This window comes from Melozone crissalis, unplaced genomic scaffold (genome assembly GCF_028551555.1).
Source record: "Melozone crissalis strain CALT ecotype California unplaced genomic scaffold, PUWL_Pcris_2 ptg000114l_1, whole genome shotgun sequence".
NCBI classification, from domain to species: domain Eukaryota; kingdom Metazoa; phylum Chordata; class Aves; order Passeriformes; family Passerellidae; genus Melozone; species Melozone crissalis.
Window position 1 is genome coordinate 3,022,816 of NW_026535891.1, and position 144,179 is coordinate 3,166,994.

Genomic DNA, 144,179 nt, shown 5'->3' on the forward strand with positions numbered 1-144,179 from the left:
GAGAAGATGAGGAGATGCGCGCAGAGGGCGAAACTCGCAAGAACCTGGGGGGTGGGTCACATACCAGCGCGGGGGCGGCGAACGCGGGCGGCGAACTGGGGGAAACTGCACAGCCCCAGAGAGCCACCGTGGCGAGACGCAGGAGGCGCGCGGTTGTGACGTCAGACCCAGTGCGGAGGTCGACCAGAATCGCGGGGCGGGCCAGAATGCCGGCGGGAGGCGGGCTGTACGCACCAGAGGGAGGAGTGAACACAGCGTCAGAGGAGGAGGAGACAGAGTCAGGGACAGACCGAGGGGAAGAGACCCCGGGGGTGGAACGAATGGGAGAGAGTGACGTCAGCTCAGGAGACACAGGGAGCGGCTCGGAGAGCACGCATGCGCAGAAAGTGGAGCGCAGGTGGAGGCGGGCCCGATCCCCTGTGACGTCTCGGGCGAGGAGGGGCCGTGCTAGGGGCCCCACACCTTCTCCAGACTCGGTGCCTCTGGCTGAAACTCTCGGAGTCCCAGTCCCTTCCCTTCACGGGAGAAGCTTTGGTGTTCAAGCCCCATTTTTAGCTGAATTAAAAGCCAAGCAAACACGGTCTCAAATGAGATCGCCGGCATGCCGGACCGGAAGAGGAAATGGGGCAGTCGAGCTCACTCCGTCATCCAAGCCAGGGAGGCCGGTGACAGCGCCACCTAGTGGCAGGAGGACAGAAGTGCACGACATGCCGGATTGGTTCGGCGGAGCCACAGCGCCATCTCGTGGCGAGACTGCAACAATGCAGCAATTTTTTCCAACAATATATAAAAAGAAAAGCACTTCAAAGAAGACAATGTTAACACAACAAAGGGATTATCCATCCACTTCGGAATTTCATGAAGATGATGAAAGCTCAGATGAAGAACAGCTACGAGGAGAAGATGTCGTAAGGATCACAGCATCGGAAGGTGTCCCAACATGGATGCTGTCAGCAGCAGAAGCAGCAAAAAGCTTCTTGTATTCATTTGATGCAGCAAAAAAGAAATAACAGGATCCTCGAGTTTCCTTTTCAGATTTAGGAGCAAGGCCAAAAACCTCAAGGCGAAAAATGAGACACGATGAATCACTGATGACGTCCACAACACCATTATTCATGCAAATCCCAATGGAGTCTCAAGAAGAGGAATTTCAAGAGCCGGTGAAGACGATGGATTGGAAGTGAATCAGAAAAGCGTTGGCAAAGGAAAAGCATTTATTCCCGGGATCAGGAGATTTGACAATGCCAGTGACATATGATGCCCAGGGACAGAATCCAAGGTGGGAAAGGATGGGTCATGAGACACTCAAAGACTTAGGGAAGGCAGCTCAAACTTTTGGGCTGAACTCACAATACTTCAAACAGCTACTAAGAGGGACAATCACTATGTATAATCTCACACCATATGATATTCGAAGTATTGTGGCAATGATCCTCACTGACACACAGAATCTTATCTGGGAAAAAAGGTGGAGAAAATATCTTGCTGAGTTGCGGAACAGATATCAAGGTGGGCCAAATGCGAACCTCACAGAAGGGCAATTAGCAGGGGATCCTCCAGATGACAATCCAGGGGAACAAGCAGCGCGGCTTCCACGAAGAGTGTTAAACGACATCAAAGAAGCAGCGCGATTGGCAGTCATGCAAATTACACCGACAGGAGCTCCGGATGTTCCATTCTCTTGCATCAGGCAAGGTCCCACAGAGCCATTCATGTCATTCATTGACCGGCACACGCAAGCCGTGGATCGACAGGTGACGACAGAAGAAGTGAAGAGGCCTCTCTTGGAGAGTTTAGCTTTTGGCAATGCCAACCCGGATTGTCAACGGGTGATTAGCACCATGCCAGGACGGCCATCCTTGGCAGAGATGGTGGAGGCATGCAGCAAGGTGGGGACACCTCAGCACGTCGCAACGATTGTGAAGAATGAATTTAAAGAGGAATGGGATGAATCGCAAAGGGACTCTTTGATAATCATAGAGTGGATTTTCCTACCACACAGGCCCGCGAAAACGATTCTCACAGATTTGGAGATGGCAGCACAAATCATCATAAAGGCGAGAACGAGGTTGCTGACAATGGCAGGAAGAGAATTCTCAGTCATCAGATTACCTCTGAAACGAGACTATTTCCATTGGGCAATGCAACAATCGAAAGACCTGTTAATCGCGTTGTTAGCATTCCCAGGAACTTGCACAGTCCACTTTCCGCAGCATAGAATACTGCAATCGCAAATACGCTATAGAGCAAAACCATGAATAAGTGAAGAACCTTTGGAGGGGATCACAGTGTTCATGGATGGCTCAGGGAAGACACACAAGTCAGTGATCACGTGGAGAGACTCAACGACAGGGGATTGGGAATCAGACGTGAGGATGGTTCAGGGCTCTCCACAAATTGTGGAGTTGGCAGCCGTTGTCCGAGCATTTCAATTGTTCAAACAGCCTCTCAATCTGGTGACAGATTCCGCATATGTTGCGGGTGTGGTCAAGAGATTGGAGGGTTTGCTCTTGAAAGAAGTCAGTAATGAGGTTTTATACTCATACCTGACAAGCTTGAAAACACTGCTAGAGAGCAGGGAAAGAGAGTATTTTATCACACACATTAGAGCACACACGACACTTCCGGGATTTTTAGCGGAAGGGAATGCTCGGGCGGACAGGTTGACAATGCCCATTTTGCAAATACTGCCGGATATTTTTGAGCAGGCAAGGTTGAGTCATGCGTTCTTTCATCAGAATGCGCAAGCGCTAATGGAGTCCTTTCGTCTCACAAAGAGTCAGGCGAGGGAGATCATTAGTGCTTGTCCAGACTGTCAGCTTGTGCAGCCACCTTCTTCTACCGGGGCCATCAATCCGTGGGGGCTGCAAAGTCTTCAGTTGTAGCAAGCTGATGTCACGAAATATCCATCTTTTGGGAGGCTCAAAAATGTTCATGTTTCTGTAGATACATTCTCAGGTGCAGTCTTTGCTTCAGCACATGCTGGGGAAACAGCAGACCATGCTTGCCGACATTTTCTGCAGGCATTTGCAGCATTAGGTGTGCCTCAGGAGATAAAAACAGACAATGGTCCAACATACACAGGCAGAGTGCTTGACAGATTCCTGAAAAGATGGGGTGTCAGACACACGTTTGGTATTCCACATTCACCCACAGGTCAGGCGATCATTAAGAGAACACATCACACCCTGAAATCCCTTCTGGACAGACAGAGAAGGGGTGAGCCAGAGGCAACACCTCACATGAAATTAAATAAGGCACTGTACATGCTGAATTTCCTAAATAGCTGATCCTTGGAACCTAATCCACCGATCGTGAGACATTTTCTAAACAACACACAGGGAAAGCTAAGGGAAAATCCTTTAGATTTGATCAGAAACCCAGAGACAGGACAAATAGAGGGTCCTTTCAAACTAATCACTTGGGGCAAGGGATTCGCTTGTATTTCCACAGATCGAGGTCTGAAGTGGGTGTCGGCGCGGCACGTGAAGCCATTCCAAACGCGAGAACACGAGAACGCTGATCCAAGAAACAAAGAGACGAGTACTCAGACAGAAGTCGAGACTCAGACTGCGAAAAACGACCCGGAAGAGAAATAAAAAGAAACTAAGAACTTTGGGGATTTTCACATAAAAGCGAAAGAGATTTCTTGGTGCAAAAAGAAGGGGGAGATGTGGGATCTCAGCCTCTCAGGACTGGGGTGCAGGGTGACCAAGACCACCCCTGGGGGGCTCAGGAGTCCTGGAATGTTGCCAGAAATGTCTGGTGGTTAGACTTTGATCCCACACGGGAGGCGACATCAGTATGAGGATAGGAGGATTTCACTGGGGTGAATGGTGAAGGGATAAGTTAATTGGAGTGTGAGATACAGGGTTTAAGATTTCTGTACAGGGGGGTCTAGAGAAGTAAGATGGAGGAATTGGGGCGTGCCCTTCTCCTTCTTCTTCTTCCTCTTGGCCTCCATCTTCTGTGGTGATGTTGGCACTTTGGGATTGGATCTTACTAAAAGTGCACTGGTTAATAAGGGTAGAGGGTATTGGAGAAAAATTATAAATATTGTATACGTAACTCCGAGTATAAAGATAAGTGACCGCCCCGGGGGGATCAGTGTGTGCCCATGGCTGACTGCTGAGCAGAACTCTGTCAGGCCAAGAGAAAATCTTTTAGATAAGCAATTAATAAACACCGAGACCGAGAAAAGATCTGAAGTCCCTTCTCGTACTTTGGAGCGCGGGCGGCCCAAGGCCACCTCGGGCCTTTCCAGACCATCTAAACAGCCGAAAATCCGACAGGCGCTGAGGCCACATGGACTGCTGGCCAGGCAGGGCTCAGCCCGGGCCCTTGCCCCCCGCTGCTGCCCCAGGGCACGGCTGCCAGAGGGCGGCAGCAGCGCCCAGGCCAGGCCGGGCTCCATGGCACCAGGCCCGGCTGGCGCTGCCGGGGCAGCAGGTGGGGCCGGGGCCGAGCTGCGGCGGGCAAGGGAGGAGCCCGGGCTCGGGACTCACCCATGAACCTGATGGCCGCCTCTCGCAGGGACTCCTGTGGGCTGTCCAGGAAGAGCAGGGCCTGGCGCAGGTGCTCTGCCACTCGGCTCCTGTCCTCTGCCAGCTGGAGAGAGCGGCAGGAGGGAAGGGTTGGCGCGGGCTCAGCTCCTGGGCCGGGCGCTGCCTGCGCCCAACCCGGCCTCGCCTGCCCGCACAGCCCTGAGGCGTGGCCACCAGCCGCTGGCCAAGGGCTCCCTCGGAGAGGGGGCAGAGGGCCGGCTGCTGCCCGGGGAGCCGCGGTGCCGCCCCGCAGCCCCGCCGGGCCGGCGCTCCATGGACACCCGGCTCGGGCCCACGGGAGCCTGGAGATGAGCCTGCGCGGCCTCTGGGTGCAGCAGCGGGCACAACTGCCAGCCCCGCACACTGAGCACCGCCCTCAGGGACCTTCTCCAGGCTGAGCCTGGGGCTTCCAGACCCTCCTTACCAGGACCTCAGTGAACTTTGACAGCTGCCCCTTCTTCACCAGCTGCTTGAGCTTCCTCCTCTTCAGGAACCTTGCCACACGAAGCAGCGTTTCCCAAGAGGCCTGGAGGGCAGCGGAAACCCAGAGATGGCCCCACAGGCCAAGGCACAGGACCCACATCCCTGTGCCAAGGCCTGCAGAAGGCTGCAGTCCATGAGGTGCCAGGACAGGAGGCAGCCAAGCCCCCTCCCCAAGATCCACCAGCATCACACAAAACCTCACCTTTGCCACACACTGGTTCTCATCATGGCAGTGGAAGAAGAGTGGAAGGAGGCTTTGGCTCAAAATCTTCGCAAGGGGCTTTTTTCCCTCATCCACTACCAAGTCCATCACCCTGAAGAAGAGCTGAAGGGAGAGCACTTGCACATAGCTGTTGTCCTGGAGGAATGGAAGAGGATGAGGCCTTTAGACCAATTACTCCAGGCTCACCTAGGCAAAGTTTCTGGGCAGCAGCCAGTGCCTGCAACTGGGGACACAGAGCCTTACATGGTCAAAGAGCAGCAGCAGTGCCTCAGCCAGTTTTGGGGCAGTGGTGCTGGATACCAGGATGTCTGCCTGGAGCACATTTGTGAACACATGGATGGACATGCTGACCACCTCTCCATTGGCATCACCCAGCAGCTCCAGAAGGCTCGGAGACAGACTGCACAGTCTGCTGGCCTGTGTGGAACACAAGGCTGTGCTGCAAAGCCATGGACGGCTGCACCGCCAACGCCGCCTTGGCACTGCAAGCCCACCCTGCTGCTGCAGGGCCCACAGGCCAAAGACCTGACGCAAAGCACTGGGGCAGGTGAGGCAGGAGAGCTGAGAGCAGCTGCCTCAGCTCCTGAAGCCCTGCACGCCCAAGGGGCTGCTTTCCCCAGCACAGCTTCAGCCACAGCCCCCTTCTCACCATCGAGGGATCCTTGCTGAGCACCACGAGGCCTCTGAGCGCCAGGCAGCGCCGCTCCCTGCACTCCATCTGCAGCAACTTGACATGATCTTCACAAGAGTGCGAGCACATTTCCTCAAGTCCAGGCACTCAAGGACCTGAAAGGCACAAGGCAGTGACAGGAGAGCCATCCAGCAGGAGCCCAGAAGCGCACAGGGCCGGGCCCAGGCAGCAGCACAGGGCGTGGGCACCGTCCCAGGCAGCTGTGGCTGAGAGAGGGCACAGAGCTGGGAGGCAGCTCAGCGAGGCAGCGCTGGCCACCAGGCTCACCTCCACAAGGAATGCCAGCAAGGGCAGATCCCATCTTGGCTTTTCACTGCTGAGCAGCAGGAGAAGGCAATATGCGACAGGGAGGTCAAGTCATAATGCATCTCCCTGGCAGGGGGAAAAAAGGAGACCCTGAGGTGGGGGGCAAACCTCTCCCAGGACTGACTCAGAGAGGTCTGGTCTTTCCCCAGCATCCCTGGAGGGGATGTGGGTGCTCTGGGAAGTGGCCCCTTCTGGGCACTCTCCTCTCCCAGGCTTTTTCAGGCTTCTTGGCTGTCCCTCAGTGACGAGGCTCCGTGGCCCATGACCACAGGGACTGTGTGGAGCACAGGGCACAAATGCCGGGCGCAGTGGGGAGAAGGGGGTCTCACCTGGCCAGCAGACCCATGGCATAGTGCTGGGTGTCAGCACACAGCAGCGTGTCCCAGCCACACTTGCGCTCCATAGACATCACCACGTGGTCACACTGCAGCATGTAGAGCAGAACCTTCATGGCCTGCACTGCAAACCTGTGTGCAGAGCGAAAGCCAGGTCACACTGGGAGTGCTGGCACTGGCCACAAGGGCATGGGAAGGACAGGAGGGCTGGGACCTGTTAAGCTTGATGGGAAGGTGGTGTTCCTCCTGGCATGCTCTCCAGAAGGTATCAACTTCCTCTGGTGGCATCTGCTGTGTAGTGATGACAATATGGAAGAGCAGTGCCACAAACAGTTGCTCAGAATAAGGGATCATGGCCTTTTTGCACTCAGGCACCTGGACAGTCACCCAGAGCACCAGAGCTGCCTGCAAAAGAAGCAGCCCAAGACAGCGCTCAGTGCCAAGGCATCCATGGGGCAGGGCCCAAGGGCAGATACTGGAGGAGCAGCAGGCTTGGTGCCCCCTGAACCTGCCCCTAGCCCAGGTTTCAGCCCAGTGACTCCGGCATCGAGAGGACTGAGAGCTACTGGAGAGGCGACCTGGGGGTGAGCATAGGCCCAGAAACTCAGAGCCAGGGCAAAAACATCCCTGTCGTCCTCATCAGAGGTGCATGCGCTGTGCAGTGGCCAATCCTCCATTACACGGACCAGTGTTGGCAGCACTCTCTCCATTGTTACTTGTGACGAGCCAATGGTTCTCCATATGATTGCAGCAGCTCTGTGTCAGGGGCATCTCAGTCACAGTACCTTGCCCTGTGCAGCTGTAGGAGTGCAGATGAAAGAGCCCCAGTGTCCTGAGGGGCAGGGGGGGAGCATTGGCAGCAGGCTTGGGAAACAGAAGGGCCCGAGGGTCCTGGACCTCTGTGCCTGTCTGGCAGAGCCCATAGCACAGGCTGTGCAGGGCCATGGGCCCTAAAGGCTGGTGAGCCCTGAGCTCTCCAGGAACGTGGGCCCCGTACCTGTCACATGTTGGGGCACAGCGCAGGAGGGTCAGCACCACGTCAGCAGGCTGTTCTTCAGCCAGCCTCACAATGTCCCTTTGCAGCCTGGCATCCACAGTGCCCTGGGACAGTAGAGTCTGGTAGATGTTTCTTACGATGGCTGGCACCTGGAGGAGGCATGGGGTAGATTTTGAGTGCTGTCCTTGGGAGCAACTTCCCCAGCTTCCCCCAAGAAGTGCTTCCCTTCCCGCCACACTGTGCTGGCTTCAAAGGCTTAGGGGGCCCAGTGACCATGCCTTAAAGGAGCACACAATCCTGGCAATCCTCCAGGTCTGGCCCCAGGCTGCTTACCTGCTGCTGAGAAGGAACAGCACTCTCCTCGAAAAAATCCTTAGTGGGAGCATGAATCCCAGTGAGAGTGGGCCTGGTGCCAGTATTTGAGATGTCCTCAGTCTCTGCAGTGTTGGTGTTTATGACAGCCACATCCTCAGTCACTGCCTTGTCCGCCTTTGCCCTGTCCTCATTCATTGCAGCCTCAGAGTTTTGTGAGCGCTCAGCCGAATCTGGGCTGACATCAGGCTCTGCCTGGAGCTCGGTCAGCCCCGAGTCAGGCTGGGCTGTGCCCTCAGCTTCTGTGGTGCCGCTCTTTCTACGTCGTCGAATGCGCAGGAATTTCCGGAACATCTGCAGGAGAATAAAGGGCAGGGAAGCCAGGGATGCTCCGTGGCATGCTCTAAGCGTGGTGCTGGGCTGAGCAGGGACAGCAGGCCCAGCCCAGGTGGGGGTGGCTGCAGGTACCTTCAGGGTTTGGCGCAAGCAGCCACGGCTGTACTTCTGCTCTTGTGTCTTGTCCAGGGCTGCATCTGGCAAAGAGTGAGCGCAGCCAGAGCTGAGGGGCTGCGGGAGAGCCTGGAGAAGACAGCCCAGCCCTGCGCTCCCAGGCAGGGAGAGCCCCAGCATGACCCAGGGGATGGAGCACGGTCATTGTGGGGTGTCTGTCCTGCCCCTGTTTCATCCTGTACATGGGTATTTCCCCAGGGCATGGGATGGGATGGGATGGGATGGGATGGGATGGGATGGGGCCAAGCTGGCTGTACCCATCAGCCCTGTGGCCCAGCTCTGCTACTCACCATCCTGCAGTGTCTGGATCTGCTCTGGATCTTCAGGCTGTTGTGCTGGGGCAGCTCCAGGGCTTCTCTTTTTTTCCCCCTAAACACTTTTAACAAGCTGGGGAATCTGGCTGCCATGCCAGAGTCTGTTCTTGAGGGTGCCTTAAAAAGAGATGCCTCAGGATATCGCCAAGTCAACAATTGCAGTTGTGCCCTCAAGGCACCTGCAACAGGAAAGCCTCAGGAAGGCTGTAGGACAGGAAGCCCTGCACTCTGGTCTTGAGGGCACCTGCCATAACGTCAGGAGGCTCCTCCTAAGTGATTCAGGTGACCAAATCCCACGGTCGATGGCACTGGCCGCAGGAATGGCAGATGCCTCGGAAAAACTCCGAGTCACAGAGTCCCACAGTCTGGCCTCGAGCTCAGCTGCAGGAATAACGCTGCGGAAAAGCACCGGGAGAGACAGAAATGAGTGTGCTGTGTGGGGGCTCCTCACAGCACTGCTCTGTCCTGTTCTGTCCCGTTGCCTGTTCTGAGCACCCGGGCAAGCTTCTATTTCCCATGTGTCACAAAGGTCCCTTGGACACCGGGTTCCATTCCATGCAACGGTGACTGTGCTGCAGCTTGCCACCCAGGGCCGTTGCACACACTGCCACCTGCCCTTGGGCCGCCCCCAGCCCAGCCAAAGTGGCCCAGGCTGGAAGGAATCCCTGGGCCCAGGTGTCTAAGGCAGCCCCACAGGATCTCTTGGAACTACTCAAAACATCAGGAAATGCTGCCCTGCTCTGTGGGCTCAGGGCATTTAAGAATCCTCACTTCAGGAAAGCTTTACTTCCCATTGCTCAACTCAAGTAGCTCCAAAATTTGCAAACTTCTCCAATTACTAGCCATGGCCAGAGAATGGGAATGGTTTGGAAGTTTGTTCCCATCTCAAAGCAGCAACTCATTTGCCTTAACATCATCCACTGGAAGTCACTTTACAAAACATAACACTACACAGAGCCAAAAAGAAGGCCATTCTTTGATTTGCAAATGGATTTTGAAGAAGGGATTATAATCTCCTATTTCTCTTAAGGACTAAAAGCTGTCAAGGAATGAAAGACCACTCAGTGTTACAAGAGTACCCAGAACAAATGAGTAGATGGCAAAAGAGCTAATCCTCCCCCAGTACAGATACTAAGTGGCCAATAAAGTACAACTCTCCCTTCTTGTTCCTTGCAGGAGAAACAGCACCAGTAAAAAAAAATGATCACAGATATTCTTTCTGCCCTCCATAACCAACGCTGTGCTAAAGCACAGATGCTACCTTCAAACTGGCTCAAGTTCCAGGCCAGGCCTCTCACCTTCCAGACAACTCCTTCCCCAACACACCCCCCAACAACCACCCCTAAACGCCCGCACAGAAGCCCTCAACATCCCACCAGGAGCCCCAGCTGTGCCCGTCCCTCCGCAGAGCTTTCCCAGCCTCCAGCAGAGCCCCTGGTTCCCTGCATGTGCCGTGGGATGGCACACAGGAGGATCTGCTCCAAGGCCTTCTCTGGCTTGGAGCAAAGCCAGGCTGCCAGGCCTGTGGTTCCTGGATCATCCTTGCCAGCGAGCCTTCCTGTGCATGGCTGTTCCATGGGCACATCTGCACTCACCTTGGACTTCTCCACTCAACCAGGGCTGCCGGGAAAGGATCCAGAGCAGCCTGGCAAGCTCTTTCTCCATCTCTCTCTTCACTCTTGGGGGAGGTAGAACATCCCACAGGAAAGCAACTGGTGCCACAAAGAGTGGGTGGCATCAGGCAGCTCAGGACTGATGAGATGCCCCTCAGGACTGCTGTATCCTGAGGGAACACTGCTGGCCATCTGCTGTGTGTATCTGTAAAAGCTTCGAATCAGCTGCCTCAGCTTCTGGGGCCTCTCTTGGCCAGCACCCTGACGTGGATGCAGGGCTGCTGCCAGGCACTGCTGGGACCCAGCAGGACAGGACTGGCTGTCTTGTGTCCTCAGAGCAGCCCTGACACAGCCAGGGCCATCCCGAAAGCTGACAAACGCTCACGGGTCAGCAGAGAGGAACAAGGAGCACTGGGCTGCTCTCAGGGTGTCTCAGCTGGGCTCACTCCCCCACACGTCCCCATTTTAAGGCTGGCTGATGCCCCGCTGCCAGAAAGGCCTGCCTTGTTCTCTCCAAGATGCACAGGGAGACCCTATGAGCAGGACATTGTGGGAGGCCTTTTTTGAGGGCAGGGACACACCAAGATCAGCCAAGACTCTCCATGCTGCCTATCCCACACATCCCAGCTCTGTGATGGCCCTGGGCCACAGCAGCTCCCACCAAGCAGGAGGCAAATGCATATTGCCAGGAGTTGAAACACAGCAGACAGGAAAGATGTGAAAGCTGTGTGTGTAAAGGCCTTTTAATTCACAGCTCTCACAGAGAGCTTTGGGGCTCATGGCTGGACAGAGATGCTCCTGCTCACACCTCTGTCCAAAGGGGGTAACAGTACCTGCTGCAGGTGCTTGGGTTGCTTTCCACAGGTCCAGGCAGATGCCAAACCTGTTCTTCATTGCCTTCTCCCTGCCCCTCTGCCAAGTGCAATGGGCCTCAAGGACTGAAAGGAGCACAGAGAGCCAAAGGGGGACACTCGCACCTGCCTCACTGCGAAGCTCCCTGGGAGGCACTTTCCTTGAGAAGCAAGCCTCTTTTCTCCAAAGGTGTTTCCCCAAATGCACAGCTTTCCTGGGGAACACCAACACACACTTAAGAAACGCTGGCAAGGCTGAATGACTTCAGGTCCTTTCAGGACAGGCACTTCAGCTCTAGCTCCTATTCCCTCAAGTGAGTTTCCAGGGGCAGGTTCAGAGGTGCAGCCCCAGGCCCTCTACAAACACAAGCTGCCTGCTGCCTCTTCACCTGCCTCAGCTCCTGCCTGTGCTCACAGCACCAAAACCAGGCTTTTCCTGGCCAGGGACCAGAGCCCTGTTCCTGCAGGACGCTCTTGCCAGCACCTTCCAGGACTCTGTACTGTGCACACAGCGCTTTTCATGCCCGCTCCCAACAGGCTTTGGAACACAGAGCACAACTTGGCTGGCTCTGCCACCAGCACAGCCCAAACCCAGGCAGAGGAAGAAGCAGCAGGGGCTGTTTTGCGGCCATGCCCCAGAGAGACTGGAAGGGTGCCCCTCCCTCTGCTCTCCCTTGGTTGGCTTTCTGCCTGGGTCTGAGCCTGGGGCTGCCATTCCTGACTTTTGGGGAGCAGAAGCACAGCCGGGATCCCGGCACTGCCTGACAGCGCTCTGGGCACTGGCTGTCGAAGTGAGGGTGGCTGTGACAAACCTTTGGGTCCCCTGACTTCAGCGTGAACGTGGTGCAAAATAGGAGAGAAGGAGGGGGAACCATGGAGTGCCCAATAAGGAAACGACTTTTAATGGAAAACAAAAATGGGAACTATGCCTAGGAACAGAACACAACATAGGGAGAAGCTCCAAGGGCCAGAAACAAGGAAGAGATAACAGTATATAGTCTTGGAGATGAACATTCTAGAAACCATACTATATATGGAACACATTTAACCAGTAGGGGAGTGGGACTTGGACTAATTAACATAACTACTCCAAAGGCTCTTAGGAGGCTATCTGAGGCTTGCCCTGATTTAGATGAATGGATCCCAGACCTTGAAAATCAGGCTTGTTGTGTCTGGTGTGAAGTCAACTGACCCTATGTCTTAGTTGGGTTGACTCCCACATCTTACTCTTTTCTTGTAAAGCTAGAAATAAAAGTGAAGGAATCTTGTAGAATAGACACTGCATTTCTTGCAGTTAGGAGAAAAAAATGGAACTTTATGGTCTCTTTTTTCAATGGAACACTTCTGAAAAAGATCCTTTGTTAATCACACAGTGGGTTTTTCTTCCTTATAGGTCTCCAAAAATCAATTTTTACAACCATGGAGATGACAGCTGAAATCATAGTTAGAGCTAGAATGAGATTGTTAACTATGGCAGGCCAAGATTTTGTAATTATTTATTTACCTGTGAAAAGGGTTGATTTGGCTTTGCAAAATTTAGACTTGCAAATTGCATCGCTAAATTATTCAGGTGTTTGTTCTATTTATTACCCAGGCCACAAATTGTTACAAGCTAAATTAAGTTATAGAGAACAACCCATGCTAAGTGAAGAGCCTTTAAGTGCTATAACTCTCCTCACTGATGGAGCAGGGAAAACACACAAATCAGTAATAGTATGGCAAAATCAAACAACCAAAACATGGGAGTAAGATGTTCCAACAATAGAGGGCTCTCCTCAGATTGTTGAACTGGCTGCAGCAGTTTATAGCATTTCAGCTCTTTTCAGAACTTGTGAATTTAATTACAGATTTATCTTGTGTTGCTAGTATTGTTAAAAGAATAGAAGGATCAGTTTTAAAGGATGTTACAAATGATATTGTTGGCTTTCATGTCTTTCTACAATTTTGACACTCAGAACTAACCAATATTTTGTCTCTCATATCAGGGCTCATTCCTTGCTTCCAGGATCATGGCAGAAGGAAATGTGAGAGCCGACAAACTGACAGTGGTTTTTTCAAACACTTTGCCAAACATTTTGAACAAGCAAAACTGAGTCATGCTTTTTTGCATCAAAATGCAGAAGCACTGGTGCCCATGTTTGGCACAAGCATGATCAGCACAGATCAAAACTGCACCTTCTGGCAGCTGCAAAGGCACATGAGAGGCACAGACGTCAGGAATTTTCAATCTTGCCATTTACCTTCCAAAGTCCCATGGAATAACGGCATTTCAGGCATTGGGAATTTTGAATGCTCCAGCTGCTCTCTCCAATTCCCATGGAATAATGGCTTTCCGGCCATGAGGAATTTTGAATGCTCCAGCTCTCCCTCCAGATTCCCATGGAATAATGGCATTCCAGGCATCAAACCCTGCAGTTCTCCTCAAAAATTCCCCCGAAAACTATGGAACAATGGCATTCCAGGCATTGGAATTTTTGAATGCTCCAGCTCCCCTCCGAAATGCCCACGGAATAATGGCATTCAAACTGTTGGGAATTTCAAATCCTCCATCTCCTCTCCCAAATTCCCATGGAATAACAGCATTCTGGGTGTCAGGAATTTCAACTCCTCCCATTCCCCTCCGAAATTCCCATGGATTAACAGTATTCTGGGCGTCAGGATATTTGAATCCTCCAGTTCCAATGTCATAGTCCTACCAAAACTGGAGAATGGAATGACTGCATTCTGGGCACCAGGAATTCCAAATCCTCCAGCTCCCCAGCGAAATTCACATGGAAAAATGGCATTCTGGGCATCAGGAAGTTTCAATCCTTCAGTTCCCTTCGCAAATTCTCATGAAATAATTGCATTCCAGGCATTGGAAATTTCAAATCCTCCAGTTCCCATCCAACATTGCCCCCAAACTATGGAATAATTGCCTTCTGGACATTGGGAATTTTGAATCCTGCAGGTCCCATCCCAAATTCCCATGAAATAATGGCATTTGGGGCATAGGGAATTTGGAATCCTTCAGTTCCCCTCCCAGATTCCCAACAAATAAGAGAATTCTGGGTGTTGGGAATTTAGAATGCTCCAGTTCTCCTCCCAGATTCCCACCAAAACTATGGAATAACTGCATTCTGGGCATCAGGAATTTCGAATGCTTCAGCTCCCTTCCCAAATTCTCCATGGAACTCCCATGGAATACTGGCATTCCGGATGTTGGGAATTTGGAATCCTGCAGTTCCCCTCCAATATTCCCAAGGAATGAAAGCATTCCAGGCATTTAGAATCCATCAGTTCCCCTCCCAAATTACTGTGAAATTCTTATGGAATGGGAAATTCCCATCATATTCCCGTGGATTTCTCACCCTTGTGTACTGCTACTACTATGAATCCAGAACAGGTATCAGGAGAAACATGGACATATTTAAAAGTCCCAAAGCTCGAAAAGTGTGTTACATCTGTTTGCCAGATGTCATTGGGTTTCAACCCTTGTGAGTTTGTACCTAACATTGGTGGCAAAGAAAGAGTCTGCTGACACTGTGAGCAAGGATTCGCTACATCCCGTGCTTGAGGCAGAGTCAGATGGAATCGTTTTCCCAGTGCTTGGGCATTTTGATGGTAGACATCATGTGAAAGTTTGGCCTGCCCTGACTTTTGTGGTATAGTGACTGTCATGGCGAGGGCATCCGCCTTCACATCACCTTCCAGTGCAGGTCCAGGCAGAGGGGTGTGTGATCTAAAGTGCAGAAGGTTGTATTGCTGAGACCTGTGAAGTGAAAAGCTGTACAGAGAGATTAATAACAGAAAAAGAACTTTGTTAGAGACTGCCTTCAGGAATAAGTGCTGAATTCTCTCAATGATTCCTGTAACATAAAGAGAATCACAAACAATGTTATTACAGCTCGGGGACATCGCAGGGACAGCCCAGGGCATTCCCAGCATCTTCCTGGGGGTCATTCCCAGGGATATCCCCGGGACAGCCCACTGACATTTTGAGGACATCCCTGGGACATCCCGAGGCATTCCCGGGGACATTCCCAGAGCCATTCCTGGCAACATTCCTGGAGACATCCCGGGGCATTCCCTGGACCAGTAAAATCAGGATCAGGAACAACAGGATTCAGAAAATCAGGATCAGGAAAAGTGGGATCAGAAAATTTGGGATTGGGAAGATCGAGATTGGGAAATTTGGGATCGGGAAAATCAGGCTCAGGAAAAGCGGGATTGGGAAATTTGGGATCGAGAAATTTGGGATCAGGAAATTTGGGTTTGGGAAATTGGGGCTCAGGGAATCAGGAGATGCTCACAAAAGCCACGTCCTGGTGGGATTTGAGGATCCACAGCTGATCCGTGAGCTGCCATGGAGGCTGAGCCTCCTCCTGGATCCGCTGGTATTCCTCTGTGCTGATGATGAGCAAGGCTGGGGGTTGATCCCTGGGAATTCTTGGGGACACTGACCAGGATCAGGGGAAAAATATCCCAGATTTTGGGGGAAAAATTTTCAAATTTTGGGGAAAAACACCCTGAATTTTGGGGAAAATATCCCAGATTTTGGAGGGAAAAATCACCAGATTTTAAGCAAAAAAAAATCCTGTTTTTTTTTTTTTTTCTTTTTTTTAATATCCTAGATTTTGGAGGAAAAAACCCATGACTTTTCAATGAAAAAATCCTGAATTTTGGGGGAAAATATCCTGAATCTTCAGTCAACGAATCACGAATTTTGGGGCAAAAAATAATGGATTTTTTTTTGGGGGGGGGGGGGGGGGGAAATAGAAGATTTTGGGGGAGAAATATTGCAGGTGTTGGGGGAAAAATGTTAAATTTTGGGAGCCTCGCATGAGCTCCTGGGTCAGGTCCCTGATGATGACTTGGATGGTTTTGGGGTTTGTCCCGGAGTGAGGGCAGCGCTCCAGGGGTGACGGTGACATTGGTGACATCATGGAGCAGCATGATGGTGCTGGAGCAGCCCTCGGGCTGCAGGGATGGATGAGGTGAGACTCCCAAATGCCCCCCAAATTCTCCCAAAATCCCACGAAAAACTCCCATAAAAATGGCCCCCAAAATACCATAAAAATACCCAGAAAATCCACCAAAATCAACCCAAAATCAACCCCAAATGTCCCCAAACTCCTCAAAATCCTTACGCCCAAATTGCCCCACAATTCCCCCAAATCATCCCTAAAGCCCCCAAAATCTTCTAAATCAACCCAATATCCTCCAAATTCTGCACAAAATATCCAAATATCCTCTAAATTCCACAAAACACCCCAAACTCTCAAAAATCTGCCCAAAATCACCCCAAATTTCACCAGACTTCTCTAAAATCACCTCTGAATCACCCCCAAAATCCCTTAAAATCACCCCAAAACCCCTCCTAATTTCCCCACCCTCCAAAAATCCCCCAAATGGCCCCCAAAATAATCCCAAATCACCTCAAAATGCCCTCCAAATCCCCCAAATCACCCTAAAATCTCCCCAAATCCTCCCAAAATCCCTCCGGTGCCCAGATCCCCCCTCCCTAGCCCTGCTTGGTTCCCCTCCCGGTGCCCCCTCGGTGCCCGACCCCGTACCCGGCGCTCCCCGGGCAGGCTCCGAGCCCCAGAGCTCCTGCGGAGCCTCCGCTGAGCCCGGGGGGGACAGGGGGGACCGGGGGGGTCAGGGGGGACCGAGGTGTCCCCAGGAGAGTTTTGGGGGACAAGGGACCCGCTGGGGTTGGGGACCGGGGACCCCGGGGTGTCCCCAGGATGGAGGGAGGCGGATCCCGGGCAGGGGTGGCTGTTGTGTGTCGCCCTTGGCTGATACGGATGTCGCGATTGTGGCCAGGCCCGACCGAAGGCAGCAGCAGCGGCTGTCGCGAGATGTCCCCAAGGGCCCCTGGCGCGAGCGGCGCTGTTTCCAACGTCCCCAACAGCCCCTGAGCCGCGGGGGGATGGGGGATCGGAGGGTCCTGGAAAGGACGGGGTGAGACCCCAAAATCCCCCCTCGGGACACACCGACACCGTCGGTCCCCGCAGCCTGGGACAGTCCCGGCTCTCGCAGTGCGATGGCAGCCGCGACCGGCAACAGTGACCCGAGGCCGGGACTCCACTTCTGCAGCACCGGAAGCTCCTCCCCGGGGTCCCCGGTCCCCTCCGCCCTCCCGGTGCCCCCGGACGGGGCTCCGGAGCAGCTCCGGGGCTCAGACGCCGCTTGGGGAGCACCGGGTGCGGGGTTTGGGCACCGGGCGGGGATGGGCTGAGCTGGGGTGGGCCCGAGGGGCTCAGCAGCTGCCGGATTGGCACCCAAGGTAACGGGGCGGCACTGCCACAGGTGCCCGAGCCCTTGGCCGGTGTCACCGAGAGGGAACAAACAGGGAGCGGCAGCCCCTTCCCCGTTGCGGGGCAGCTGAGAGGAAAGGAGTTTGGAAATGCAGCAATTGATCATTTTGTTCCTGTCCCCAAGGGACTGAGGGAGCCCCAAAAATCCTGCAAATCCCACAAGGATCTGTTCAATAACCTGACCGGGACCCTGCTCAATCCCGAGCTGGCCAGGCAGAGACGAACAAACAAAATCCATTTCTCTCAGTTTAATCACAAAGCTGCATTTTGGGTCCAATAAGAGGGACAGGGGTGCTGTGCCCCCTGGCACTGGGGGAGGGAAGTGGGAGCCCCTGGGTACTGGGAGCACTGGGAGGACTGGGAGCACTGGGAGCACTGGAACTGGTACTGGGAGCTCTGGGCAGCCCCACATGGGATCCCCACTCGTTGCCACCCCCTGGGCACAGGAGCACAGGATCCCGAGGGGAGCACACGAGGAGTGCCCTGGGGCAGGGACTCCCAGTGCTCCCAGTGTCCCCAGTGCCCCCAGGGCTCCCAATTCTGCCAATGCCCCCAGTGTCACAGCACATCATCATAGTCACAGGGGTCCCCCTGTCCCTCGTAGGGTCCTGACAGCTACATGTTGGTCACTTGTGGATCCTGAGGTGGGGCAGGGCTGAGGGACACCCTTGGGGACTCTGAGAGTGACACTGATTGTGGGGACCTGGGTGGGGGTGACACCCGTGGGTGATGTGTCCTTGTCCCCCCCGAATTCTCCCACTGCCCACTCGGTGCCCATGGCGTGGGTGTTGAGCACAGTCCCCTCCTCCAGGGGGGATCCTGTGGGGATAAGGGGGGATCTCAGTAGTCTGGGAGGGGGAAAGCCTGAGCCCCCCACTCAGCTGTCCTGGAGATTCCTGGTTTCTGCAAGGGAAAGGGGAGAGGGTGACCAAGGGGACACCGGGACCCTGGAACCTTCCTGGGACCTCAGAGTTTCAACCACCCACGGGACCCCCAAATCCCCACTGCAGCTCCGATTCCCACCATATCCCTGATTCTCCCCAGACACTCAGCACTCCTGAGACCTCCAGAACTTCTGCATCCCCACAGTGCCTCCAAAGCCCCTGGTGCACCCAACCCTCTGAGTCCCCAGAACCTCAAGCCTGGCAGGAAGGGGCACCCCCAAACTCCCCCAGGATCCAAAAAGATCCTCCAACATCCTTGTACAGCCCTCCAGGACCTCCCCAAACCTTCCAGGAACTCCCAATGCACCACAATGTTGCTCAAAGCCCACCCAGGGAAGCCCGTGGAGCCCAACCAAGACACTCCAAATTCCCCTCAGATCCCCCAGGCTGTGGAGAATATGGTTAATAAATGGTTAAGTGAGAAAGGCCATCCTGACATAATGCCGCTGGTTAAGCTCGAAAGGGAGGACAGCAGTCTCTGATTCAGTGACTGCTGGCAGGCAAGAATGCCGGATGACCTTGCTGCAACATGAGGAAAGGGAGGTGAGATTAGTCCTGAATATCTGCAGAATGTAACAGAAGAATAAGCACAAGAATGGAGAAGTAGGTGTAATTGCTGATATGTAACTAACCAATCCTGAGCTCAACTTTTGCAATATGTATGAAGCTTATTAAGAACTGTATTTAACCTGCCGTATTCGATCAATAAATCGGACTTGGATGAACCAATTGGTGTCTGGGTCTCCTTCCTCCGACAAATGGTGGAGAATGCGGGCAAACCCCTGAATGCTTGCTTTCTTGGATTACAAAGAAACTCGCCACAGTCGAGGAAGTTGGGTGAGAGTCCTTGCAGCCGGGACGGTGCCAGATTTTAAAAGCACCCTTGAGGATCACAACGGTGACTCAAGTCTCTACGTGCCGCCGGAGCCTGGAGAGCTGCAACAGTGCGCGCTGATATATAGGCATGGATAGGCAAGCGACATACGATCTCTTCTCCTCATATTTAGAAAGGCAAGGAGTAAAAGGGATAGATTTAAAAAAGGAATTATCAGGGTTACTAGCTTATGGTCATTCTAAAGGAATTTTTGCTAACCCACATACAGTTCATGAGATAGCAGAGTGGAAAAAGTTTGGGGATATCCTGTGGGATACAGTGTTAGATGATGATAAGTCAGCAAAGAAATTTGGCAAGTTATGGCGGGTGATATATAACACGTTGCTTCAGCAGGTTTCTGAGAGAAAGGCAGCAGAAAGGGCAACAGAAGCTTATAAGAAGAATATAGGGTATGGTCATGAGGATGATCCCCTGGCACCTTCTGTAACTCAGATACTTATGCCTAAGAGTCCCCAGCAGAGTGGTGTGCAGGATTTTCCTATAGATAGTTTGGAACCGTCTGCACCCTTACTGTTGGGGGAGGAGGGCAAGTTGGATGGTGGAGGTAAGAGCTTGCCTCCGCCGCCAGCTTCAGGCGGGTTAGATGGTAGGGGTGGGAGCAAGCCAGCTTCACCTCCACCTCTAGCTTTGCGTCCGCCGCTTCCCCCGCAGGAGTTGGCTTTGGTGGGGGGGTCGCTTCCCTCGCACAAGCCGGCTCCGGTTTCATCGGCTCCGGTTTCACCAGCCTTGCCTCCGCCACTTCCCCAGAATGAGGCAGCTCCAGCGGGGGGGCCGCTTCTCCCGCAGGAAGCCTCAGTGTCTGTATCAAAGTGCAAGCAGCATAGCACCCTTAAAGGGCCAGATCCTATCCCGAGGGCACATAGTGACCTATGGGAGGAGATGGCTAAACAGAGAAGGGAAGCATGGGCTGCTGTAGCAAAAGAAGTAATGCAAATGGGGCATGGTGAGGCGATGGAAGTAGCTTCTACCCTTGCATGTCCGGTTACATATACACCACAGTATGATGCACAGGGGAACCTTATGCATAATCTAGCAGCCTATGAGCCTTTAGACTGGAAGTTGTTAGTTCAGTTACGTTCTACGGTTAGTCAGTTTGGAGTAAAAAGTGAACCTGTTAGGCAAATACTAGATTACCTTTTTAACACTCAGATTTTATGTTCAAATGATTTAAGAGGAATAGTTCGGTTGATATTTACTCAGCATCAGCAGTTATTGTTTAATGCACATTGGCAGGCTTTGGTCAATGAGTCAGTTGCTGTACAGCGGGCTCAAGGAGATCCATTACATGGAGTGACAATGGATGAGCTTATGGGCTTAGGAGCATATTTGCGTACAGAGGCACAGATGATATCAGGAGCTGATAAGCTTAGAGAGGCTATGCGATTAGTGCGTGCTGCAATAGACATGGTTAAAGAGCCAGGAGGGTTACCGACCAATATGGGTATTAAGCAGGGTAGAGAAGAATCATTTGGGAATTTTATAGATAGGGCAGCTGCTGCTATAGATCGGGCTGGTGTTGCAGACTTTATGAAGGGGGCGCTGTTGAAGCAGTGTGCCTTACAAAATAGCAATCCAGCAACACAAAGAGTGTTAGCTACTTTAGGGGCAAATTGGACCATTGAGGAAGCATTAGAGCGAATGGCATTAATGCCAACAGCTTCACAGGCATTTGTAATAGATGCACTAAAGGAGCTAGGGTTAGGATTACAAAAGCAAGCAGAGTCTACTCAAAGTGAAGTGTTAGCTGCTCTTGCTCCTCTCCGAAGTGGCTCACTGGCGGTTACGCAGGGCTCGAGACCATTCCTCAAGTGCTACAGATGTGGCAGTGAGGGACATACGCGACGAACATGTCGAGCAACCGGGATATGGTGTCACAACTGCCGATCTAGTTCCCACAACTCTGCAGCTTGTAAGCGCCGGTCGGGAAACTATCCCAGGAGCGCGCAGCAGGCGAGCTGCGCCCAGACACAAGTAGCCGCCGTGACATCGGAGACACCAGCCGCCGAAGCAACATCGCTGCCATCTCCTGTCTGCAACCAGCCACAGCAGGGAGCCTCGGCTTGGACTTATCAGCAGCAGTAGATGTCACATTAATGACGAATCGGCCTGAGAGGATACCAACTGGAGTAAAGGGTCCTCTCATTTTAAATGAACAAAAATGTGGAGCATTGTTATTAGGACGTTCTTTAATAACTATGCTTGGATTATTTGTATTACCTGGTGTTATCGATGCGGATTATACAGGGGAAATACAAATTATGGTTTACACCCTTTATCCTCCTATTAAAATATCAAAAGGACAACGCATTGCACAATTAATACCATTATCACAAATGACATCTGGTATACCATCATTTACTGGACAAACGCAGGATGAAAAGGGTTTTGGCTCTACTGGTGTTACACTTTTGACTGTGGATTTACAAAATAGACCAAAGCAAAAAGTGGAAATTACCCATGGACATCAAAGCATAACCCTTTATGGATTATTGGATACAGGAGCAGATACCAGCATTATTTCTCCAGAAGCATGGCCACAACATTGGCCTCTATTCCCATCATCAAATATGCTCACCGGAGTAGGAGGATTTACATTAGCAAGTAGATCACCACTTTTGTTAGTGTGTATTGATGATCAACAAGTATCTGCTGTGTTTTCAGTTGTTCAATTACCTCCTAGAGTTTCTTGTTTAATTGGAAGGGACATTTTGACACAATTGGTAGTGGTGTTAACTAATCATCACCCTTTGGGGTGATTGCCATTGCTTGGACTTTCCCCATTCCACTCACCTGGAAAACAGATACACCGGTGATGGTTAAGCAATGGCCATTAAAAGGGGAGAGTCTTATGCATGCCCATGAATTGGTAAAGGAACAATATTCACAGGGACACTTACGACTTTCTAGGAGCCCTTGGAATACACCTATTTTTGTTATCAAGAAGAAATCAGGGAAATATCGTTTGATACATGATTTACGAGCTGTAAATGAACAAATGGAACCAATGGGGGCCTTACAGCCATGTCTTCCAAATCCAGCTATGATCCCAGAACACTGGCCACTTTTAATTATTGATCTAAAGGATTGTTTTTTCACTATTGGGCTGCATCCTGATGATATGAAGAGATTTGCTTTTACTTTACTGGCAATAAATCGTGGAGAACCAGATAAAAGATTTGAATGGACGACTCTTCCACAAGGGATGCGCAATTCTCCGATTTTATGTCAGCTTTATGTTGATGCTGCATTACAGCCACTACGTCGCAGATGGCCAGCAACTATAATATATCATTACATGGACGATATTTTGTTTGCACAGCAACAACCATTCTCCTCTCTGCAGATTGACAGTATTAGAGATACTCTTTCAGCATATTCGCTTGTTATTGCTGCAGAGAAAATTCAGACCACCACACCATGGAAATATTTGGGATGGACTTTAACGGATCAAAAAGTAATACCTCAAAAATTGGAATTACAATTGGACATTAAAACTTTGCATGATGCACAGAAGTTGCTGGGAGATTTACAGTGGTTAAAACCTATTGTGGGAATACCAAATCATTTGTTAGAAACCCTACGGCCTTTGTTAAAGGGTATTGATCCTACTACTCCTGTACACCTGACAAAGAAGCACCACCTTGCCTTGCAACAAATTAGTAATTGTGTACAACAGGGATATGTGTCTCGTCGATAACTCGACTGCCCTATTGACCTTACTATTTGGAATAGTCCTTGCCATTTGCTTGGTGCTCTCTCTCAACAGCAGGAGAAAATGGGGGAGATACGAGTTTTGGAATGGTTGTCACCACCACTACAACATAAGAAAACAATATTCTCAAAAATTGAACAATTGGCTGTGTTAGTCAAAAAAGGGCATCTCAGAATTATTGAAGTGGATGGTCGAGAACCTGCTACCATTAGATTGCCTATGGAGAAAGAAACTTTGGACTGGTACTTGATTAATTCAAAGAATTTGCAGGAAGCATTATTAGCATCATCTGCTAAAGTAGATACCAGTAAATTAGTGCCTAAAGTTTTGCAATGGATGACAGAATGGAACTGGATTACTCGACCATTGAGAGAAGAACGCCCTATAGAAGGAGCTATTACAGCTTTTACAGATGTGGGAAAGAAATCAAGACGTGCTGCTGTCACCTGGCAAGAAAAAGGACAATGGAAGCATCAACTCCTTACAGCAGATCCTGCAGATAGCTTACAAACCTTGGACTTGTTAGCAGTAGTATGGGCAGTGTCTAATTTACAGGAGCCTTTAAATGTGGTCACAGACTCTATGTATGTTGCAGGAGTAGCCAGACGAATAGAGGAAGCAGCAATTAAGGAAGTGAATAATAAATGATTGTATGAGTTATTGATACAATTGAGGAAAGCTTTACGAGAGAGAAATGCAGCGTATTCTGTGATTCATATTAGGAGTCATAAATGGTCTGAAGGTCTAGGAGAAGGAAATGAACGTGCAGACAAATTGGTTACCTTACCCATTGATAACTCTTGTCCTATTGACAAGCATACATTGGCCAGAGAGGCACATAGTAGATATCATCAAAATGCAAAAGGATTAGCAAAACACTTTGAGCTGAGTTTGTCAGAAGCTAAGGACATTGTTAGAGCATGTCCAATATGTAGTTATCATAATGGGGGAATAGGTTTAGGCATGGGAGTTATTCCTCGAGGTTTAGAAATAAATGAGAAATGGCAAATGGATGTTATGCATGTACCTAGATTTGGTAAAAATAAGTACGTGCATGTCACTATAGATACATATAGTCACTACATATGGGCCACGGCTCAGGCAGGACAAAAAGCTACACATGTTATTAGGCACCTGTTAAGTTGCTTTGCTGTTATGGGAGTTCCAAAGAGTATCAAAACGGATAATGGTCAAGCTTATGTAAGTGCTAGGGTCCAGAAATTCTTAAATCGGTGGTCCATTAAGCATGTGACAGGTATTCCACACTCTTCTACTGGACAGGCAATAGTAGAAAGAGCAAACGGCACCCTTAAACGGTATATTGAGAAGCATCAAGATTTAATAGACCCACAATCATGCTTGGCTAAGGTTCTGTATGTGATCAATCATTTATGTATTTTTGGGGAAGATGATACCCCTCCTGCCATTAAACATCATCCAAGGTCAGGTCAGAAAAATACTGAGGAGACAGAGGTCTGGGTTAAGTATAAGAACCTGAGTACAGGATTATGGGAAAAACCTACAGAAGTATTATATTGGGGTCGGGGGTATCTTTGTGTTTCCTCACCTACAGGGCCTTTGTGGGTGCCTGCTAAGTGGACTAAACCTGTTTTTGATGCAGCCTCTGGTGGACCGCCTCACGGAGGAGGACAAGGAGCAACCGAGGAAGAAACTGCCCCTAGTCCTACAACCGCTACTGCTACAATTGAAGGGACACTCTGAAGTGTTGGACAGAGCACTGACACGCCACTATCGGACGGCTCAGGAGTTGATTAGTTTTATTGACTCATTATCAACTTTTCGTTTAACAAATCCAGAAAAGGCACCTTGCCTTAACGGTTATGATCCACATTGTGCTGCCTGGATAGCCCTATGCTGTGGGGGTTGTGATAATACTTTTTGGATAGAACAATCATTATTATGGGATTTATGGTGTCACACTTGTGAGCATGAGCACACGTGGGGTAAAAACTGTCAAGATGAATTAAGGAGGCAGACGGGGTAAAATGCATATGTAGCTTTAAATCTTTATGAGTCTCCTGAACAGCAAATTCTTGCTTATTATCGTTGGGAAGTACAATGTGTTGTGAATAGAATTAAGGTTCAAAGTAAATCACGTATAGTCTCTGCAAGGTGTAGAAAATTAGTACCTTTAACGCAACATTCTATTGTAGGGCCCTTCAGGGGGAATCCTGAAAGAGCATTAGACCATTGCATTGAAAAATTACAAAAATTGAGTTCGCAAGTGACAGGACCAGTGAAATAAGGAGCAGCAAAACTGAAAACTGATAAGAAAAAGAAGACTAGAAAGGGAACGATCTCTTCTAAATAAGGCTAATTAGTTTCTATGATTAGAACATTTTTATATTTATGGGACCCTCAAGAGGGTATAGTTGATGAAGAAAACAACGAACAATACAAACAACGATTACAAAATAAAATACACCTTGCGCTAAAGAAAGAGCTTGAACTATTAGCCTTATATAGTAAGAAAGGTGAAGAGGCTTTGCAAACACCACCATTAAACTGGTTGCATTGGATCGAAGAGACAGACTTTTATACTGGTCCTTACTTACATTCACTTCCTTGTTATGTTTGTAAAAGGGATGTTGATAAGTGCTATGCATGGATAGCTTTGCATTGTGCAGGTTGTAATAAGGTTTATTGGTACTCACAAAGATCAATAGGAAATTTATGGTGTAGACATTGTTTTGGGAAGTGGATTCAAGATTTCGTTTGGGTTAGAGCTCTTGAGAAAAGTACTGGCCTGCCAGGAAGGGCAGGATTAGAGCTTTTTGAGAGTGCAGAACAAGTGGCTATAGCATATATTAGATGGAAGTTGCAGCAAGTAGTTAGAGAGTTTGAAATTACTAGTGCCTCACGCATCATAGCAGCTCGCTGTAAAGCTGATTTGCCTTTAAATCTACCACACGTTATACCTGTAAGCAAGGATGCTGATTTGGAATTAGACCAGTGTATTCAAAAACTAACTTAGGTCTACATTAACCGTTCTAACAAGCCAGATAAAAGACAGAAAAGAAAGGGAGAAAAATGAAGCTTGTTCTTATTGTACTGCTCAATGCTGTAGCGAGTGAAGCAATAGGGATAACACGTTTCAGTCAGCCAAGAGAAAATCTATGGGTAACACTTGCTAATCAAAGTAATCAATCATCGCTCTGTCTTAGTCTTGGAGGAGTTACTAATCCATTTCGAACATGCCTGGTGGGACTTCCAGTGTGGTCTCCTGGAGAATTTTGCGGTTTGATAAATAATCGAACCTTATGTATGTCTAACATGTCAAACATCACATTGCCAGTGCAACAAGGGTATACTGCAGGTCAGAGTGATGGTTATCATCAGTGTTTACTAATCCAATCACTTAACACTTCTTTGCATTCTCCTCCTGAAGAATTGGATCTTTTTGGAAGTGAAAATGCCAGTATGCCTAACACTACAGCTGGAGGATGGTTCAGTTTCAAGCCCTTAGATGCCCAGAATTTAAATCAACCTAAAGACACATGGGCCACCTTAGATTCATCCCTGAATTTGAGTGAATTTTCTCCACAGCATTACAGTCAATGTAACGGCACAAACATCACGGCACCAATGAAATTACCCACAGGAATATTTTTGATCTGTGGAGATAGAGCATAGAATGGTGTACCAGCTAAACCACAAGGTGGACCCTGTTATTTGGGAAAATTATCATTGTTTCATCCTAATGTATCCTTGCTAATGCGGTTGAGTCAAAATTCAAACAGAAATAGGCGTAGCATACATGACTTAGACTGCAGCCAGATAGGAGATTCACAGTTCTGGGGTGCATTCAGGCAGGTAGTAATTTCCACTATATTGCCAGGAGGATCTGCCAATAAGGCTATGAATTTAGCAAAACAATTAGGGTGCTGGGCAAGAAATGAGCTAAATAAGACATCCCAAATTCTGGACATGTTAACCGCAGATGTACAAAGTGTTAACCATGCAGTTTTGCAAAATAGAGCTGCTGTAGATTTTTTGCTCCTAGCACAAGGACATGGATGTGAAGAGTTTGAGGGAATGTGTTGCATGAATTTGTCTGATCATTCGGTGTCTATTCACACTAAGATAAAAGAATTAAGACAAGGACCTCACAATCTCAAGGAAGAAGAAGGTTTAGGAATTGACGAGTGGCTTAAAAACTTAGGACTTGGGCCATGGCTGAGAAACCTTGTGATCTATGCTATAGGACTACTGGGTGTAGTTTTACTGTTTTTGCTTATTTTGCCTTGTATTTTTACTTGTATTCAAAACATGGTTGGCTGTATGATAGCAAAAACTTGGCACACTAATCTCCTTGCTCAAGAAGAAAATGGAGGAAATGTGGAGAATATTGTTAATAAATGGTTAAGTGAGAAAGGCCATCCTGACATAATGCTGCTGGTTAAGCTCGAAAGGGAGGACAGCAGTCTCTGATTCAGTGACTGCTGACAGGCAAGAATGCCGGATGACCTTGCTGCAACATGAGGAAAGGGAGGTGAGATTAGTCCTGAATATCTGCAGAATGTAACAAAAGAATAAGCACAAGAATGTAGAAGTAGGTGTAGTTGCTGATATGTAACTAACCAATCCTGAGCTCAACTTTTGCAATATGTATGAAGCTTATTAAGAACTGTATTTAACCCGCCGTATTCAATCAATAAATCGGACTTGGATGAACCAATTGGTGTCTGGGTCTCCTTCCTCCGACACCAGACTCCCCAGCGAAGGTCACTGCAGGCTCAGTGTCCCCCAGCTCAAGGGCCCTGAGTGCTGCTGATCTCTGCCCCCACTCTGGGGGCTTCCTGTCCTTGCAGAGTCCCCATCCCACCCCAATGTCACCCACTCCTGCGGTGCCACCAATGACAGCCAGGAGCAGGAGCAGGAACAGGAGGGTCCTGCCGACATTCACAGCCACTGCTGAGGGCAGTGGGGGAGACACTGGGATCACCCTGAACTGCAGGAGTCCTGAACCCTCCAGCAACTCTGTATGACCCCGCCTGTGACCCAGGGTGAGCCAGGTGTCACCTCCAGGGCCACCTCAGGGCCGAGGGCCTAGAACACGCGGTGCCTGTCCTGTCCCAGCTGGTTGGTGGCCACAAATTGGTAGGTGCCCAAATGTCGCACATTGACGTCCCTGAGCTCCAGAGGGGACCCTGGACCACCTGCTGGCCGTTGTGCAGCCAGGTGAAGGTGACAGGGGCTGAGCCCACCTGCACCAAGCAGCGCAGGGTCACGTTGTCACCTGCACGCACCTAGTGTGCCAGGGGATTAGAGGTGATGGTGGCATCAGCCACGGGCACTGTGGGGACACACAAAAAGACAGGGCTGATGCCAGAGGGAGGAGCAGGCAGCTGGTGTGGGGCGATAGGGATGGGGGGATGGGTGTGGTGGGGGATGTTGGGGATGGGGTCAACATGGGGAGGGGCAAGGGGACAAGGGGAGTGATGGAAGGACACAAGAAAGGTGTTTGGAGGACATGGATGTGCCCAGGCAAGGCACCCAAGCAGGCTGTGGGGGCTCCCTGTGCCCATCCCCGCACTCACTGGGCACCGTGACGCAAAACTGGGTTCTGCTCCTCCGCACGGCCCCCCCACTTGGAGCACACCTGGCAGCTGTAATTCCCCGAGTGGGAGACCCCCATGGCGGGCACCAGCAGCTGCGGGGATCCCTGTGGGCCCCCCACCACCTGCCCATACTGGTAGAACACTTGCAGGAGGGGGGCTCGGGGCCGCAGGGGGCTGGGGGTTCTGACGCAGCTGAGAGTCAGGGGGGACCCCTGGGTGGGCTCAGAGGGACCCTCCAACTCCGGCACCGAGAAGAGCTCTGGAAAGGAGAGGGGAGGTGAGGACTGGGACTCTGAGTGCACTGGGAAGTGGTTTTGGGGGTGTCAGGAGTTTGGAGTTCCAGATGTGGGGGTGCTCACCGAGCACTGTCACTGTCACTGCTGCTGACTGTGACATTAAGGACCTCACCAAGCCCCCATAGCTGCTGGTGTGGTTCAGCTGCAGTGGGGACAGGGATAGTTCAGTCACATTGACGGGCCCCCTCAGATCCTTCTCGTTCTGGTAAAATCTCACCTTGGTGACTGTGTTGTTCCACTGGCCCCGGCAGTGCAGTGTCACTGTGTCCCTATCCAGCAGTGCCTGTGCTGGAACCCTCAAGCACCAGATGATCTGTGGGACAGGAGGATCCCATCCCACTGAGGTGTTGAGACAAGTCCAATGTAGGTCCCCATGGCACCAGGGACATCTTGGTGCACTGGGGTGGACTGGGATATCCACGTGTCCTGGGGACAGGCTCTCCCCACACGGGGGGTGTGGGGCCAGCCACGGAGTGAAGCCCACAAAGACCTGTCAAGGGCCACCCTGATCATTTAAGATCCCCCCATACCATTTGAGACTGTCATGGGGGAGCTGCGCCCACTGCCGGGTCTGTCACACAGGTAGGTGACAGTGAAGCGGTCCTGTCTCTCTTATCCCCAGTGCTGCCAGTCTTGGCACCAGATGGTGGCTCAGGCACTGGCCGTCCCTGAGCCTTGGCACGTCAGTGTCACCTGGTCCCAGAGCACCACCAGCCTCCAGGGGGGCTCTACAGGGAGCTGGGTGGTCTGGGCACCTGCGGATGACAGGGGACACCAGCCTGCCAGGGCCAGCGTGGGGCTGGGGACAGCGAGGTGGGACCATGGCATCCCCGAGGACTCACCAGCGAGGCCGAGGGTCTGGGCTGGAAGGAAGAAGGGACAGGGCTCAGTGGGGATGCCATGGCAGGGACAGCAGCACGGGAGCAAGGGGTGTGGTGGCTGTCAACAAACTGTCTCCATAGGCGCAGCAGTTCTTGTGGGAAAGTGTGTCTGGGTCGTCCCCAAAAGATTTGTCGTGGCCGGGGGACATGTCTGTGTCACAGCCACCCATGCACCACATCTGTGTGACATGGATGCCTTGAGAAGAGGGACACCGAGGCCACCCTTGGCTGAGGCAGAACATGGGGACACTGTGGACACCCCAAGCATGAGGACACCATGGATACAGCCCATGCTGGCCCAGGTCACCCCCACCAGCTCATGATCCCATCCCCATGGCCACATCCTCACCGTTCTTGTCCCCTTCTGTCCTTGTATCCCAGTTCCCTTGTCCCTATCCCCAGAGCTCCCTGAGCCCAAAGGTGCAGTCCCTACATTCCTGTCCCCACATTCCCATCCCCAAATACCTGCCCCCTGTTCCTGTCCCCAAAGCCACCCTACATCCCCAGTCCCACTCAGGTCCACTGTGGGTAACATGGACTGGCACTGCTGGCATTGGGGACCTCAGGGGACCCCACAGCCCTCCCTGTGCCCCCTCCCCTCCCTATCCCTGGGGTGTCAGACCCGTGCCTGGGGCACTCACCCCACAGGAGCAGCGCCACCTTCCCAGCCATCCCGGTGTCCCCAGCCATGTGCACTGGCTTTCACTCGCTGCTGTGGCCACCGCTCCCCTGGCTGGTGGCTCTTTGGATGAAGGAGAAGGAAGCGAGGTCACGTCTGTCCCCACATGTAAGTGGCACCTGTTGGAGGCAGGGTGGCCACAAGCCTGGGATGGGCTGGGGACAAGGCTGCATAGTCTGGGGCCATGGTGGCGGATGCTGTTGCCAGGACTTGGGGGGCTCAGGGGATGTGGGGAACCAAGGATGGGTGTCCAGGAGAATGGGGGTCCAGGGGATTTGGGGTCTTCATGCCTGGGGGCATTCAGGGATGGGGGTGCTGTGGGAACATGGTCCCCAGGGATTTGGGGTCATGGCATGTGGGTGTCAGGGTTGGGGGTGCAGGGGGAAAAAGGGGGCCCTGGGGAATAGGGGTTCTGAGGGAAGAAGTAGCCCATGGGATGGGATCAAGGCAATGGTGGTGCTGGGCACTGGCAGTCCTGGGATGGAGGTCCCCAGGGAGGAGAGACCAAGGCAATGGGGGTCCCATGTTTGGGGTTCCCAGGGGAATGGGGATGTCAGGGATGGGGAATGGCTGAGTGGGCACGGAGGTCACAGATCCTTCCCTGGCTTCCTCAGATTTTGGGTGACTCAGAGCCCAGCACAGCCCCCACCCTGGGGCACCCCAGGGCTGTCCTGGGATGCTCTGGGGCTCTGCCCCACTCACCCCTGGGTCAGGTCCCCCAGTTTCCTGACTCAGTCATTCCAGACCACACCTGATGCCCTATTGGTTCAGAAAAAATTACACATCTGTAGAATAAAAGCAAATATCTTTCCCACACAATTTTTCCCCTAATATAGAACATACTCAGCAAAAATCAAACCGACAAGGTATAAAATGCTCAGGTTTATAGAATTCTTTTAAAAGTTTCTCACCCAACAAGTCACTCACAGTAAAAACACAAAAAAATCACAATGTAATGAGTCTTTTTGCTTCCCTTTAGGAGCCCATTGGTGCATTTCCCAGCAGCGTTTGCTTGTGGATAACACAGAGTGGGGAATCTCCCTGACTGTCCAACAGCTCCATGTGATTGTTCCCTGCCTGCTGGGCAGCAACCCAGCCCTGAAGGAAGCCTTTTCTTGGATCATATTTAGGAACTCTCCCCATGCTTCTCATTCCCACCCTGACACTGGATTGACTTCCCTTGAAGGAAGGGAGGAAGCTCTGTCCATCCTTGAGACAGCGCACAGGAATCTGTGGAAATGCCCGTGTGTGCCTAAGGCTCTGATTGCCTGGTAAATCCACTCCAGCCTGCCCTGAATTCCCCTGCCTGGGCACTCCCTGCTCCTGCTGTGACACCCCTGTTCCCCAGCCCCTCATGTACAGCCCCTGCTCAATATTTCCACAGTTTTCCCTCTCCTCTGGTGTGCACATCCAGAACCCAAATATTCTTTCTGGGAAGTTCCAAATAGCTGCAGGTTTTGTTCAAGAAGGAGGGTCCAGGTCAAGTTTTCAAGCAGATTGTTGTTGTTTTTGCAGTAGTGCTGGGGTTCTTTCAGTTTCTTGGGGAGAGGGACAAAATGATCAATTGCTGCATTTCTGGACTGGTTCACTCGCAGGTGCCCCTGCAGGGGGGGTTTCCAGCCAGCCCTGCTCTGAAAACCATCAAAGGCCCTCACAGAGCCACTGCTTGGGCTCTCTTTGGGGTTTTGTGCTTCTTGCAGGGCTGAGCAAACCACAGCTCAGCTCATCCTGTGGGGGGGCCTTTTTCCACCCACACAATTCTCACCTCTGCAGCAGCTCTAAAGCTGCCAGAAACAAAGCCAAGGGGGCAGGGGGGACCCTGAAGTCCTGGCTGCCACCTGGGGCTGGCCAGAGCAGGGCTGGGCAATGGCCATCCCTGTGCAGTGGGGCTGGGTCATGGCTGGGCCCCACACTTGCATTGACAGGGGTCCGCAGGATGTGCCACCCTTGGGACAGGCACCCAGCCAGGAATGTGGAGGGACATTTCCAGAACTGCCACCCCCCGGGACAGGACCCCCCATGCCAGGATGTGTCACTCCCTGGGACAGGATCCCCCAGCTGAACTCCAGAGGAGAGACCTTAGAGGACATAAGCCCCCTGTATGTGCCCCCCCAGAAACAGAGAATGCCCCCTTTTCCCATCTGACTCTCAGCACAAACGGCCTCTTCCCTCTCCTCCAGGACAAAGAAAGTGAAAGTGTTGAGGAGACACAGCCCAGCAACTCTATCCCCCAAAGCCTCCTCACCATTCCCTGCACCCCCTGCTCCCCATTTCCCCCCTTCTCCTGGGTCCCCCAACCCATTCCCTGCTCAGGTGCACCCCAGGATATCTGATCCAGGAACCAGGGGTGAGGGGATATGGCAAAAAGAAAGAAGAATAAGGAAAAAAAGAGAAATAAATGGAGGAAAAAGTCAGGGGCAGGCGAGGACACAGAGGTCGAATTACCCAGGACCCCCATGCCATGCCTGGCCAGGAAATTAACACCCCAGGGGTGATTATGTGGGGCCTAGCCTCACCCCAAAATCTGAGGAACCCAGGGAAGGAGCTGTGACCCCCATGTTCCCCCCCACACTGCCCAACTGTGGCACCCCCATTCCTCTGGGACCCCAACCTTGGAACCCAATTTTCTTCTGCCACCCCTTTCCCTAAGACCCCCATCCCTGGACTGCAATTCCCCAGGATCTCCAAACCCAAGGAACAGCATCCCGGTAATTCCAGACCATGGGACACCACTGCCCTTGGGGACCTTGATTCCCCCAGGACCACCATTCTCACAGGGTCCCCCTTTCCCCTGGCACCCCCATTTCATGATCACAAATCCCAGGAGGCCACATTGTTCTGGCACCCTCATCCCCAAGTCAGAGTCTACCCAACCCTTGGGACACCCATTTTCCTGGGACCCCATCCCTGGGCACCCCATTCTCCTGGACACTCATCCCTGGCTCCCTACACAGCCTTAGACTCCAAATTGTGGCAACATCGTGTCCCCACCATGTCCCACCATCCCCCACCATGTCCCCAGGCTATGCAGCCTTGTCCCCAGCCTGTCCCCAGCTTGTAGCCACCCTGCCCCCACCAAGGGCCACCTACATGTGGGTACGGACGTGTCCTTGCTTCCTTCCCTTCATCCGAACAGCTGCCAGCCAGGGGAACAGTGGCCACAGCAGCGAGTGACAGCCAGTGCACATGACTGGGGACATTCGGATGGCCGGGAAGGTGGGGCTGCTCCTGTGGGGTGAGTGCTCCGGGCACAGGACTGACACCCTGGGGATGGGCCCTGGTGAGGCAGAGACTGGTGGGAAGGGGGCACAGGGGGGCTGCAGGGTCCCCTGAGGTCCCCAATGGCAGCAGAGGCAGAGCAGGGCATGGAGCTCAGTGTGACCAGAGATTTAGGGTGGCTTTAGGGACAGAAATAGGGGAACTGGGATGTGGATTCAGGAAGAGGGGGATAGAGATGTGGGGACAAGTATGTGGCAGAAGGAGCCTTGGGGTTTGTGGACTGTGGGGATAGGGACAGGGGAACAGGGATACTAGGACATGGAATGGGGCCAAATAACAATGCAGATGTCACCTGGCCATGGGCACAGGACCATGGGACTTGGCCGTGGGGACAGGTGCTGTAGGGCTGGTGGAGGTGGGCAGTGCAAACATAGGGTGTCCACAGTGTCCCCATGACCCTCACCCAGCCCTGTCCCTTCTCCCTTCCAGCCCAGATCCTCAGCCTCGCTGGTGAGTCCACGGGGGATGCCAGGTCCCCACCCCACTGTCCCCAACCTGCAATGGCCCTGGCAGGCTGGTGTCCCCTGTCACTCGCAGGTGCCCAGACCACCCAGCTCCTGGAGGCGGAGGTGGAGCCCCCCTGGAGGCTGGCGGTGCTGTGGGACCGGGTGACACTGACCTGCAAGGGCTCGGGGACTGCTGGTGCCACCACCTGGTACAAGGATGGGCAGTGCTGGTGGCAGGAGGGAGGCGACCATTTCACTGTCACTGAAAGAGGCAACTACATGTGCAAGAGACCTGGAAGTGGGTGCAGCATGCCCATGAACGTCTCAGACGGTGAGGGTGGTTTGTGCCCCCAGCTTGGCACCCAAGGGAACCCCGAGGATGCTGGATGAGCTCTACTCCATGGGTCACCCTCTGGTGTGACCGGAGAGTGTCCCCTACACAGGGGGACATCCCAGAGCATCCCACTATGGGGGGACCCTCATATTGAAATTGGGGAAACCTGGTGTGCTGGCTTTGACCCAATATGGGGGTCCTGATGATATCAGGACTCTTCGGACCCCTGTGATGTGACAGCACCCCTCTGCCAAACAGACCAGCTGGTGCTGCAGGTGCCAGCGCGGGCACTGCTGGAGGGGGAAACGCTGACACTGCGCTGCCAGTACAGGCAGGAGAAGTCGGTTGGTTCGGTGTTCTTCTAGCGTGAGGAGACAGAATTTAGAGGGCTCCACAATGGAACCGAGCTGTCCCTGTCCCCTCTGCAGCGGAACCACAGCGGCCGCTACCACTGCAAGGCCTGGGTGAACAACGGGGTATCATGGGGATGGGAGGAATCAGCGCTGGTGACAGTGACAGTGCATGGTGAGCACCTCACAGCCACCACCCCGAAAGTCCCATAGCACCTCGCCAGGGATTCGGGGTCGCCGTTCCCAAAGCCCCCCATTTCCTGCCCTGAGCTTGTCCGGGGACCAGTGCTGGAGGGTCCCCCCGAGCCCACCCAGGGGTCCCCCCTGACTCTCAGCTGCCTCAGCACCCCCAGCTCCCTGCGGCCCTGAGCCCCCCTCCTGCAAGTGTTCTACCAGTACGGGCAGGTGGTGGGGGGCCCACAGGGGTCCCTGCAGCTGCTGGTGCCCGCCGTGGGGGTCTCCCACCCGGGGAATTACAGCTGCCAGGTGCGCTCCGAGGGGGGAGCCGTGCGGAAGGGCAGCACCCGGCTCCGCATCATGGTGCAGAGTGAGTTCAGGGATGGGCACAGGGAGCCCTCACAGCCTCCTCTAGTCTCCTTTCCTGGGCATCTCCATGTCCCCCGGACACCATGCTTGTGTCCCCCGCCTCTTCTGTGTGTCCCCTCACCCCTCTGTTGTGTGAACCCATCCCCAACATCCCCCATCACACCCACCCCCCTTGTCCCTATCCACCCACACCGGCTGCCAGCCCCTCCCTGTGCTCTCTGCCCAGTCTCTGTCCCCACAGTGCCCGTGGCCAATGCCACCATCACCTTTGGCACCCTATCACACCAGGTGCGTGCAGGTGACCCCGTGACCCTGCACTGCTCAGTGCAGTTAGGCTCTGCCCCTGTCACCTTCACCTGGCTGTACAATGGGCAGGAGATGACCCAGGGTCCCCTCCTGGAGCTCAGGGCAGTTGATGCGGGACATTTGGGCACCTACCAGTGCATAGCCACCAACCAGCTGGGACAGGATGGACACCACGTGTTCCAGGATAACAGCCCAGAGTTGGCCCTGGTGGTGACACCGTGGGGAGACAGGGACACAGGTAAGGTCACACAGGGTCATTCGGGTTCGAAGGACCCTTGGGGTTCTGGGTGACCCTGATGTGTCCCCCTCTGTTTCTTGCAGTGGCCGCAGGGGTCGGTTGGGCCCTTTTCTTCCTGCTGCTGCTCGTGGGTGTCATTGTGGCCTGGCACCCGGTGGCACCGTGTGGGTGGGTGACAAGGGGGGGACAGGGGGTCCTAGGGAGATGTAGAGGGTCCCAGAGTGTGGGCAAGATAGGGCAGCACCCATAGCCCCAGAATTGTCACCTTGCCTGGGGGTCCTGTAGGGTTTGGGGAGGTGCTGGATGGTCCTGCAAGGATGTTAAGGGGTTCTTTAAGGGGCCCTGGGAGTGTTTGGAGCGTGTCTGTCCCTGCTGTGCTTTGAATTCTTGAGGCTGAGTTGGCCCAGGGCACTGGGGAGGCTCATTAACTGGGGGGCTTTAGAGATGCTTGGGGGTCGTGAGAGGAATTGAGGGTCCTGTGGGGGTTCAGGAATCCTGAGAGGGGTAGGGCCCTGGGACCCCACAGTCACCCTTACCCTCTTTCCTTTGCAGCTGTCAGGAAGCAGCAGGAAAGGTGAGTGGGGTTCTTCAACCATGAGTGCCCTTTATCCCACATATCACAAGTCTCCATTGCCTCCCACACATTGTCCTTTTGCCCACAGGCCCCACCCTGATCCCCCGGCCCCCCCAGAGGAGGGAGAGGTTGTGTACACCCACATTGTGAGCACCAAACATGTGCAGCGTGAGTACTGTGGATTGGGGGGACAGTCACAATGGTGTCACCCCTTCCCCTTTGATGCCCCCAACCGTTCTGTCCTGCAGGGCCCTCAGGCATCACCGACCACCAGTAACCCTGGGTGGACTGTGTGGAGCTGGGGGGATCCCAAGGGCTACCAAGAAATCCCAGTGACATCAATGAGGTTGTTCTGTAACACTGGGGGCAACTGGGGTGCACTGGGTGTCCCCACCCATGGGCACCCACTTGTGTGTGTGCTGCCACTAAAAACTGCCCCTCCCTGTGGAGGCACAAAGATCCCAAAGGGCTGAGAGAAGAACAATTTCCTGAAACAGCAACCAGAGAGAATAAACCCAAAAGCTATAGCAACAAGGTTCAGATTCCATATTTTCACAAAAAGATCAATTTCCTGGGGAAGCCCCCAAAAGGAACAAACCCTGGAAACTCTCCCCTGCACAATTCCTCCACCAGAGGAACCTGCAACTTGCAACTTCCTTCCTCTTATGGCCAAAGCGGCCTTCAGGAGGCTCTGGATTCTCTTGTGCCCTGTCCCAAACTCCTCCTCTGCCCTGTTGCACCCACAAGGATGTCACAAAGTCCCTGTGGGGGTTCCAGAGCCTCCCCCTTCTTCAGAGCAGGTCAGGATCTGGCCATGGCACAGGGTGGGATGTCAGAGACAAGAAAAGTTTGATGTCTGGAGACATTGTGGAACATCTGTGTGTGGCAGGGATGGGTCAGACTTTGCTTTTGGTGAGATAGGGCCCCGTCTGTCCATCAGTCTGTCAGCCATGGCACACTGGGGACAGTGAGAGGCTCTGCCAAAGCCAGGTCCTTAGTGGCCTGGTGACCAGAAGTGCCACCTGGAGAGAGGGCTCTTGGTGTCCCAACTGGCTTAAAAGGTACAGCATGACGTTGCCAAATCCCAGACCCTGTCTTTCTTGGGATGTCTGTCTCATCCCAGGAGTAGGCAACTCATTTAAATGAGAAATGTCTGCCAAGGAAAGTGGGAACTCTCCGGGAATGAAAAGAAGCCCCCTGCTAAAACTTTTATTAATTTCGAAAATGTCGGGCCTTCCAGGCCAAAGTGTAGAAAAAGGAATACCAGCTCTTTCCTGGGAAATTTATAAACCAGAATAGAACAAACAACACAAATCCGGAACTTTCCCTCTTGCTCAGCACTGTTGGTTTTTATGGCAGTTATAACCGCGGCCAGCAGGGGGCGCTGCAGAGAGCACTTCCGGCCAGCAGGGGGCGCCCCGGTCCAGCTCCATCCCCTTAGGGGCCATGGCGGCCTTGGACGAGAGGAAGGAGGGGAAATCGCTCCTTTTGCAAACTCATGGGCAACAATCGGTGCCGGCATCACCATTGGCAGCGGGCAAAAGCCGCCAAGGCAGCAGGTTGGATCCCAGTGCCCACTGGCAGCATAGCAGTGTCCCGGGGCCAGGCACACACCCTGCACAACACCCACAACCCCTCTCCATGATCCCGAATAAGTGGAAGGCAGCACCTGACCCCAGGCAGGTCTCCGGTGAACAGCAGCACCTGTGGTGGCTTTATACCACAATTCCTGCAAACCCTCAGCCTTTCAGTCAGGTGAGGAGGGCAGGGATGGAGCAGCTTTGGGACCAGCTGGAATCCGGACAGGGTCACTCCCCACAGCCCCACCATGGCTGTGGATGTGCCCCTGTTCGATATTTCTACACTGTTCCCTAATGTCTGGCAGCCATGGACAAAACTCAAAGATTCTTCTTACGCTGTTAAAAAAGGCTGCAGGTTTGAGACAGGAAGGACGATGGACCCGATCAGGTTGTTGAGCAGATTGTTGTTGTCTTTGAAGGGTATTTGGGGCTCTGTCCGAACCTTGGGCAAAGGGACAAAATTATAAATAGCTGCATTTCTGGACTGGTTTCCCGCAGCTACCCCTGCAGGGGTTTTTCCAGCCAGCCCTGCTCTGAAAACCATCAAAGGCCCTCTCAGTGCCACTGCTTGGGCTCCCTTTGTGTTTTGTGCTTCTTGCAGGGATGAGCAAACCATGGCTAGGCCTTTTTCCCCACAGAATTCTCACCTTTGCAGCTGCTCCACAGACTCAGAACCCCTTGGAATCTGTCTGGGGTGACGCTGAGACCAACAGCACCTTGTGGAGGCTTTCCTTGGCCCTGAATCACCCAAAAATCTGAGGCATCGAGGGAAGGACCCTGAGACCCATGGGTCCACCCAGCCACAGCCCATCCCTGGGACTTCCATTCCCTTGGAAATCAAATCATGGGTATCCCATTTCTTATGTACCACCTTGCCTGGGACCTCTATCCCAATATTTACATTCCCCAGGATCTCCATGGCCCAGTATCCCATTCCCAAGGAACCCTCTCCTATTCATTTCATCCCCTGAAATCCTCCTTTCCCCAGGACCTTGATTCTACAAGGATCCCAATTCCTACAGGGCCTCCCATTCCCCCAGCATCCCAATCGCATGAACCCAAATCTCTGGAGTCCATAGTCCCCTGGGACTCCCATCTCAGAGTGCCCCCAGCCCTGAGGACCACCATTCCCATCGCATCCCCTGTCCCTGGTGATTCCCCCTCTTCAGGACCCACATTCCCAGGGCCCTATCCCTGGAACACCCCATTCCCCTGGACAGCCAGCTCTGGCTCCCAAAACTCTCTGAGCCCCCCACTCCTGGAAACCCCATGTCCCACTGTGTTCCGTCCAGACTTGTCCCCATCCTGTCCCTACCCTGCCCACAGCCTGTGCCCAGCTTGTGGCCACCCTGCTCCCACCAAGGCCCACCTACGCATGAGAATGAGACCCGGTCTCGCTTCTTTCCCCTTTGGCCATAGAGCCACCACCCAGGGGACAGCCACCCCCCGCAGCAAGTGACAGCCAGTGCACATGGCTGGGGACACCGGGATGGCTGGGAAGGTGGCGCTGCTCCTGTGGGGTGAGTGCCCCGGGCTCGGGCCTGACACACTGGGGATGGGGAGGGGACAGGGCACAGGGGGACTGTGGGGTCCCCTGAGGTCCCCAATGCGGGCAGTGCCACTCCTTGTAAGCCACAGCAGACCTTGGGGGAACGGACTGATGTAGGAATTTGGGGATGGGGATGTGGGGACAGGAATGTGGGGACTGGCACCTTTGGGCTCAGGGAGCTCTGGGCATAGGGACAAGGGAACTGGGATGTGGGGACAGAAGGGGACAAGAATGGTGAGGATGTGGCCATGGGGATGGGATCATGGGGATGGGATCATGAGCTGGTGGGGGTGACCTGGGCCAGCATGGGCTGTGTCCGTGGTGTCTTCATGCTCGGGGTGTCCACAGTGTCCCCATGTTCTGCGTCAGCCCAGAGTGGCTTCAGTGTACATGGTCCCAAGGTGTCTGTGCCACATGGATGTGGTGCACGGGTGGCTGTGACACAGACATGTCTCCCTGCTTCACCAAATATCTTTTGGGGGCCACCATCACACACTTTCCCACAGGAACTGCTGTCCCCATGGGGACAGTTTGGGGAAGGCATCATGCCCTGTTCCCCCTGTGCCTCTGTCCCCACAGTGCCACCCCCACTGAGCCCTGCCCCTTCTCCCTTCCAGCCCAGACCCTCGGCCTTGCTGGTGAGTCCTCGGGGGATGCCATGGCCCCAGCCTGCTGTCCCCAGCCCCACTCTGGCCCTGGCAGGCTGGTGTCTGCTGTCACCCACAGGTGCCCAGACCACCCAGCTCCTGGTGGAGCCCCCTGGAGGCCGGCAGTGCTGTGGGACCGGGTGAGACTGACCTGCCAGTGCTCGGGGACAGCTGGTGGCACTACCTTGTACAAGGATGGGCAACACTTGTGGCAGGAGGGACGTGACCACTTCTCTGTCACCATGGAAGGCACCTACATGTGTGACAGACCAGGCACTGGGCTCAGCCCTCCCATGACAGTCTCAGATGGTGAGGGGTTTTGGGTATCCCCAGCCCGGCATTCACGGGGACCCTGAGGTCTCTGGGTGGTCTACGCTCCATGGACCATCTCCTATGTGGCCAAAGCCCGTCCCCTGCTCTGTGGACATCCCAGAGCATCCCAGTGTGGAGAACCCCATGTTGGAATTGGGGACCTCTGGTGCCCTGGGTGTGACCCAATGGGGGGACCCTTATGAAAATGGGACCCTGGTGTGACAAGACCCCCGTGTCCCGCAGCCCGGTTGGTGCTGCAGGTGTTGGCGTGCGAGCTGCTGGAGGGGGACATGGTGATACTGCGCTGCCGGTGCTGGCGGGACATGCCGGTCACTGGAATGCAATTCTGCCATGGGGACAAGGAGGTGGGGAGGTCCCGCTATAGGGCCGAGCTGTCCCTGTCCCCTCTGCAGCTGCACCACAGTGGCCACTACACCTGCAGGGGCTGGGTGGACACCGAAATGTCAATGTGGGCACATTAGGCACAAGTGACAGTGACACTGCAAGGTGAGCACCTGCATGGCTGGAACTCCAATCTCCTGACACCCCTAAAGACACTTCCCAGCAGATTCAGACTCACAGTCCTCATGTCCCCTCTCCTTCCCAGAGCTCTTCTCTGTGCCAGTGCTGGAGGGTCCCCCCGAGCCCACCATGGGGTCCTCCCTGAATCTAAGCTGCCTCAGCACCCCCAGCCCCCTGCGGCCCCGAGCCCCTGTCCTGCACGGGTTCTAACAGGACGGGCAAATGGTGGGGGGCCCATAGGGTCCCTGTAGCTGCTGGTGCCCGCCGTGGGGGTCTCTCACTTGGGAAATTACAGCTGCCAGGTGCACTCCGAGGGGGGGGGCCGTGCAGAAGAGCAGCACCCGGCTCCGCATCACAGTGCACAGTGAATGTGGGGATGGGCACGGGGAGCCCCCACAGCCTCCTCAGGCCCCAGCACTGCATAGGGACTCCCAGCTCCCCGTGACACCTGCCCTGAGGCCCCAACCTTTCCCAGATCCGTCCCTGACTCACCTCATCCTTTCTCGGGTCTTTCCCCTGATCCCCCAGCCCTACATGGGTATCCCCATCCTTCCCTGACACCTTTTCCATGTCCTGCCATTCCTGCCCCAGGTCCCTCCCCAGGTGCCCCATTCCTCGCCCATGTCTCCCTATTCCTGTCCGGGTCCCTTCACTCCTTCTTGCTTCCCCCCACCCCTCTCTGAAGTCGCTGCACATTCCTCAACTCCCACCATCCTCTCCCTGGGTCCCCATACCCTCCCTGGTGTCACCTCCCTCCCTCTCCAGGTGTCCCCTCCCTGAACCCCCAATCCCCCTGTTTCCAATCCCCCCCCCATCTCTGTGCCCCCTCTCCCTCACTGGGATCCTCCTGCCCCTCCCTGACTGCCCTGGGTCGCTCATAGTCCTCTGCTGTTCCCCCCTCCCACAGGGGTCCCGCCCTCAGGGGTGTCCCTGTCAGCGCAGCCCCCCGGAGGACTGGTGGCACTCGGGGACTGCCTGGTGCTGAGCTGTGCGGTGGCCGTGGGGACAGGTCCCCTGTACTTCTCCTGGCACCGGGAGGGCTCAGGGAAACTATTACAGGGACCTGATGAGGGTCTCCTCAGGGTGACAGAGATGGATGAGAATCTTGGTTCATGATCAGAAGGCTGGATTTATTGATATATAATACATTATAACTATAATAATAAGAATAGAGAGAAGCAGAGGCTTGCTAAGCCAAGAATAGAGTAGGAAAGAATGAATAACAAAGTTCTGTGTCCAGGGCATCTGTCCCCGAGCTTGCTCCTGTGATTGGCCCCCAATTGTAAACATGGAACATGAGCCAATCACAGGGGGAACCTGCTACATTTCAAGCAGCCGATATCAATTGTTTACATTCTCCTTCTGGGGCCTCAGCTTCCCAGAAGGGATAATCCTAAAAGTGAGGGTTTTATGAAAAAATGTCTGTGACAGGGAACTGCTGGGTACTGGCCCCCACCTGGAGCTGCACCACACTGGGGACAATGACAGCGGTCAGTACTGGTGCTGGGTCAGTGACAGGCAGAGCGTGGCCAAGAGTGACCCCCTGAATGTCACTGTCCTGGGTGAGTGAGATGCTTAAGCTGGGGGTGACCCAACCCACGGCGCCCCCTTCTCAGCTCACCAGGTGCCAACCCAGTCTGTGTCCCCACAGTGCCCGTGGCCAATGCCACCATCACCCTCATTCCCCTGTCACACCAGGTGTGCGCAGGTGACAACTTGAGCCTGCGCTGCTCAGTGCAGGTGGGGTCAGCCCCTGTCACCTTCACCTGGCTGCACAATGGGCAGGAGATGGCCCAGGGTCCCCTCCTGGGGCTCAGGAACATTGATGTGGGACATTCGGGCACCTACCAGTGTGTGGCCACCAACCAGCGGGGACAGGACGGGCAACACGTGTTCCGGGCACTCAGCCCAGAGCTGGCCCTGCAGACGACACCCGGCTCACCCTGGGTCACAGGTGGTGTCACACAGGGTCACCAGGATGTTCATGACCCCCATGGTTCAGGGTGACCCCGATGTGTCCCACTCTGCCCTCAACAGTGGCTGTGAATGTCAGCAGGACTCTCCTGTTCCGGCTCCTGGCTGTCATCAGGGGCTGTCACTGGTGGCACCGCCGGGGTGGGTGACAATGGGGGGGGATAGGGAGTCCTGGAGTGAGGAGAAGCCCCCAGAGTGGAGTCAGAGATCGGCAGCACCCAGGTTCCCTGAGCTGGGGGACACTGAGCCCATAGCGGCCTCGGCTGGGGGTCCTGGGGGATCTGGGGGGAATTTGGAGGGTCTTGGTTGGACTTCAGGGCCATCCCAGCTGGGTCTTCAGGAATATTGAGGTGGCACTAGGATGTGCAAGGATTTTGGGGGATCTTTTTGGGTCCTGGGGTGTTTGGGGGGTGCCCCTCCCTGCCAGGCTTGCAGTTCTGGGGACTCAGGGGGTGTGGGGTACCACAGGGGGTTGGGGAGCCTTCAGTGGTGTAAAAGTTTTGGGGGGCTTCAGGGGTGCTCAGATAGTCTTGGGGGAGTCCAGAGTCCTCTAGGAATTGGGGCTGCAATGGGGATTTGGGGGTCCCGTGGGTGGTTGGAGCTGCTGAGGTCTCAGGAAGGTTCTGGGGTCCCAGGGTCCCCACAGTCACCCCCTCCCCTTTTCCTTGCAGTAACCAGGAAGCTCCAGGACAGGTGAGTGGGGGGCTCAGGCTGCGACTCCCCCTTCCCCCTCCCCAGAAACCACCCAGATCCCCCACTATCCCCACAGGGCCCCCAGTGGAGGAGGGGGCTGTTCTCAACACCCACGTTGTGGGCACTGAGTGGGCAGGGGGTGCGTAGAGTAGGTTACTCTGGGAAACATCACCCACAGGTGTCACTCCCACCCAGGTTTCCAGAATTGGTGTCAGCCTCATGGTCCCCACGGGTGTCCCCCGGCCCTGTCCCACCTCAGGATCCAGAAGGGACCAACGAGGAGCTGTCAGGACTCCACAAGGGACAGGGAGACCCCTGTGACGACGAGAGCGTGCTATGGCACTGGGGGCACTGGGGGCTCTGGGGTCCCTGCCCCAGGGCATCCCCTGTGTCTCCCCTCGGATCCTGTGCTCCCGTGCTTTGGAGTTGCCCACTAATGGGGGGCGAACCATGTAGGGCTGCCCAGAGCTCCCCATTCCAGCGCTCCCAGTGCTCCAGTACACCCAAGAGCTCCCCCTTCCTGCCCCTGATGCCAGAGGGCATAGGACCTTTGTCCCTCTTATTGGACCCAAAACGCAGGGTCCTAGTCAGGTTGTTGAGCAGATCCTTCTTGGATTTGCAGGATTTTTGGGAGTCACCGCACAGCACTGCCACACACAGCACCCCCTGCCAGTTCCCAGGCTAACCGCACCCTCTGTTTCCATGGCAACGCACACCCGTTCTCATAGCAACAGCATCCTATCTCAATGGCAACCATCACCCGTTCTCATGTCAACGGCTCCCTGTTCCCATGCCCTCAGCCCCCCCAATCCCATGGCAACACACCCCTCCCGGTTCCCACGCCCACAGCCCCCTCATTACCATGGCAAAAGCCCCTCCCATTCCCATGTCTACACCCCCCCATTCCCACGGTAACAGCCCCCCAGACCCATGGCACCTGTAGACCCCCTTCCCATGCCCATCTCTCCCCGTTCCCATGGCAACACCCCCTTCCCATGACAACAGCCCCGTTCCCATGGCAACAACCCCCATTCCCATGCCCACAGTGCATGCCCTGCACTCTTCCCGTCTCTCCGTCTCTTTGACTACATTTCCCATCACCCCCCGTGGCCCACGGGGCACTAATGGCACTCAGCAACTCTGCGGACTTCATTTCCCATTGCTCCCCGCGGTGCGGACGGGAGGAGCGGGTCCCTACAGCAGTGGTCACAGGCCCGCTCTCATGACACGTGGTGTGCGCGGATGCCAAGAGGGCAGACGAGGAGGGTTGAAGCACAGCCGGGGGTGCGGAACAGGGCCGGGGAAGGACACCCGGGCGGGCCCCGCATCATCCGCATGGTCAAGTCCAAGCTGGGTTACGGCTTTAATGTCCGCGGGCAAGTGAGCGAAGGCGGGCAGTTGCGCAGTGTTATGAGTAAAAAAAGGCTACCCATTTTTTTTGTAAAAAGGTTGCAAAGTGAACAGGTTGGACCAGTTGCTGTCAAGGTGGAGTTCTACCTGTTTGTTATTGTAATCATCGGTCATTTTCGTTAACTCCTCCTTTTGTATCGGTGAGGCCCTGCCTGTGGCTAAGTCGATAGCCCTTCTCCCCAGACAGTGAGAGGAGGGGACACGGTAGGGGGCATCAGAGGGCATGCAAAATAACTTCAGAACTAGCATGCCATGGGAAGCCACTGCACCAAACTTACCAAAAAGACCCCTAAAACAATGAGCCAACACAGAATTAAGAGATCAGAGTGATGTCTGGACATGAGGAACAAAGTATTGAGCCAGCAGAGATGCTGAGAACTTTTGTTGCTTGCCCCTCGCCCTGAACAGACCTCAGGTGGAGCCAGGACCCCGAGACAGCAAAACCTGAAAGTTGAGAAAAACACGGGATATAGCCTCACTACTCTCAAGCAGACAGGACCCCCAGCTCTGCCCCCTAGGAGACAAAGTTGCACATTTTTCCTCCTCTGAGTCCCCCTGGGAGCAATGACGGAGAAGCCGCGGACCTGTTGAGCCTCCCAACCTTGAGCTGATCACTTTTAATAAAGGCATTAAAAGTAGAAAAATTCTCCTGCCCGCCCTGTTTATTTCACGCAGCATCAACGGTGAGCTGTACGTGCCGCTGCAGTACGTCAGCTCTGTGCTGGGCGGAGGGGCCGCCGATCGTGCTGGGGTGTGCAAGAGGAACCCAGCATCCTGGAGGTGTGAGTACGGGGTGCTGCCCAGCCACAGCCCCCCGGCAGTCGGGCCCGGGAACACGCCCCACACACAGGGGCAGTCCCGGGAGAGCGGGAATGGGGGTCCTAAGTGGGTCATGAGGGGGCTCTGAGGGGCCCGGGCTGAGGGAACATCGAGCCCTTGGTGCGGTGTTGGGGTGCTGAGGGGCTCTGCGGGGCCTTGGGTGAGGGGGTCATAAGGGGGATTGGGACCCCTGGCCATTGGGAGGTTTTGGGGGGTTGTGAGGGGCTTGAGGATCATGTGATGAGGAGGGACTGGGACCCCAGCCCTTGCTGGGGGTTTGGGGGAATCCTGAGGGGACTGAGTGCCCTTTGGTGAGGTTTGGGGGTGTTGGGAGCTCTGAGGGTCTCCTGGTGAGGGTGTGACTGGGGAGGAGGGGGAGCCCTCAACCCTTGGTAGGAATCTGCGGGGTCATGAGGGGGCTGAGGGTTCCCTGGTGAGGATGTCATGAGAAGGGGTTGAGACCCCCGGCTCTTGAAGGAGATCTGGGAGTCCTGAGGAGGCACCAAGGGGGCAGAAGATCCCTTGGTGAGGTTTAGGGGGTCCAAAAGGGGGGTCTTGAGGGGGCTGAGGGTGCCTTGTTGAGGGTGTCATGAGCCCCCAGCCTTTGAGGGGAATTTGGGGTGTTCTTATGCGGGAGCTGAGCCCAGACTGAGCCCCACAACCCTCGCTGGGGGTTTTGGGTGGCCGTCTTATAGGAGAACCCTTGGATTTCATTGTGGGGACCCTCCTGAGGAGGTTGGGAGGGAATTTTTAGGGATAAACCCCTTGGATTTCAATGTAGAGACTCCTAGAAAGGGCAGAGGGCATTTTTAGGGATAAATCCCTCAGATTTCAGTGTGAGGACCATCCTGGGGAGGGCAAAGGAGCATTTTTAGGGATAAACCCCTTGGATTCCAACCTGTAGATGCTTCCTTCCCATTCCTGGCTCTTGTGTTTTCCAGCTGCTGCTTTTTAACACCCAAAATTGTAACTTTGCCCCAGAAAACACCTTCCCATGGGAATATTCCTGCTGTGTGGAAACTCATCTTCCTTTCCCCCTAAAAAGTCCTTGAACTTTGTGGTTGAAATCCCTCAAACCCCAGCGTGGGATTTGGTTTTCAGGGACCCCTCCAGATCCTCCCACTGTCGCACTTCACTCAGGGTCATTGAAGTCCAATTACTGATTAATTCCAGGGATTTCTGAGCTGCAGGAATGTTTTGCTGCCAGCTCTGGAAGTCCAAGGGGTGTGAGGAGCTGTCAGGACCTGTCTGTGACTGGTGAATCCTGCAGAAATCCCAGCTGGGATTTGGTTCTGTCCCAGCTGACCCAAATTCCCGATTCTTTGATTTGTCCATGCAGGAGAAGTGCTGGGAGTGGGGAGAATTCTGGATGTACCTGGATGTGCCAATTGGGGGAGCAGCATTCCCAGGCTGAGGGGGGAAGGGTTTTGTGGGCACAGGGATGAAATTTTCCCTCATTTTTGAGCGTTTTGGGGAACATTTAAAAAGCTGGGTTTGGCAGGAGAGAGAGGTTTGGAGCTCGGTGCTGGAATTTTGGGGTTCAGTGGTTGGTCTCAGGTGAGGACTGGGGGATGGTGTGTGAAATAATTAAGCCCTGGGGTTAATGATGCTTAATGAAGGGGGTTTGCTTGTGGTCTCCCAATCCTAGTATCCCTATGGGAGGTGGAAGGATTGGGAATTTCCTCTTGGTTCACCCAATTATTTCCTGGGAGAGGTGGCTTTAATTTGTCCCTCTGTCCTGTAGGGCTGCCAGGTTGGCTCTTGCCCTATTCCAATATTTATGTATCCCAATATTCAATATTCCAATATTTATGTATCCCAACATTTCAATATTCCAGTACTCCCATATCCCAATATTTCCATAATCCAGTGTTCTTGCATTCCAGTATTTCAATTTCCCAACAGCCCTGTTTTCCAATATTTCAATATTCCATTATTCCAATTTCCCAATAGCCTTGCATCCCAGTATTTCAATATTCCTATATTTCAGTATTCCTGTGTACCAATAATTCAAGATTCCAATATTTCAATATTTCAGTATTCCTGTGTTCCAATAATTCAATATTCCAATATTTTAATATTCCTGTATTTCAGTTTTTTTAGAAATCCTGTGTTCCAATATTTCAATATTCCTATATTTCAATATTACAGTTTTTGATATTCCAATATTTCACTATTTCAATATCCCAGTATTCCAACACTGCTGTATTCCTATTTCCCTGTATTCCAATATACCAATATTCCTATAACTCAATGTCCCCATATTCCAATATCCTTATTTTTCAATATTCCAAGATCACCCAGTTCCCATAGCCCAGCATTCCCATCTTTTTCTGCAGAAACCACCCCAAAATTCCCGGGTCCCATCCCTGTTCTGGCAGCATGAAAGCCCCCTCATTTTCCTCAGCTCTGTGAAAATCCCAAGTCCTGGAATTCCTGGAGGAGGAAACAATAACCCAGGAGTCCCAAAATAGCTCTGATTTCCCTTCCTTTCACAGGAGCAGCAGGATTGGGGTAGGAAATCCGCTCTCCCGGCCATCCTGGTTCCTCCAGAGGAAACTCCCCAAAATCCAGGCCCTGGAGCTCCGGGAGGAGCTGCCTGGGTGGATTTGGGATGTTCAGGGTGTTGATTCCGTGCAGGATTTCCTTCCCACCTCCTGGAATTCCCAGCAGACCGGCCCCAAGGAGAGGAATTTTTGGGGAGGAAGAGCCTGAGCGAGGAGGTTGTTCTGCTCCTGATGGATTCCTTTTGGGATTTATGGGGGATATTTGGGATGTGGACACTCACCTGTGGCTCTGGCACTCCATAGCTCATCCCTATCCTGGAAAACCCTGGAGATCACCCATCCAAGTGTGTTTTCCATGAAAAGCCCACTCTTCCCCATCCTTATCCAACACCAACAGATGCTCCAGGTCCTTTTTCCATCCTTCCCTCCCAGATCCAGCATCCAGCTCCTCCCTGTGCCTTCCCAGGCTCTGGAATGGTCTGGAATCTGCAGGGACAGACAATGGGAGCTAATTGAGCTCTTGAGTAACGCCTGGAATGTCGATCATCACCAATCCACCAGGAAGAGAAGCTCTGGAGCTGTTTGAGGAAGGACAGAATGGAGGAAAAAGGGATTTATCCCTAACACTGAGTGGGAAAATGGCTGGATTTAGGTGGGGTGGGCAGGGCTGGGGCATCCTGGATCCCACCAGACTCATTCCTGCTGCAGGGAAACCTCTGGAACAGGGGCAGCACTGGGACTATGTCAGATTTTGATGGAATAACCTCCGGAATTGGCGTCTTCCCAACATTCATGCGTGAGGCCAAAGCCTTTTCCCTCAGGAGGTTGGACTGTCCCTCTCTCCGTGGGCTCAATTTCCATTTTGTGGGATGGGAGAAGCCAGCTCTGCCTTGGAAAGGCCTGGAATGGTCTCTGCACTGCAGTGGGAGCTGCTGGCTTGGCGCATTCCTGGTGTTCTGCTCACCAAAGGCGCTGCTGGGAATTCACCCCAGGAACAGGCAGTGGGAATTTCCTTGTCCAGAGGCTCTGAGGGGTCTTTAACCTTGGAAAATTTAGGAAATGGATTGGAAGTGGAAGCTAAAATCCCTTTGATCACCAGCTGATTCATCTTCCCATTTTTTCTTTCCCCTTTTCATCTTTTCCCCCCCTTTTCCCTCCCCTCTCCTTCCCTTCCCTCTGGAATTTCTCAGATCCTTGATGCATCCCATCCATTCCCAGGTGTCTCCATCTCCGGGATGCTCCTTGCCCAGTTCCTCACAGTGAATTCCCCTGACAGTCCCCAAGTCAGAGAATTTTCCCAAATCCTGGTGGAAAATGACTCAATCCTGGTCAGAACAGGAACCCCAGAATGTTTTTCGTGTCATGGGGCCCTTGCTCATTCGTATTGGCGTGATGGGAATTCTGCTTCATCCTCACGCTTTGCCAGCAGCTCTGCTCTTCCAAATGAAAGATTCCCACATTCCAGGATGTCCCAGCCTTTGCTAGAAGCTCTGCTTTTCCCAATGAAATATCCCCAGATTCCAGGATCTCCCAGCCTTTGCCAACAGCTCTGTTCTTCCCAATAGAAGAATTCCAGATCCCGGCCCAGCTGGTGGATGAGATGTTTTCCACACTGCCTTCATTATATCCAGGGAATGTTGCACTGGGCTGAGGAGCTTCTTCTCAGCTCCCTGGAAAAGGGGTGAGAGAGGAATTCCATGAGAAATCCAAACTCCAGCTTCCACCCATTGAATCCAAAGTTTTTCCCACGATAACCTTCCCATGAAATGAAGGAACAAGAGGCTCTTCCATCCTGTAGTGGGAAATACCAGAACCTCCTGCTCTGGGTAGAGCCCCTTACACATGCCCAAAAAAGGGATTTATTAGAGAGAGTTGCTTCTGGAATGCTGCTGGGAATGGCTCTCCTCAGTTTCCCATCCAGCTCTAGACCTGCCAGAATCAAAGCCAAGGGGGCAGGGGGGACCCTCAGGTCCCGGCTGCCACCTGGGTCTGGCCAGAGCAGGGCTGGGCAATGGCCATCCCTGTGCAGTGGGGCTGGGCCATGGCTGGGCCCCACCCTTGGATGGCCACAACAACATCAGCCACTCCACAATACACATCACTGTCCCAGCACTAACATCACAATATTTAATCAACAATATAATCAATAATGTAATATAAATTTATATAATATTCAGTGAAAGTCAACTTCCATTAATTTGTTTCTCACAACACATACCAGTAAAGAACTGTTATTCCTGTTCCCACATCTTTACCAGAAAGCCCCATAATTTCAAAGCTATAATAGTTCTGAGAGAAGGGGGTCGTATTTTCTATTACAAGGGAGGTTCCCACCTTGTTCAGCTTCCTTGACAGACCTGAACAAAGAAACACCATTTCTGCCAGTTTAACCAAAGAGCTGCATTTTTGTCCCAGGAGCTGGGAACCAGGTCCTGTGCCCCCTTGGAACTGGGATGGGCACCAGTAAGCCACCTTAGTGGGTGCACTGGGAGGAGGATTGCAGGGCCACTAAGCACATGGGGGTTAAGAGGGACAAATCTGATTTTGATTTATATCACAACATATGCTACACATGAAGTGAAAAATGACTCTGTGGGTTGCACATGTGCTGGGAACCCTGTCCCTGGTGAGGCTTCACACAACAGAGAATGAGGGGAGAGAAAGCTGCAGTGATGGGGCTGTGAGTGACCCCCACTGGCTGGTGGGACAGACGCGCAGGAAAAATGGCTGGGAAAAAATGCCTGTGAAATTGGGCTGTGGGAGGAGCCTTCACAAATAAAAGCAGCAAACTGCAACACACCAGGAGTGTTTAGCTTTGGGTTTGTTGGAGGGATCAGAGGCTCGCTCGGAGGGTCTGCTTGGTGCTCTTCCCCTGTGGGATTCACATTCTGGGAACCTGGGAGAAGCAAAGAATTATCCAAACAATTCTTATCTCATTTACTGCTCCTGTGTTGTTCACACGTGGAATGCATTGCGGAAGATTGTTTACATGAAGGGAATTTGTAATTGGATTCTGGTGTGAGTGTTTTGATTCACTGACCAATTGAATCCAGGTGTGTGTGTGTATGTGGGGACTGTCGGCTGAAAGTCATCAGATTGTGTGCAGTGGAGTGAAGTGCTTGGCAGATTCAGTTTAGATGTAATGTAATATAACATAGATCAGTATGGTACAATAAAGTAACTAATTAGCCTTCTGAAAAGATGGAGTCAGAAGCATCATCCCTCCTGGACACTGGAAAAAAATATCACCGATACTTCCCTCTGCCTTTTCCTCCCAGTAGTCCTTCTTCCCTGTCCGCAATCATTATTCCCTGCTTCGCTGCTTCCACGAGGCAGCTCATTCCTGCTCGTCCTGGACATTCCTTCATTACTCCCCAATGGAGCAGATGCTGCCTGCACCCACCCACCGCCTCTGCCGCGTTTCCCATGCTGCCCACAGCACCGAGCCTGCTGCACCTGCCCACCGCAGCCCCAGCCCGCGGCAGCCAGCCCAGAGCCACCAGTGCCTCAGCACCAGCCTGCAGCCAGCCCGCAGCAGCCAGCCTGCAGCCATCACTTGCCCATGTCAGAGACACGCAGGTGCCGTCCTTGGAAATCACGCCCAGCCACTCACAAAAGCCATGTGGGCTCGCCCTGGCTTTCAGCACACACTCTCCATCTGCCGAGCTGATGCCCACAGAGCACCCGGGCTCCTGGCGGTAACGCTGTCCCTGTCTTCTGTTTCTCTCTCTATCCTTTTCCCTTTCTACTCCCTTCCCTCCCACTTTGGGAAGAACACTTACCCTCCTTTATCAAAAGACGGTTCTCAGATATAATGTTGCTGTGTTTGTGCTTCATTTTCATCCAAGAAACCTTTCAGCAAAATCTTCCCCGACTCCCCCTTTTACAGCAGGATGGGACAGGGGTAGTGGAAGGGGGAATGGGGAAGCCCTGGGTGTACTGCAAGCATGGTGGGGAGAGAATGGGGCAGTCTCTGAGGGTACTTGGGCACTTGGATGGGGCTGGGGAGCCCCTGCAGGTACAAGCAAAGAGATGGGGGAGCCCCTGGGAGTAGTGGGAGAGGAAATGGGGAGCACAGGGTGCCCTGTGTAGCCTTCCCCTGACTCATGACCACCTCCCTTGGAAGGACGGGCAACCACAGGAGCCATGGAGGGAGGACCCCCAGAGTCAACCAGTGCCTCCCACTTCCCAGAGCATCACAACTTTTGGTGTAGATTTTCATAGATGTCACTGGGTTCCCACGGTTGCGTGTGCAGCTCCATGTACGTCACCTGAGGATCTTCCATTGGGGGTGCCAGGGGGTCTGGGGGAGCCCTGTGGGAATAAGGGGGTGTGTGGAAGGGGATGGGAGATGCTGGGGGTTTGGGTGTATCATGGCTGGAGGCTGCACTCACCCTTCCTGGTGATTCCTGGCATCTGCAAAGGAAAACTGGAGGGGTGACTTTGGAGACCCAGGGGCTCCCATCCACCCTTGGCAATGCTGAACCACCACCAGACACACAATTCTCCCCAGGCCCCCCCAGTATCCCTGATGCACCCCCAGTATCCCTGACCCACCCCACTTGCACCAACACCCTGAGCTCCCAGACCCCCGTGCCCAGCAGGGAGGGGGACCTCTGATAGAACCCCAACATTCCTGCAGGACCCTCCAACAGCTCCCCAGGGCTCTGAGCCATGGTCACTGGGGGCTCAGCCCCTCCTAAGGCAGGTACTGTGGGTGCCGCCCTAGGGCCCCCCTTCTCTGGGGGCCTTCCCACTCCTCTCCACAACCCCTGTCTTCTCATTGTCACCCACCCCTGCGGTGCCACCAGTGCCAGGCCACAATGACAGCCACAAGCAGGAGCAGGAACAAAAGGGCCCCACTCACCCCTGCGGCCACTACAAGAAACAGAGGGGGACACATCAGGGTCACCCAGAACCCCAGGGGTCCTGCACTCCCTGGTGACCCTGTGTGACCCCACCTGTGTCCCTGTGTGTCCCTGTCTCCAGCGGTGTCACCTCCAGGACACTGGGGGTGATGGTGGCATTGTCCACGGGCACTGCAGGGACACAGACAGGGCTGATGCCACAGGGAGGGGCTGGCAGCTGATGTGGGGGGATAGGGACGGGGGGATGGGTGTGGTGGTGGATGTTGGAGATGGGGTCACACCACAGAGGGGTGAGGGGACCCAGGGCAGAGGTGGAGGGACCCAAGGAATGTGTCTGGGGGACATGGAGGTGCCCGACCAGGGGACCTGGGGGGTCTCGGAGGGCTCCCCGTGCCCAGCTCCGCACTCACTGCACACTGTGACGCGGACCCGGGTGTTCCTGTTTGGCATGGCCCCGGCCTCGGGGCGCACATCATGGCTGTAATTCGTCGAGGAGACGCCCCCCATGGCAGGCACCAGCAGCTGCAGGGACCCTGTGGGCCCCCCACCACCTGCCCGTCCCGGTAGAACACATGCAGGAGGGGGGCTCGGGGCCACAGGAGGCTGGGGGTGCTGAGGCAGCTGAGAGTCAGGGGGGACCCCTGGGTGGGCTTGGGGGGACCCTCCAGCACCGGCACTGAGAAGAACTCTGGAAAGGAGAGGAGAGGGGGATTTGTGAGCCTGAATCCCTGGAAGGGGCTGTGGGGGCGTCAGGGTGGTGGCTGTGGGGTGCTCACCGTGCACTGTCACTGGCACTGACTCCTGTCACCCCCAGGATCACACCCAGCCCCTGCACCTGTAGTCCCCACTGTGGTGCAGCTGCAGAGGAGACAGGGAAGGCTCGGTCCACCACGGAGCCCCCCAGTTCTGTCTCCTCTTGGTAGAAGGACACCAAGGTGACCCTGTTTTCTCGCCAGCCCCAGTAGCGCAGTGTCACTGTGTCCCCCTCCAGTAGTGCCTGTGCCGGCACCTGCAGCACCAGCCAGTCTGGGGGAGAATACCAGGACACCCCCATTTGGTCATACCCTGCGCAAAGGGCTCCCCGATTCCAACAGGAGTTCCACCCACACTGGGATGCTTTGGAATGTCCCCAGAGCAGGGGACAGGATCTGGTCACACAGGAGGTGACCCATGGAGCAAAGCCCACCCAGAGCCCTTGAGGTCCCCGCAGCTGCCAGGCTGGCGACAAACAAACCATCCTCATCGTTTGAGACTGTCACGTGGGGGCTGAGCCCACTGCCGGGTCTGTCACTCGTGTAGATGCCACTCTTGGTGACATGGACGGTGTTGTGTCCCTGCCAACAGTGCTGCCTGTCTTTGTACCAGATGGTGTCACCGGCAGTCCCCGAGCCCTGGCAGGTCAGTGTCACCCAGTCCCACTGCACCACTGGCCTCCAGTGGGGCTCCACCAGGAGCTGGGTGGTCTGGGCACCTGCGGGTGACAGGGGACACCAGCCTGCCAGGGCCAGTGTGGGGCTGGGGACGGAGGGTGGGGCCATGACATCCCCTGAGGACTCACCAGCAAGGCCAAGGGTCTGGGCTGGAAGGGAGAAGGGACATGGCTGGGTGAGGGTGGCAGTGGGGGAACAGAGACACAGGGGTACAGGGTATGAGGATTGTCCCCAAACTGTTCCCGTGGGAAGAGCAGTTCTTGTGGGAAAGTGCATGGGCGTGGTCCCCAAAAAATTTGGAGAGGCAGGGGCACATGTCTGTGTCACAGCCACCTGTGCAGCACATCCATGTGGCACAGACACCTTGGGAACAGGGACACTGAGGCCCCCCTGGGCTAAGGCAGAACATGGGGACAGTTTGGACACCCTGGGCATGAGGACACCAGAGACACAGCCCATACTGGCCCAGGTCACTCCCACCAGCTCATGATCCCATCCCCATGATCCCATCCACATGGCCACATCCTCACTGTTATTGTCCCCTCTAGTCCCTGCATCCCAGTTCCCTTGTCCAGATCCCCGGAGCCCCCTGTGCCCAAAGGTTCCAGTCCCCACATTCCTGTTCCCACATCTCCATCCCCATCCCCAAATTCGTATCCCCTGTTCCTGTCCCCAAAGCCACCCTCCATACCCGTTCCCACTCAGGTCCACTGTGGGTAACATGGACTGGCACTGCTGCCATTGGGGACCTCAGGGGACCCGGCAGGCTTCCTGTGCCCCCTCCCTCCCTATCCCTGGTGCTTCAGGCCCGTGCCTGTGGCACTCATCTCACAGGAGCAGCGCCACCTTCCCAGCCATCCCGGTGTCCCCAGCCACATGGACTGGCTGTCACAACTGCCAGTGGTGGCTGTCCCCTTGCTCGTGGCTCTTTGGCCAAAGGGGAAGCAAGCGAGGTCACGTCATGTGTAGGTGGCGCTTGGTGGGGGCAGGGTGGCCACAAGCTGAGCACAGGCTGTGGGCAGGGTGGGGACAGGATGGGGACAATGCTGGGTGTGACACAGTGGGACAAGGGGTTCCCCGGAGTGTGGGGCTCAGGGGGTTTGGGGTGCCAGGGATGGGTGTCCAGGGGAATGGAAGGTCCCTGGGGAATTGGCCTCCCTGGGAATGGGGGTGCTGAGGAGGAGTCACTGGGGATGGGGTTGCCATGGGAATGGAGGTCCCATGCCTCGGGGGCTCAGGGATGGGCGTCCCAGAGGAACGTGGGCTCCAGGGATTTGGGGTCATGGGATGGGGATGCTGGGGGATTAGGAGTTCCCGTGGGAATGGGAGGTCCTGGGAGAATCAAGGTCCTGGGGAAAGGAGGATTTCAAGGGATGGGATGAGTAGGAGAGGGTTCCTTGGGAATGAGGGGTCCTGGGCCATGGATATCTTGGGGAATGTCAGTACTGGGATATGGGTCCCTGGGAGGATGGGGAGATAAGAAATGGGGTAGTCATGATTTGATTTCCAGAGGAAAGGGAGGGCCAGGCACAGGCAGTGGCTGGACGGACCCATAGGTCCCAGCTCCTTCCATGAGTGCCTCAGATTTTGGGGTGACCCAGGGCCCAGCACAGCCCCCACCAGGTGCTGGTGGCCTGGGGGTCATCCCAGACAGATTCTGAGGGGCTCTGGGTGTGTGGAGCTGTTGCAGAGGTGAGAATTCTGTGGGGGACAAAGGCCTGTCTATGGTTTGCTCAGCCCTGCAAGAAGCACAAACCCCAAAGGGAGCCCAAGCAGTGGCTCTGCAAGGGCCTTTGATGGTTTTCAGAGCAGGGCTGGCTGGAAACTCCCCCTGCAGGTGCAGCTGTGAGGGAACCAGTCTGGAAATGCAGCAATTGTTCTTTTGTTCCTCTTTGTAAGGGACTGAGAAAACCACAAAACTACTGCAGATCCCACAACAATCTGCTCCACAGCCTGACCTGGACCCTCCTCCTCCTCCCTGCCTTGCCGTGCATGGACAGTGACCGGATGCCCCACACCCACCACAGCCGCTCTCACTGCCCTCCGCACCCGGATGGGGAGAGAAAATTGAGAAAAGGGTTCCTGGGTTGAAACAAGGACCAGGAGAGATCACTCATCAAATCCTGTCACGGGTAAAACTGCCTCAGAATTAGAGATATGAATTGAATTTATTGCTGAGAAAATCAGAGCAGGATAAGGAGAAGTGAAGTATACCCTTCCATACACCTTCCCCCTGTTATGAATAACTATGTAGTCATTGGCTTTCCCTATTCTATTGGTTTATCCAAATTATTTTGATATAATACAGGTTGGAATCACTTTTTAGCTGCTTTTGGTACACTACAATTTGTCAGCCTTTTTACCCTAATCCCTGTGTAGAATATATATTTAAGTGTGATAAATACATTATAATTTAGGCTCTCACAAAAAATCAAGATAGAGACAATGTGCTGTGCATTACAACATTAACTGTTGCAGAAGTAGCTAATGCCTTTATTTGTGTAACTAAGTGACAATGATAAGAATAACTCAGATAATTTTTTGAAATAGCTAATGCTGATTTAATATTCTGGTGGAGTATCTCATCTGTATGAGAAGAACACATTGAAAAGTAGCAAGTGAAAAAACATCAAAAGAAAAAATCCAAAGAGGAATTTACCACTGACCCTTCAGTTATCAAGAACTGTCAAACCACAGAAAAGAGGGCTCTTGTGAGGACATGAAATATATAAATTTAATCTGCAGTATGGCATGTACTTTATGAAAATGAATCAAGGGTCAAACCAAGCAAAAGAATTCCCAGAACATGTAAACTGGAAAGAGCGCTTGAATATATATAACCCTTCTGAGTATGTATTTAACCATTACAATGAAAAGCTACATAAGGAGAATTGCTGTAGTTATCCGGGTGCCTTTGGCAGTTGCCAAGCACTCAGCATGCGGTTTACTGTCCCTTTTATTCCTTATTAAGCTTTTACAAAATTTAAAGAGTGAGCCTTGTTTCTCATGCAGTTTGACCAAAAACAGAATTTTGGGTACAGTAAGAGGGAAAAACGTTGTGTGCTCCCCCAGCGCTGGGAGGGGAAATGAGAAGCCCCGTGGGATGCTGTGAAGTGGAAGAAGAGACCCCTGAGGGGAATCGATGACACCAGCGCCCCAGTGCACCACATTGTCACAGAACGTCATCATAGTCACGGGGGTCCTGCTGTCTCTCGGGTCCCGACAGCTCCGCGTTGGTCACTTGTGGATCCTGAGGTGGGGCAGGGTTGAGGGACACCCTTGGGGGCCCTGAGAGTGACACTGGTTCTGGGGGCCTGGGTGGGGGTGACACTCGTTGGTGACATGCCCCTGTTCTCCCCTGTACTCACCCTCTGCTGACTCACTGCTCATGATGTGGGTGTTGAGCACAGCCCCCTCCTCCGGGGGGTTCCTGTGGGGATAAGGGGAGTCTGGGAGTGTATGGGGAGGTGGGAAAGGGGAGTCCTGGTCTGAGCCCCCCACTCACCTCTCTTGGAGCTTCCTGGCAGCTGCAATGGGAAGGGGAGGGGGTGACCGTGGGGACACCGAGACCCCTGAACCTTCCTGGGACCTCGGCAGCTCCAATCACACACTGGATCCCCAAATCCCCACTGCAGCCCCGATTCCCAATGGATCCCTGATTCTCCCTGGACACTCTGATCACCTCTGAACCTCCCAGAACTTCTGCACCAACGCAGGGTTGGTAATCCCCCCGGTGCCCCTAACCCTCTGGGTCCCCAGAACACCAAGCCTGGCAGGGATGGGAGAAGGAACAGGAGGGTCCTGCCAACATTCACAGCCACTGCTGGGGACAGAGGGGACACATTTGGGTCACCCTAAACCATGGGGCTCGTGATCACCCCAATAACCCTGTGTGACTTCACCAGTGACCCAGCGTGAGCCAAGAGTCAACAACAGGGCCAGCTCAGGGCTGAGTGCCTGGAACACGCGGTGCCTGTCCTGTCACAGCTGGGCGGTGGCCACACACTGGTAGGTGCCTGAATGTCCCACATCGATGTCCCTGAGCTCCAGGAGGGGACCCTGGGCCACCTCCTGCCCGTTGTGCAGCCAGGTGAAGGTGACAGGGGCTAAGCCCACCTGCACCGAGCAGTGCAGGGTCATGTTGTCACCTGTGTGCACCTGGTGTGCCAGGGGACCAGGGGTGATGGTGGCATTGGCCACGGGCACTGCGGGGACACAGACAGGGCTGACGTCACAGGGAGGGGCTGGCGGCTGGTGTGGAGGGATAGGGACGGGGGGATGAGTGTGATGGGGGATGCTGGGGATGGGGTCACACCAGGAAGGAATGAGAAGACACAGGGTAGAGGCGGAGGGACCCAAGAAAGGTGTCTGGGGGGTCATGGACGTGTCCAGGCAGGGGACCCGAGGAGGCAGTGAGGGCTCCCCGTGCCATCCTCGCACTCACTGTGCACCATGATGCGGAACCGGGTGCTGCTCTCAGCACAGCTCCCCCCTCAGAGCGCACCTGGAAGCTGGAATTCCCCGAGTGGGAGACCCCCATGGCGGGCACCAACAGCTGTAGGGACCCCTGCGGGCCTGAATCCCTGGGGAGGGGCTGTGGGGCTATGGTGGTGCCGGGGTGGGGGCTGTGAGGAGCTCTCTGTGCACTGTCACTGTCACCGGTGCTGACTCCTTCCACCCCGAGGATCCCACCCGGCCCATGCATCAGTACTGGCCACTGTTATTCGGCTGCCAGCATGGGGTTCTCCCACTCTGGGATGCTGTGGGATGTCCCCAGAGCAGGGGACAGGCTCTGGTCACACAGAAGGTGAACCATGGAGCGGAGCCCTCCCAGAGCCCTCGGGATCTTCGTGGTTGCCAGGCTGGGGACAAACAAACACCCCTCACCACCTAAGATGCTAACGGAGTGGTTTAGCCTACTGCCAGGTCTGTCACACGTGTAGGTGCCAATCTCAGAGACAGTAAAAGGTGGTCTTGTCCCTCCTGCCACCAGCGCTGCCCATCCTGGTTCCAGGTGGTGGCGCCAGCAGTCCCTGAGTCCTGGCAGGTCAGTGTCACCTGGTTCCACAGCATCGCCGGCCTCCAGGGGAGCTCCACCCGGAGCTGGGTGGTCTGGGCACCTGTGGGTGTCAGGGGACACCAGCCTGCCAGGGCCAGCATGGGGCTGGGGACAGTGGGGTGGTGCCATGGCATCCCCCGAGGACTCACCAGCAAGGCCAAGGTCTGGGCTGGAAGGGAGAAAGGACAGGGCTGGGTGGGGGTGGCACAATGGGGACAGAGGCACAGGGGACCGGGTTTTTTGGGGCTATCCCCAAAAGGTTTCTGTGGGTGAGCTGGTGTGGCAGAGATGTCTTGAGGACAGGGACACAGAAGCCAACCCTTGCTCAAGCATGGGGACACTGTGTTGGCACAGGTCACCCCTGCCAGCCCCACAGCCACATGCCCATGGTCCATTTCTGATGGCACCTGTCCCAATGGTCCATCAACATGGTGTTTGTCCCCTTGTCCGTGTCCCTGCATTCCTGTGTTCCTGTCCTGGTCTCCACAGCTGCCCCAGCCCCAAGGTTCCTTCTGCCACATCCTTATCTCCATATCTTCATCCCCCGTCCCCACATTCCTGTCTCCTGTTTCTGTCCCCAAAGCCCCCCCACAACTCTGGTCACACTTGGCTCCATGCCCTGCTAGCATTGGGGACCTCAGGGGACCCCACAGTCCCCCTGTGCCCTTCTCCCCTCCCCATCCCTGGCGTGTCAGGCCCATGTCCAGGGCACTCACCCCACAGGAGCAGCGCCACCTTCCCGGCCATCCCGGTGTCCCCAGCCATGTGCACTGGCTGTCATTTGGCTGTCCCCTTGGTGGTGGCTCTTTGGCCAAAGGGGAAGGAAGCGAGGTCAGGTCTTGTCCTCATGCGTAGGTGGCACCTGGTGGGATCAGGGTGGCCACAAGCTGGGGACAGGCTGTGGGCAGGGTGGGGACAGGATGGGACAAGGCTGGGTGGGACACAGTGGGATATGGGGTTCCCAGGAATGAGGGGCTCAATGGGTTTGGGGATTGGGGATGGGTGTCCAACGGAATGGGCAGTCCCAGGGATGGGGTCCCGGGGAATGGGGTGCTGAGGAGGGGGAGTCACTGGGAATGGGAGTCGTCAGAGCTGAGGGGATTCAGGGATGGGAGTGCCAGAGGAACATGAGTTCCAGGGATTTGGGATCATGGGATGGGGATGCTGGGAGAATGGGGGATCCTGTGGGAATGGGGGTCCTGTGAAAATCAATGTCCTGTAGGAAGGGAATTTTAGGGATGGGATGAACAGCAGAGGGTTCCTTGGGAATGATGGGACCTGGGCCATAGAGGTCCTGGGGAATGTGAGTACTGGGATACGGGTTCCAGAGAGGGGGAGACATAAGAAATGGGGTACACATGATTTGATTTCCAGGGGAATGGAGGTGCCAGGGATGGGCAGTGCCTGGATGGGCCCACAGGTCTCAGCTCCTTCCCTGGGTGCCTCAGATTTTTGGAGACCCAGGGCCCAGCACAGCCCCCACCAGGTGCCAGCAGCCTGGGGGTAACCCAAAACAGATTCCGAGGGGCTCTGGGTGTGTGGAGCTGCTGCAGAGGTGAGAATTCTGTGGAGGAAAAAGGCCTGGCTGTGGTTTGCTCAGCCTTTTAAGAAGCACAAAACCAAAAGGGTGCCCAAACAGTGGCTCTGTGAGGGCCTTTGATGGTTTTCAGAGCAAGGCTGGCTGGAAACCCCCCCGGCAGGGACGACTGTGCGGGAACCAGCCCAGAAATGTAGCAATTGATCATTTGTTCCTCTTTGTAAGAGACAGAGAGAACCACAAAACTACGACACAATCCACAACATTCTGCTCAACAACGTGACCTGGACCCTCCTTCTTGAACAAAACCTGCAGCCTTCTGGAACCTCATGGAAAGAATGTTTGGGTTTGGGATGTGTCTACCAGATAAGAGGAAGAAGTGTGGAAATACCAAGCAGGGGCTATGCCCACAGCTCTGTTGGAGCTCTGGGAAGTGACCCTGTCTGGATTCCAGGTGTCCCCAAAGCTGCTCCATCCCCGCCCTCCTCACCTGAGTGAAAGCTTGAGGGTTTGCAGGAATTGTGGTGTAAAGCCACCACAGGTGCTGCTGTGGACCGGAGACCTGCCTGGTGTCAGGTGATGCCTTCCTTCCATTCGGGATCATGGAGAGCAGTTGCGGGTGTTGCGCAGGGTGTGTGCCTGGCCTCGGGCCACTGCTACGCTGCCAGTGGGCACTGGGATCCAACCTGTCTCCTTGGCGGCTTCTGCCCGCTGCCAATGGTGATGCCGGCACCGATTGGTGTCCGTGAGTTTGCGAAAGGAGCGATTTCCCCTCCTCCCTCCCGTCCGAGGCCGCCATGGCCCCTGAGGGGATGGAGCTGGACAGGGGCGCCCCCTGCTGGCCGGGAGTTCTCCCTGCAGCGCCCCCTGCTGGCCACGGTTATAACTGCCACAAAAACCAACTGCGCTGAGCGGGAGGGAAAGTTTCGGGTTTGTGTTGTTGGTTCTGTTGTGGTTTATAAATTTCCCAGTAAGAAGCTGTTATTCATTCTCCAACACTTTGGTATCCCCATAATCTTGGAAATTAAAAGAAGTTTAGGGATGGGTCATCTTTCCATTCCAGGAACATTCTCATTTTCCTTGGCAGATATTTCTCATTTAAATGGGTTGCCACCTCCTGGGTTCCAGCGTGGATGGGACAGACACCCCAAGAAGAGACAGGATCAGGGACTTGGGCACCTCATGCTCTGCCTTTTAAGCCAGTTCGGCCAACAAGGGCCCTCTCCTCAGATGGCACTTCTGGTCACCCGACCACTGCAGAGCATCACACTGTCCCCAGTGTGCCACAGCTGACAGACTGATGGACAGATGGAGCCCTATCTCACCAAAAGCAAGGCCTGACTCACCCCTGCCACACACAGGTGTTCCAAAATGTCTTCAGACATGAAACTTTTCCTGTCCCTGACATCCTACCATGTACCATGGCCTGAACCCTACTGCCCTGGCAAAAGGGGAGGCTCTGGAACCCCCACCGGGCCTTCGTGTGGGGAATATGGCAGAGGAGGGGTTTGCGACGGGGGACAAGAGAATCCAGAGCCTCCTGAAGGCTGCTGTGGCCATCAGAGCAAGGAAGGTCCAGAGCCCTGCCAGGTTCTTCTGGTGGAGGAAACGTGCTTGGGGGAGTGTTTGGGGTTTGTTCCTTTTTGTGTGCTTTCTCTGGAAATCTTTCCTTGTGTTACCATTTGGAGTCTGAACCTTGTTGCTGTTGCTGTTGGTTTTATTCGCTCTCGTTGCTGTTTCAGGAAATTGTTCTCTCAGCCCTTTGGGATCCTTGTACCCCCACAGGGAGGCAGAGGGACAGTTTTATTTGCAGCACAGACACGAGTGGGTGCCCATGGATGGGGACCCCCAGCGAACTCCAGTTCCCCCCAGGATCACAGCACATTCCCATAGATGTCACCGGGTTCTCGCGGTCGCCCCTGGGGTCCCCTCAGCTCCGTGTAGGTCACCTGGGGATCCTGGAGGGTGGTGGCACGGGGGGACGCTGCGAGAGACACGGGCTGTGGGATCTGGGTGGGGTGACACTCGTGGGTGATGTGTCCCCCTGCGTGTGTCCCCCCTGTACTCACCCCCGGCCCTCTTGGTGACAACGACGTGGGTGTACAGCACCTCCCCTCCTCTGGGGGAGCCGGGGGATCCGGGGGGGCCCTGAGGGAATAAAGGGGATGTGGGGGAGGGGATGGGAGGTCTTGGGGGTTGGGGTAAAGGGGAGAGTGTGGTTTGAGCCTCCCACTCACCTTTCCTGCTGCTTCCCGGTGGCTGCAATGGAAGCAGGGGAGGAGTGACTGTGGGGTCCCAGGGCCCTGACCCCTCTCAGGCTTCCTGGACCCCTTCAAGACCTCCAAGTACCCCTGAAGCCCTCCAGAATCCATGAGCCGCCCCAGTGTCCCCAAACAACTCACGCTCAAGAACCCAAATCCCAGGAGGGACAGAGACTTCCCCAAAAACAGCCAAGGCCTTAGAAAGAATCCCCAGCATCCCTGCAGGACCATCCAGCACCTCCCAAAACCCTACAAGACCTCTAGCCAAAGTCACAATTGTGGTGCTGTGGGTATTTCCCTATGGTTTCTCCAATTCTGTGGGCCTCTACAGTTCCCTGGAACCCCCATCCCCCCATTGTCACCCACCCACACGGTGCCACTGGTGCCAGGCCACAATGACACCCACGAGCAGGAGCAGGAACAAAAGGGCCCCACCGACCCCTGCGGCCACAGCAAGAAACAGAGTGGGGTACATTAGGATCACCCATCACCCCAGGGGTCCTGCACTCCCTGGTGACCACACCTGTGTCCCCCCACCTTTGACCCAGGGTGAGCGAGGTGTCACCTCCAGGGCCAGCTCTGGGCTCAGTGCCCAGAACACGCGGTGCTCATCCTGTCCCAGCTGGTTGGTGGCCACACACTGGTAGGTGCCCGAATGTCCCACATCGATGTCCCTGAGCTCCAGGAGGAGACCCTGGGCCACCTCCTGCCCATTGTGCAGCCAGGTGAAGGTGACAGGGGCTGAGCCCACCTGCACTGAGCAGTGCAGGGTCACGTTGTCACCTGCACACACCTGGTGTGCCAGGGGGCCAGGAGTGATGGTGGCATTGGCCACGGGCACTGTGGGGACAGAGACGGTGCTGGCACCTGGCGAGGTGGGATGGGGGTGCTGTGGGTGGGGTCATCCCCAGCCCGAGGGTCCTGCTCACCCAGAACGGTGACATTCAGGGGGTCACTCTCGACCATGCTGTTCCCGTCGCTGACATGGCACCAGTACTGGCCGCTGTCATTGTCCCCAATGTGGCGCAGCTCCAGGTGGGGGCCGGTTCCCAGCAGTGCCCCCGAGCCCTCCCGGTGCCAGGAGAAGGACAGGGGACCTGTCCCTTTGGTCACGGCACAGCTCAGCACCAGGTTCTCCCCGAGTGCCACCTGTCCCCTGGGTGGCTGCACTGACAGGGACACCCCCGAGGGCGGGACCCCTGCAGGAGAGTGGGACAGCAGGGGACAGTGAGGGATCCGGGGGGGTGTCAAGCAGGGGCAGGGGAATTCCAGTGAGGGAGAGGGGGTACAGAGATTGGGGGAGGGAGGCTTACAAAGGAACCCCAAGAGATGATAAGGGTGTCAGGGAGGGAACACCTGGAGAGGGAGGTGGGCAACACCAGGAAGGCTACGGGGACCATGGGAGGGGATGGTGAGACTTGGGCAATGTGCAGAGACCTCAGAGTGGGGTGAAAGGACCCAGGGATGGGGGAGAGGAGACCCAATGAAGGATGGAGGGAAACATGAGCCAGGAATGGGGGGACCTTAGGAGCTACCTGGAGCAGCGATGGCAGGACACAGAAATTTCACCAGGGAACGTTGAGGGTACCCATGTACAGGCTAGGGGTCCCAGGGAGGAGAGACCTGAGAAAGGATGGGGTGGGGGGCAGGGAGGGATCTGGAAAAGGTTGGGTGCCCCAGAGCAGGCGTCAGGGACGGTTGGGAGATTCCAGGCAGTGTGGGGGACCCAAGGCATCTGTGGGGGCTCCCCGTGCCTATCCCCACACTCACTGCACACCGTGATGCGGAGCCAGTTGCTACTCTTCTGCACTGACCCCCCCTCGGAGCGCACCTCACAGACATAATTCCCCGAGTGGGAGACACTCACAGCGGGCAGCAGCAGCTGCGGGGAACACTGTGCGCCCCCCACCACCTGCCCATCCCAGTAGAACACGTGCAGGAGGGGGGATTGGGGCCGCAGGGGGCTGGGGGTGCTGAGGAAGCTGAGATTCAGGGGGGATCCCACAGTGAGCTCACGGGGACCCTCCAGCTCTGGCCCCGAGAAGAGCTCTGGGAAGGAGAGGAGAGGTGAGGACTGTGACTCTGAGTGCACTGGGAAGTGGCTTTGGGGTTGTCAAGATATTGGAGTTCCAGCCATGTGGGTGCTCACCATGCACTGTCACTGTCACTGGTGCTGACCGTGACTGCCAGGACCCCACCAAGCCCTCACATCGGTAGTGGCTGCTGTGATGCAGCTGCAGAGGTGAGAGGGACAGCTTGGTCCCCTTGAGGGACCCACTGATTTCCTTCTCGTCCCGGTAAAATCGCACCCTGGTCAGATGGTTGTCCTGCCGGCACCAGCAGCGCAGTGTCAAGGTGTCCCCTTCCAGCAGTTCCTGCGCTGGCACCTGCAGCACCAGTGGGTCTGTGGGACAGGAAGGTCACATCTCACTGATGAGACTGTTCTGAGGTGGGTGCCCATGGCACAGGGGACATGTGGGTGCTCTGGGGTGCTCTGGGATGCACTGGGATGTCCCTGTGTGCAGGGCACTGGCTCTTGTCACACGAGGGGTGTGAGGCCATCCACGAAATGGAGCCCACCCTTACCGCTCTGGGGCCCCCATGAAAATTGAAGGTCTCCCCTCACCATCTAACACTGTCAAGGGGGGGCTGCGTCCAGTGCCGGGTCTGTCACAGTTGTGGGTGCCACTCTTGGTTACAGTGAGGCGGTTGTGTCACTCCTGCCACCAACGCTGCCTGTCCTTGTACCAGATGGTGGCAACGGCAGTCCCCGAGCCCTGGCAGGTCAGTGTCACCCAGTCCCACAGCACTGCTGGCCTCCAGGAGGGCTCCACCAGGAGCTGGGTGGTTTGGGCACCTGTCGGTGACAGGGGACACCAGCCTGCCAGGGCCAGTGTGAGGCTGGGTACAGTGGGGTGGGACCATGGCATCCCCTGAGGACTCACCAGTGAGGCCTAGGGTCTGGGCTGGAAGGGAGAAGGGACAGGGCTTGGTGGGGGTGTCACCATTGGGACAGAGGCACATAGGGTACAGGGTGTGGTGGCTGTCAACAAACTGTCCCAGTGGGGACAGATGCTCTTGTGAGAAAGTGCGGGTGGTCCCCAAAAGTCTGGACAGGCAGGGGGACATGTCTGTGTCACAGCCACCTGTGCACCAAATCCCTGTGGCATAGACATTTTGGGAACAGGGACGTGGAGTCCACCCTGGGCTGAGGCAGAACATGGGGACACTGAGAACACCCCAGGCACGAGGACACCAGGGACACAGCCCATGCTGGCCCAGGTCACCCCCACCAGCTCATGATCCCATCCCCGTGATCCCATCCCCATGGCCACATCCTCTCAGTTCTTTTCCCCTTCTATCCCTTCATCCCAGTACCCTTCCCCAATCCCCAGAGCTCCCTAAGCCCAAAGGTGCCAGTCCCCACATTCCTGTCCCCACATCCCCATCCCCAAATTCCTGCCCCTGTTCCAGTATCCAAAGCCACCCTACATCCCCAGTCAAAGCCAGGTCCACTGTGGGTAACATGGACTGGCAATGCTGGCATTGGGAACCTCAGGGGACCTCACAGCCCCCCTGTGCCCCCTTCCCTCCCCATCCCCAGGGTGTCAGGCCCGTGCCTGGGGCACTCATCCCACAGGAGCAGTGCCACCTTCCCGGCCATCCCGGTGTCCCCAGCCATGTGCACTGGCTGTCACTCGCTGCTGTGGCCACCGCTCCCCTGGCTGGTGGCTCTTCGGATGAAGGGGAAGGAAGCGAGGTCACGTCTCGACCTCATGTCTAGGTGGCCCTTGGTGGGGGCAGGGTGGGGACAGGCTGGGGACACAGGTGGGTAGGACAAAATGGGTCATGGAGTTCCCAAGAGTAGGGAACTCGGTGGTTTTGGGGCAGCAGGAATGGGGTCACTGGTAAATGGGGTCCTGAGGAGGGAGAATATCCGGCCATGGGGGTGCCATTGGAATGAGCGTCTCCATACCTGGGGGGACGCATGGATGGGAGTCCCAGGGGAATGTGGGCTCCAAGGCTCAGCCCCACTGCACAGGGATGGCCATTGCCCAGCCCTGCTCTGGCCAGCCCCAGGTGGCAGCCAGCACCTGAGGGTCCCCCCAGCCCCCTTGGCTTTGATTCTGGCAGCTTTAGAGCTGCAGCAGAGGTGAGAATTCTACGTGGGCGGAAAAGGCCTGGCTGTTGTTTGCTCAGCTCTGCAAGAAGCACACAAAACCCAAAGAGAGCTCAAGCAGTGTCAATGTGAGGGACTTTGATGGTTTTCAGAGCAGGGCTTGCTGGAAACCCCCCCGGCAGGGGCAGCTGTGGGGGAACCAACCTGGAAATGCAGCAATTGATCATTTGTCCCTCTTTGTAAGGGACAGAGAGAACCACAAAACTACTGCAAATCGCACAACAATATGCCAACAACCTTCCTGGGAACCTCCTTCTTGAACAAAATCTGCAGCCTTGAGGAACGTCATGGAAAGAATGTTTGGATTCTGAATTTGTCCACAAAAATAGAGAGAAAAGTGTGTAAGCATTGGTCAATGGCTCTACCCATGGCCATTGTAGGGCAGTGGGGAGTGACCTTGTGTGTATTCCAGGTGGCCCCAAAGCTGCTCCATCCCGGCCCGCCTCCTCACATGAGGGAAAGGCTGCGGGTTTGAAGGAATTGTGGTTTAAAGGCACCAGAGGTGCTGCTGTGGACCCCAGACCTGCCTGGGGTCAGGCCCTGCCTTCCTTGCATTCAGGATCATGGAGAGCAGTCACGGGCGTTGTGCAGGGTGTGTGCCTGGCCCCAGGACACTGCTACGCTGCCAGTGGGCACTGGGATCCAACCTGCTGTCTTGGCAGCTTCTGCCCGCTGCTGGTGGTGGTGCCGGGACCGATTGGTGTCCATGAGTTTGCAAAAGTAGCTATTTCCCCTCCTCCCTCCCGTCCGAGGCCGCCATCGCCCCTGAGGGGATGGAGCTGGAGAGGGGCGCCCCTTGCAGGCCGGGAGTGCTCCCTGCAGCGCCCCCTGCTGGCCGTGCTTATAAGTGCCACGAAAACCATCAGCGCTGAGCAGGAAGGAAATTTCGTGTTGTTTGTTCTGTTCTGGTTTATAAACTTCCCCCTGAAGAGCTATTTTTCCTTTTCTTACACTTTTGCCTTTAGGCCCCATCATTTTTGAAATTAAAAAACCTTTTTGACACGTGTCTTCTTTACTTTCCAGGACAGTTCCCACTTTCCTTGGCAGATATTTCTCATTTCAATGAGTTGCCAACTTCTGGGTTCCAGCATGGATGGGACAGACACTCCCAGAGGAGACAGGGTCAGGGACTTGGCCAGCTCATGCTCTGTCTTTTATGCCAGCTTAGACACCAAGGGCCTACTCCCCAGCTGGGAGTTCTGGTCACACGGCCACTCAGGAGCTGGCTTTAGCAGAGACTCACACTGTCCCCCAGTGTGCCATGGCTGACTGACTGATGGACATTTGGGGCCCCGTCTCTTCAAAAGCAAGGCCTGACCCACTCCTATCACACACAGGTGTTCCACAATGTCTCCAGACATGAAACTTTTCTTGTCTCTGACACCCCACCCTGTGCCATGGCCTGATCCTGACATCCCTGGAAAAGGGAGATGCTCCAGAACCCCCACAGGGTCTTTGTGAAATCCTTGTGTTGGGAACACAGCAGAGGAGAAGTTTGGGACTGGGGAGAAGAGAATCCAGAGCCTCCTGAAGGCTACTTTGGCCATCAGAGAAAGGAAGGTCAAGGACCCCGCCAGGTTCCTCTGGTGGAGGAAATGTGCTGGGGGAAATGTCTGGGGTTTGTTCTTTGCTCTTGTTTTCACAGCAAATCGTTCCTTTTGTGACCCTTTGGACACCTTGTTGCTGTTACTGTTGTTTTATTCTCTCTTGTTGCTGTTTCTGGAGATTGTTCTTCTCTTACTCCTTTGGGATCTTGGTGCCTCCACGGGGAGGGTGAGGGGCAGTTTTTAGTGGCAGCACACATATGAGTAGGTGCCCATGGTTGGGGAACCCCAGTGCCCCCCAGTTCCCCCCAGTGTCACAGCACATTCCTGTAGATGTTCCTGGGTTCCTGTGGTCACCTGTGGGGTGCCTGCTGCTCTGCATAGGTCACCTCGGGATCTGGAGGGTGGTGTCACAGGGGGACACTGTGAGAGACACAGGCTGTGGGATCTGGGTGGGGTGACAGTCATGGGTGTCGTGTCCCTCTGCATGTGTCTCCCTTTGTACTCATCCCCTGCCCTCTTGGTGACCACGACGTGGGTGTACAGCACCTCCCCCTCCTTTGGGGGGGTCAGAGGATCAGGGTGAGCCCTGAGGGAATAAATGGGATGTGAGGGAGGGGATGGGAGGACTTGCATGATGGGGTAAAAGGGGATAGAATGGTTTGAGTCCCCCACTCACCTTTCCTGTTTCTTCCTGGCAGCTACAAAGGAAAGAGGTGTGGGGTGACTGTGGGGTCCCAGGGCCCTGATCCCTCTCAGGATTCCTGAACACCTATAAGACTCTCAATTTCTCCTAGGACCCTTAAGCATTCCTGAATCACCTCAGAATTCATGAACTTCCCCAGTGGACCCAAACAAATCGTTCTCAAGAACCCAAACCCAGCAGGGACAGAGACCCTCCAAACACTCCCAGGGCCACTGAAAGAACCCCCAACATCCCTGCAGGACCCCACAGCTACTACCTAAGCTCTGCAGACTCCCAGCCAAAGTCATAATTGAGCGTCTTTGGGTCGTTCCCTATGGTTCCCCACTTCTCTGAAACTCTACAGCTCCCTGGGATCCCCCATCCCCCATTGTCACCCACTCACACGGTGCCACCAGGGCCAGGCCACAATGACATCCAGGAGCAGGAGCAAAAGGGCCCCACCGACCCCTGAGGCCACTGCAAGAAACAGAGGGGGACACATCAAGATCACCCAGAACCCCAAGGGTCCTGCACTCCCTGGTGACCCCACCTGTGAGCCCACCTGTGACCCAGGGTGAGCCAGGTGTCACCTCCAGGACCAGCTCAGGCCTGAGTGCCCGGAACACACGGTGCCTGTCCTGTCCCAGCTGGTTGGTGGCCACGCACTGGTAGGTGCCCGAATGTCCCACATCGATGTCCCTGAGCTCCAGGAGGAGACCCTGGGCCACGTCCTGCCTGTTGTGCAGCCAGGTGAAAGTGACAGGGGCTAAGCCCACCTGAACCAAGCAGCACAGGGTCACGTTGTCACCTGCACGCATCTGGTGTGACAGGCGACTGGGGGTGATGGTGGCATTGGCCACAGGCACTGTGGGGACAATGACAGGGCTGGCACATGGTGAGGTGAGATGAGGATGCTTTGGGTGAGGTCACCCCCATCCCGAGTGTCCCGCTCACCCAGGACGGTGACATTCAGGGAGTCGTCCTGGGCTATTCTGTCCCCATCACTGACCCGGCACTGGTACCGGCTGCTGTCATTATCCCCAACGTGTTGCAGCTCCAGGTGGGGGCCGGTGCCTGGCAGTGCCCCTAAGCCCTCCTGGTAGCAGGAGAAGGGTAGGGGACCTGTCCCCACGGCCACTGTGCAGCTCAGCACCAGGCGGTCCCTGAATGCCACGTGTCCCCCGGGGGACTGCACTGACAGGGACACCCCTGTGGGTGGGATCCCTGCATGAGAGGGAGACACCAGGCAACAGTCAGGGAAACAGGGTTTTCAGGGAGGGGCAGGAGGACCCCAGTGAGGGACAGGGGTCGCAGAGATTGAGGTGGTGGGTCTTAGAAAAGAACCCTGAGAGATGATGGGGGGTTTAAGGGAGAGGGGGGTGAGAAAACCAGGAAGGGTACATGGACCCAGGGAGGGGATGGTGTCACCTGGGGAATGTGCAAAGACCTCAGAGAGGGGTGAAGGGACCCAGACAGGGGTGAAGGGACCCGATATGAGATGGAGGGAAACATGAGCCAGGAATGGGGGGACATTAGGAGTGGTCCGGGGCAGTGATGGCCAGACACAGAAAATGCACCAGAGAAGGATGGGGGTACCCATGTAGGGGGTGGGCGACTGTGTTAGGGACCTGAGAAAGGATGGTGGGAGCCAGGGAGGGATCTGGGAAAGGTTGGATACCACAGAGCAGGTGTCAGGGAGGGCTGAGGGATGCCAGGCAGTGTGGGGGACTCGAGGCATCTGTGGGGGCTCCCTGTGCCCATCCCCGCACTCACTGCACACCGTGATGAGGAGCCGGTTGCTGCTTTTCCGCACGGACCCCTCCTCGGAGCACACCTCACAGCCATAATTCCCTGAGTGGGAGGCCCCCACGGCGGGCACCAACAGTGCCGGGGACCCCTACAAGCCCCTCACCACCTGCCCGTCCTGGTAGAACACATGCAGGAGGGGGGCTCGGGGCTGCAGGGGGTTGGGGGAGCTGCAGCAGCTGAGATTCAGGGGGGACCCCACAGTGAGCTTGGGGGAACCCTCCAGCACCGGCACCGAGAAGAGCTTTGGGAAGGACAGGGGAGGTGAGGAATGGGACTCTGAGTGCACTGGGAAGTGACTTTGGGGTTGTCAAGATATTGGAGTTCCAGCCATGTGGGTGCTCACCATGCACTGTCACTGTCACTGGTGCTGACCGTGACTGCCAGGACCCCACCAAGCCCTCACATAGGTAGCGGCCACGGTGGTACAGCTGCAGGGGGGGGACAGGAACACATTGGTCCTCCTGAGAGATTCCCTGAGATCCTTCTCGTCCCAGTAAAATCGCACCCTGGTGAGATGGTTGTCCTTCCAGCACCGGCAGCGCAGTGTCAAGGTGTCCCCTTCCAGCAGTGCCTGTGCTGGCACCTGCAGCACCAGTGGGTCTGTGGGACAGGAAGGTCACATCTCACTGATGAGACTGTTCTGAGGTGGGTGCCCATAGCACTGGGGACATCTGGGTGCACTGGGATGCTCTGGGGTGCACTGAGATGTCCCTGTGTGCAGGGCACTGGCTCTTGCCACACGAGGGTTGTGAGGCCACCTACAGAGTGGAGCCCACCCTTACCGCTCAGGGGCCACCCTCATCATTTAAGATCCCCCCTCACCATCTATGAATGACACCGGGGGGCTGTGCCCGGTTCCACGTCTGTCACACATGTAGGTGTCACTCTCAGTGACAGTGAAATGGTCAGGTCCCACCTGCCACCAACACCGCCTGGCCTTGTACCAGGTGGTGGCACCGGTGGCCCCCGAGTTGTGGCAGGTCAGTATCACCCGGTCCAAAAGCACTGCCAGGAGCTGGGTGGTGTGGGCACCTGTGAGTGAGAGGGGCACACCAGCCTGCCAGGGCCAGTGTAGGGCTGGGGACAGCAGGGTGGGGCCATGGCATCCCCCGAGGACTCACCAGCGGGGTCGAGGGTCTGGGCTGGAAGATACAAGGGACAGGGCTCCGTGGGGGTGTGGCACTGCAGGGACCGTGGCACCAGGGTAAACGGGGTGTGGTGGCTGTCCCCTAACTGTGTGGACAGCAGTTCTTGTGGGAAAGTGAGTGTGAATGGTCCCCAAAAGATTTGAAGAGGCAGGGGGACATGTCTGTGTCACAGTCACCCGTGCACCACATCCCTGTGGCACAGACACCTTGGGAACAGGGACATCGAGGCCCCCCTGGGCTGAGGCAGAACATGGGGACACTGTGGACATCCTGGGAGCGAGGACACCACGGACACAGCCCATGTTGGCCCAGGTCATCCCCACCAGCTCATGATTCCATCCCCATGATCCCATTCCCACTGTTCTTGTCCTCTTCTTTCCCTGCATCCCAGTTCCCTTGTCCCTATCCCCAGAGCTACCTGTACCCAAAGGTGCTAGTCCCCACATTCCTGTCCCCACATTCCCATCCCCAAATTCCTGCCCCTATTCCAGTGTCCAAAGCCACCCTATATTCCCAGTCCCACTCAGGTCCACTGTGGGTAACATGGACTGGCACTGCTGATATTGGGGACCTCAGGGGACCCTGCAGCCCCCCTGTGCCCTCTCCCCTCCCCATGCCACGGGTGTCAGGCCCGTGGCGAGGGCACTCTCCCCACAGGAGCAGTGCCACCTTCCCAGCCATCCCGATGTCCCCAGCCATGTGGACTGGCTGTCACTCGCTGCTGTGGCCACCATTCCCCTGGGTGGTCGCTCTTTGGCCAAAGGGGAAGGAAGCGAGGTCACGTCCGTCAGCACATGTAGGTTGCCCTTGGTGGGGGCATGGTGGGGATACAGGTGCATGGGACACAGTGGAACCTGCGGTTCCCTGGAGTGGGTGGCTTGGTGGGTTTTGGGAGGCAGGAACGGGGGTCACTGGGGAATGGGGGTGGTGAGTAGGGGAAATGTCCGGCGATGGGGGTGCCATGGGAATGGGCATCCCCAGAGCTGGGCGGACTGAGCGATTTGAGTTCATGGGATGGGGGAATGGTGGGTCCTAGGACGATTTCAGGGGATGGAATGAACGGGAGGGGGTTTCTTGGGAATGAGGTCCTGAGGCATGGAGATCCTGGGGAGTGTCAGTACCGGGATGGGGGTTGCAGAGAGGGTGGGACATAAGGAATGGAGGTCCCATGGTTTGGTTCCAAGGGGAATGGGGTTCCAGGGATGGGCAGTGGCCGGGTGAGCCCATGGGTTGCAGCTCCTTCCCTGGGTGACTCATATTTTGGGGTGAACCAGAGCCAGCACAGCCCCCATGAGTTGCTGGGGGCCTGGGGGTCACCCCAGACAGATTCTGAGCTGCTCTGGGTCTGTGCCCCCCAGACTCCAATGACTTTTCCCTCTCTTTATTCTATTTCCATCATTTTACCCCACAATTTCACAACCCCCAGTTCGTGCCTTGATGGTCTTTGGGGCACCTGAACAGGGAACAGGCTGGGGGAACCTCAGAGTGGGGGAAGCAGGGGTGAGGGGTCTGCAGGGAGGGCTGAGGAGGCTGTGGGGGATGCGCGTGTCCAGCTTTTACCTCCCAACACTTTCACTTTCTCTCTCTTGCAGAAGATGGAAGAGACCATTTGACACATTTCTCACATGGGGGGAGTGGGTTGTCTCCTGGTGGGGCAGATCCAGGGGGCTCCTGTCCTGGGGGGATCCTGTCCCAGAGGGGAGACACATGCTGGACAAGGGGCTACTCTCCTGGTGCATGGCAGCTCCGGGGGGCTCCAGAGTTCTCCATTCTTGCTCATCCCCTGAAGGATCTGAGCCAGCAAGAGCAGCTTGGAAATGGAGCCCCAGGCAGCAAGGAGTTCCCAAACTCCTGCTCCTTGAAGCCAGTGGCCATCCAATGGTGGGGCCCAGCCATGGTCCAGCCCCACTGCACAGGGATGGCCATTGCCCAGCCCTGCTCTGGCCAGCCCCAGGTGGCAGCCAGCACCTGAGGCTCCCCCTTGCCCCCTTGGCTTTGATTCTGGCAGCCTGAGAGCTGATGGAGAAGTGAGAATTCTGTGGGGGAGAAAGGCCTGCCTGTGGTTTGCTCAGCTCTGCAGGAAGCACAAACCACAAAGGGAGCCCAAGCATTGGCTCTGTGAGGGCCTTTGATGGTTTTCAGAGCAGGGCTGGCTGGAAACCTCCCCCTGCAGGGGCAGCTATGGGGGAACCAGTTCAGAAATGCAGCAATTGATCATTTTGTCCCTGTTCCCAAGCGGCTGAGAGAGCCCCAGCACAACTGCAAATCCCACAACAATCTTCTCAACAACCTGACCTGGACCCTCCTCCTCCTCCCTGCCTTGCCATGCATGGACAGTGGCCAGATGCCCCGCACCCACCACAGCTGCTCTCTCACTGCCCTCCGCACCTGGATGGGGAGAGAAAATTGAGCAAAGGGGTCCTGGGTTGAGACATGGACTCGAAGAGATCACTCATCAAATCCTGTCATGGGTAAAAGTGCTTCAGAATTAGAGATATGAATTAAATTTATTGCTGAGAAAATCAGAGCATGATAATTCAAATAAACCCTTCAAAACACCTTCCCCCTGTTATGAATAACTATGTAGTCATTGGCTTTCACTATTATATTGGTTTTCAAGATTATTTTGATAAAATAAAGTCTGTAATCAGTTTTTAACTGCTTTTGATACACTACAAATTGTCAGCTTTTTTACCCTAATCCCTGTGTAGACTATATATTTAAACTTCATAAATATATTATAGTTTAGGCTCTCCCAAAAAATCAAGATAGAGACAATACGCTGTGTATTAAAACATTAACTGTTTCAGAAGTAGCTAATGCCTTGATTTGTGTGACTAAGTGATAATGGTGAGAATAACTCAGATAATTTTGTGAACTAGCTAATGTTGATGTAATGTACTGGTGGACTATCTCATCTGTATGAGAAGGACACAATGAAAAGTAGCAAGTTGAAAAACATCAAAAGAAAGAATGCAAAGAGGAATTTACCACTGACGCTTTGGACTGTCAAACCACAGAACAGGGGGGCCTTGTGAGGACATAAAATATATAAATTTAATCTGCAGTATGGTGTTTACTTTATGAAAATGAATCAAGGGTCAAACCAAGCAAAAGAGTTCCCAGACCACGTGAACTGGAAAGAATGTTTGAATATGTTATACGTACTCTCCTGAGTATTTATTTCACCAATACAATGAAAATGTATGTATGAAGAATTGTTCTAATTATCCGTGGGCCTCTGGTAGTTGCCAAGCACCCAGCAGGCTGCTTACTGTCCCCTTTATCCCTTATTAAACATTTACAAATTTGAAAGAGTGAGCCTTGTTTCTCACGCAGTTTGACCAAAAAACTGCATTTTGGGTACAATAAGAGGGAATAGCGTCATGTGCTCCCCCAGCACTGGAAGGGGGAAGGAGGAGCCCCATGGGGTGCTGTGAAGAGGGAGAAGAGACCCCTGAGAGGAATCGATGCCCCCCAGTGCCCCCAGTGTCACAGCACATCATCATAGTCACCAGGGTCCCACTATTCCTCGTGGGGTCCCGACAGCTCCGCGTTGGTCACTTGTGGATCCCGAGGTGGGGCAGGGGTGGGGGACACCTGTGGGGGCCCTGACAGTGACAACAGTTCTGGGGACCTGGGTAAGGGGGTGACACTCATGGGTGATGCATCCCGGTCTCCCCTTGAACTCATCCTCTGCCCACTCAGTGCCCATGATGTTGGTGTTGAGCACAGCCCCCTCCTGCGTGGATGTCTGGGGGGGGGTGGATTGGGGGGGTCTTGGTGGTGTTTGGGGAGGAGGAAAGGGGAGTCCCAGCCCGAGCCCCCCACTCATCTGTCCTGGAAATTCCTGGTGGCTACAAGGGAAAGGGGAGGGGGTGACTGAGGGGACACCGGGACCCCTGAACCTTCCTGGGACCTCAGCAGCTCCAACCACCCATGGGAGCCCAGATTCCCACTGGACTACAAATCCCACTGGGTCCCTGATCTCTGCCCCCACTGTGGGGGATTCTCCTAACTCCAGGACTCCCTATCCCCTCAACTGCCACCCACCCCGTCTGTGCCACCAGTGACAGCCCCCGATGACAGCCAGGAGCAGGAGCAGGAACAGGAACAGGAGGGTCCTGCTGACATTCACAGCCACTGCTGGAGACAGAGGGGGACACACTGGGGTCACCCTGAACTCTAAGGGTCCTGAACACCCTGGTGACCCCCTGTGACCCCACCTGTGACCCAGGGTGAGCCAGGTGTCACCTCCAGGGCCAGCTCAGGGCTGAGTACCCAGAACACACGGTGCCGGTCCTGTCCCAGCTGGTTAGTGGCCATGCACTGGTAGGTGCCCGAATGTCCCACATTGATGTCCCCAAGTTCCATGAGGGGACTCCTGGCCACCTCCTGCCCATTGTGCAGCCAGGTGAAGGTGACAGGGGCTGAGCCCACCTGCACTGAGCAGCGCAGGGTCACGTTGTCACCTGTGTGCACCTGGTGTGACAGGGGACTGGGTGTGAGGGTGGCATTGTCCACGGGCACTGCGGGGGACTGAGACAGGGCTGAGGGCACAGGGAGGGTCTGGCAGCCGGTGTGGGGGGATAGGGATGGGAGGGGATGGGTGTGATGGGGGATGTTGGGGATGGGGTCACACCACAGAAAGGTGAGGGGACACAGGGCAGAGGCGCGGGGAACCAGGGCAGGTGTCTGGGGGACATGGAGGTCCCAAGGGAGGGCACTCGAGGAGGCTCTGGGGGCTCCCCGTGCCCATCCCCCACTCACTGCGCACCGTTAAGCGGAGCCGGGCGCTGCTCTTCCGCATGGCCCAACCCTCAGAGAGCATATGGCAGCTGTAATTCCCCGAGTGGGAGACCCCCACGGCAGGCACCAGAAGCTGCAGGGACCCCTGTGGGCCCCCCACCACCTGGTCATCCCGGTAGAACACGTGCAGGAGGGGGGTTTGGGGTTGCAGGGGGCTGGGGGTGCTGAGGCAGCTGAGAGTCAGGGGGGACCCCACGGTGGGCTCATGGGCACCCTCCAGGACCGGCACCGAGAAGAGCTCAGGGAAGGAGAGGGCAGGTGAGGACTGTGATTCTGAGTCCACTGGGAAGTGGCTTTGGGGTTGTCAGGAGATTGGAGTTCCAGCCATGGGGGTGCTCACCTTGCACTGTCACTGTCACTGCTGCTGACCATGAAAGAATGGACCTCCCCAAGCCCTTGCTGCTCTAGCTGCTGCTGTGGTTCAGCTGTAGAGGGGACAGGGACAGCTCAGTCCCATTTATGGGTGGCCCCCAAATAATTCTCATCCTGGTAAAATCGCACCCTAGTGACCGTGTTTTTCAACCAGCCCCGGCAGTGCAGTGTCACCATGTCTGCCTCCAGCAACACCTGTGCTGGTACCTGCAGCACCAGATCATCTGTGGGACAGGAGAGTCCCATCTCACTGAGGGGTCGAGACAGGTCCAAGGTGGATGCCCATGGCACCAGGGATATCTGGGTGCACTGGGATGAACTGGGATGTCCCTGTGTGCAGGGCACAGGCTCTCGCCACACAGGGGGTGGGAGGCCATCTACAGAATGGAGCCCATCCAGACCTGTCGGGGGCAACCCTGACCTGTTGAGATTTATTAAATGCAACAGATCCCCTCTCACCATTTGAGACTGTCACGGGGGGGCTGAGCCCAGTGCCAGGTCTATCACATATGTAGGTGCCTTTCTTGGTGACAGTGAGGCGGTTCTGTCCCTCCTTCCACCATCGCTGGCTGTCCTTGTACCAGGTAGTGGAACCAGCTGTCCCCGAGCCCTGGCAGGTCAGTGTCACCTGGTCCCACAGCACCGCCGGCCTCCAGGGGGGCTCCACCAGGATCTGGATGATCTGGGCACCTGCGGGTGACAGGGCACACCAGCCTGCCAGGGCCAGTGCAGGGCTGGGGTCAGCGGGATGGGGCCAGGGCACCCCCGAGGACTCACCAGCAAAGCCCAGGATCTGGGTTGGAAGGGAGAAGGGACAGGGCTCCGTGCGGCTGGTTCTGGAGGGACAGCAGCACCAGGAGTAAAGGGTGTGGTGGCAGTCCCCTAACTGTCCCTGTGGGGAGAGCACTTCTTGTGGGAAAGTGTGTCTGGGTGGTCCTCAAAAGATTTGGAGTGGCAGGGGGACATGTTTGTGTCACAGCCACTCGTGCACCACATCCATGTGGCACAGACACCTTGGGAACAGGGACACCGAGGCCCCCCCTGGGCTGGGGCAGAACATGGGGACACTGTGGACATCCCAAGCATGAGGACACCACAAACACAGCTCATGCTGGCCCAGGTCACCCCCACCAGCTCATGATCCCATCCCCATGATCCCATCCCCATGGCCACATCCTCACTGCTCTTGTCCCCTCCAGTCCCTGCATCCCAGTTCCCTTGTCCCTATGCCCAGAGCTCCCTGAGCCCAAAGGTGCCAGTCCCCACATTCCTGTCCCCACATTCCCATCCCCAAATTCCTGCCCCTGTTCCAATGTCCAAAGCCACCCTACATCCACTGTCCCACCAAGGTCCACTGTGGGTGTCATGGACTGGCATTGCTGGCATTGGGGACCTCATGGGACCCCACAGCCCCCCTGTGCCCCGTCCCATCCCCATCCCCGGGCGTGTCAGTCCTGTGCCCAGGGCACTCACCCCAGAGGAGCAGCGCCACCTCCCCGGCCATCCCGGTGTCCCCAGCCATATGCACTGGCTGTCACTCGCTGCTGTGGCCACCACTCCCCTGGCTGGCGGCTATTCGGATGAAGGGGAAGGAAGCGAGGTCACGTCTCGACCTCATGTGTAGGTGGCCCTTGGTGGGAGCCACAGGCTGGGGACAGGCTGAGGACAAGGCTGCATAATATGGGGACATAGTGGGGATGGTTTTGCCAGGAGTAGGGGGTTCAGGGGATGTGGGGAACCAGGGATAGGTGTCCAGGAGAATGGTGGTCCAAGGGCATTAGGGTCTCCATGCCTGGGGGCATTCAGGGATGCGGGTGCTGTGGGAACATGCCCCCTGAGGGATTTGGGGTCATGGAATGTGGGTCCCAAGGTTGGGGTTGCAGGGGGAAAAAAGGAGACCCTTGGGAATTGGGGTTCTGGTGGAAGAAGCAGCCCATGGGATGGGATCAAGGCAAAGGTGGTGGCGGGCAATGGCAGTCCTGGGATGGGGGTCCCCAGAGAGGAGACACCAAGGCAATGGTGGTCCCATGGTTGGGTTCTCATGGGAATGGGGGTGCCAGGGATGGGCAGTGGCTGGGTGGGCATGGGGGTCACAGCTCCTTTCCAGAGTGCCTCAGATTTTGGGGTGACTCAGAACCCAGCAAAGCCCTATCCCTGAAGCACTCCAGGGCTGTCCTGGGAGTCTCTGTGTCCCTGCCCCACACACCCCCAGGTCAGGTCCCCCCATTTCCTGGCTCAGCAATCCCAGGCAACACTTGAAGACCAGTTGGTTCAGACCAAAGCCATAGAATAAAACCAAAAATCTTTCCCACATCATTATTTTCCCAATATGTAAAAACTCAGTGAAAATACAGCTGGCAAGGTATAAATGCTCTGCTTTATAGAATCCATTGCTTTCCCAATAAGTCACTCACAAAAAAACCGCAAACAAATCACAATGAAAAGACAGTTTTCAATTCTCTTTAGGAGCCATTGGTACATACCACAGCAGCTTTTGTTTGTGGATAACACAGAGTGAGGAATTGCCCTGAGTGTCCAACAGCTCCATGGGATTTTTCCCTGCCTGCTGGGTAGCAACCCTGCCCCTAAGGAAGCCTTTTCTTGGGCCATCTTTAGGAACTCTCCCCATTTTGCTCCCCATTCACACCGTGAAACGTGATTGACTTCCCTTGGAGGAAGGGGAAAAGCTCTGTCCATCCTTGGGACAGTGCACAGGAAGCTGTGGAAATGCCCGTGTGTGCCTCAGGGTCTGATTCCCTGGTAAATCCACTCCAGTCTGCCCTGAATTCCCCTGCCTGGGTACTCCCTGCTCCTGCTGTGACACTCCTATTCCCCAGCCCCTCGTGTGCAGCCCCTGCTCAATATTTCCACAGTTTTCCCTCTCCTCTGGTGTGCACATCCAGAACCCAAACATTCTTTCTGGGAAGTTCCAAAGGGCTGCAGGATTTGTTCAAGAAGGAGGGTCCTGGTCAGCTTGTTGAGCAGATTGTTGCCATCTTTGCAGTAGTTCTGGGTCTCTTTCAGTTCCTTGGGGAGAGGGACAAAATGATCAATTGCTGCCTTTCTGGACTGGTTCACTCACAGTTGCCCCTGCAGGGGTTTTTCCAGCCAGCCCTGCTCTGAAAACCATCAAAGGCCCTCACAGAGCCACTGCTTGGGCTCCCTTTGTGGTTTGTACTTGTTGCAGCAGCAAACCACAGCTCAGCTCATCCTGTGGGGGGGCCTTTTTCCACCCACACGATTCTCACCTCTGCAGCAGCTCTAAAGCTGCCAGAATCAAAGCCAAGGGGGCAGGGGGGACCCTGAAGTCCTGGCTGCCACCTGGGGCTGGCCAGAGCAGGGCTGGGCAATGGCCATCCCTGTGCAGTGGGGCTGGGCCCAATCCTTGCATTGGCAGGGGTCCCCAGGTGGTGCCACCCCTGGGGCAGGCACCCAGCCAGGAATGTGCAGGGACATTTCTGGAACTGCCACCCCCCGGGAAAGGACCCCCCATGCCAGGATGTGTCACCCTCTGGCACAGGATCCCCCAGCTGAACTCCAGAGGAGAGACCTTAGAGGACAGAAGCCCCCTATATGTGCCCCCCCAGAAACAGAGAATGCCCCCTTTTCCCATCTGACTCTCAGCACAAATGGCCTCTTCCCTCTCCTCCAGGACAAAGAAAGTGAAAGTGTTGAGCAGACACAGCCCAGTACCTCCATCCCCCAAAGCCTCCTCACCCTTCCCTGCATCCCCTGCTCCCCATTTCCCCCCTCCTCTGGGTCCCCCAATCCGTTCCCTGCTCAGGTGCACCCCAGGATTTCTGACCCAGGAACCGGGGGTGAGGGGATATGGCAAAAAGTAAGAAGAATAAGGAAAAAAGAGAAATAGAGAGAGGAAAAGGTCAGGGACAGGTGAGGACACAGAGGCCAAACTACCCAGGGCCCCCATTCAATGCCTGGCCAGGAAACGAACACCCCAGGGTTGATTATGCAGGGCCAAGCCTCACCCCAAAATCTGAGGAACCCAGGGAAGGAGCTGTGACCCCCGTGCCCCCCCACACTGCCCAACTGTGGCACCCCCATTCCTCTGGGACCCCAACCTTGGAACCCAATTTCCTTCTGCCACCCCTTCCCTGAGACCCCCATCCCTGGACTGCAATTCCCCAGGATTTCCAACCCCAAGGAACACCATCCCAGTAATTCCAGACCATGGGACACCACTGCCCTTGGGGACCTTGATTCCCCCAGGACCACCATTCTCACAGGGTCCCCCTTTCCCCTGGCACCCCCATTTCATGATCACAAATCCCAGGAGGCCACATTGTTCTGGCACCCTCATCCCCAAGTCAGAGTCTACCCAACCCTTGGGACACCCATTTTCCTGGGACCCCATCCCTGGGCACCCCATTCTCCTGGACACTCATCTCTGGCTCCCTACACAGCCTTAGACTCCAAATTGTGGCAACATGATGTTCCCACCATGTCCCACCATCCCCCACCATGTCCCCTTGTCTCCAGCCTGTCCCCAGCCTCTGGCCACCCTGCCCCCACCTAGGGCCACCTATGCATGAGGTTGAGACGTGACCTCGCTTCCTTCCCCTTCATCCGAAGAGCCGCCAGCCAGGGGAGTGGTGGCCACAGCAACGAGTGACAGCCAGTGCACATGGCTGGGGACACCGGGATGGCTGGGAAGGTGGCGCTGTTCCTGTGGGATGAGTGCTCTGGGCACAGGACTGACACCCATGGGATGGGCCCTGGTGAGGCAGAGACTGATGGGGAGGGGGCACAGGGGGGCTGTGAGGTCCCCTGAGGTCCGCAATGGCAGGAGAGGCAGAGCAGGGCATGGACCTCAGTGTGACCAGAGATTTAGGGTGGCTTTAGGGACAGAAATAGGGGAACTGGGATGTGGAGACCGGAAGAGGGGGATAGAGATGTGTGGACAAGTATGTGTCAAAAAGAGCCTTTGGGCTTGGGGACTGTGGGGATAGGGACAGGGGAACAGGGATACTGGGACATAGAATGGGGCCACGTAACATGCAGATGTCACCTGGCCATGGGGAAAGGTGCCATTGGAATGGGATCATGGGCACAGGACCATGGGGTCTTGGCCGTGGGGACATGTGCTATATGGGTAGTGGAGGTTGGCAGTGCAAACACAGGGTGTCCACAGTGTCCCCATGATCCTCACCCAGCCCTGTCCCTTCTCCCTTCCAGCCCAGATCCTCAGCCTCGCTGGTGAGTCCACGGGGGATGCCAGGTCCCCACCCCACTGTCCCCAACCCTGCAATGGCCCTGTCAGGCTGGTGTCCCCTGTCACTCGCAGGTGCCCAGACCACCCAGCTCCTGGTGTAGCCCCCCTGGAGGCCGGCGGTGCTGTGGGGCCGGGTGACACTGACCTGCCAGGGCTCGGGGACTGCTGGTGCCACCACCTGGTACAAGGATGGGCAGCGCTGGGGGCAGGAGGGAGGCAACAACTTCACTGTCACTGAGAGAGGCAACTACACGTGTGAGAGACCTGGAAGTGGGTGCAGCCTGCCCGTGAACGTCTCAGACGGTGAGGGTGGTTTGTGTCCCCAGCTTGGCACCCACGGGAACCCCAAGGATGCTGGATGAGCTCTATTCCATGGGTCACCCTCTGGTGTGACCAGAGACTGTCCCGTATACAGGGGGACATTCCAGAACATCCCACTATGGGGGGACCCTTGTGTTGAAATTGGGGAAACCTGGTGTGCTGGCTTTGACCCAATATGGGGGTCCTGATGATATCAAGACCCTTCGGACCCCTGTGATATGACGGCACACCTCTGCCAAACAGATCTGCTGGTGCTGCAGGCGCCGGCACGGGCACTGCTGGAGGGGGAAACGTTGACACTGCGCTGCCGGTACAGGCAGGAGATGTCGGATGATTCGGTGTTCTTCTAGCGCGAGGAGACAGAACTGGGGAGGCTCCAAAATGGGATCGAGCTGTCCCTGTCCCCTCTGTAGCTGAACCACAGCGGCCACTACCACTACAAGGCCTGGGTGAACAATGGGGTATCATGAGGATTGGAGGAGTCCGTGCTGGTGACAGTGACAGTGCATGGTGAGGACCTCACAGCCGCCACCCCAACAGCCCCATAGCACCTCCCCAGGGATTCGGGGTCACCATTCCCAAAGCCCCCAGTTTCTTCCCTGAGCTTGTCCGGGGACCAGTGCTGGAGGGTCCCCCTGAGCCCACCCAGGGGTCCCCCCTGACTCTCAGCTGCCTCAGCACCCCAGCCCCCTGCGGCCCCGAGCCCCCCTCCTGCAAGTGTTCTACCAGTACGGGCAGGTGGTGGGGGGCCCACAGGGGTCCCCGCAGCTGCCGGTGCCCGCCGTGGGGGTCTCCCACTCAGGGAATTACAGCTGTGAGGTGCGCTCTGAGGGGGGGGCCGTGCGGAAGGGCAGCGCCCAGCTCCGCGTCACGGTGTGCAGTGAGTCCGGGGATGGGCATGGGGAGCCCTCACAGCCTCCTCTAGTCATTTTTCCTGGGCATCTCCATGTTCCCCAGACACCATGCTTGTGTCCCCCGCCTCTACCCTGTGTCCCCTCACCCCTCTGTGGTGTGATCCCATCCCCAACATCCCCCATCACACCCACCCCCTTTGTCCCTACCCACCCACACCAGCTGCCAGCCCCTCCCTGTGCTCTCGGCCCAGTCTCTGTCCCCACAGTGCCTGTGGCCAATGCCACCATCACCCTTGGTACCCTATCACACCAGTTGCCTGCAGGTGACAACGTGACGCTGTGCTGCTTGGTTCAGGTGGGCTCAGCCCCTGTCACCTTCACCTGGCTGCACAATGGGCAGGAGGTGGCCCGGGGTCCCCTCCTGGAGCTCAGGGCAGTCGATGCGGGACATTTGGGCACCTACCAGTGCATACCCACCAACCAGCTGGGACAGGACGGGCACCCAGTATTCCCGACACTCAGCCAAGAATTGGCCCTGGTGGTGACACCGTGGGGACACAGGGACAAAGGTATGGTCACATGGGTCATTCGAGGTCGAAGGACCCTTGGGGTTCTGGGTGACCCTGATGTGTCCCCTCTCTTTCTTGCAGTGGCCGCAGGGGTCGGTTGGGCCCTTTTCTTCCTGCTGCTGCTCGTGGGTGTCATTGTGGCCTGGCACCGGTGGCACCGTGTGGGTGGGTGACAAGGGGGGGACAGGGGGTCCTAGGGAGATGTAGAGGGTCCCAGAGTGTGGGCAAGATAGGGCAGCACCCATAGCCCCAGAATTGTCACCTTTCCTGGGGGTCCTGTAGGGTTTGGGGAGGTGCTGGATGGTCCTGCAAGGATGTTAAGGGGTTCTTTAAGGGGCCCTGGGAGTGTTTGGAGCGTGTCTGTCCCTGCTGTGCTTTGAATTCTTGAGGCTGAGTTGGCCCAGGGCACTGGGGAGGCTCATTAACTGGGGGGCTTTAGAGATGCTTGGGGGTCATGAGGGGAATTGAAGGTCCTGTGGGGGTTCAGGAATCCTGAGAGGGGTAGGGCCCTGGGACCCCACAGTCACCCTTACCCTCTTTCCTTTGCAGCTGTCAGGAAGCAGCAGGAAAGGTGAGTGGGGTTCTTCAACCATGAGTGCCCTTTATCCCACATATCACAAGTCTCCATTGCCTCCCACACATTGTCCTTTTGCCCACAGGCCCCACCCTGATCCCCCGGCCCCCCCGGAGGAGGGAGAGGTTGTGTACACCCATGTTGTGAGCACCAAACATGTGCAGTGTGAGTACTGTGGATTGAGGGGGCAGTGACAGTGGTGTCACCCCTTCCCCTTTGATGCCCCAAACCGTTCTGTCCTGCAGGGCCCTCAGGCATCGCCGACCACCAGTAACCCTGGGTGGCCTACGTGGAGCTGGGGGGATCCCACAGGCAACCAAGAAACCCCAGTGACATCAATGAGGTTGTGCTGTGACTCTGGGGGCAACTGGGGTGCACTGGGTGTCCCCACCCATTGGCACCCACTTGTGTGTGTGCTGCCACTAAAAACTGCCCCTCCCTGTGGAGGCACAAAGATCCCAAAGGGCTGAGAGAAGAACAATTTCCTGAAACAGCAACAAGAGAGAATAAACCCAAAAGCTATAGCAACAAGGTTCAGATTCCATATTTTCACAAAAAGATCAATTTCCTGGGGAAGTCCCCAAAAGGAACAAACCCTGGAAACTCTCCCCTGCACAATTCCTCCACCAGAGGAACCTGCAACTTGCAACTTCCTTACCCTGAGGGTCAAAGCGGCCTTCAGGAGGCTCCGAATTCTCATGTGCCCTGTCCCAAACTCCTCCTCTGTCCTGTTGCCCCCTCGAGGATGTCACAAATGCCCTGTAGGGGTTCCAGAGCCTCCCCCTTCTTCAGAGCAGGTCAGGATCCGGCCATGGCACTAGGTGGGATGTCAGAGACAAGAAAAGTTTGATGTCTGGAGTCATTGTGGAACACCTGTGTGTGGCAGGGGTGGGTCAGACTTTGCTTTTGGTGAGATAGAGCCCAGTCTGTCCATCAGTCTGTCAGCCATGGCACACTGGGGACAGTGAGAGGCTCTGCCAAAGCCAGCTCCTGAGTGGCCAGGTGACCAGAAGTGCCACCTGGAGAGAGGGCCCTTGGTAGCCAAACTGGCTTAAAAGGTAGAGCATGAGGTTGCCAAATCCTAGACCCTGTCTTTCCTGGGATGTCTATCTCATGCCCGGAGCTGACAACTCATTTAAATGAGAAATGTCTGCCAAGGAAAGTGGAACTGTCCTGGAATGAAAAGAAGACCCATGCTAAAACTTTTATTGATTTCAAAAATGATAGGGCTTCCAGGCCAAAGTGTAGAAAAAGGAATAACAGCTCTTTACTAGGAAATTTACAAACCAGAACAGAACAAACAACACAAACCCAGAACTTTCCCTCCCCCTCAGCGCTGTTGGTTTTTCTGGCAGTCATAACCGCGGCCAGCAGGGGGCGCTGCAGGGAGCACTCCCGCCCAGCAGGGGGCCCCCGGTCCAGCTCCATCCCCTCAGGGGCCATGGCGGCCTCGGATGGGACGGAGGAGGGGAAATCGCTCCTTTTGCAAACTCATGGGCACCAATCGGTCCTGGCACCACCACCGGCAGCGGGCAGAAGCCGCCAAGGCAGCAGGTTGGATCCCAGTGCCCACTGGCAGCGTAGCAGTGTCCTGGGGCCAGGCATACACCCTGCACAACACCCACAACCCCTCTCCATGATCCGGAATGGAAGGAAGGCAGCGCCTGACCCCAGGCAGGTCTCAGGTTCACAGCAGCACCTTTGGTGTCTTTACACCACAATTCCTGCAAACCCTCAGCCTTTCAGTCAGGTGAGGATGGCAGGGATGGAGAAGCTTTGGGACCACCTGGTATCCAGACAGGGTCACTCCCCACAGTCCCACCATGGCTGTGGGTGAGACCCTGTTCGATATTTCCACACTGTTCCCTCATGTCTAGCAGCCATGGTCATAACCCAAAGATTCTTCTCAGGCTGTCACAAAGGGCTGCAGGTTTGAGACAGGAAGGATGATAGACCTGATCAGGTTTTTGAACAGATTGTTTTTGTATTTGAAGGGTATTTGGGGGTCTCTCAGAACCTTGGGCAAAGGGAGAAAATGATAAATTGCTGCATTTCTGGACTGGTTCTCCCGCAGCTGCCCCTGCAGGGGTTTTTCCAGCCAGCCCTGCTCTGAAAACCATCAGAGGCCCTCGTAGAACTGATGCATGGGCTCCCTTTGCGTTTTGTGTTTCTTGCAGGGTTGAGCAAACCACAGACAGTCCTTTTTCCCCCCACAGAATTTTCACCTCTGCAGCAGCTCCACAGATTCAGAGCCCCTTGGAATCTGTCTGGGGTGATGCCCTGACTGCCGGCACCTTGTGGAGGCTGTGCTGGGCCACGAGTCTCCCAAAAATCTGAGGCACCCAGGGAAGGACCCTGAGACCCATGGGTCCACCCAGCAACAGCCCATCCCTGGGACTTCCATTCCCTTGGAAATCAAATCATGGGTGTCCCATTCCTATATGTTCCACATTGCATGGGACCTCTATCCCAATATTTACATTCCCCAGGATCTCCATGGCCCAGTATCCCATTCCCAAAGAACCCTCTCCTATTCATTTCATCCCCTGAAATCCTCCTTTTCCCAGGACCTTGATTCTCCAAGGACCCCAGTTCCTACCGGACCCCACATTCCCTCAGCATCCCAATTGCATGACCCCAAATCCCTGGAGCACACATTCCGCTGGGACTCCCATCTCTGAGACCTCCCAGCCCTGGGGACCCCCATTCCCATGGCACCCCCTGTCCCTGGTGATTCCCCCTCTTCAGGATCCCCATTCCCAGGGCCCCAATCCCTAGGACCCCCCATTCCCCTGGACACCCAGTCCTGGCTCCCAAAACTCTCTGAACTCCCCACTCCTGAGAACCCCATGTCCCACTCTGTTCCACCCAGCCTTGTCCCCATCCTGTCCCCACCCTGCCCACAGCCCAGGCCCAGCTTGTGGCCACCCTGCCCCCACCAGGTGCCACCTACGCATGGGGATGAGACCTGACCTCGCTTCCTTCCCCTTTGGCCAAAGAGCCACTACCCAGGGGACAGCCGACCCCGGCAGCAGTGACAGCCAGTGCACATGACTGGGGACACCAGGATGGCTGGGAAGGTGGCGCTACTCCTGTGAGGTGAGTGCCCCATACATGGGCCTGACACCCTGGGGATGGGGAGGGGACGGGGCACAGGGGGGCTGCCAGGTCCCCTGAGGTCCCCAATGCCGGCAGTGCCACTCCTTGTAAGCCACAGCAGACCTTGATGGGACTCTGACTGATGTAGGATTTTGGGAATGGGGATGTGGGAGACAGGAATGTGGGGACTGGCACCTTTGGGCTAAGGCAGCTCTGGGCATAGGGACAAGGAAACTGGGATGTGGGGACAGAAGGAGACAAGAACGGTGAAGTTGTGGCCATGGGATGTGATCATGGTGATGGGATCATGAGCTGGTGGGGGTGACCTGGGCCAGCATGGGCTGTGTCTGTGGTCTCCTTATTCCCAGGGTGTCCACAGTGCCCCCATGTTCTGCCTCAGCCCAGGGTGGCTTCAGTGTCTCTGTTCCCAAAGTGTCTGTGCCACATGGACGCGGTGCATGGGTGGCTGTGACACAGACATGTCTCTCTGCTTCAATAAATAACTTTTGGGGACCACCATCACACGCTTTCCCAGTGGGAGCTGCTGTCCCCATGGGGACAGTTTGGGGAAGCCATCATGCCCTGTGCCCCAGGTGGCTCTGGCTCCCCACAGTTCCACCCCCTCTGAGCCCTGTCCCTTCTCCCTTCCAGCCCAGGCCCTTGGCTAGCTGGTGAGTTCTCAAGGGATGCCATGGCCCCACCTTGCTGTCCCCAGCTCCACGCTGGCCCTGGCAGGCTGGTGTCCCCTGTCACCTGCAGGTGCCCAGACCACCCAGCTCCTGGTGGAGCCCCCCTGGATGCCGGCGGTGCTGTGGGACTGGGTGACACTGACCTGGCCAGGGCTCAGGGACAGCTGGGGACACTACCTTGGACAAGGACAAGCAATGCCTATAGCAGGAGGAACGCAACCACTTCACTGTCAACATGGAAGGCACCCACATGTGTGACAGACCAGGCACTGGGCTCAGCCCCCTCATGACAGTCTCAAACGGTGAGGGGTTTTAGGTGTCCCCCACCTGGCATTCACGGGGACCCCAAGGGCTCTGGGTGGTCTCTGCTCCATGGGTAATCTCCTGTGTGACCAAAGCCCATCCCCTGCTCTGTGGACATCCCAGAGCATCCCAGTGTGGAGAACCCCATGTTGGAATTGGGTACCTGATGAAGTGAAGGGAGACAACCCATCCATCCTCTGATCAGCATCGAACTCCGATTTATTGATCCACCAGGCACATTTTATAACAGTGTTAATTAAGCTCATACATATTGCAAAACCCAAGCTCATCATAGGTTACAGATTAAACATTAATCCCTCCTTTTGTTTTCAATACTTGTGGCTTGTTATTGAAACCAAGATTTGTGTTCTCATCCTGATATGAATGGTTCTCAAGGCCTCCATGTTTGTCACTTTTGTTTTCCGTAACAACCAAGGACAGAATGTTTACCTGTTATGAAAAAACAGCCTGAGAACTCTGCTGTTTATAGAAATGTGCCTGAGAAACAGGCTTGAGACTTAGCTGCTTACAGCTGCCTTTTACTTTTCCATCAGCTGTATATTTTCATGGCCTTTTTTCCTTCAAGCCATGTCTGAGCAAAATTCTCCAACAGGTACCCCTGTTAGAGTTCAAAAACACATAATCACGGAGCAAGTATATGCGGTGCTTTTTATTAAGAGCTCTGGGAATCGGGGTATATTCAACCCAAATCTGACTCCGACCATACATCCGAAATGATCATGTTTTATACTCTATCGTTACATAACTTTCATGTTAAATATTAAACTTATATTGTCCTATTGTATACATAAATTTAGCCCCTCTCTGAATTTCCAACATAGTTTCTCACTATTCTCCTTATGGTTATATAATAATTACATTTAATTACTAAACAATCATCACATCTAGCAATTATATAGTTTATCATACTGCTTACGCAGGTGCAGTTGATCTGGGAAAGCACAAAGCCTAACATTTTAGATTCTATCTTTAACTCTTTCCAGGGTTCCACTATCATTCTCCCCCCTTTGAAAGCATTTTCACTTCACTATAGGTGTAAATGTTTTCACTTGATACAGTCCTTTATTCCTCAGTTCGTACTTGGTTCTTCAAATCCAGGGTTGATTTAACATTGTCGTGGATGCTGTTACGAACTGGAGAACCAGAAGATGGTGGGCGTGGATCTCGTGTCAGTGCCTTTATTATCCTCTGGTTCCAGGATGTTTCCTTCTGTATCTCTCCCTTTAAGATGCTGTAAACTAACCAAATTGCTAAGAATACAATTAGTAAGATTATCACATTCTCAATGATAGATTTAATCCATGAACTCACATTCCACCCTAATCCTTTCAAGATTTTTCCTAACCAGCTTGTAGCCAAATCCTTTTGCTCTTCTTGTGCTTCATGATCTATTTGTTTCAACTGATTGATGTCATATTCTACATCTGCAGTTACATTTGGGATATGAACACAGCAATGATCAACTTGTCCCTTTAAAAATCCACATACTCCATGCTCTTTCTGGAGTAACATATCTAGGGTCAATCGATTTTGTAAAGTCATTTTTGTGGTGGCTTGTAATTGTATATTTAATTCTTTAAATCCTTCCCGGGTGACTCTTGCCAGTCTACCTACATGACCTGTAAGTTTGTACAGCATCTCTCTGCTCTTATAGTTTGCTATAGGACCAAGCAATGACTCTAGGGCCCATCCAAATTTCACTCCACTAGAGGGTTCTTGCCAAGTGTCATCTGGATTTTCTTTGTCTAGAACTTCTCGTCTTGCTCTTATCTGCAGAAGTTCATGTTTTCCATTAAATGGGGACTTTTTCCAAATTGGACATAAGGTTGGCAAGCCTAAAGTAATCTCCTTTACTTTCCCGTCTACAGGCAGATATGTTGTCCAGGTACCATCACTTGCTGCCCATACAAATTGTCCTGGACCTCGGATTGTAATCCTGGTACACCCTATAATTACTTTATAGTTCACTCTGCCTTGTTTATGTTTGATCCCTCTGCAAGCACAACCAATTTGTAGGGCTATTGCCAGGGGTGGCATCTATTTTATCTCTTCGTCATCTGAAGTGCAGTCGTAAGTTTTATTACATGCCCACCAACTTACTTTGTCTGCCCTCATTCTGCTACTAGTGTCAGTGTTCGTTATTGCCGGATCTGTTTCATTCTCGGGGCCTTCCCACTTAATACACCAAGGGGTGTTTGCCATATATTGGAATCTTTGAAGAATACTCACAGACCACGCACTGTCCCAAGGTTCTATCTGATCTTTCTTATCCTTGGCCTCACATTCCCATACCAGAGTTGTTTCTGTAACTTGCCTCGATTTGGGTACCAGTTTACATGTAATTGTTTTGTTCTTTTGTATTTCAGGTAGTTTTGATGTTATGATTCCCCAATTTACTGGGTCTCCTGCTGCCTTTGGTATTGGCAGACAGGCAGTTATTCGGCTGGTGTTTTGCATTTTGGCAAAATCTTTGACTAATCCAATAATTACATTCTCAGCCCGAACTGCATTAGAAACCTTTATCACCTGTGTTTCCGTTTGTACCTCTCTCTTCAGTCTAGAATGAAGAGTGGTTAGTTGATCATTTTGCATTCCACATCCCAAAGATATTAATAACCATAACCTTAGCACAATTACTGATACCATTCTGAAAGCAATTAAACACATCTTATCTGCAGCCTTTGTTCATTCCAGAGTTTATACAGTCTGTGATCCAGGATGGACTTTCTTCACTCGAGTATAGTGGATCCAGGGTTCCACGCCGGCTACTTTGACTGCTGTAAAGGTGGTCAGTAGTACCTGATGGGGTCCACTCCACTTTTCTTTCAGCGGTTCCTCGTTCCAGTTCTTGATGTACACCTCGTCTCCTGGATGTATGTTATGGACTGGGTTCTCGAGAGTCACTGGTCCATTCCACACGAGGATACTCCGGAGCCGAGCTAAAGTTTTCCCAAGAGACAGAACATAATTATACACTTCCTGCTGTCCTGTGACATGTACATTAGGGTTAGGCTCAGGAGATTCATATGGTTTCCCATACAATATCTCATAAGGACTGACTGACATCCCACTCCTAGGCTTTATCCGAATCCTCAACAGTGCTATTGGCAAAGCCTGGGGCCACTGCAATTTGGCTGCTTGGCATATTTTACTGATTTGCCTTTTTAGTGTCTGATTCATCCTCTCTACCTGTCCACTTGACTGGGGTCTCCACGGTGTGTGTCAGTCCCAATTTATCCCCAGCCATCTACTTACCTCTCTTACTACTGTAGCTATGAAATGGGGTCACCTATCTGATGATACCCCTAGGGGCACCCCAAACCTGGGAATAATCTCCTGTAGTAACCACTTAACTGTTTCCTTTGCTTGGTTCGTGCGACAGGGAAGGGCTTCCGGCCACCCAGAGAATGTGTCAACACTCACTAACAGGTATTTGTATCTTCGAGTTCTTGGTAGTTCTACAAAATCTACCTGCCAATAGTCTCCTGGCTCTATTCCTATCCAAATTCTTCCTAGCTGTGCCTGTCGCCTGGCCACTGGGTTGTTTTTCAAGCAGATATCACATTTCGACATTACTGATTTTGCCATTGTTAACATCTGTACTGAAATTAAACTCTGCTTTAGCAATTTTACTAATGCCTCTGCTCCCTAGTGACATTCGTTATGTTTAATTTGTAGAACCTCTCTCATTATCAAGGGGGGTACCACTATTTGTCCTTGTGCAGTTACATACCATCCCTCTGAATTCTTTTGTGCATTTAGCAAACGTGCCAGTCTCTCATCTTCTACTGAATATTTTGGATTTGGAGACAAATTGAATTGGGATACATTAAGCTTCAAAGGTATCAATGCCATTGTTGTTTGTACCTCTCGAGCAACCTGTCGGGCTGCCCAGTCTGCCTTTCGATTTCCCTCACAGATTTTGGAGTTTCCTGATTGGTGTGCTTTGCAGTGTATGATTGCTACTTGTTCAGGTTTTTGTACTGCCTTTATCAATTGCAGGACTGCATCCTGATGTTTAATGGGCGTACCCCGAGAAGATAACAGTCCTCTTTCTTTCCACAGTGCTCCGTGTACATGCACCACTCCAAAAGCATATTTTGAGTCAGTCCAGATATTTACCTTTTTCCCTTCACTTAATTCTAGTGCCCTGGTTTAAGCAACCAGTTCTGCCTTCTGGGCAGATGTATTTGGTGGTAATGCCTTTGCCTCCACTACTGCATTGACTGTTGTTACCGCATATCCAGCGTATCTGGTTCCGTTTTCCACGGAAAACGGAACAGCTGTAAAGAGCTCCCACTCCGGCTGCTCTAGTGGGACGTCTTTCAGGTCTTCTCTTGCTGAATAGGTGTACTCTATTACTTCTACACAGTTGTGTTCTAATGGGCCTTCTTCAGCTGTGGTACCTAGGAACAAAGCTGGATTCAAAAGGTTAGTTGTTTTTAATGTGACATCATCCTGCTCAGTCAGGACTACCTGGAATTTCATCATCCTGCTGGGAGATAGCCAATGGCCTCCCTTTTGTTCTAAGACAGTGGTTACCATGTGTGGTACATAGACATCTATGTGCCTTCCCATAGTAAGTTTCCTGGCTTCTTGTATCAGGATCACAGTAGCTGCGACTGCCCGCAGACATGGGGGCCACCCGGCACTTATGTTGTCAAGTTGTTTGGAAAAGTAGCCCACCGGCCTTTTCCAGCTTCCCAGACATTGTGTCAGGACTCCTAGTGCTAGGTGCAGCCTTTCATGTACAAACAGCTGAAAATCTTTAGACAGATCAGGTAACCCTAATGCTGGAGCAGTTGTCAGTGCTTCCTTTAATTTTAGGAAGGCTTCTTTCTGTGGTTTGCCCCAGGTGAATGGCTGTGTCTTCTGAGCTTCATAGAGGGGTTTTGCAATCAGTCCATAGTGCATGATCCACAAGCGACACCATCCTGCCATCCTAAGGAAGACTCGCAGCTCATGTAAATTCTGGGGCTCTGGAATAGCACAAATAGCTTGGATACGATTAGTACCTAGTTTTCGTTGCCCTTGTGAAATTTCACATCCCAGGTAAATCACAGTCTGTTGTGCGATTTGTGCCTTTCCTCTGGATACTTTATAGCCTCCCATTCCCAGTGAATTTAAAATCTCAATGGTTACCTTTATACAGGTTGCTCTTTCTTCTGTAGCTATTAGTATATCATCAACATACTGCAACAATAAGTATTGGTCTCTTGGTACTTGCCCATTTTCAGTCCAAATCTCCAGTTCCTTTGCCAGTTGGTTTCCGAATAGGGTGGGCGAGTTCTTGTAGCCTTGTGGCAATCGTGTCCAGGTGAGCTGGGTCTTTCTTCCGTTCCCTGGCTTTTCCCACTCAAAGGCAAACAGTTTCCTACTTTCTTTGTCAAGGGGGATGCAGAAAAAGGCATCTTTTAAATCAATTACGGTAAACCATTTCTATATCTCCTTTACGGATGTTAGCAATGTATAAGGATTTGTTACTACTGGATAAATGTCCTTTGTTATTTTATTTATTGCTCTCAAATCCTGCACTAATCTATATTCACCATTTGGCTTCTTTACTGGAAATATTGGTGTATTAAATTCTGATTCACATTCTTCTAAAATTTGGTATTTCAAGAATTTCTCAATAATCTTTACTATTCCTTGCCGTGCTTCTGGTTTTATGGGATATTGTTTGACTTGTACAGCCCTTGCCCCTTCTTTTAACTCTACATGCACTGGTTGTGCCAATTTAGACTTCCCTGGTATATCTGTCTCCCATACAGAGGGAATCACTGCATCTTCTACCTCCCTAGGGATAGAGGGGACAGGTTTTTCTTTGATCATTAATATCTGTCCCGTCTTTGATTCAGGTATTTTCATTATAAGCTCTCCATTTTCAAAGGTTATTACCGCATCAAGTTTTGCTAGCAAATCTCTCCCTAAAAGTGGAATTGGACACTCAGGTACATATAAAAATTCTTGTGTTGTAATCTTGTTTCCAAAACACAAATCTAGGGGTTGCAGGAAAGGCCGTTTTTCCTCTTTCCCTGTAGCACCAACTATTGTCGTTTCCTTGTCCCCAATTTGTCCTTGCAAATCATTCAATACAGAAAAACTAGCTCCCGTATCTATTAGAAATCTGACCTCTTTATGCCCTAACTGTATATTTACAACAGGTTCCTTAACTTGTTCTACCGGTTCTACGTCTAGTCATCTGGTATACTCCCCCAGGACCATCTCCTTGGCAGCCTGCTGGAACTGATTGCCCTGGTCAAACTGGCTATTCAGACTTGGGCAATTTCGCTTCCAATGCCCCTCCTGCTTACAATACGCACACTGATTCAGGCTTAACCCCTGGGTAACTGGTCTCCTACCCCGACCATTCCTGTTACGCCCCCTGAAATTTGGGTTCCCTCTCCCCTGTATTACTGCCAAAAGATTCTGCTGCTGCCTTTTACTAGCTTCTTATTCCCGATTGTTATATACCTTCCAGGCGACCTCGAGTAACTTATCCAAATTCCTTAATTCTTCCCCTTCTAATTTTTGCAATTTTCTACGAATGTCATCCTGTGATTGGCCCAGGAATATGAGAGCAAGCTGAACCTTTGCTTGCTCTGTATCCATTTGGAGGTATATTTCCTTGCTACCTCCTTAAGCCTCTCCAAAAATGCAGTGGGAGATTCCTTCTTTTCCTGTCGAACCTCATATAGTTTGGACCAATTTATAGTTTTGGGCACAGCATTCTGAACTCCTATTTGGATCCACTCTTGATATTTCCGTAACCTCCTCATATCGCACAATAAATTAGGGTCCCAATTTGGATTCTCAATTGGGAAATTCACATCTAAATTTCCTGCTACCAGCCCATTTCTAATATCTTCTCTTGCCCTCTCTTTGGCTGCCTTAAGTACCATTTATTTTTCAGTAGAATCCATCAGAGTATCTAATATCACTTGTATATCATCCCAGTCAGGATTTTGCGTTTTCATAACCATTTTTACTACACGTGCCACTTTATCAGGATTTTCTCTATAAGTTCCGGCTGACTGTTTCCAAATTACTAAGTCTGGCGGGGAAAAAGGCACTTTTACAAATACTGGCCCTTCCACTCCGACACCTTGTCGCAAGGGGGCAATCACAGTCTGTTTTTGTTTCCTTATGCCATCTCTACGCACAACTGGAGCAAGCTTTGCCCGACTCCGGGTTCTATGAGCTATTGGGGTCACTGATTCATTACCATTGCTATCTTTTTCACTCGCATACCTCTTTCCCCTTTCTATCACAGTTAGGTTTTGCTCATCTTCCAAGGAAGAGGGATCGAGTGATGATGGGAGAGGAGGATAAAGAGGGAAAGGTGTACTAGATGAAACAGGTTCAGGGGTAGGTGGGTGAGGAGCAGGTAGTATGATAGGGACAGATGAAACAGGTGGGATAGGGTTAGGTCCTCTTGTTCCTATTGGAGCTATTTGTAAATCAATATCTGTATAATTTTCTCTACTCAAGCTTTCTCTTAACGCCAAGTGTTCTAAACAACGTTCCTCACAAACCCCACACTTTGCAGATGTTTTAACCATTAATAATCCACATTCATTCTGCCATTCTGGCTTTCCCCGTAAGTAGAAAAACAGATCAACATATGGGACTTCATCCAATTTTCCTTCTTGTTTACAAAATGACATTAACTGCGAAATAGTGTTATATTGCAGAGTACCGTATTTTGGCCATTTTTCACCCTTCTCCAAGGCATATTCTGGCCACCATGAATTACAATAATCAATCAACTTAGTTTTACGTAATCCTTCCCCAAAGTTACCTTGTTTCCAATGTGCTAATAAGCACCCCAAAGAAGAATTTTGCGGGATAGGGGTGTTACTGCCCAAAATCCCATTAAGTTTCTCCATTTCAAAAATACCACAAATGCCGAACCTGCAACGCTTTCGCGATTGTCTTACGGAACGGCGCCTAGGCTTACACCAACAGGAATTCCTTTAGCCCAACTAAGCGTAGCTTTCGCTGCGTCTTATTGGCAGGCACCCAAACCAAAGTAAAAAGCACCTTACCTTTCTCCCAGGGACATTTGTGAGCGGCGGAAGCAGTCGCGGCCGATGGGCTCCCTGAGAATCCCTCGGTGCCGGCTGGAGCATGATCGAGTCGCGAACTCGCTCAGCAGCACTCACAAGGGTGCCTTCTGGGTTTGCCAAAATGTTAGCGATCAAAAACACATAATCACGGAGCGAATATATGCAGTGCTTTTTATTAAGAGCTCTGGGAATCGGAGTATATTCAACCCAAATCTGACTCCGACCATACATCCGAAATGATCATGTTTTATACTCTATCGTTACATAACTTTCATGTTAAATATTAAACTTATATTGTCCTATTGTATACATAAATTTAGCCCCTCTCTGAATTTCCAACATAGTTTCTCACTATTCTCCTTATGGTTATATAATAATTACATTTAATTACTAAACAATCATCACATCTAGCAATTATATAATTTATCATACTGCTTACGCAGGTGCAGTTGATCTGGGAAAGCACAAAGCCTAACATTTTAGATTCTATCTTTAACTTTTTCCAGGGTTCCACTATCACCCCTTGTGCCCTGGGTGTGACCCAATGGGGGGACTCTTATGAAAACAGGATCCCTGGTGTGACGAGACCCCTGTGTCCCGCAGCCCGGTTGGTGCTGCAGGTGTTGGCATGGGCACTGCTGCAGGGAGACACAGTTACACTGCGCTGCCGGCACTGGCGGGACATGCCACTCACAGAAGTGCGGTTCTACCATGGGGACAAGGAGGTGGGGAGGTCCTGCTATGGGGCCAAGCTGTGTCTGTCGATTCTGCAGCTGAACCACAGTGGCCACTACACCTGCAGGGGCTGGGTGGACACCGAAATGTCAATGTGGGCACAGTCGGTGCCAGTGACAGTGACAGTGCATGGTGAGCACCCCCACGGCTGCAACTCCAATATCTTGACACTCCCAAAGTCACTTCCCAGAAGACTCAGAATCACAGCCCTCACCTCCCCTCTCCTTCCCTGAGCTCTTCTCTGTGCTGGTCATGGAGGGTCCCCCCGAGCCCACCATGGGGTCCCCCCTGACTCTCAGCTGCCTCAGCACCCCCAGCCCCCTGCGGCCCCGAGGCCCCTCCTGCATGTGTTCTACCAGGACGGGCAGGTGGAGGGGGGACGGCAGGGGTCCCTGCAGCTGCTGGTGCCCACCGTGGGGGTCTCCCACCCGGGGAATTACAGCTGCCAGGTGCGCTCGAAGGGTGGGGCCGTGCGGAAGAGCAGCGCTCGGCTGCATATCACGGTGTGCAGTGAGTGTGTGGATGGGCACAGGGAGCCCCCACAGCCTCCTTGGGCCCCCAGCACTGCATGGGGACTCCCAGTGCTCCCTGACACCTGCCCTCTGGCCCCAACCTTTCCCAGATCTGTCCCTGCCGCCCCCATCCTTTCTCGGGTCTTTCCCCAGATCCCCCAGCCCTACGTGGGTACCCCCATCCTTCCCTGACACCTCTTCCATGTCCTGCCCTCCCTGCCCCAGGTCCCTCACCAGGTGCCCCATTCCTCACCCATGTCTTCCTATCCCTCACTGGGTCCCTTCACTCCTTCTTGCTTCCCCCCACCCCTCTCTGAGGTCCCCGCACGTTCCCAAGGTCCCTCCATCCTCTCCCTGTGTCCCCATACCCTCCCTGGTGTTGCCCCACTCCCTCTCCAGGTGTCTCCCCTCCTGAACGCCCCATTCCCCTGTTTCCAAGCCTCCCCATCTGTGTGCCCCTCTCCCACATTGGGGTCCTGCTGCCCCTCCCTGACTGCCCCGGGTCCCTCACTGTCCTCTGCTGTCCCCCCGTCCCAGAAGGGTCCCGCCCTCGGGGGTGTTCCTGTCAGCACAGCCCCCCAGGATGACAGGTGGCATTTGGGGACAGCCTGGTGCTGGGCTGCACAGTGGGGACAGGTCCCCTGTCCTTCTCCTGGCACCGGGAGGGCTCAGCGGCACAGCTGGGCACTGGCCCCCGCCTGGAGCTGCACCACAATGGGGACAATGACAGCGGCCGGTACTGGTGCCAGGTCAGCGACGGGGACGACGTGGCCGAGAGTGACTCCGTGAATGTCACCGTCCTGGGTGAGCGGGACCCTCGGACTGGGGGTGACCCTACCCACGGCTCCCCCATCCGACCTCGCCCAGTGCCAGCCTTGTCTGTGACCCCACAGTGCCCGTGGACAATGCCACCATCAGCCTCAGTCCCCTGTCACACCACGTGCATGCAGGTGACAACGTGATCCTGCACTGCTTGGTGAAGGTGGGCTCAGCCCCTGTCACCTTCACCTGGCTGCACAATGGGCAGGAGGTGGCCCAGGGTCCCCTCTTGGAGCTCAGGGACATTGATGTGGGACATTCAGGCACCTACCAGTGTGTGGCCACCAACCAGCTGGGACAGGACGGGCACTGCGTGTTCCGGGCACTCAGCCCTGAGCTGGCCCTGGAGGTAACACCTGGCTCATCCTGGGTCACAGGTGGGGGGCCACAGGGGATCACCGGGGTGTTACTGATCCCCATGGTTCAGGGTCACCTCAGTGTGTCCCACTCTATTCCCAGCAGTGGCGGTGAATGTCGGCAGGACCCTCCTGTTCCTGCTCCTGCTCCTGGCTGTCATCGGGGGCTGTCACTGGTGGCACCGCAAGGTTGGTGAAAATGGGGGGGGATAGGGGGTCCTGGAGTGAGGGGGAGACCCCAGAGTGGAGACAGAGTTCGGCACCCAGGGCCCCTGAGCTGAGGGAAACTGAGCCTGCAGTCACCTCGGCTGGAGGTCTTGGGCATGTGGGGGGAATTTGGAGGGTGTTGGTTGTGCTCCAGGGTCATCGCTGGGTGGGCTTTGAGGAACATTGGGTTGGCACTGGGAGTGCCTGGAGAGTTTGGCGAGCTCCTGGAGGGCTGTGCAGGGATGTTGGAGGACCTTTTTGGGTCCTGGGGGAGTTTGGAGATGCCCCTCCCTGCCAGGCTTGGGGTTCCAGGGACAAAGAGGGTTTGGGGCACCAGGGGATTAGGGTCCTGCGGTGGTGCAGAATTTCTGGGGTCCTCAGGGGTGTTTAGAGTGTCCAGGAAGAATCATGGGTTCATTGGGAATTGGGGTTGAAATGGGGAATTGGGGTCCCGTGGGTGATTGGAGCTGCTGAGATCCCAGGAAGGTTCAGGGGTCCCAGTGTCCCCTCGGTCACCCCCTCCCGTTTTCCTTGTGTCCACCAGGAAGCTCCAGGACAGGTGAGTGGGGGGCTCAGGCTGGGACTCCCCTTTCCCCCTCCCCAGACACCACCAGCACCCCCCTTATCCCCACAGGACCCCTCAGGAGGAGGGGGCTGTGCTCAAAAACCACATCGTGGGCACCGAGTGAGCAAGGACTGAGTATAGGGGGGCAGGGACACATTTGTTTTGTGGAGAAAAGAAAAAGTACTCCACAACTTTTTGAAAGTGTTAAAGCTGGTATGTTTCTTACAGTGCTGGACGCATGCAGAGATTGCTCTCCTCAAAAAAGGCATGTGGCATGTGTACCTCTGAGAACTTCAGGTCTCTTTTTATCTCTCTCTCAAATACATATGCATACAGTTTCACAATAGGTTCATACATATTCATTTTTATGGGTTTTGCATGACATTTGCCGCTAGTTCCTTTTTATCTGAAAGAATTCCGAGATCAGGTTGACTTGCTCTTACAGCAGTCCCTGTCTGTCTCTATCATCTTCTGTCTCCCCCCCTTTATCTCTGTCCTTCGCTGAAGTAACTTCGCTGAGCTTAGGCCTTGCAGTCTGGCTAAATAACTACGGTTTCTAAATGCAGACTTTACTCAAAAATGTACATTTCACCTAAATTAAAATGGATTTCTATCTTGGAAAATTTTCATTTTGCCTCATTCTCCCCTTGCCTAAAAGGGGAAATAAATTCTTTTACTTTGTACAAATTCTTATTTGTACAAAGTAAAAGAACAACAAGTGTACTTTAGTGCTTTACCATGTACGTTTCATTACGGATAATCTTAAACTTATTCTAACTAATATTAACAAAACTGCAGTAGGATGGCACAACTTATTAAAGATTCTATTTGCAGTTGGTGACTACTTAAAGACCACATCTCACCAGTGATGATCTGCATTTTGTTTTATTCTTTGCAGAATTCTAGCTATTTCTTTTTGTATCACATTGGACAGTTCTCTCTGCTTCTTTGAGTTTTTCTTTAGGATCTTTAGTAGGTCTTGGTGCTTAATTAATTTTTTACTAATCTAAGGTCCATTCTAATAGGAATAGGTGATAGTCTGTGATTCATTGTGTAATTGCTTTCAATCAACTAGTTACTCGGGATGTCACTCAGTCCAAGTACGAAAAACTACACTTCATAATCTTAAGAAATTACAAATACAGAAATTAGAATGATTTCTACTAGACAAAATAACATCATTACTATCAATTTTTACAGCAGCACAAGCAGTTCTCAGGCACACACACTATTTTCTAGCATATATGAGCACAGTTTTTGGTCAGTGACTGGATGAACTTCGAAGTGACAAATACTCTGTTCAGTGTCTAAACACACATCTTGGGCATTGATAGTATTGCTCTCACAAACGAATCTCATCTGTTCTCTAGTAATGCAGGATTCTAAATTTACTGTTTGCCACTTTTCATTCATGTTTCGTACCCACACTCTATGCCCTGAAGGGTACAGTATTGCTTTTTCATGGTTTAATCTTAATGCAATGATGGGATGGATAACATGAACAGTGGCATTACATATGGTAAGCACAAAGGCAGTGGCCACATTAGAAGCAGGATCATAGGTGAAATTCACCATAGTCCACCAGCATTGAAACTCCCTTTCAAAATCAATTGCGTTATCTCAAACAATTTTCTAAATTTCAGCTGGAAAATTACTTTCACCCCTTTCCCGTATGATCAGAGCTACTGTTGTTTGCATCTATAACTGTGCTTGTATACAACTGAAAGCTAAAGACACATTATCCTGAACTGTACTAAGTGCTTTTGCTATTAACTTGTGGTCTTGGTCCCTGGCTTTTTCGTACTTTCTTACTTTGGCAGTACTTTTGAAATCTGCCACTGGCTAGTTCCTAATGCCAATAGAGATAACTGTAAAGGCTGCTTCAATTTTTTTAGGCTACCTGCTGCAGTGGTCAGTTTATTCATCAGTATTTTTGAATCAATTCCATTTAAAACTCTTAATCTTGTCCTTAATATCTCAGTTAGATCCTTTCTTATTCTGCTCTGGAGATATAGTTGTCTTTGTAACTTCGTTGTCTAGCCTTCAAAGGATGTTTTTAGGAAGGAGGAGCAGGCTGGTTGGATTTTTGAGATGTTAATTTGCAACTCAACACTTTTGAGAGACCATTCTGGATTGAATAATAGTTGTTGTTCTCTTACATTCTTTACTACGTAGGGGTCTATTTCATACACTTTAGGTTCAAGTTTGGGTTGAGTCTGAACTATTTGAGTCCTAGTATGGGTTGTATAAGGCCCTGCTGTTGTAAAAAGTGCAGTGTCTACTTTGAATTTAAATGAAAGTCTGATAGCAACTCGAGCTCAAAGGCAGGTCACTTCTACAGGCTGTATTAAGGTGAAATTACACCAACAGTCTGAATGACTTAGGCTATCACAAACTTCCTGGTGTTCATATACACCAGGAGAGGTTGAGTCACTAATTGCATCTGGTCTCTCATAAGCCATGTTATTGATGACCTGGCACCTTTGATTTCTTCTCCTCTGATTCTTTGAAGTGCCCACAGTTCTCATTCCTGCCATTCTTGCTCCTCATATACCCGATTCCCGTGGATTACTACAGTAGATATGTTTGAATCTTTTATCTCAGGAAGTTCTCTCATGGATCCAGTATACTGATTAAAAGTCTGGGACCAAGGCCATTCAGCATTGCTTCGGATAGAGGTACTCTCTAGTTCTGAAACTTCAGTTATAGTTACATACAAAACAATTCTGTAAACTAAAGTATGAACTACCCCCGACTGCAATATACTCATTTTGCCCGAGTAAGTGTTAGTCTCAGTTCATTGTCTTCTGGTGTCCCTCTCCAAGGGACTTCTAGGGCTTTCTTCACTCGAGAGTGATGGATCCAGGCATTCTGCTCTTTGATTTTGATTGCAGTGAAGCTGGTGAGAATTGCTTGCAGCGGTCTCTCCCACTGTGGCTCCAAAGTCCTCTCTGTAAGAGACTTAACATATACATCATCCCCAGGTTATCTAACTCCTTGCTCCGAGTTCCAGCCACGTTTCTCAATTTGTCTGAGTTATTTGCTTAAATCCACCGTGTAGGTGGCCAGTGTTATCACCCTAATGTGGGTGGACCTTCCTTTTGTATTCCATATGGTCTTCTATAAGGCATTTCAAAAGGATTCAGCATTCTTTTAGCTCAAGTTTTAGTTCAAATTCACAATAGTGCCAGTGGAAGAGCTTGGGGCTAGGGTAGATGAACTTCTTGCCCCAGTCTTACAATCTGCTGCTTAATCAAATGATTCATTTTCTCTACCTGGCTACTTGATTGGGGCAGTATGGAGTGTGAAGTTCCTAATCTATGCCCAGGTGGCTACTAATCTGTTGCACTGCTTTGGGAATGAAATATGATTCTCCATCTGAGGATATTGTGGCTGGAACTCTGAAGCGTGGTATTATTTCTTGTAGCAATACTCTGGGCATCTCTTGAGCTTTGACAGTTCTGGTGGGGAATGTTTCTGGCCACCTTGAAAATGTATCTATCAATACTACTAAATAAAGATACCCCCTTTCCTTGGGAGTTCTGAAAAGTTAATTTGCCACTGCTGTACAGGCCCGTGGCCTCTCTCAGTCTGACCGAGTTTTGGCCTGGGGTATTTTTGGGGTTTGTCTGGAGGCAAAGATCACATTGTCGGCTTACCTGAGTGATAGTGGCATATAAATTCCTGACAACAATAAATTCTTTCAATCAGATGTATGTTCTAGAAAGCCTGTGGAAATTACTGCTTCAAAGTCAACACTTCATTTCAATGCACTCTGTATCACTGGCCGCCTTGGTCATTTTGGGAAAGGAGCCACAGTCTATATAAAGCTTTTAAGCAGTTAGGCCCTAGTGTGTTTTCTAGTGCTCTTCCATCACTAGTAACCATGAAAATGGGAAGGGATTACTAGCTCTCTTTCAATGGTAGCCCACCCCTTGTAGGTGTATGTCTCTTTTGAGTAGTATTACTGTATTCTGGCTTACCTTCGAGGAAAATCTGTCTGTAATTACCTCACCCTTTGCTGCTTTCTTTGCCTCTCCATCTGCCAGCTAATTTCTTTCTTCTAATTTTAAGCTCACTCTCTGGTGTGCCTTAATATGCTTTTTCAGGTAGCTGAACTGCTTCCAGCAGCTGGATTGTCTCTTCTTCCCTTGTGAGGTCAGCAGTCCCCTCTCCTTCCAGATGGTTCCATGTGCGTGCATGACTCTGGATGCCTTTTGCTGTTTCTAAGGCATGGGTCAATGCATTTATCTCAGCCTTCTGTGCAGAGGTACCTGTTGGTAAGGGTCCAGACTCTATTACCTCTCTGCAGGTAGTCACTGTGCACTTTGCATGTTGCTTTCCACTGGCAATGTAGCTGCTCCCGTCAGTGAACCAGGCCTCTGCATCGTCCAAAGGAGTGTCCTTTAAGTCTGGGCGGCTGGAGTAGGTAGCTTCAATGGTCTCTAGGCAATCATGGTGTACTGTTTCTCTTTGATTCCACTGAGAAGAGAAGCTGGGTTGACAATATTAGTCACCACTATCGCTACATCATCTTGCTCTACTATGATGGCCCAGTATTTCAGAAACCTCTGTGGTGAAAGCCAGTGGCCACCCTTTACTTCCTGTACTGCGGGCATTATGTGGGACACTAGCACAGTCATTTTTGTCCTAGGGTAGACTTGGGTGCCTCTTGAATATTCAGCACAACTGCTGCTACACCTCTGAGGCAACCTGGCCATCCTTTGGCTGTTGCATCTAGTTGCTTAGAGAAGTAAGCAACTGCCCTTCGGTATGGACCCAAGTCCTGCACCAGTATTCCCAGGGCAATTCCTTGCATGGAAAAATAGAAAGAATGGTTTACTTACATCTGGAAGTCTCAAAGCTGGAGCTGACATGAGGGCACTGTCTAGCTGGTGAAAGGCCCGTGTGGCTCCTTTTGTCCACTGGAGATCTCTGTTTCCATTGGCAATAAGAGCATAGAGGGGTCTGATGAGCAGTCTGTAATTATCAACCCACAGCTGGCACCACCGCGCCATGCTTAAGAAGGTTTGGAGTGCCTTTTTTGTCTGGGGTTTTGGGGTTTGGCATATGGCTTCCATGCCTTAAAGTCTGCTGCTCAGCACTCACTTCTTTCTCCAGGTAGATTACTATCTGTTTTACTACCTGTGCCTTTTTCTTTGATATCTGTATCCTTGGAGTCCTAGGAAATACAAAAGGCTTACCATCCAGGCTTCCCTTGTCCAAGTGGTGACTAGAAGGTCATCTATGTACTGCAACAGCCTCCTTTCCTCTCGTGGAGCTTCCCGGGACTCTGGGTCTTTGCAAGCTCTTCTCCAATCGGATTGGGGAATTTTTGAAACCTTCGGGCACATGGACGATGTGAGCTGTGTTTGAATGGAAAAATTTTCTGGCTGGCTTCGTGGATAGGGAGGCAAAAGAAGGCATCTCTTAGGCCTAAAACAGTGAACCAGGTTAGCTCAGGTGTTAAACAAGTTAGTAAAGTATCTGGATTTGCTACCACAGGGTATAAATTCGGTGTTATCTTATTGACAGCCCTCAATCCAGTACTATCAATTATTGGGCTGATTCCTTCCCTATCTTCCTTTTGAAGGTACTGCTCAATTCTCACTGGTTGTGTTCTTTCCTTAAGCTTGATTACTATGTGGGGGCATTTTTCACCGTCCCTGGTACAGCAGAGGCCCATACCCTCGAAAACACTTATTTACTTCTTCTAATATCTCTTTACTAATGTCTTTCTTAATTTCAATGGCTGTTAATGTTAAGCCTAACATCTTTATATCATTTGCCTCCAGAGTAACGGTTCTCATTTGAGACTGTTTAGTGAATTGAGTTGAATTGTACAAAAGCTTCTAAGTACATATAGTACACATGTTACTTTAAAGGTTTGCAAAAGTATTCCTTCTCAGACTGGCCAGTTGTTCCCCACACTACAGCATAAACATTCTCCACAGGTACTAAAGCTTTATTTAAAACTGAATATATGGCCCTTGTGTTGACTAAAATTCTACCCTTTTCTTTCTTCTGATCCCACTGCCTCTTGCAGAGGGGTCTGTTACCTCCTCGTTCTGGATGAAATTGAACTGCCAGGAGGGGGATGGGTTCGAGTGGGTATACTTTTGGAGCTTAAGTCTTCTTCCCTTTTGGGGAGGTCATCTTTATCCTTCCTCCCTTACCTTGGGAGGAGCCTTTAATAAATCATATGTACTCATTTTACAAACTGTAATCGCTTTGCGTTTCAGCATGATAATCTTTGTCTGACTTCATACATTGCTATCTTATGCTGCATGCTGAACAACACATTTGATTTGCTTTCTCTTTGCCTTGTTTTCCTTTTCAAGGACCAAGACCAGAGGGTGGTCTGATCTCACAGTCTCTTTGCCATTCTGGGTGGTTTCTTAAAACAAAAACACATATCAGCATACAAAACCCCATCCCATTTACCTTCCTATTTTAAAACAGTTTAACTGCAATGAAGTATTATAAACCTTTTTATTTTCTGAGCTGCTCCTACTGGCAGCCTTCTCCCAGTCAGCCCTCCTAAAAGGGGCTAGTTTAGGAACCTCTTTGCTCTGGTCAGTTCTCATTATCTCTTTCTCCTTGCCCTATCTCGCTTCCACCCCAACTTCTCTTTACAAAGCTTCACAGTAATTTCTTAGTCTTCCTCCCACTCTCCCACAAATAGCTCCAGGTAGCAGGTATCAGATGTGATTTCTCACACATGAGCTTTAAGATCTTAGGTTTTGAATCAGCTTGATCAGAAAACTTTAATTTAGACTTAGGGCATGTGCCCTGACGCGTATTAGAACAGCAATACCAGCGTCTCCCACAAACTCTGCACTGCAATAATACTAATGCAGCATGACAGCCTCTTGATCCACCAAAGGCTCTCAGGAATTGCCGGCAGAGGCAGGTTATTCCGTTTATTACAGAGAACTCTAAATCCCCTACGGCAGGCTGCTCCCAGTCCAGACTTATTATAGTACCAGCTGAAGCCTCATAAACTCATTCATCTCTTCTATCTAAACTCTGTTTTACAAAATATCAGTCTTTTCTAGTTCTCTTCTTGCACAATCTAATTAAGCACTGTGTCTACTTACCCTCGTTTTATTGCCTTGCAAAAAGGCTGTGCTTGTCACAGCAGAAATTATGATATGCCCACAGACACAGACACACGCACCCCCTGCCCCTTTATCTCAAATTCACTAGAGCCAAGGCTTGAATTGCTGTGGGAGGGAGAATTCTTGGAATTCCTTTAATTTGCTTTACCATTTTTAAACATAAATCACCATACCATAGTTCTTCTGTGTAAAATGCTACTCTTGTTTCAAACAAAATCTTAAAATCTCCACAAACACCACTATATAATTCGAGAATCAAATTACCACAATGCAGTGGAAGAAAATCACCACACAAAATCACTGGGAAAGGGCATATCTCTCAAAGTGCCCACTTTTCTCAACACAACACAGCATACGATAATGCAGCATTTACTCCCATCAGTTTTCCCTGGTCACAATCAAAATAACAGCACACAGTCCAGAGATCAAGTCCAAACATCCAGGGCAAAGGAACTCTCTGAGCTCGTACTCATGGTTAAAATATACCAAATCTACACAAATCACTGCATTTAAACACAATAAATACTGTTGCTGATGTTCCTCCACTCGTTCCGCTTCTCTGCAGGGCAGTCCCCCCCCCCACACCCTGCTGCAGCCGGCCCCTCAGGCCTCACTCAGCTGCTCAAACATGGGTAGTACTCACACCCTCGCGCCATGGATGACCTCACTTGTTTGCTTTCTCTTTCACATATCACACACTCACACAATTACAGACACATTCACATTAACCACACAATGCATTAACCACATAATGCTACAGTCTCTGACACACATACGCACATAAAGATTCACTCGACTCACCCCCAGGGTCGCTCGCAGTCCACCCTATCAGACAGTGAACCCCTGACGCTAAGCCGGCTGCTCCATCAACTGCATCCATAGGCTGAGCATCCAGATGTCTCTGAGTGATTTACACCCTAGCTCTCTTTTCCCCTGGGGGCCGCTGAGTACATACTGTATCTGCCGCAGGCCAGCAGGTCCTTGTCTGTCCTCACAGGAGGCAAATCAAGACGAGCAGAGCCCTACCAAGGAAAAAAACCCTAGGACGAGCCTTGGAGGTCTGTCTATCTCCCCTGCCCCTGCGGGAACAGAGAAGTCCCATCTGGGGTGCCATAATGTTTTGCGGAGAAAAGAAAAAGTACCCCACAACTTTATAAAAGTTGTAAAGCTCGGTATGTTTCTTACAGTGCTGGATGCATGCGGAGATTGCTCTCCTCAAAAAAAGGCATGCGGACCTCTGAGAACTTAGGGTCTCTGTTTATCTCTTTCTCAAATACATATGCATACAGTTTCACAATAGGTTCATACATTTTTATGGGTTTCGTGTGACATTTGCCTCTAGTTCCTTTTTATCAGAAAGAATTCTGAGATCAGGTTGACTTGGCCTTACAGCAGTCCCTGTCTCTCTCTATCATCTTCTGTCTCCCTGCCTTTATCTCTGTCCTTCACTGAAGTATCTTCACTGAGATTAGGCCTTGCAGTCTGGCTAAATAACTATGGCTTCTAACCACAGACTTAACTCAAACATGTAGATTTCACCTAAATTTAAATGGATATCTATCTTGGAAAATTTTCACTTTGCCTCAAAGCACTGTTGGTTTTTGTGGCAGTTATAACTGCGGGCAGCAGGGGGCGCTGCAGGGAGAACTCCCGGCCAGCAGGGGGCGCTGCAGGGAGCACTCCCGGCCTGCAGGGGGTGCCCCGCTCCAGCTCCATCCCCTCAGGGGACATGGCGGCCTCGGACGGGACCGAGGAGGGGAAATCGCTCCTTTTGCAAACTCACGGGTACCAATCGGTCCCGGCACCACCACAGGCAGCAGGCAGAAGCCACCAAGGCAGCAGGTTGGATCCCAGTGCCCACTGGCAGCGTAGCAGTGTCCCGGGCTCAGGCACACGCCCTGCACAACTCCAGCGACTGCTCTCCATGAATCCAAATGGAAGGAAGGCAGGGCCCGAGGCCAGACAGGTCTCAGGTCCACAGCAGCACCTCTGGTGGCTTTATGCCACAATTTCTGCAAACCCTCACCCCTTCAGTCAGGTGAGGAGGGCAAGGATGGAGCAGCTTTGGGGACACCTGGAATCTACACAGGGTCACTCCCCACAGCCCCACCATGGCTGTGGCCAGAGCCCCTGCTCGGTATTTCCAAACTTTTCAATCCTTTCTGCTGGTCATGGCCTGAAGCCAAACATTCTTTCCATGAGGTTCCAGAAGGCCGCAGGTTTAGTTCAAGAAAGAGGGTCCTGGTCAGGTTGTTGAGCTGAGTGTTGTGGATTGTGCTGTAGTTTTGTGGTTCTCTCGGTACCTTACAAAGAGGAACAAATGAACAATTGCTGCATTTCCAGACTGGTTCCCTCTCAGCTGCCACTGCATGGGCGGTTTCCAGACAGCCCTGCTCTGAAAACCAGGGAGAGACTCTCAAAAGAGCCACTGCTTGGGCTCCCTTTGGAGTTTGTGCTTCTTGCAGGGCTGAGCAAACCACAGGCAGGCCTTTTTCCCCCATAGAATTCTCACCCCTGCAGCAGCTCCACAGCATAAGAGCCTCTTAGAATCTGTCTGGAGTCATACCCAGTCTGCCAGGAACTTATGGGTGCTGTGCTGGGCCCTAGGTCACACCAAAATCTGAGGCATTGAAGGAAGGAGTTGAGACCCATGGTTCCATCCAGGCACAACCCATCCCTGGCACTCCTATTCCCCTGGAAACAAAATTATGGGAGTTCGATTCCTTAGGTCCCACCATGCCTGGGACTCCCATCATAGTCCTCAAATTCGCCAGGATCTCCATGGCCCAGGACCCCATTCCAAGCAACCCTCTCCCATTCATTAAAACATTTGAAATTTCCCTTTCCCCACAACTTTGATTCTCCCAGGATCCTCATTCCTATGGGACCCCTCATTTCCCCGGTATCCTCATCCCATGACCCCAAATCGCTGGAATCCCACATTCCCCTGGGACTCCCATCCCTGAGTCCCCTCAGCCCTGGGGAACCTCATTATCATGGCAACCCCATCCCTGGTGACTCCCCCTCTTCAGGACCTCCATTCCCAGGGACCCCATCCCTGGGACTCCCTATTCCCCTGGATATGAATTCCTGGCTCTCTAAAGCCACTGAGCCCCCCACACCTGGGAACCCCATGTCCCACTGTGTCACATTCAACCTTGTCCCCATCCTGTCCCCACCCTGCCCACAGCCTGTCCCCAGCTTGTGGCCACCCTGCCCGCACCAAGGGCCACCTACACATGAGGGTGAGACCTGACCTCACTTCCTTCCCCTTTGGCCAAAGGGCCACCACACAGGGGACAGCCACCCCCAGCAGCAAGTCACAGCCAGTCCATATGGCTGGGGACACCGGGATGGCCGGGAAGGTGGCGCTGCTCCTCTGGGGTGAGTGCCCCAGGGTCTGACAGCCCAAGGATGGGGAGGAGAGGGGGCACAGGGGGCCTGCCAGGTCCCCTGAGGTCCCCAATGCCAGCAGAGCCAGTTCATGGTACCCACAGTGGACCTTGGTGGGTCTGGGGATGTAGGGTGGCTTTGGGGACAGGAAGAGGGGGCAGGAATTTGGGGATGGGGATGTCGGGACAGGAATGTGGGGAGTGGCACCTTTGGGCTTAGGGAGCTCTGGGCATAGGGACAAGGGAACTGGGATGCAGGGAAAGAAGGGGACAAGAATGGTGAAAATGTGGCCATAGAGATGGGATCATGGGGATGGGATCATGAGCTGGTGGGGGTGACCTGGGCCAGCATGGGCTGTGTCCGTGGTGTCCTTGTGCCTGGGGTGTCTACAGTGTCCCCATGTTCTGCCTCAGCACAGGGTGTCCTTGGTGTCCCTGTTCCCAAGGTGTCTGTGTCACAGGGATGTGGTGCACGGGTGGCTGTGACACACACATGTCCCCCTGCCTCTCAAAATCCTTTGGGGTCCACCCACACACATTTTCCCACAAGAACTGCTGTCCCCATGGGGACAGTTTGGGGACAGCCCCCACCCCCTGTGCCCCATGTGTCTCTATCCCCACGGAGGTACCCTCACTGATCACTGTCCCTTCTCCCTTCCAGTCCAGACCATTGGCCTCGCTGGTGAGTCCTCAGGGGATGCCATGTCCCCACCTCGCTGTCCTCAGCCCCACGCTGGTCCTGGCAGTCTGTTTTCCCCTGTCACCCACAGGTTCCCAGACCACCCAGCTCCTGGTGGAGCCCCTCTGGAGGCCGGCGGTTCTGTGGGACTGGGTGACACTGACCTGCCAGGGCTCGGGGACCACCAGTGCCACCAGCTGGTACAAGGATGGGCAGCACTGGGGGCAGGGACATGACAACGTCACTGTCACCGAGAGTGGCATGTACAAGTGTGACAGACCTGGCACAGGGCACAGCTCCCCCATGAGCATTTTATATGTTGAGAGGATGTTTGGGTGTCTCCAACCTGGAAACTGTGGGGACCCCGAGGGTTCTAGGTGGGCTCCTCTGCATGGGTCACCTCCTGTGTGACCAGAGCCCATCCACTGCTCTGGGGACAGCTCAGAGCATTCCAGTGGGGGGGGATCCCCTTGTAGGGTTTTGGGATCCCTGGTGCTCTGGGTGTGACCCAATGGGGAGTCCTGGTGCCATCAGGTGTGTAAGGACTCGTCTGTCCCCCAGACTCGCTGGTGCTGCAGGTGCCGTTGGGCGTGCTGCTGGAGGGGGACACGGTGACACTACGCTGCCGGGTTTGGCAGAACCGCACGGTCAAATTGATGTCCTTCTACCACGAGGGGAAGTAACTGGAAGGTGCTCGGCGATGGGACCAAGCTGTCCCTGTCACGTTTGCAGCTGAACCACAATGGCTGCTATCACCGCAGGGGCTGGGTGAGGTCCTGGTTCTGGGAGGTTCAGTGCCGGTGACAGTGACAATGCAGGGTGAGCATCCCAGAGCATCTCAGTGTGGAGGATTTGTGTTGTAATTGGGGATCTCTGGTGTGCTGCATGTGACCCAATGCGGGGATCCCCATGAAAATGGGATCCCCAGTGTGACAGGACACCCATGTCCCACAGCCTGGTTGGTGCTGCAGGTGTTGTTGTGGGAGCTGCTGGAGGGGGACACGGTGACACTGTGCTGCCAGCGCTGGCAGGACATGTCGGTCACAGGAATGCGATTCTACAGTGGGAACAAGGAGGTGAGGAGGTCCCTCAATGGGACCGAGCTGTCACTGTCCTACCTGCAGCTGCACCACAGCGGTGCTACAGCTGCAGGGGCCTTGGTGGACTCTGAAATGTCACCATGGGCACAGTCGGCACCGGTGTCAGTGACAGTGCATGGTGAGCACCCCCACGGCTGGAACTCCAATCTCCTGACAACCCCAAAAGCCACTTCCCAGCAGATTCAAAGTCAGAGTCCTCACCTCCCCTCTCCTTCCCGGAGCTCTTCTTGGTGCCAGAGCTGGAGGGTCCCTCTGAGCCCACCATGGGGTTCCCCCTGACTGTCAGCTGCCTCAGCAGCCCCAGCCAACTGTGGTCGGAGCCCCCCTTCTGCACGTGTTCTACCGGGATGGGCAGGTGGTGGGGGGACGGCAGGGGTCCCCGCATCTGCTGGTGCCCGCCATGGGGGTCTCCCACTTGGGGAATTACAGCTGCCAGGTGCCCTCTGAGGGAGGGGCCGCACGGAAGAGCAGCACCCGGCTCTGTGTCACGGTGTGCAGAGAGTGCAGGGATGGGCACGGGGAGCTCCGACAAGCATGCTGGATCCCCTGCTTGGGCACCTCCATGTCCCCCTGACACTTTTTGGGGTCCCTCCACCTCTGCCCTGTGTCCCCTCACCCCTCCCTGGTGTGACCCCATCCCCAACATCCCCCATCACACCCTTCCCCCCCACCCCTATCCCCCCACACTGGCTGCCAGCCCCTCCCTGTGGCATCCGCCCTGTCTGTGTCCCCGCAGTGCCTGGGGCAAATACCATCATCGCACCCATACCCCTGTCACACCAGGTGTGTACAGGTGACAACGTGACCCTGCACTGCTCAGTGCAGGTGGACTCAGCCCCTGTCACCTTCACCTGGCTGCACAACGGGCAGGAGGTGGCCCAGGGTCCCCTCCTGGACCTCAGGGACATCGATGTGCGACATTCGGGCACCTACCAGTGCGTGGCCACCAACCAGCTGGGACAGGACAGGCACCGCGTGTTCCAGGCACTCAGTCGTGAGCAGGCCCTGGAGGTGACACGTGGGTAACCCTGGGTCACAGGTGGTGTCACACAGGGTTGCTAGGGGGTTCAGGGCCCCTGTAGTTCAGGGTGACCCCAGTGTGTCCCCCTCTGTCCCCAGCAGTGGCTGTGAATGTCGGCAGGACCCTCCTGCTCCTGCTCCTGCTCCTGGCTGTCATCAGGGGCTGTCACTGGTTGCACCACTGGGGTGGGTGACAATGGGGGTGATGGGGGTCCTGGAGTGATGGGGAGCTCCCAGAGTGGGGGCAGAAATCAGCAGCACCCAGGGCCCCTGAGCTGGGAGATACTGAGCCTGCAGTGACCTTGACTGGGGGTCCTGGGGATTTGGGGGAAATTTGGAGGGTCTTGGTTGGGCTCCAGGGCCATCCCTGACTGGGCTTTGAGGAACATTGAGGTGCACTGGGAGCTCCTGGAGGGTTTGGGAAGCTCCTGTAGGGCTGTGCAGGAATGTTGGAGGATCTTTTTGGATCCTGGGGGAGTTTGGGGGTGCCCCTCCCTGCCAGGCTTGGGGTTCTGGGGACAAAGAGGGTTGGGTGCACCAGCGGGTTGGGGCCCTGCGGTGGTGCAGAAGTTCCAGGGGCTTCAGGACCCCTGTGACTACGAGAGTGTGCTGTGACACTGAGGGCACTGGAGGGAACTGGAGGGTACTGGGGGCCATTGGGGGCATCGATTCCCCTCAGAGGTCTCTTCTTCCTTTTCACTGCACCCCATGGGTCTCCTCATTCCCTCTACCAGTTTTGAAGGAGCACACAACGTTTTTCTGTCTTATTGTACTCAAAACTTTTTGGTCAAACTGTGTGAGAAACAAGGCTCACTGTAAATTTCTTAAATGTTTAATAAGGGATAAAAGGGTCAGTAAACAGACTGCTGGGAGCTTGGCAACTGCCAGAGGCACATGGATAACTACAGCAATTCTTCTTACATACCTTTTCATTGTATTGGCGAAATACATACTCAGGAGGGTTATACATATTCAAACATTCTTTCCAGTTCACGTGTTCTGGGAATTCTTATGCTTGGTTTGATCCTTGATTCATTTTCATGAAGTACATGCCAAACTGCAGATTAAATTTATATATTTCATGTCTTCACAAGGCTCCCCTGTTCTGTGGTTTGACAGTTCTTGATAGCCCAAGAGTCAGTGGTAAATTCCTCTTTGCATTCTCTTTTTTGATGTTTATTTATTTGCTACTTTTCAATGTGTTCTTCTCATACAGATGAGATACTCCACCAGTACATTACATCAACATTAGCTATTTCACAAAATTATTTTACTTATTCTCACCATTGTCACTTAGTTACACAAATAAAGGCATTAGCTACTTCTGCAACAGTTAATGTTGCAATGCACATTGTCTCTATCTTGATATTTTGGGAGAGCCTAAACTATAATATATTTAACACACTAAAATATATGTTCTACACAGGGATTAGGGTAAACAGGCTGGCAAATTGTCAAATCAAAAACAGTGAAAAACTGATTACAATCTGTATTATATCAAAATAATTTGGAAAAACCAATAGAATAGGGAAAGCCAATGACTACATTGTTATTCACAACAGGCAGAAGGTGTATTGAAGGGTTTATCTGACTTCTTATCCTGTTCTGATTGTGACAGCAATAAATTCAATTCATATCTCTAATTCCGAGGCAGTTTTACCTGTGACAGGATTTGATGAGTGATCTCTCCTGGTCCTTGTCTCAACCCAGGAACCATTTGCTCAATTTCCTCTCCCCATCCAGGAGTGGAGGGCAGTGAGAGAGCGGCTGTGGTGGGTGTGGGGCATCTGGCCACTGTCGATCCACGGCAAGGTAGGGAGGAGGAGGAGCATCCAAGTCAGGTTGTGGAGGAGATTGTTGTGGGATTTGCAGTACTTTTGTTGTTCTCTTAGTCCCTTATCAAGAGGAGTAAATCATCAATTGCTGCATTTCCAGACTGGTTCCCTCACAGCTGCACTTGCAGGGGGGGGGTTTCCAGCCAGACTTGCTCTGAAAACCATCAAAGGCCCTCACAGAGTCACTGGTTGTGCTCCCTTTGGGTTTTGTGCTTCTTGCAGAGCTGAGCAAACCACAGCCAGGCCTTTTTCCCCCTACAGAATTCTCCCCTCTGCAGCATCTCCACACACCCAGAGCCCCTCAGAATCTGTCTGGGGTGACCCCCAGACCACCAGCACCTGGTGGGGGCTGTGCTGGGCCCTGGGTCACACCAAAATCTGAGGCACTCAGGGAAGGAGCTGGGATCTATGGGCCCATCCAACAACTGCTCATCCCTGGCACCACCATTCTCCTTGAAATCAAATAATGAGTACTCCATTTCTTATGTCCCCACCCTCTCTGAAACCTGTATCCCAGTAGAGATATTCCCCAGGAACTCCATGGCCCAGGAGCCCTCATTCCCAAGGAACCCTCTCCTACTCATTCCATTCCCTGAAATCCTCCTTTCCTCAGGACCTTGATTCTCTCTGGAACCTCCTATTCCCACGGGAACTCTCATTCCCCCAGCATCCCCATCCCATGACCCCAAATCCCTGGAGCCCACGTTCCCCTGGGGCTCCCATCCCTGAGTCCCCTCAGCCATGGCAACCCCATCCCCAGTGACTCCTCCTCCTCAGCACCCCCATTCCCAGGGACCACAATTCCTTAGGGACCCTTCATTCCCCTGGACACCCATTCCTCGGACCCCAAACCCCCTGAGCCCCACACTCCTGAGAACCCCATGTCCCACTGTGTCACATCCAGCTTTGTCCCCATCCTCTCCTCTCCCTGCCCACAGCCTGTGCTCAGCTTGTGGCCACCCTGCCCCACCAAGGGCCACCTACGCATGATGTGACCTCGCTTCCTTCCCCTTTGGCCAAAGAGCCACCACCCAGGGCACAGCCACCCCTGGCTGTGTGTGACAGCCAGTGCACATGGCTGGGCACACCAGGATGGCTGGGAAGGTGGGGCTGCTCCTGTGAGGTGAGTGCCCTGGGCACGGGCCTGACACCCCAGGGATGGGGAGGGGAGGGGGCACAGGGTGGCTTAGGGGTCCCCTGAGGTCCCCAATGCCAGCAGAGCCAGTCCATGTTACCCACAGTGGACCTGAGTGGGAACAGGGATGTAGGGTGGCTTTGGAGACAGGAACAGGGAGGCAGGAATTTGGGGATGGGGATGTGGGGACAGGAATGTGGGGACTGGCACCTTTGGGCTCAGGGAGCTCTGGGGATAGTGACAAGGGAATTGGGATACACGGACAGAAGGGGACAAGAATGGTGAGGATGTGGCCATGGGGATGGGATCATGGGGATGGGATCATGAGCTGGTGGGGGTGACCTAGGCCAGCATGGGCTGTGTCCATAGTGTCCTCATGCCCAGGGTGTCCACAGTGTCCCCATGTTCTGCCTCAGCCCAGAGTGGCCTCAGTGTCTCTGCTCCCAAGGTGCCTGTACCACATGGACATGCACGGGTGGCTGTGAAGCAGACATGTCCCCCTGCCTCACTAAATCTTTAGGGGAGCACCACCATGCACTTTCCGACAAGAACTGCTTTCCCCACGGGGACAGTTTGGGGACTGTCCTCACACCCTGTACCCTTGTGCTGCTGTCTCCCTGGTTCCACCCTCACCCAGCCCTGTCCCTTCTCCCTTCCAGCCCAGACCCTCAGCCTCACTGGTGAGTCTTTGGGGAATGCCTGGCCCACCCCGCTGTCCCCAGCCCCACACTGGCCCTGGCAGGCTGGTGTCCCCTGTCACCCACAGGCACCCAGACCACCCAGCTCCTGGTGGAGCCCCCCTGGAGGCCGGCGGTGCTGTGGGACTGGGTGACACTGACCTGCCAGGGCTTGGGGAGCGCCGGTGCCACCACCTGGTACAAGGACAGGAAGCACTGGTGGCAGGGACGCAGCACTGTGTGTGTCACCAAGAGTGTCAACTACACGAGTGACAGACCCAGCAGTGGGCTCAGCCTCCCCGTGAGAGTCTCAAACAATGAGGGGATGTTAGGGTGTCCCCAGGCTGGCACACGCAGGGACCCCGAGGGCTCTGAGTGGGCTTCGCTCCATGGGTCACCTCCTGTGTGACCAGATCCTGTCCCATGGTCTGGGGACATCCCAGGGCATCCCAGTATGGGTGGAACTCATTTTGGAATCGGGGAGCCTGCTTCACAGTGTGTGACCCAATGGATGTGTCGTGGTGCTCTCCCCCAGACTGGCTGGTGCTGCAGGTGCCGGCGCAGGCACTACTGGAGGGGGACACGGTGACACTGCGCTGCCGGGGCTGGCGGGACAGCACGTTTTCCTCGGCGTCCTTCCACCAAGAAGAGATGGAACTGGGGGGGTGCTCTGCGGTGGGACCGAGCTGACCCTGTCCCCTCTGCAGCTGCACCACAGTTGCCACTAAAGGTGCAGGGGCTGGGTGGGATCCTGGGGGTGGCAGGAGTCAGCGCCAGTGACAGTGACAGTGCACGGTGAGCACCCCACAGCCCCCAAACCAACACACCCACACCCCTCCCCAGAGACTCGGGTTCTCAAATTCCCCTCTCCTCCCCTTCCCAGAGCTCTTCTCGGTGCCGGTGCTGGAGGGTCTCCCTGATCCCACAGTCGAGTCCCCCCTGACTCTCAGCTGCCTCAGAACCCCAGCCCCCTGCGGCCCCGAGTCCCCCTCCTGCACGTGTTCTACCTGGACGGGCAGGTAGTGGGCGGCCTGCAAGGGTCCCTGCAGCTGCTGGTGCCCGCTATGGGGGCTTCCCCTCGAAGAATTCCATCTGTGAGGGCGGGGCCATGCGGAACAGCAGTGCTCGGCTCTGCATCACGGTGCCCAGTGAGTGTGGGGATGGGCACGGGGAGTGTCCAGAGACCTCCCAGGTCCCCTGGTTGGGCACCTCCATGTCACTCTGAAATATTTCTTTTGTCCCCCCACATCTGCCCTGGGTCCCCTCACCCCTCTGTGGTGTGATCCCATCTCCAACATCCACCACCACACCCATCCCCCCCTCCCTATCCCCTCACACTTGCTGCAAGTCCCTCCCTGTGCCCTCAGCCCTGTCTGTGTCCCCGCAGTGCCCGTGGACAATGCCACCATCACCCCCAGTGTCCTGGATGTGACACCGCCGGAGACAGGGACACACAGGGACACAGGTGGGGTCACTCAGCGTCACCAGGGAGTGCAGGACCCCTGGGGTTCTGGGTGACCCTGATGTGTCCCCCTCTGTTTCTTGCAGTGGCCGCAGGGGTCAGTGGGGCCTTTTGTTCCTGCTCCTGCTTGTGGCTGTCATTGTGGCCTGGTATCAGTGGCACCGTGTGGGTGGGTGACAATGGAGGGATAAGGGCCGTGGAGGGAGGTGGGAAGGCTCCCAGAGAAGGGGGCCCCAAGGGAGGCACCCACAGCCCCTGACTTGGGCAGGCCTCAGCCCCCAGTGACCATGGCTCAGAGCCCTGGGGAGCTGTTGGATGTTCACAGGGATGTTGGGGGTTCTGTCAGGGGTCCCCCTCCATGCCAGGCTCAGGGATCTCGGGGCTCAGGGTGTTGGTGCAAGTGGGGTGGTTCAGGGATAGTTGGGGGGCATCAGGGATACTGGGAGGCCTGGGGAGAATTGTGTGTCTGGTGGTGGTTCAGCATTGCCAAGGGTGGATGGGGGCCCCTGGGTCTCCAAAGTCACCCCTCCAGTTTTCCTTTGCAGATGCCAGGAAGCACCAGGAAAGGTGAGTGCAGTCTCCAGCCATGATACACCTTTTACCCAAACCCCCAGCACCTCCCATCCCCTTCCACACACCTCCTTATTCCCACAGGGCCCCCACAGACCCCCTGGCAACCCCAGTGGAGGATCCTCAGGCGACGTACAAGGAGCTGCAAAGGCACCCATGGGAACCTAGTGACATCTATGAAAATCTACACCAAAAATTGTGATGCTCTGGGAAGTGGGAGGCACTGGGTGACACTGGCAGTGCTCCCTCCATGGCTCCTGTGGTTGCCCATCCTTCCAAGGGAGGTGGTCATGGCTCAGGGGGAGGCTACACAGGGCATTCTGTGCTCCCCATTTCCTCTCCCAGTACCCCCAAGAGCACCCATATCCCTTTGCTCGTACCTGCAGGGGCTCCCCAGCTCCATCCAAGTGCCCAAGTACCCTCAGGGACTGCCCCATTCTCTCCCCACAGTGCGTACAGTACACCCAGGGCTTCCCCATTCCGTCTCCCACTACCCCTGTCCCATCCCACTGTAAAAGGGGGAGTCGGGGAGGATTCTTACTGAAAGGTTTCTCAGATGAAAATGAAGCACAAACATGGCAATATTGTATCAGAGAACTGTTTATTGATAAAGCAGGGTAAGGGTTGTTACTGAAAAGGGACAGAAGGGAGTAGAAAGGGAAAAGGATAGAGAGAGAAACAGAAGACAGGGACAGCGTTGCCGCAAGGAGCCCGGGTACTCTGTAGGCATCAGCTCGGCAGATGGAGTGTGTGTGCTGCAAGCCAGGGTGAGCCCACATGGCTTTTGTGAGTTGCTGAGCGTGATTTCCAAGGAGGGCACCTGCGTGTCTCTGGCATGGGCGAGCGATGGCTGCAGGCTGGCTGCTGCGGGCTGGCTGCGGGCTGGTGCTGCGGCACTGGTGGCTCTGGGCTGGCTGCCGCGGGCTGGGGCTGCGGTGGGCAGGTGCAGCAGGCTCGGTGCTGTGGGCAGCATGGGAAATGCGGCAGAGGCGGCGGGTGGGTGCAGGCAGCATCTTCTCCATCAGGGAGGCAATGAAGGAATGTCCAGGACGAGCAGGAACGAGCTGCCTCGGGGAAGCAGCGAAGCAGGGAAGAACGGGTGTGGGCAGGGAAGGACCACCGGGAGGAAAAGGTGGGGGTGGGGGAAGTATTGGTGATATTTTTGCCCAATGATTGGGAGGAATGATGCATCTGACTCCATCTTTTCAGGAGGCTAATTAAGTACTTTTTTATACCATATTATTCTATATTACATTACATCTAAACTGAATCTGCCAAGCACTCAACTGCACTCTACTGCACACAATCTCATGACTGTCAACCAACAGTCCTGACACACACAGACCTGGATTCAATTGGTCAGTGAATCAAAACTCCCACACCAGAATCCAATCACCAATTCCCTTCAGGCAAATAGTCTTCCACATTTCATTGTACTTGTGAACAACACAGGAGCAGTAAAGGAGATAAGAACTGTTTGGATCCTTCTTTGGTTCTCTCACTGTTTCTCCCAGGCTCGGAGAATGTGAATCCCACAGGGGAGGAGGGCCAAACTGACCCTACGAGTGGGCCCCTGATCCCTCCAAGAAACCCAAAGCAAATGCTCCTGTTGTGTCACAGTTTGCTGCCTTCATTTACAAAGTCTTCTCCCGCAGCCCAATTTCCCAGGCATTTTTCCCAGATGTTTTTCCTGGGAATCTGTCCCACCAGCCAGTGGGGGTCACTTACAGCCCGATCACTGATGCTTTCTCTCCCCTGATTCTCTGTTGTGTGAAGGCTCACCAGGGACAGGGCTCCCAGCACATGTACAACCAACAGAGTCATTTTTCACCTCATGTGTAGCATATGTTGAAACATAAATCAAAATCAGATTTGTTCCTCTTAACCCCCATGTGCTTAGTGGCTCTGCAATCCCCCTCCCAGCGCTCCCACTAAAATGGCTTACTGGTGCCCATTCCAATTCCAAGGGGGCACAGGACCTGGTTCCCTGCTCCTGGGACAAAAATGCAACTCTTTAGTTAAACTGGCAGAAATGGTGTTTCTTTCTTCAGCTCTTTCAAGGAAGCTGAACATGGTGGTAACCTCCCTTGGAATGGAAAATATGATCCCCTTTCTCTCTGAACTATTATAACTTTGAATTTATGGGTCTTTTAGGCAAAAATGTGAGGACAGGAATAGCAGTTATTTACTAGTATGTATTGTGAGAAACAAGTTAATGGAACTTGACTTTAGCTGTGTATTATATGAATTGATATTACATTATTGGTTATACTGTTGATTAAATATTGCAATGTTGTTCAGATAGTGAAAAGTATTGTGGAGTGGCTGATGTTGTTGGAGTGGCCATCCAAAGGTGGGGCCTAGCCATGGCCCAGCCCCACTGCACAGGGATGGCCATTGCCCAGCCCTGCTCTGGCCAGCCCCAGGTGGCAGCCAGCACCTGAGGGTCCCCCCTGCCCCCTTGGCTTTGATTCTGGCAGCTTTAGAGCTGCTGCAGAGGTGAGAATTCTGCATGGGCGGAAAAGGCCTGCCTGTGGTTTGCTCAGCCCTGCAAGAAGCACAAAACCCAAAGGCAGCCCAAGCAGTGGCTCTGTGAGGGCCTTTGGTGGTTTTCAGAGCAGGGCTGGCTGGAACTCACCCCCTGTAGGGGCAGCTGTGAGGGAACCAGTCCAGAAATGCAGCAATGGATCATTTTGTCCCTTGCAGCAAGGGTCTGAGACAGTCCCAAAAACCTTGCATATCCCGCAAAAATCTGCTCAACAACTTGACCAGGTCCCTACTCCTTCATATATCAATCCTGCAGCCCTTTAGAACGGCCTGGGAGGAATATTTGGCTTCTGGCCATGGCTGCCAGACAAGAGGGAAAAGTGTGGAAATATGGAGCTGTGGCTCTGGCTGCAGCTGTGGTGGGGCTGTGGGGAGTGATCCTGTCTGGATTCCAGGTTTCCCCAAATATACTCCGTCCCTGCCCTCCTCACCTAAGACATTGAGGGTTTGCAGGAAGGAGTCCCTGGGGAGGGTCTGTGGGGGTGTCGGGGTGGGGGCTGTGTAGTGCTCACCGGGATCTGTCACTGTCACCGGCACAGACCGCCATGACTTCTCTGATGTCCCGAATTTCACCCGGCCCTCGCAGCTGTAGCTGCCACTGTGGTTCAGGTGCAGAGGGGGCAGGGACAGCTCGGTGCAATAGTGGAGCCTCCCCAGTTCCTTCCTCTCTTGGTAGAAGGAGGCTGAGGTAACCGTTCTGTTCCACGAGCCCCGGCAGCGCAGTGTCACCATGTCCCCCTCCAGCAGCGCCCGCCCCGCCACCTGCAGAACCAGCCAGGCTGGGGGACAGAGGGGACCTGTCACGCCCGATGGCACCAGGACCCCCCCATTGTGTCACACCCAGCACACCAGGGATCCCCAGTTACCACACGGTTTCCCCCACTCTGGGGTGCTCTGGGCTGTCCCCAGAGCAGGGAACAGGTTCTGGTCACACCGGAGGTGACCCATGGAGTGGAGCCCACCCAAAGCCCTCAGTGTCCCAGTGGGTGCCAGGCTGGGGACACCCAAAACCCCCTTACGTTGTAAGACTATCACCAGGGGGCTGCGCCCGGTGCCAGGTCTGTCACACCAGTAGGTGCCACTCTCAGTGACAGTGACGCGCTCCTGGCTCTCCTGCCACAAGCGCTGCCCATCCTTGTACCAGGCAGTGGCACCGGTGGTCCCCGAGCACTGGCAGGTCAGTGTCACCCACAGCACCGGTGGTGTCCAGGGGGGCTCCACCAGGATCTGGGTGGTCTGGGCACCTGTGGGTGACAGGGGACACCAGCCTGCCAGGGCCAGCGTGGGGCTTGGGACAGCAGAGTGGGGCCATAGCATCCCCTGAGGACTCACCAGTGAGGCCGAGGGTCAGGGCTTGAAGGGAGAAGGGACAGGGCTGGGTGAGGGTGACACTCCAGGGACAGCAGCATGGGGGCATGGAGTGTGGGGCTGTTCCCAAAAAGTCTCAGTGGGGGCAATGGTGTGGCACAGATGTCTTGAGGACAGGGACACAGCAGCCAACCCTTGCTCAGGCATGGAGACGCTGTGCTGGCACAGGTCACCCCTGCCAGCCCCACAATCACATCCCAATGGCCGTGTGCCCATGGTCCATTTCCAATGGCACCTGTCCCCATGGCCCATCAGCATGGTGTTTGTCCCCTTGTCCCTGTCCCAGCATTCCTGTGTTCCTGTCCCTGTCCCCACAGCTGCCTCAGCCCCAGGGTTCCTTCTGCCACATCCTTGTCCCCACATCTTCATCCCCCTGTCCCTGTCCCCACATTCCTGTCTCCTGTTTCTGTCCCCAAAGCTACCCCAAAACTCTGGTCACACATGGCTCCATGCCCTGCTGGCATCGGGGACCTCAGGGGACCCCACAGTCCCCCTGTGCCCCCTCCCCTCCCCATCCCCGGGATGTCAGGCCCTTGCCCGGGGCACTCACCCCACAGGAGCAGCGCCACCTTCCCGGCCATCCCGGTGTCCCCAGCCATGTGCACTGGCTGTCACTCACTGCCAGGGGTGGCTGTCCCCTTGGTGGTGGCTCTTTGGCCAAAGGGGAAGGAAGTGAGGTCAGGTCTCTTCCTCATGCGTGGGTGGCACCTGGTGGGATCAGGGTGGCCACAAGCTGGGGACAGGCTGTGGGCAGGGTGGGGACAGGATGGGACACGGCTGGGTGTGACACAGTGGGATATGGGGTTCCCAGGAGTGGGGGGGGCTCAGGGGGTTTGGGGATGTGGGGATGGGTGTCCAGGGGAATGGGGGGTCCCAGGGATGGGGTCCCTGGGAATGGGGTTGCTGAGGAGGGGGAGTCACTGGGAATGGGGCTCCCCACAGCTGAGGGGACTCAGGGATTGGAGTGCCAGAGGAACATGCGTTCCAGGGATTTGGGGTTATGGGATGGGGATGCTGGGGGAATGGGGGATCCTGTGGGAATGGGGGTCCTGTGAAAATCAAGGTCCTGTGGGAAGGGAATTTTAGGGATGGGATGAACAGCAGTGGGTTCCTTGGGAATGAGGTGTCCTGGGCCATGGAGATCCTGGGCAATATCAGTACTGGGATACGGGTTCCAGAGAGGGGGAGACATAAGAAATGGGGTACCCATGATTTGATTTCCAGGGGAATGGAGGTGCCAGGGATGGGCAGTGCCTGGATGGACCCATGGGTCTCAGCTCTTTCCCTGGGAGCCTCAGATTTTGGGTGATCGAGGGCCCAGCACAGCCCCCACAAGGCGCCGGCAGTCTGCGGGTCACCCAAAACAGATTTTGAGGGGTTCTGGGTCTGTGAAGCTTCTGCAGCAGAGATGAGAATTCTGTGGGGGAAAAAAGGCCTGCCTGTGATTTGCTCAGCCCTGCAAGAAGCACAAACTTCAAAGGGAGACCAAGCAGTGGCTCTGCAAGGGCCTTTGATGGTTTTCAGAGCAGGGCTAGCTGGAAACCCCCCCCTTGGAGGGGCAGCTGTGAGGGAACCAGCCCAGAAATGTGGCAATTGATCATTTTTTCCTCTTTGTAAGGGACAGAGAGAACCACAAAACTACTGCACAATCCACAACAATGTGCTCAACATCCTGACCTGGACCCTCCTTCTTGAAGAATACCTGCAGCCTTCTGGAACCTCATGGAAAAAATGTTTGGGTTTGGGATGTGCCCGCCCGATAAAAGGGAAAAGTGTGGAAATACTGGGCAGGGGCTCTGCCCCACGCCAGTGGTGGGGCTGTGGGGAGGCATCCTGTGTGGATTCCAGGTGGCCCCGAAGCTGCTCCATCCCTGCCCTCCTCACCTGAGTGAAAGGCTGAGGATTTGCAGGAATTGTGGTGTAAAGCCACCACAGGTGCTGCTGTGGACCTGAGACCTGCCTGGGGTCAGGCGCTGCCTTCCTTCCATTCGGGATCATGGAGAGCAGTCGTGGGTATAGTGCAGGGTGTGTGCCTGGCCCCGGGACACTGCTACGCTGCCAGTGGGCACTGGGATCCAACCTGCTGCCTTGGCGGCTTCTGTCCGCTGCTGGTGGTGGTGCCAGGAGCGATTGGTGGCCATGAGTTTGCAAAAGGAGCAATTTCCCCTCCTCCCTCCTGCCCGAGGCCACCATGGCCCCTGAGGGGATGGAGCTGGACCGGGGCACCCCCTGCTGGCCGGGAGTTCTCCCTGCAGCACCCCCTGCTGACCGCGGTTATAACTGCCACAAAAACCAACAGCGCTAGTGGTGGGAAAGTTCAGGGTTTGTGTTGTTTGTTCTGTTCTGGTTTATAAATTTCCCTGTAAAGAGTTGTTATTCCTTTTCCTATACTTTTTCCTGGAAACAACATCATCTTTGAAATTAAGAAAAGTTTTAGATACGGGTCTCCTTTCCATACCAGGCACGTTCCCACTTTTCTTGTCCGATAATTCTCATTTAAACCAGACACCAACTCCTGGGTTCCAATGTGGATGGGACAGACACCCGAAGAGAAGAGGTGTTCAGAGACTTGGCCACCTCATGCTTTTTCTTTTAAGCCAATTGGGCCACCCAGGTGGCACTTCCGGTCGCCTGGTCACTCAGGACCTGACTTTGGCAAAACGTCACACTGTCCCCAGTGTGCCATGGCTGACAGACCGGTGGACATTTGGGGCCCTGTCTCAGCAAAAGCAAAGCCTCACCCACCCTTGCAACACAGCTGTTCCAAAATGTTTCCAGACATAAAACTTTTCCTGTCTCTGACACCTGGTCCTGTGCCATGGCCTGATTGTGACTGCCCTGGGGAAGGAAGAGGCTCTGGAACACCCACAGGTCCTTTGTGAGACCCTTGTGTGGGGAACAGGGCAGAGAAGCAGTTTGGGACAGGGGACAAGAGAATCCAGAGCCTCCTAAAGGCCACTTTCACCATGAAAGCAAGGAAGTTCCAGGGCCCTGTCAGGTTCTACTGGTGGAGGAAACGTGCTTAGGGGAAATATCTGGGGTTTGTTCCTTATTGGTGGCTTTCCCTGGAAATTGTTCCTTGTGTGACAATTTCGACTCTGAACCTTGTTGTTGTGGCTGTTGGTTTTATTCTCTCTAGCTGCTGTTTCAGGAAATTGTTCTTCTCTCAGGCCTTTTGGATTTTTGTGTCTCCATGGGGAGGGAGAGGGGCACAGTTGTTAGTGGCAGCACACACAGGAGTGGGTGCCCATGGCTGGGGACCCGCAGTTCCCCCCAGTTCCCCCCAGTGTCACAGCACATTTCCGTAGATGTCACCGGGTTCCCGTGGTCGCCCCTGGGGTCCCCGCAGCTCCGCGTAGGTCACCTGGGGATCCTGGAGGGTGGTGGCATGGGGGGACGCTGCGAGAGACACAGGCTGTGGGATCTGGGTGGGGTGACACTCGTGGGTGGCGTGTCCCCCTGTGTGTGTCCCTCCCCGTACTCACCCCCTGCCCTCTTGGTGACCACGACGTGGGTGTACAGCACCTCCCCCTCCTCTGGGGAGGCCGGGGGATCCGGGGGGGCCCTGAGGGAATAAAGGGGATGTGGGGGAGGGGATGGAAGGTCTTGGGGGATGGGGTAAAAGGGGAGAGTGTGGTTTTAGCCCCCCACTCACCTTTCCTGCTGCTTTCTGGCAGCTGCAGAGGAAAGAGGGAAGGGGTGACTGTGGGGTCCCCAGGGCCCTGACCCCTCTCAGGATTCCTGAATCCCCACTGGACCCTCAATTCCCCTCAGGGCCCCCAAGCATCTCTGAAGCCCTCCAGAAATAATGAACCTCCCCAGTGCCCTTGACCAACTCAGCCTCAAGGACCCAAAGCCCAGCGGGTACAGAGACCCCCAGATACCCCCTGGGGTCCTGAAAGAACCCTAAAATTCCTGCAGGACCCTCCAGTGTCTCCCCAAACCCTTCAAGACCCCCAGACATGGTCACAGTTCTGGGGCTGTGAGTGCTGCCCTATCGCTCCCCATTTCTGGGGGCCTCTATAGTTCCCTGGGACCCCTGTCCCCCCATTGTCACCCACCAACATGGTGCCACCAGTGCCAGGTCACAATGACACCCACAAGGAGGAACAGGAACAAAAGGGCTCCACCGACCCCTGCGGCCACTGCAAGAAACAGAGGGGGACACATCAGGATCACCCATTAGCTGAGGAGACCAGCACTCCCTGGTGACCCCATGTGACCCCACCTGTGACCCAGGGTGAGCCACGTATCACCTCCAGGGCCAGCTCTGGGCTGAGTGCCTGGAAAACACGGTGCCCGTCCTGTCCCAACTGGTTGGTGGCCACGCACTGGTAGGTGCCCGAATGTCCCACATCAATGTCCCTGAGCTCCAGGAGGGGACCCTGGGCGACCTCCTGCCCGTTGTGCAGCCAGGTGAAGGTGACAGGGGCTGAGCCGGCCTGCACTAAGCAGCGCAGGGTCACATTGTCACCTACACGGAGCTGGTGTGACAGGGGGCCAGGGGTGATGGTGGCATTGGCCACAGGCACTGTGGGGACACAGACAGGGGTGGCACATGGCAAGGGGGGATGGGGTTGCTGTGGGTGGGGTCATCCCCAGCCCGAGGGTCCCGCTCACCCAGAACGGTGACATTCAGTGGCTCACTCTCGGCCATGCTGTCCCCATCACTGACTCGGCACCGGTACTGGCCGCTGTCATTGTCCCCAATGTAGTGCAGCTCCAGGTGGGGGCTGTTGCCCAGCAGTGCCCCTGAGCCCTCCCGGTGCCAGGAGAAGGACACGAGACCTGTCCTCACGGCCACCTCACTACTCAGCACCAGGCCTTCCCGCAGTGTCGCCTGTCCCCCGGGGGGCTGCACCTACAGGGACACCCCTGGGAGTGGAACACCTGTGGATGGACACAGAAGGGATTGGTGACCCAGGAAGGATGAGAGACACAGGATGGGAAAGAGGGGATTGGAAGGGCACAGACAGGATCCCAGTGAGCAGAAGGGGACCCTGGGAGGCAGGTTGGGACCTAGGGACATTGGTGAGACCCCATGGAAAGGTGCAGAGACCCAGGCAGGGATGGGGAACCACAAGAGAGACTGAGGAGACTCAGGGAATGATTTGGGGTTTATAGATGGGCCGGAAGACCCATGGAAGGAAGGGAGAGCAGAGGGTGGAGCAGGGACCTTGGAAAGGGTGGGGAATCCAGGGAGGGATGGGGAGGACAAAGAGAGGGATGAGGGATCAGGCGGGGGAACTGGGCAGTCATGGGGGAAACCAAGAGGGACGTGGGAAATTTTGTATGGCCCAGGGAGAAGTAAAGAGAGGGATGAAGGATTCAGGCAGTGGTAGGAAATCCTTGGAGGATGTTGGACATCCCTGTCCCCATCGTTGCACTCACTGTGTACTGTCACTGTCACCGTCTTCGACACCCTCCACTTTGACACCACTTTGCTCACCCGGCCCTCACAGTGGTAGTTGCCGCTGGGGTGCTGCTGCAGAGGGGACAGGGACAGCTCGGTGCCATCACGGAGCCCCTCCAGTTTCTTCCCTTCATGGTAAAATGACACCGAGCTGACAGTGTTGTTCCGCCAGCTCCGGCAGTGCAGTGTCACTGTGTCCCCCTCCAGCAGCGTCCGTGCTGGCACCTGCAGCACCAGCCTGTCTAGGGGACAGAGGGGTCCTGTCGTACCTGATGGCAGTGAGACCCCCCAGTTGGGTGCACCAAGGGTCCCCAGTTCCAACAGGGTTCCCCCACACTGGGATGGTCAGGGATGTCCCCAGAGCAGGGGACAGGCTCTGGCCACACAGGAGGTGACCCATGGAGCGGAGCCCACCCAGAGCCCTTGAGGTCCCTGGAGGTGCCAGCCTGGGGACACCTGAAGCCCCCTCACCATCTAAGACTCTCAGAGCAGGGCTACGCCCGGTGCCGGGTCTGTCACAGGTGTAGGTGCCACTCTCGGTGACAGTGAGGCGGTCAGGTCCCTGCTGCCCCCAGCGCTGCCCATCCTTGTACCAGATGGTGGCACTGGCGGTCCTGGCAGGTCAGTGTCACCCGGTCCCACAGCACCGCTGGCCTCCAGGGGGGCTCCACCAGGAGCTGGGTGGTCTGGGCACCTGTGGGTGACAGGGGACACCAGCCTCCCAGGGCCAGCGTGGGGCTGGGGACAGCGGGGTAGGGCCATGGCACCCCCTGAGGACTCACCAGCGAGGCCAAGGGTCTGGGCTGGAAGGGAGAAGGGACAGGGCTTGGTGGGGGTGGCACTGCAGGGGAAAAAGCACAGGGGCAAGGGGTGTGGGGGCTGTCCCCAAACTGTCCCTCTGGGGACAACAGTTCTTGTGGGAAAGTGTGTCTGGGTGGTCCCCAAAAAATGTGGAGTGGCACGGGGACATGTCTGTGTCACAGCCACCCGTGCACCACATCCCTGTGACACAGACACCTTGGGACCATGGACACAGAGGCCACCCTGTGCTGAGGCAGAACATGGGGACACTGTGGATACCCTGGGCATGAGGACACCACGGACACAGCCCATGCTGGCCCAGGTCACCCCCACCAGCTCATGATCCCATCCCTATGATCCCTTCCCCATGGCCACATCCTCACCATTCTTGTCCCCTTCTGTCACTCCATCCCAGTCCCCTTGTCGCTATGCCCAGAGCTCCCTGAGCCCAAAGGTGCCAGTCTCCACATTCCTGTCCCCCCATCTTCAAATTCTTTCCTCCCTCTTCCTGTCCCCAAAGTGACTCTATATCCTCAGTCCCACCCAGGTCCACTGTGGGTAACATGGACTGGCACTGCTGGCATTGGGGACCTCAGGGGACCCTGCAGCCCCCCTGTGCCTCCTCCCCTCCCTATCCCGGGAGTTTCAGGCCCTTGCCCGGGGCACTCACCCCACAGGAGCAGCGCCTGGTGACTCTTTGGATGAAGTGGAAGGAAGCGAGGTCACGTCTGTCCCTACGTGTAGGTGGCCCTTGGTGGGGGCAGGGTGCCAACAAGCTGGGGACAGGCTGGGGACAAGGCTGCATAGTCTGGGGACATGGTGGGGGATGGTGTTGCCAGGAGTGGGGTCTCAGGGGATGTGGGGAACCAAGGATGGGGTTCCAGGAGAATTGGGGTCCAGGGGAATTGGGATGTCCATGCCTGGGGGGATTCAGGGATGGGGGTGCTGTGGGAACAAGGTCCCCAGAGATTTGGGGTCATGGCCTGTGGGTGTCAGGGTTGGGGGTGCTGGGGGAAAAAGGGGACTCTCAGGAATAGGGGTTCTGGGGGAAGAAGCAGCCCATGGGATGGGATCAAGGCAATGGTGGTGCTGGGCAATGGCAGTCCTGGGATGGAGGTCCCCAGGGAGGAGAGAAACCAAGGCAATGGGGGTGCCATGGTTCGGTTGCCAGGGGAATGGGAGTTTCAGGGCTGGGAAGTTGCTGGGTGGGCACAGGGGTCACAGCTCCTGCCCTGGGTGCCTCAGATTTTGGGGTGACCCACAGCCTAGCAAAGCCAACCTGGGGTGCTCTTTTCCTGTGAAGGCATCACATGGGGGGTCCTGGATAGCTGTGCCTCTGTGCCCTCCCCCGCCCTTGAACTTTTCCTCTCTTTATTTCTCTTATTTCCTTATTTTCCTCACTTTTGTGGCAGGGGCCCTCACCCCCAGTTCCTGGCTCAGCAATCCAGGGGAGCACCTGAGCAGGGAGTGGGTTCGGGGGAGATAGGGGAGGGGAAAAATTTGGTTTAGGGCGTGCTGGGAAGGGTGGGGAGGCTGTGAGTGATGGAGGTGTTGGGCTGTGCCCTCTCAACAGTTTCACTTTCTTTTCCTTGGAAAAGAGGGAAGCGGCTGTATGTGCTGACAGTCACATGGGAAAGGGAGGGGGTTCTGTCCTGGGGGGGCACATCGAGGAGGGTCTTGTCCGAGGAGGATCCTGTCCCAGGGGGTGACACATCCTGGCATGGGGGGTGTCCTGCCCCAGGGGTGGCAGTTCCAGAAATGTCCCTGCACATTCCTGGCCGGGTGCCTGTCCCAGGGGTGGCACATCCTGGGGACCCCTGTCCGTGAAAGGCTGGGGCCCAGCCATGGCCCAGCCCCACTGCACAGGGATGGCCATTGCCCAGCCCTGCCCTGGCCAGCCCCAGGTGGAAGCCAGGACCTGAGGGTCCCCCTTGCCCCCTTGGCTTTAATTCTGGCAGCTTTAGAGCTGCTGCAGAGGTGAGAATTCTGTGGGGGAAAAAGGCCTGCCTGTGGTTTGCTCAACTCTGTAAGAAGCACAAAACCGAAAGGGAGCCCAAGCAGTGGCTCTGTGAGGGCCTTTGATGGTTTTCAGAGCTGGGCTGGCTGGAAACTCCCCCTGTAGGGGCAGCTGTGTGGGAACCAGTCCAGAAATGCAGCGATTGATCATTTTGTCTCTTTGCCCATGAGACTGAGAGAGCCCCAGCACTACTGCAAATTCCACAACAATCTGCTCAACAACCTGACCTGGACCCTCCTCCTCCTCCCTGCCTTGGCGTGGATGGACAGTGGCTGGATGCCCCACACCCACCACAGCCGCTCTCTCACTGCCCTCCACACCTGGATGGGGAGAGAAAATTGAGCAAATGGTTCCTGGGTTGAGACACAAACCAGGAGAGATCACTCATCAAATCCTGTCACAGGTAAAACTGCCTCGGAATTAGAGATATGAATTGAATTTATTGCTGATAAAATCAGAGCAAGATAAGGATAATTCAAATAAACCCTTCCATACACCTTCCCCCTATTATGAATAACTTTGTAGTCATTGGCTTTCACTATTAAATTGTTGTTTTTTCAAAATATTTTGATACAATACAGTTTGTAATCACTTTTTAACTGCTTTTGGTACACCACAATTTGTCAGCCCTTTTACCCTAATCCCTGTGTAGAACATATATTTTAGTGTGATAAATAATATAGTTTAGGCTCTCACAAAAGATCAAGATGGAGACAATGTGCTGTGTATTACAATATTAACTGTTGCAGAATATCTAATGCCTTTATTTGTGTGTCTAAGTGATAATAATAAGAATAACTCAGATAATTTTGTGAAATAGCTAATGTTGATTTAATGTACTGGTTGAGTATCTCATCTGTATGAGAAGGACACATTGAACAGCAGCAGGTGAAAAAACATCAAAAGAGCGAGTGCAAAGAGGAATTTACCCCTGACTCTTCCATTATCAAGAACTATCAAACCACAGAACGGGGAATCTTGTGAGGACATGAAATACATAAATTCAATCTCCACTATGGTGTGTACTTTATGAAAATGAATCAAGGGTCAAACCAAGCAAAAGGATTTCTGCAGCATGTGAACTGGAAGGAATGTTTGAATATGTATAACCCTCTGAGTATGTATTTCACCAATACAATGAAAAGGTGTGCAAGAAGAATTGCTGTAGTTAAGTGGGTGCCTCTGGCAGTTGCCAAGCACCCAGCACGTTTACTGTCAATTTTATCCCTTATTAAACATTTACAAATTTTAAAGAGTAAGCCTTGTTTCTCACACAGTTTGACCAAAAAATTGAATTTGGGTACAATAAGAGGGAAAAAAATTGTGTGCTCCCTCAGAACTGGAAGGGTAAATGAGGAGCCCTGTGGGGTGCTGTGAAGAGGAAGAAGAGACCCCTGAGGGGAATCGATGCCCACAGTGCCCCCCAGTGTCCCCCGTATCACAGCACGTCATCGTAGTCACGGGGGTCCCGTTGTCCCTCGTTGGGTCCCGACAGCTCCGTGTTGGTCACCTGTGGATCCCGAGGTGGGGCAGGACTGGGGGACACCCGTGGGGACCCTGAGAGTGACACCGCTTGTGGGGGCCTGGGTGGGGGTGACACATGTTGGTGACATGTCCCCGTCCCCCCCTGTACTCACCCTCTGCCCACTCGTTTCACAGCCCCCTCCTCTGGGGGGGTGGTCTAAGGGGGATGGGGAGGGGGAAAGGGGGAGTCCCAGCCCGAGTCCTGGAGCTTCCTGGTGGCTGCAAGGGAAAGGGGAGGAGGTGACCAGGGGGAGCCCAGGATCCCTGAACCTTCCTGGGACCTCAGTAGCTCCAACCGCCCACGGGACCCTTAAATCCCCACTGCAGCCCCAATTCCCAATGGACCCGTGGTTCCCCCTGAACACTCTGATCCCCTCTGAATCTCCCAGAACTTCTGCATCACTGCAGTTCCCCCAGTCCCCCTGTTGCCCACAAGCCTCTGTGTCCCCAGAACCCCAAGCCTGGCAGGGAGGGGGACCTCCAAAACACCACCAGGACCCAAAAAGATCCTCCAACATCCCTGCACAGCCCTCCAGGACCTCCCCAAACACTCCAGGAGCTCCCAATGCACCCCAATGTTTCTCAAAGTCCATCTGGGGATGGCCCTGGAGCCCAACAAAGACCCTCCAAATTTCCCCCAAATCCCCCAGGACCCCCAGCCGAGGTCACTGTAGGCTCAGTGTCCCCCAGCTCAGGGGCTCTGGGTGCTGCTGATCTCTGTCCCCACTCTGGGGGCTTCCCCTCACTCCAGGACCCCCGTCCCCCATTGTCACCCACTCCGGTGGTGCCACCAGTGACAGCCCCCGATGACAGCCAGGAGCAGGAGCAGGAACAGGATCGTCCTGCCGACATTCACAGCCACTGCTGGGGACAGAGGGGACACACTGGGGTCACCCTGAACCCTGGGGGTCCTGAACACCCCGGTGACCCTGTGTGACCCCACCTGTGACCCAGGGTGAGCCAGGTGTCTCCTCCAGGGCCAGCTGAGGGCTGAGTGCCCGGAACACACGGTGCTCATCCTGTCCCAGCTGGTTGGTGGCCACACACTGGTAGGCGCCTGAATGTCCCACATCGATGTCCCTGAGCTCCAGGAGGGGACCCCGGGCCACCTGCTGCCCGTTGTGCAGCCAGGTGAAGGTGACAGGGGCTGACCCCATCTGCTCTGAGCAGCACAGAGTCACGTTGTCACCTGCATGCATCTGGTGTTACAGGGGACCAGTGGTGATGGTGGCATTGGCCACGGGCACTGTGGGGACACAGACAGGGCTGGCACTGGGCAAGGTAGGATGGAGATGGGGGTACTGTGGGAGCGGTCATCCTCAGCCCAAGGGTCCTGGTCTCCTAGGATGGTGACATTCAGGCAGTCACTCTTGGCCAAGCTGTCCCCGTTGCTGTCCCCACACTGGTACTGGCCGCTGTCATTGTCCCCAGTGTGGCACTGCTCCAGGTGGGGGGTGGTGCCCAGTGGTGCCCTCGAGCCCTCCCAGTGCCAGGAGAAGGACGGGGGACCTCTCCCCGTGGCCACTGCTCAGTTCAGCACGAGGTGGTGCCCCGGTGCCAACTGTCCCCTGGGGGGCTTCACCCACAGTGAGAGCGGGACCCCTGCGGGAGGGGGTGACCGCAGGGGACAACGGGGGATCTGTGAGGGGGGCAGCTGGGAGAGGGGAAGGGGGACCCCACTGAGGGAGAGGCGGCGCAGAGATGGAAGGGGGCTTGGAAACGCACTCCAAGGAAGGATGGAGGGTTCAGGGACCTGTCATCTGGAGAGAAAGATGGGGAGACACCAGGAAGGGTATGTAAACCCAGGGAGGGAATAGTGAGACCTGAGGACCATGGGGGGAGAACAGAGAGGGCTCTGGTTGAACCAGGGACAGATGAAGGGATCCCAGTGAGGAATGGGGGGACACAGAGCGTGACGCCAGCAGTAATGAGAGGATGTGGAAAAAGATTGCAATGAAATAGGGGGCACCCACATAGGGCTGGGGGATCCGGTGAGATACCCAGAAAAGGATGGGGGACCCTGGAATTTATGGGGGAACCCAGGCAGTGATGGGGGACCCAAGGAGGCTGTGAGGGCTCCCCGTGCCCATCCCCGGACTCGCAGCACACCGTGATGCAGAGCCGGGCGCTGCTCTTCTGCACGGCCCCACCGTCGGACCGCACCTGGCAGCTGTAATTCCCCGAGTGGGAGACCCCCACGGTGGGCACCAGCAGCTGCCGGGACCCCTGCGGGCCCCCCAGCACCTGCCCGTCCTGGTAGAACACGTGCAGGAGGGGGTGTCCAGGTTTAGAGCAAATTTGGGGAATAATCCCCCAAAGGAGCTCCGGTGGGAAAAGCAGATCCAATTGGCCCCTCCCCCCAGCTGGTCCGGGAGGAAAAAATACCTCCTTGGAGAAAGGTGGAAAAAAACTGTTTATTAAACAATAAGACCAAAACAGTATCAAAACAATGAGACCCCTTGCCACTCTAAAAGAGATGACAAACTGAGAAAACCCCAGGTTCAAGCAGCGGCTCACTCAGTCTCTGATCGGTCCCTCCGGTGCTGGAATTGTCGCAGGCCAGGCCTGGCCCGGTGGGCCACAGCTGCAGCTGCTGGTGCTCTCCTGGGTGTTCAGTCCATAGCAGTTTCAAGAGGTCCAAAGAAAAAAGGAAAAAAATGTCCAGGTGTTATGTTTGCCCAATTATCCCATCATAAAAAGGCCAAACAATATTAAAAGTAGTAACAATTTTAATTAAATAGTTTAGAAAATATATATATAAACAAGGGATAATTTGGTTCAAATAATAGCACATAAGCAAAAACAACCGCGGGGTACGGAGGGCAGGGTTCAATGACCCTTGCCACTTCACGTACAAGCTTGCCAAGTGAAAGTCACCCCTTACATGCCATGTGCAAATGCCATCTCCTCCTATTTTTGGTTCGTCACTTTTCTGTCTCCGCCTTCATTACCACTTTTACCACGCATGCGCCACCACTTGGTTTGGTGGTCGCACAAGTCTTTGGGGGTCGTCACTGATGAAGGCTCTGTAGTCTTCTTCGTTGTCCTTCAATTCACCTTTGGGTTACACATGCGCACCAAGCCAGTACAATGTAAGCCAAGACTAACGTATCACTGCATCTACATATCAAAGCAATAAGTCCCTTATAATTAACATTTTCTTGGACCCAACTAGGTTCTTGGTCATTTTTAGCAACTGTATCTTCAGCTTCTTTCCTGTGGTCCTTGAGAACATCTGCTGGGAAGGGGGGGGGGGTGGGTGAAGCCCCTCCTTTCCCTCTCTTCTTTGGCATTTCAACTTTTAACTGTTAACTGTTTTATTATTCTCAAATATTAATTACTGTATCAATATTGATTACTGTTTCAATTTTTATCAGCACGAATCATACCTATTTATCACACAGGGAACTTCTTTGCCTCAGCTAGCTAACACTAACTAAAAAGCAAAAGAAGAGCTCTGTCCTGCTGTCTGTCTGCAGACAGCACAGTCAGGAGCAGGAATGTGGAGGATTGAGTGTAGTGTCTGAAAACAAACTGCATGCTTCTTCTCTCCCCCCCTTCACTCTCTGTAACACTCTTAAAGGTACAAAACTTACTATTATTCAACATAAACAGAATGAGACGATTGGGGATAAAAGCATCATATAGTCAACCCAGGACATTCCACCCCTTATCCCCATATCGTCTGCTTACTGCTAACACCAATATAAATTCTAACTCTACAAGTACATACACGATACATCCATTGTACAACTATACACAGACAATGGTAATAACGTTCAGGAAACAGTGATATTTATATAGGTTTTATCCAACAATCAGATCTCCCTGAGGTACACATCGTGTTCTTCCATCTTTTTGCATTATCCACCATGTGCAACCTGGTCCCTGAGCAAAAACAATCCCACAAATGGGTTTGTCTGTATTTGAGGCAGGATTAATCCAAAGTGTCTTCCCTAATAAACCTCTGACATGTACCACTGGGACTTTGTCTCCATCTTCTCTGTGCAAAGGCTCAGATTGGGCAGGGCCCACCCGGTTGGTAGAGCCTCGGGTGTTAACTAACCAGGTGGCTTTTGCCAGATGCTGCTCCCAGTTCTTGAAAGATCCTCCACCTAATGCTTTCAATGTGGTTTTTAACAGTCCGTTGTACCTCTCCACTTTGCCTGCAGCTGGTGCATGGTAGGGGATATGGTACACCCACTCAATGCCATGTTCCCTAGCCCAAGTGTTGATAAGGCTGTTCTTGAAATGAGTCCCATTGTGGGACTCAATCCTCTCAGGGGTGCCATGTCTCCACAGAACTTGCTTTTCAAGGCCCAGGATGGTGTTCCGGGCTGTAGCATGAGACACAGGGTAGGTTTCCAACCATCCAGTGGTGGCTTCCACCATGGCCAGCACGTAGCGCTTGCCCTGGCGTGTCTGGGGCAGTGTGATGGAGTCAATCTGCCGGGCCTCCCCATACTTGTACTTGGACCACCGCCCACCATACCAGAGGGGCTTCACTCGCTTGGCTTGCTTGATAGCAGCACACGTTTCACAGTCATGGATAACCTGAGAAATACTGTCCATGGTTAGATCCACCCCTCGGTCTTGTGCCCACTTATAGGTGGCATCCCTGCCCTGATGGCCTGAGGCATCATGGGCCCATCGAGCTAGGAATAACTCTCCCTTATGTTCCCAATCTAGGTCTATTTTGGACACCCCTATCTTTGCAGCCTGATCTTCTTGCTCATTGTTTTGGTGCTCCTCATTAGCTCTACTCTTGGGTACATGGGCATCTACATGGCAGACCTTCACAGGCAGTTTCCCTACCCTGGTAGCAATGTCTTTCCACTCATCAGCAGCCCAAATTGGTTTCCCTCTACGTTGCCAGTTAGCCTCTTTCCACCTCTCCAGCCATCCCCACAGAGCATTGGCTACCATCCATGAATCAGTATAAAGGTAGAGCTTTGGCCACTTCTCTCTCTCAGCAATGTCCAGGGCCAGTTGAACAGCTTTGAGTTCAGCAAGTGGGCTTGATCCACCTTCTCCTTCAGTGGCCTCTGCCACCTGTTGTGTGGGGCTCCATACGGCTGCTTTCCACTTCCGGTTCATTCCCACAATGCGGCATGAACCATCAGTAAAGAGACCGTATCGTGTATCTTCTGCTGGCAGTTGGTTGTATGGTGGAGCTTCTTCAGCCCATGTCACTTCTTGTTTCCCTTCATCAGAGAGACCAAAGTTTTCACCTCTCGGCCAGTTTGTAATTATTTCCAGAATCCCAGGGCAATTCAGTTTTCCAATACAGGCGCGCTGTGTGATAACAGCAATCCATTTGCTCCATGTAGCACTGGTGGCATGGTGCGTAGAGGGAACCTTTGCTTTGAACATCCACCCCAGCACCGGTAGTCAGGGTGCCAGGAGGAGTTGTGCTTCAGTGCCTATTACCTCTGAGGCAGCCTGGACTCCTTCATAGGCAGCCAAGATTTCTTTCTCTGTTGGAGTATAGTTGGCTTCAGACCCTCTGTAGCTACAACTCCAAAATCCCAGTGGTCGGCCTCGAGTCTCCCCAGGCACCTTCTGCCAAAGGCTCCAGGACAAGCCATGGTTCCCGGCTGCAGAGTAGAGCACATTCTTCACCTCTGGTCCAGTCCTGACTGGGCCAAGGGCTACTGCATGAGCAATCTCCTGCTTGATCTGTGCAAAGGCTTGTTGCTGCTCTGGGCCCCAGTGGAAAGCGTTCTTCTTATGGGTGACCAGGTAGAGAGGGCTCACAATCTGACTGTATTTGGGAATATGCATCCTCCAAAAACCTATGGCACCTAGGAAAGCCTGTGTCTCCTTCTTATTGGTGGGTGGAGACATTGTTGTGATCTTGTTGATGACATTGGTGGGAATCTGATGTTGTCCGTCTTGCCACTTCACTCCCAGAAACTGGATCTCTTGAGCAGGTCCCTTGACTTTGTTCTTCTTGATGGTGAAGCCAGCTTTTAGGAGAATCTGGATAATTTTCTCCCCTTTCTCGAACACTTCTGCTGCTGTCTTCCCCCACACAATGATGTCATCAATATATTGCAGGTGTTCTGGAGCCTCACCCTTTTCCAGTGCAGCCTGGATCAGTCCATGGCAGATGGTGGGGCTGTGCTTCCACCCCTGGGGCAGTCGGTTCCAGGTGTACTGCACGCCTCTCCAGGTGAAAGCAAACTGAGGCCTGCATTCTGCTGCCAGAGGAATGGAGAAAAATGCATTGGCAATGTCTATAGTGGGGTACCACCTTGCTGCCTTGGACTCCAGCTCGTACTGGAGTTCCAGCATGTCCGGCACAGCAGCGCTCAGGGGTGGGGTCACCTCATTCAATGCACGATAGTCAACTGTCAATCTCCATTCTCCTTCAGATTTTCGCACAGGCCAAATAGGACGGTTGAAGGGTGAGTGGGTTTTGCTGACCACCCCCTGGCTCTCCAGCTCACGGATCATTTTGTGAATGGGGATCACAGCATCTCGATTCGTTCGGTACTGTCGGCGGTGCACTGTTGAGGTGGCAATTGGCACTCGTTGCTCTTCCACCTTCAGGAGACCTACTGCAGATGGGCTTTCTGACAGTCCAGGCAAGCTGTTCAACTGCTTGACACCCTCTGTCTCTACAGCAGCTATTCCAAATGTCCATCTGAGTCCCTTTGGGTCTTTGAAATACCCACTTCGAAGGTAGTCTATGCCCAAAATACATGGGGCCTCTGGGCCAGTCACAATAGTGTGTTTCTTCCACTCATTTCCAGTCAGGCTCACCTCAGCTTCCACCAAAGTAAAATCCTGTGATCCCCCTGTCACACCAGCAATAGAAACAGACTCTGTCCCCACATGTCTCGATGGGATTAATGTGCATTGTGCACCAGTGTCAACCAAAGCTTTGTATTCTTGTGGTTCAGATGTGCCAGGCCAAGGAATCCGCACAGTCCAAAAAAACACAGTTTTCCCCAGCCTCTACCTGGCTAGAGGCAGGGCCCCTCTAAGCCTGGTTATCCTTCTTTCCCTGGGCATATGTCTTGGAGGTTCCTTCAAGGGGATCAAAAATATTGTCATTATCATCATATGTGACAGTTCGGTTACTGGCCACTGGAGCTGCTTCCCTTTTGGAACTTCTTCTCTGAATCTTCAGTTGTCTCACCCGTTGTGCCAGAGCAGCGGTAGGTTTTCTATGCCATCTCCCCACGTCTTCTCCACAATCACGCAGGTAGAACCACAGCTCAGCTCGCGGGATGTACCTTCTCTCGCCATCTGGGGAACGTCTGCGTTGGGTACCAGAACCTCTGATCTGCACTGCCGAGATTTGGAGAAAGCTCTCTTTAATCTCCTCCCTCCGTTTCTTGTGACCCTCCTCTATCTTGTCCTCTAATTTTTGAAGATGTGTTTCCACCGCTGCGATTCTGGCATGTGTTGGGCCATTCACAGTGTCTGCATATGCTCGGAGCTTCTTTGCCATATCCAGCACAGTCTCCTCACCATCATCCTGCTTCATCATTGCTAAAGCAGAAGCGTATTCTTGTGGCCCAAGTCGTACAAGTTTTCTCCACATCAGAGATGTGCATGGTACCAAGTCTGGATTTACAATGTTTCCATCATCTGAGAAGACAATCTCAGCTACTGCCATTTCCCTCAAGCATTAAATCCCTTGTTCTCTGGTTTTCCACTGGGTTTGCTGCATATAGAGATCGTCTGCGCACAGGTATCTTGCTGCTACACTTCTTAGGACCCGTTCCCAGAGGCTGTGAGAATTAGCCCCGCTCATCATTTCTTGGTCTATGGCAGGATCCTGTGACAGGGATCCCAAATGCCTGGCTTCAGTGCCATCCAGAATTGTAGCCTTGCCTGCAGCATCCCAGAGACGGACCAGCCAACTAATTATGGATTCATCGGGTTGTCGGGTGTAATCCTTCCTTAGGCCACGAAGGTCCTTCAGGGAATAAGACTCAATATTTGCGTCTGATCTTGCACCTGCTGCTTTGACTCCTGATTTTATGTCAGGAGGCATTGAGGTTCCTTCTCCTGTATCACCATCATCATCATCATCCACTGGTCGATCAGTTTTTTCTGTGCGTTTCCCACTTCTAGTACTGTTAGCAACAGCCATGGGTTTAGATGCTGGCTTAGGCTCACTATCTAGTCTGGCTGCTGGCTTCGAGCCTGGGCTGTTGGCTACAGCTTGAGTGACTGGGATAGCTGATTTATCTCCCTGCCCTCCTGCCTCTGTCTGCTGCCCTACACTATCTAACAAAGTGCGATAAGCATAGGCCAGGGCCCAGCTTATTGCAATTAGCCTTTTCTCCTTAGAATTGTCATGGCACTTCTCTTTTAGGTATTTCCCCACCTCTGCTGCATTCTGAATTTGTTCCCATGGAAAATCCCAGTCTACAGGATCAGAAAATTCCTTCAGGGTTTGGCCTATATTTTCCCATTATCCACCCCACTCAGGATTTTTCATGCCTGCATCTGCTTCTGGGTCAGGGGTCTCACCAGCTCCTCTGGATATCTCAGCCCTCATTCTAGAGAAGCTGCAGACCATATAGAGGAAGCTTACCAGGTTAAATACCAGAAAGATGGTCTCTTTAACATTCAGGGGAAACTGAACATTCTCAAAAAGTGACATAACCCATCCAAAGGAGAAGAGGGAAAGGGAAGGCTGGAAAGTCTCATTCTTGGCTCCTCCTCTAACAGACTGAGTGTGGTTACTAATAAATTCCCAAAACATACTACTGGAATTGGGATGCAGGGTAGGATGAAGAAACCATAAACCATACATGTCGTAAACAGACGCCAGTATCTTTGTGAATGCTTTATAAATCATTATCACCAAGGCCAGCACAACAGCGCTTACAATCCGTACCCCTCTACCGTAAAAATTACTTGTTAAGGACAATAATCCTAATGACCAGAAAGGTATTGAAACCTCAAAAAGGTCTAGAGCCCTGAGCCACACGGAGGCTTTCACAACCAGAGACATCAGGTGTTCAAGCAGCATGGCTACTAACTGCTCTAACAACAACAAACACACAATTAACAGGGCTTTTTTCCACCTTTTCCAGCCGCGCGTTGGGAGACAATTCATGTGTTTGTCCAGTTTCAGAGCAAATTTGGGGAATAATCCCCCAAAGGAGCTCCGGTGGGAAAAGCAGATCCAATCTGCCCCTCCCCCCCCAATTGGTCTGGGAGGAAAAAATACCTCCTTGGAGAAAGGTGGAAAAAAACTGTTTATTAAACAATAAGACCAAAATAATATCAAAACAACGAGAGCCCTTGCCACTCTAAAAGAGATGACAAACTGAGAAAACCCCGGGTTCAAGCAGCAGCTCACTCAGTCTCTGATCGGTCCCTCCCGTGCTAGAATTGTTGCAGGCCAGGCCCGGCCTGGTCCGGTGGGCCACAGCTGCAGCTGCCAGTGCTCTCCTGGGTGTTCAGTCCAGAGCAGTTTCAAGAGGTCCAAAGAAAAAGGAAAAAAAGTCCAGGGAACTTCTTTGCCTCAGCTAGCTAACACTACCTAAAAAGCAAAAGAAGAGCTCTGTCCTGCTGTCTGTCCGCAGACAACACAGTCAGGAGCAGGAATATGGAGGATTGAGTGCAGTGTCTGTAAACAAACTGGGCTCTTCTTCTCTCCACCCCACTTCACTCTCTGTAACACTCTTAAAGGTACAAAACTTATTATTATTCAACATAAACAGAATGAGACGATTGGGGATAAAAGCATCATGTAGTCAACCCAGGACAGGGGGGCTCGGGGCCGCAGGGGCCTGGGGGTGCTCAGGCAGCTGAGAGTCACGGGGGACCCCATGCTGAGCTTGGGGGGACCCTCCAGCACTGGGACCGATAAGAGCTCTGAGAAGGAGAGGGGAAGGAGATTTGTGAGCCCGAGTCCCTGGGGAGAGGCTGTGGGGATGTTAAGGTGGCAGCTGTGGGGTGCTCACCATGCACTGTCACTGTCACTGGATCCGAGAGCGCCCATGGTGCCACCTCAGAGTCCACCCAGCCCCTGCAGCTGTAGCGGCCACTGTGGTTCAGCTGCAGAGGGGACAGGGACAGCACGGTCCCACTGAGGGACCTCTCGACCTCCTTGTCCCCATGGTAGAATCACACCCCAGTGACCAACATGTTCTCCCAGCGCTGGCAGTGCAGTGTCACCGTGTCCCCCTCCAGTAGCTCCTACGCCGGCACCTGCAGCACCAGTCGGGCTGTGGAACATGAGAGTCTTAGGACACCTGTGGCATTCCATTTTCTCAAAGAACCCACGCACTGGAACATATCCATTGCAGCAGGGGTCCCTGAATCCAGAACTGGGGTCCCTCTGCTCTGAGATGCTCTGGGAT